The following is a 144,179-nucleotide window of genomic DNA, read 5'->3' as shown; positions in this document are numbered from 1 at the left end:
CTGAGGGACAGGACTGTGAGATAGGGCTGAGGGACAGAGTTGAGGGACCGAGCTGAGGGAGTGGGCTGCGGGACCAGGCTGAGGGACAGGGTTGAGGGACAGGGATGAGGGACTGGGCTGAGGGACAGGGCTGAGGGACTGAGCTGAGGGACAGGGCTGAGGGACTGGGCTGAGGGACTGGGCTGAGGGACAGGGCTGAGGGACTGGGCTGAGGGACAGGGCTGAGAGACAGGGTTGAGGGACAGGGCTGAGGGACTGGTCTGAGGGACAGGGCTGAGGGACTGAGCTGAGGGACAGGGCAGAGGGACAGGGCTGAGGGACCGGGATGAGATACAGGGATGAGGGAACAGACTGAGGGATAGGGTTGAGGGACCGGGCAGAGGGACAGAGCTGAGGGACCGGGCTGAGGGACAGGGATGAGGGACTGGGCTGAGGGACAGGGCTTGAGACAGGGCTGAGGGACTGGGCTGAGCGACAGGGCTGAGAGACAGGGATGAGGGACTGGGCTGAGGGACAGGGCTGTGAGACAGGGCTGAGGGACTGGGCAGAGGGACAGGGCTGAGAGACAGGGCTGAGGGACCGGGCTGAGGGACTGGACTGTGAGATAGGGCTGAGGGACAGAGTTGAGGGACCGAGCTGAGGGAGTGGGCTGCGGGACCAGGCTGAGGGACAGGGTTGAGGGACAGGGATGAGGGACTGGGCTGAGGGACAGGGCTGTGAGACAGGGCTGAGGGACTGGTTTGAGGGACAGGGCTGAGGGACAGAGTTGAGGGACCGGACTGAGGGACAGGACTGTGAGATAGGGCTGAGGGACAGAGTTGAGGGACCGAGCTGAGGGAGTGGGCTGCGGGACCAGGCTGAGGGACAGGGTTGAGGGACAGGGATGAGGGACTGGGCTGAGGGACAGCCTCAGGGACAGGGTTGAGGGACAGGGCTGAGGGACAGGGTTGAGGGGTAGGGTTGAGGGGCAGGGTTGATGGACAGCCTGAGGGACAGGGCTGAGGGACAACGTTGAGGGACAGGGCTGAGGAACAGGGCTGAGGGACAGGGTTGAGGGACAGGGTTGAGGGACAGTGCTGAGGGACCGGGCTGAGGGACCGTGTTGAGGGATCGGGTTGAGGGACTAGGCTGAGGGACAGGGTTGAGGGACAGGGCTGAGGGAGCAGGTTGTGGGACCGGGTTGAGGGACAGGGCTGAGGGATATGGCTGAGGGAGCGTTTTCAGGGATCAGGATGAGGCACAGGGCTGAGGGACAGGGCTGAGGGACAGGGCTGAGGGACAGGGTTGAGGGACTGGGTTGAGGGACAGTATTGAGGGACCGGGTTGAGGGACTGGGTTGATATACAGGGTTGAGGGACCGGGCTGAGGGACCGGGTTGAGGGATCGGGTTGAGGGACGGGGCTGAGGGACTGGGCTGAGGGACAGGGCTGAGGGACGGGGCTGAGGGACCGGGTTGAAGGACAGGGATGAGGGACAGGGTTGAGGGACAGCCTCAGGGACAGGGTTGAGGGACAGGGCTGAGTGACAGGGTTGAGGGGTAGGGTTGAGGGGCAGGGTTGATGGACAGCCTGAGGGACAGGGCTGAGGGACAACGTTGAGGGACAGGGCTGAGGAACAGGGCTGAGGGACAGGGTTGAGGGACAGGGTTGAGGGACAGTGCTGAGGGACCGGGCTGAGGGATCGTGTTGAGGGATCGGGTTGAGGGACTAGGCTGAGGGACAGGGTTGAGGGACAGGGCTGAGGGAGCAGGTTGTGCGACAGGGTTGAGGGACAGTATTGAGGGACCGGGTTGAGGGACTGGGTTGATATACAGGGTTGAGGGACTGGGCTGAGGGACCGGGTTGAGGGATCGGGTTGAGGGACCGGGCTGAGGGACAGGGTTGAGGGACACGGCTGAGGGAGCAGGTTGTGGGACCGGGTTGAGGGACAGGGCTGAGGGACATGGCTGAGGGAGCGTTTTGAGGGACCAGAATGAGGGACATGGCTGAGGGACAGGGTTGAGGGACAGTATTGAGGGACCGGGTTGAGGGACTGGGTTGATATACAGGGTTGAGGGACCGGGCTGAGGGACAGGGTTGATGGACAGCCTGAGGGACAGGGCTGAGGGACAACATTGAGGGTCCGGGTTGAGGGACCGGGTTGAGGGACAGGGCTGAGGGACCGGGTTGAGGGACAGGGTTGAGGGACAGGGCTGAGGAACAGGGCTGAGGGACAGGGTTGAGGGACAGGGTTGAGGGACAGGGTTGAGGGACAGGGCTGAGGGACCGGGCTGAGGGATCGGGTTGAGGGACGGGGCTGAGGGACAGGGTTGAGGGAGCGGTTTGAGGGACCAGGATGAGGGACAGGGCTGAGGGACAGGGCTGAGGGACAGGGTTGAGGGACAGGGTTGAGGGACAGTATTGAGGGACCGGGTTGAGGGACTGGGTTGATATACAGGGTTGAGGGACCGGGCTGAGGGACAATGTTGAGGGTCAGTGTTGAGGGGCAGGTTTGAGGGACAGGGCTGAGGGACAGGGTTGAGGGACCGGGTAGAGGGACCGAGCTGAGGGACCGGGCTGAGGGACAGGGATGAGTGACAGAGTTGAGGGACAGTGTTGTGGGGCAGGGTCGAGGGACAGGGCTGAGGGACAGGGTTGAGAGACAGGGTTGAGGGACCGAATGAGGGACAGGGCTGAGGGACAGGACTGAGGGACAGGGCTGAGTGAAGGGTTGAGGGACAGGGATAAGGGAACAGACTGAGGGACAGGGTTGAGGGACCGGGCAGAGGGACAGAGCTGAGGGACCAGGCTGAGGGACAGGGATGAGGGACTGGGCTGAGGGACTATGCTTGAGACAGGGCTGAGGGACTGGGCTAAGGGACAGGGCTGAGAGACAGGGATGAGGGACTGGGCTGAGGGACAGGGCTGAGAGACAGGGCTGAGGGACTGGGCAGAGGGACAGGGCTGAGAGACAGGGCTGAGGGACTGGGCAGAGGGACAGGGCTGAGAGACAGGGCTGAGGGACCGGGCTGAGGGACAGGACTGTGAGATAGGGCTGAGGGACAGGGTTGAGGGACTAAGCTGAGGGAGTGGGCTGCGGGACCAGGCTGAGGGACAGGGTTGAGGGACAGGGATGAGGGACTGGGCTGAGGGACAGGGCTGTGAGACAGGGCTGAGGGACTGGGCTGTGGGACAGGGCTGAGAGACAGGGTTGAGGAACAGGGTTGAGGGACAGGGCTGAGGGACAGGGATGTGCGACAGGGTTGAGGGTCCGGGTTGAGGGACCGGGTTGAGGGACAGGGCTGAGGGACCGGGCTGAGTGACAGGGTTGAGGGACCGGGCTGAGGGACCGGGCTGAGGGACCGAGATGAGGGCGTGGGCTGAGGGACCAGGCTGAGGGACAGGGCTGATGGACCAGGCTGAGGGACAGTGCTGAGGGACGAGACAGAGGGACAGGGTTGAGGGATTGGGTTGAGGGACTGGTTTGAGGGACAGGGCTGAGGGAGCGATCTGAGGGACCGAGCTGAGGGACAGAGTTGAGGGACAGGGTTGAGGAACAGGGTTGAGGGACCGGGCTGAGGGACAGGGCTGAGGGACGGGGCTGAGGGACAGGGGTGAGGGACAGGGCTGAGGGACAGGTTGAGGGACAGGGCTGAGGGACTGAGCTGAGGGACAGCGCTGAGGGACAGGGTTGAGGGACAGGGCTGAGGGACAGGGCTGAGGGACAGGTTGAGGGACCGGGCTGAGGGACTGGTCTGAGGGACAGGGCTGAGGGACAGGGCTGTGCGACAGGGTTGAGGGACAGAGTTGAGGGACCAGGTTGAGGGACAGGGTTGAGGGAGAGGGCTGAGGGTCAGGGCTGAGGGACAGGGTTGAGGGACAGGGTTCGAGGGACCGGGCTGAGGGACCGGGCTGAGGGACAGGGTTGAGTGACAGGGTTGAGGGACAGGGTTGAGGGACAAGGCTGAGATACCGGGCTGAGTGACCGGGTTTTGGGACAGGGTTGAGGGGCAGGGCTTTGGAACAGGGCTGAGGGACTGGTCTGAGGGACAGGGCTGAGGGACTGAGCTGAGGGACAGGGCTGAGGGACAGGGTTGAGGGACTGGTCTGAGGGACAGGGCTGAGGGACAGGTTGAGGGACAGGGCTGAGGGACGGGTCTGAGGGACAGGGCTGAGGGACAGGTTGAGGGACCGGGCTGAGGGACAGGGCTGAGGGACAGGTTGAGGGACAGGGCTGAGGGACGGGTCTGGGGGACAGGGCTGAGGGACAGGTTGAGGGACCGGGCTGAGGGACAGGGCTGAGGGACAGGTTGAGGGACAGGGTTGAGGGACTGAGCTGAGGAACAGGGCTGAGGGACAGGGTTGAGGGACAGGGCTGAGGGACAGGGCTGAGGGACAGGTTGAGGGACAGGGCTGAGGGACTGAGCTGAGGGACAGGGCTGAGGGACAGGGTTGAGGGACAGGGCTGAGGGACAGGGCTGAGGGACAGGGTTGAGGGACAGGGTTGAGGGACCAGGTTGAGGGACCGGGCTGAGGGACAGGGTTGAGGGACCGGGCTAATGGAGATGGCTGAGGGACAGTGCTGAGGGACAGGTCTGAGGGACAGGGCTGAGGGACTGGGCTGAGGGACCGGGCTGAGGGACAGGTCTGAGGGACAGGGCTGAGGGACAGGTTTGAGGGACAGGGCAGAGGGACAGGACTAAGGGACCAGGCTGCGGGACAGGAATGAGGGACAGGGCTGAGGGACAGGGATGAGGGACTGGGCTGAGGGACAGTGCTGTGAGACAGGGCTGAGGGACTGGTTTGAGGGACAGGGCTGACGGACAGGGCTGAGGGACAGGGTGAGGGACAGGGCTGAGGGTCAGGGCTGAGGGACAGGTCTGCGGGACAGGAATGAGGGACAGGGCTGAGGGACTGAGCTGAGGGACCGGGCAGAGGGATAGAGCTGAGGGACCGGGCTGAGGGACCGGGCTGAGGGACTGGGCTGTGGGACCGAGCTGAGGACGTGGGCAGAGGTACCAGGCTGCGGGACAGGAATGAGGGACAGGGTTGAGGGACAGGGCTGAGGGACAGGGCTGAGGGTCAGGGCTGAGGGACAGGTCTGCGGGACAGGAATGAGGGACAGTGCTGAGGGACCGGGCAGAGGGACAGAGCTGAGAGACCGGGCTGAGGGACAGGGATGAGGGACAGGGCTGAGGGACAGTGCTGAGGGACCGGGCAGAGGGACAGAGCTGAGAGACCGGGCTGAAGGACAGGGTTGAGGGACAGGGCTGAGGGACTGGGCTGAGGGACTGAGCTGAGGGACAGGGCAGTGGGACAGGGCTGAGGGACCGGGATGAGATACAGAGATGAGGCAACAGACTGAGGGATAGGGTTGAGGGACCGGGCAGAGGGACAGAGCTGAGGGACCGGGCTGAGGGACAGGGATGAGGGACTGGGCTGAGGGACAGGGCTTGAGACAGGGCTGAAGGACAGGGTTGAGGGACAGGGCTGAGGGACTGGTCTGAGGGACAGGGCTGAGGGACTGAGTTGAGGGACAGGGCTGAGGGACAGGGTTGAGGGACAGGGCTGAGGGACAGGGCTGAGGGACAGGGTGAGGGACAGGGTTGAGGGACAGGGCTGAGGGACAGGGCTGAGGGACAGTTTGAGGGACCGGGCTGAGGGACTGGTCTGAGGGACAGGGCTGAGGGACAGGGCTGTGCGACAGGGTTGAGGGACAGGGTTGAGGGACCAGGTTGAGGGACAGGGTTGAGGGAGAGGGCTGAGGGTCAGGGCTGAGGGACAGGGTTGAGGGACAGGGTTGGAGGGATCGGGCTGAGGGACCGGGCTGAGGGACAGGGTTGAGGGACAGGGTTGAGGGACAAGGCTGAGATACCGGGCTGAGTGACCGGGTTTTGGGACAGGGTTGAGGGGCAGGGCTTTGGAACAGGGCTGAGGGACTGGTCTGAGGGACAGGGCTGAGGGACTGAGCTGAGGGACAGGTCTGAGGGACAGGGTTGAGGGACAGGGCTGAGGGACAGGGCTGAGGGACAGGTTGAGGGACAGGGCTGAGGGACGAGTCTGAGGGAAAGGCCTGAGGGACAGGTTGAGGGACCGGGCTGAGAGACTGGTCTGAGGGACAGGGCTTAGGGACTGAGCTGAGGGACAGGGCTGAGGGACCGAGCTGAGGGATCAGGCTGAGGGAGCGGGTTGAGGGACAGGGCTGAGGGTCCGGACTGAGGGACCGGGCTGAGGGACAGGGTTGAGGGACAGGTTGAGGTACAGGGCTGAGGGACGGGTCTGAGGGACAGGGCTGAGGGACAGGTTGAGGGACCAGGCTGAGGGACTGGTCTGAGGGACAGGGTTGAGGGACAGGGCTGAGGGACAGGGCTGAGGGACAGGTTGAGGGACAGGGCTGAGGGACAGGTTGAGGGACCGGGCTGAGGGACTGGTCTGTGGGACAGGGCTGAGGGACTGAGCTAACGGACAGGGCTGAGGGACAGGGTTGAGGGACAGGGCTGAGGGACAGGGCTGAGGGACAGGTTGAGGGACAGGGTTGAGGGACAGGGCTGAGGGACAGTGCTGAGGGACAGGTTGAGAGACCGGGCTGAGGGACTGGTCTGAGGGACAGGGCTGAGGGACTGAGCTGAGGGACAGGGCTGAGGGACCGAGCTGAGGGATCGGGTTGAGGGAGCGGGTTGCGGGACAGGGCTGAGTGTCCGGGTTGAGGGACCGGGTTGAGGGACAGTGTAGAGGGACCGGGTTGAGGGACCGGGCTGAGGGACAGGGTTGAGGGACCGGGCTAATGGAGATGGCTGAGGGACAGTGCTGAGGGACAGGTCTGAGGGACAGGGCTGAGGGACAGGTTTGAGGGACAGGGCAGAGGGACAGGACTAAGGGACCAGGCTGAGGGACAGGGCTGAGGGACAGGGTTGAGGGACCGGGCTGAGGGACCGGGCTGAGGGTCAGGGCTTGAGACAGGGCTGAGGGACTGGGATGAGGGACAGGGCTGACAGACAGGGTTGAGGGACAGGTCTGAGGGACTGGTCTGAGGGACAGGGCTGAGGGACTGAGCTGAGGGACAGGGCAGAGGGACAGGGCTGAGGGACCGGGATGAGATACAGGGATGAGGGAACAGACTGAGGGATAGGGTTGAGGGACCGGGCAGACGGACAGAGCTGAGGGACCGGGCTGAGGGACAGGGATGAGGGACTGGGCTGAGGGACAGGGCTGAGAGACAGGGATGAGGGACTGGGCTGAGGGACAGGGCTGTGAGACAGGGCTGAGAGACAGGGCTGAGGGACCGGGCTGAGGGACTGGACTGTGAGATAGGGCTGAGGGACAGAGTTGAGGGGCCGAGCAGAGGGACAGAGCTGAGGGACCAGGCTGAGGGACAGGGCTGAGGGACTGGGCTTGAGACAGGGCTAAGGGACTGGGCAGAGGGACAGGGCTGAGAGACAGGGCTGAGGGACAGGGTTGAGGGACAGGGATGAGGGACTGGGCTGAGGGACAGGGCTGTGAGACAGGGCTGAGGGACTGGGCTGAGGGACTGGGCTGTGGGACAGGGCTGAGAGACAGGGTTGAGGAACAGGGTTGAGGGACTGGGCTGAGGGACAGGGATGTGCGACAGGGTTGAGGGGCAGGGTTGAGGGACCGGGTTGAGGAAGCGGGCTGAGGGACAGGCCTGAGGGACCGATCTGAGGGACCGGGTTGAGGGACAGGTTTGAGGGACAGTGTTGAGAGACAGGGCTGAGGGTCAGGGCTGAGGGACAGGGTTGAGGGACACGGCTGATTGACAGGGTTGAGGGACAGGGTTGAGGGACAGGGTTGAGGGAGCGGGCTGAGGGACAGGCCTGAGGGACCGATCTGAGGGACCGGGTTGAGGGACAGGATTGAGGGACAGTGTTGAGAGACAGGGCTGAGGGTCAGGGCTGAGGGACAGGGTTGAGGGACACGGCTGATTGACAGGGTTGAGGGACAGGGCTGAAGGACAGTGTTGAGGGACACGGTTGATGGACAGGACTGAGGGACCGGGCTGAGGGACCGGGTTTTGGGACAGGGTTGAGGGACAGGTCTGAGGGTCAGGGTTGAGGGACAGGACTGTGAGATAGGGCTGAGGGACAGAGTTGAGGGACCGAGCTGAGGGAGTGGGCTGCGGGACCAGGCTGAGGGACAGGGTTGAGCGACTGGGTTGAGGGACAGGTTTGAGGAAAGGGCTGAGGGACGGGGCTGAGGGACCGGGTTGAAGGACAGGGATGAGGGACCGGGCTGAGGGACAGGGCTGTGCGACAGGGTTGAGGGGCAGAGTTGAGGGACCGGGTTGAGGGAGCGGGCTGAGGGACCGATCTGAGGGACCGGGTTGAGGGACCGGGTTGAGGGACAGGATTGAGGGACAGGGCTGATTGACAGGGTTGAGGGACAGGGTTGAGGGACAGTGTTGAGGGACACGGTTGATGGACAGGGCTGAGGGACCGGGCTGAGGGACTGGGTTTTGGGACAGGGTTGAGGGACAGGTCTGAGGGTCAGGGTTGAGGGACAGGGCTGAGGGACAGGTTGAGGGACAGGGCTGAGGGACTGGTCTGAGGGACAGGGCTGAGGGACTCGTCTGAGGGACAGGGCTGAGGGACTGAGCTGAGGGACAGGGCTGAGGGACAGGGTTGAGGGACAGGGCTGAGGGACAGGGCTGATGACCGAGCTGAGGGACCGGGCTGAGGGACAGGGTTGAGGGACCGGGTTGAGGGACATGTTTGAGGGACAGTGTAGAGGGACCGGGTTGAGGGACCGGGCTGAGGGACAGGGTTGAGGGACCGGGCTGAGGGACAGGGCTGTGGGACAGGGTTGAGGGACAGGGCTGAGGGACAGGGCCGTGGGACACGGCTGAGGGACAGGCCTGAGGGACCGGGCTGAGGACCGGGCTAAAGGACAGGGTTGAGGGACAGGGTTGAGGGACCAGGCTGAGGGACAGGGTTGAGGGACTGGGCTGAGGGACAGTGTTGAGGGACAGGGCTGAGGGACCAGACAGAGGGACAGGGTTGAGATACCGGGCTGAGGGACAAGGCTGAGGGACCGGGCTGAGGGACAGGGATTAGGGACAGAGTTGAGGGACAGGGCTGAGGGACTGGGCTGAGGGACAGGACTGTGAGACAGGGCTGAGGGACAGGGCTGAGGGACAGGGCTGAGGGAGAGGGTTGAGGGACCGGGTTGAGGGACAGGGCTGAGGGACAGGGCTGAGGGACAGAGTTGAGGGACCGGGCTGAGGGACCGGGCTGAGGGACAGGGTTGAGGGACCGGGCTGAGGGACCGGGCTGAGGGACCGAGATGAGGGCGTGGGCTGAGGGACCAGGCTGAGGGACAGGGCTGATGGACCAGGCTGAGGGACAGGACAGAGGGACAGGGTTGAGGGATTGGGTTGAGGGACAGGTTTGAGGGACAGGGCTGAGAGAGCGATCTGAGGGACCGAGCTGAGGGACAGAGTTGAGGGACAGGGTTGAGGAACAGGGTTGAGGGACCGGGCTGAGGGACAGGGCTGAGGGACGGGGCTGAGGGACAGAGCTGAGGGACAGGGTTAAGGGCCGGGCTGAGGGACAGGGCTGAGGGACAGGGTTGAGGGACCGGGTTGAAGGACAGGGATGAGGGACAGGGCTGAGGGACAGGGTTGAGTGACCAGGTTGAAGGACAGGACTGAGGGACCGGGCTGAGGGACAGGGTTGAGGGACAGGGCTGAGGGACCGGGCTGAGGGACAGTAGTGAGGGACTGGAATGAGGGACCGTGCCGACGGACACGATTGAGGGACAGTGTTGAGAGACAGGGCTGAGGGTCAGGGCTGAGGGACAGGGTTGAGGGACCGGATGAGGGAGAGGGCTGAGGGACAGGCCTGAGGGACCGATCTGAGGGACCGGGTTGAGGGACAGGATTGAGGGACAGTGTTGAGAGACAGGGCTGAGGTTCAGGGTTGAGGGACAGGGCTGAGGGACAGGACAGAGGGACAGGGTTGAGGGACTGGGTTGAGGGACAGGTTTGAGGGACAGGGCTGAGGGAGCGATCTGAGGGACCGAGCTGAGGGACAGAGTTGAGGGACAGAGTTGAGGAACAGGGTTGAGGGACCGGGCTGAGGGACAGGGCTGAGGGACGGGGCTGAGGGACAGAGCTGAGGGACAGGGTTAAGGGCAGGGCTGAGGGACAGGGCTGAGGGACAGGGCTGAGGGACAGGGCTGAGGGACAGGGCTGAGGGACGGGGCTGAGGGACAGAGCTGAGGGACAGGGTTAAGGGCCGGGCTGAGGGACAGGGCTGAGGGACAGGGCTGAGGGACAGGGTTGAGGGACCGGGTTGAAGGACAGGACTGAGGGACCGGGCTGAAGGACAGGGTTGAGGGACAGGGTTGAGGGACAGGGCTGAGGGTGCGATCTGAGGGACTGGGCTGAGGGACAGGGCCGTGGGACACGGCTGAGGGCTGGGCTGAGGGACCGGGCTGAGGGACAGGGTTGAGGGACTGGGCTGTGGGACAGTAGTGAGGGACTGGAATGAGGGACCGTGCTGACGGACAGGATTGAGGGACAGTGTTGAGAGACAGGGCTGAGGGTCAGAGTTGAGGGACCAGGTTGAGGGAGAGGGCTGAGGGACAGGCCTGAGGGACCGATCTGAGGGACCGGGTTGAGGGACAGGATTGAGGGACAGTGTTGAGAGACAGGGCTGAGGGTCAGGGTTGAGGGACAGGGTTAAGGGACAGGGCTGAGGGTCAGGGCTGAGGGACAGGGTTGAGGGACAGGGTTGAGGGACCGGGCTGAGGGATCGGGCTGAGGGATAGGGTTGAGGGACAGTGTTGAGGGACACGGTTGGTGGACAGGGCTGAGGGACCGGGTTGAGGGACAGGGTTGAGGGAGAGGGCTGAGGGACAGGGCTGAGGGGGAGGGCTGAGGGAGAGGGCTGAGGGACAGGGCTGAGGGACAGTGTTGAAGGTCCGGGCTGAGGGACCGGCCTGAGGGACAGGGTTGAGGGACCGGTCTGAGGGACCGGGCTGAGGGCTTGGGCTGAGGGACCAGGCTGAGGGACCGGGCTGAGGGACAGGGCTGAGGGAGTGATCTGAGGGACCGAGCTGAGGGACAGAGTTGAGGGACAGGGTTGTGGGACAGGGCTGAGGGAGCGATCTGAGGGTCAGGGTTGAGGGACAGGGTTGAGGGACAGGGTTGAGGGTCAGGGCTGAGGGACCGGGCTGAGGGACAGTGTTGAGGGACAGGGCTGAGGGCTGTATCCCTGGTGGCTTCACCTTCTCCTCAGCCTTACCGTGGGGAACCTTCTCAATCGTGTCGCTGTGATCCTTGTGTATGACTCCCCCCCATCAATCCACTTGGTCACCTGTTTGAAGAATTGTGTTTGGTTTATAAAAGGTGACCTTCCCGCACACAGCCCATCATTTTCCAAATGGGAGTAGATCCCACCCTCCAGTGCCTTCTCCAGCAGCTTCCCTCCCACTGACGTCGGGCTCACCGGTCAGCTCACCGGCACCGGCATTATCCCCGCTACCCTTCTGAAAGCACGGGGCCAACGTTAGCAATTCTCCATCTTCCAGTTGATTGCATTCACAATGTGGTCTCCTCTACAGAGCCTGGGTGTGCTGCAGTTAATACTTGTGTTCTGTTCACCGAAACGTTTCCATTAACCTGCCTGCCCCGTCAAACCCCCCCCCCCCCCGCCCTGTTCGCTGGCTGAGATCTCTGTCCCAAGGCTTGCTGCCGTGCTCCAGTGAAGCTCAGTGCAAGCTCGAAGAACAGCACCTCACTTTCCGCTTGGGGACCCTGCAGCCCTCTGGACTCATTATTGAGTTCCGTAACTTTCGGGTTTGAGTTGGCCCATGTGCTCACACCAGTCCCCACGTGTGCCAGGCCTTGTTATCACATGGGGGAAAGTGAGGGCTGCAGATGCTGGAGATCAGAGCTGAAAAATGTGTTGCTGGAGAAGCGCAGCAGGTCAGGCAGCATCCAGGGAACAGGAGAATCGATGTTTCGGGCATAAGCCCTTCTTCAGGAATGAGGAAAGTGTGTCCAGCAGGCTAAGATAAAAGGTAGGGAGGAGGGACTTGGGGGAGGGGCGTTGGGAATGCGATAGGTGGAAGGAGGTCAAGGTGAGGGTGATAGGCCGGAGTGGGGTGGGGGCGGAGAGGTCAGGAAGAAGATTGCAGGTTAGGAAGGTGGTGCTGAGTTTGAGGGATTTGACTGAGACAGGCTGGGGGGAGGGGAAATGAGGAAACTGGAGAAATCCGAGTTCATCCCTTGTAGTTAGAGGGTTCCCAGGCAGAAGATGAGGCGCTCTTCCTCCAACCGTCGTGTTGCTATGGTCTGGTGATGGAGGCGTCCAAGGACCTGCATGTCCTTGGTGGAGTGGGAGGGGAGTTGAAGTGTTGAGCCACGGGGTGGTTGGGTTGGTTGGTCCGGGTGTCCCAGAGGTGTTCTCTGAAACGTTCCGCAAGTAGGCGGCCTGTCTCCCCAATATAGAGGAGGCCACATCGGGTGCAGCGGATGCAATAAATGATGTGTGTGGAGGTGCAGGTGAATCTGTGGCGGATATGGAAGTTTCCTTTGGGGCCTTGGAGGGAGGTGAGGGGGGAGGTGTGGGCGCAAGTCTTGTACTTCCTGCGGTTGCAGGGGAAGGTGCCGGGAGTGGAGGTTGGGTTGGTGGGGGGTGTGGATCTGACGAGGGAGTCACGGAGGGAGTGGTCTTTACGGAATGCTGATAGGGGAGGGGAGGGAAATATATCCCTGGTGGTGGGGTCCGTTTGGAGGTGGGGACATGACGGCGGATGATGCGCTGTACATGGAGATTAGTGGGGTGGTAGGTGAGGACCAGTGGGGTTCTGTCCTGGTGGCGGTTGGAGGGGCGGGGCTCAAGGGCGGAGGAGCGGGAAGTGGAAGAGATGCGGTGGAGGGCATCGTCGACCACGTCGGGGGGGAAATTGCGGTCCTTGAAGAAGGAGGCCATCTGGGTTGTACGTTTTTGGAACTGGTCCTCCTGGGAGCAGATGCAGCGGAGTCGAAGGAATTGGGAGAATGGGATGGCGTTTTTACAGGGGGCAGGATGGGAGGAGGTGTAGTCCAGGTGAATTTGAGGTCGGGGTGGAAGGTGTTGGTAAAGTGGATGAACTGTTCAACCTCCTCGTGGGAGCACGAGGCAGCGCTGATACAGTCATCGATGTAGCTGAGGAAAAGGTGGGGGGTGGGGCCAGTGTAGTTGCGGAAGATGGACTGTTCCACATACCCTACGAAGAGGCAGGCATAGCTGGGGCCCATGCGGGTGCCCATGGCTACTCCTTTGGTTTGGAGGAAGTGGGAGGATTGGAAAGAGAAGTTGTTCAGGGTGAGGACTAGTTCAGTCAGTCGAAGGAGGGTGTCAGTGGAAGGGTACTGGTTGGTACGGCGGGAAAGGAAGAAGCGGAGGGCTTTGAGGCCTTTGTGATGGGGGATGGAGGTGTACAGGGACTGGATGTCCATGGTGAAGATAAGGCGTTGGGGACCGGGGAAGCGAAAATCATGGAGGAGGTGGAGGGCGTGGGTGGTGTCCCGAACGTAGGTGGGGAGTTCTTGGACTAATGGGGACAGGACCGTGTCGAGGTATGCGGAGATGAGTTCGGTGGGGCAGGAGCAGGCTGAGACAATGGGTCGGCCGGGGCAGTCAGGTTTGTGGATTTTGGGCAGGAGGTAGAAACGGGCGGTGCGGGGTTGTGGGACTATGAGGTTGGAGGCGGTGGATGCTTGTTGGAGGCTTGTTATCACATACAAAAAATGTGGTGCTAGAAAAGCACAGCATCCGAGGAGCAGGAGAGTCAATGTTTCAGGCGTAAGTCCTTCATCATCCAGTGTCTGCAGTACTCACTTTCTCCTTGTTATCACACAGTCTGCCATTAGATATGACCTATTGTTAGCCACTAACAGTCTCCATTAACAGCTCTTCACCTTCCCAGCCAGATCGTTATTCACTCCTTTGTCTGTCCCACTGTTCCTTTCTATTTGAGCCCTATCCCCTCCTCTTATTCACTCCTTACCCCCTACCCCCCATTCTATCTTCTGCGCATAAACTGACATTTTCCTAGCTGCTATCAGTCCTGAGGAAGGGTCGCCTGACCTGAAAGGTTAACTCTGATTTCTCTGCACAGATGCTGCCAGACCTGCTGAGCTTTTCCAGCAATTTCTGTTTTTTATGTCTGAGCTTTGGTCTCTGTCTAAGCCTGTGCTGTCCCTGTCCTGGGAGTGTTGATTAGGTCAGTGTAGAGGGAGCTTTACTCTGTATCTAACCTCATACTGTACATGTTGTGGGAGTGTTTGATGAGTATACTCCTGAGGGAGTTTTACTGCGACCCCAGCCTGTGGTAGGTCATTTTGATGGTGTATAAAACTTGGAAATTTCCATTCCCTGGCCTCCACCCGTCCCCCCCTCCCCTTCCTCATCGGTTGACAGTGGCCAATCCTTGTAGTCAGAGTTTCACAGTTGTGGAAACGAATTGAACTTTTAAATGGGTTTTACACGGTCCCTGAATGACAAGTGGTTAGAGTTGAGGGATGACACTGGTTTCCCTCAGGATTGTGCTCTAGCCCATGCTGATTGCTGTGTGTTTGTAATTAGCTCCCTATCTATACCTGTCAGTCTGGCCCAATAACAGCATTCAGAGAATGTGACCACTATCTGGCCACGCTGGGAAAGGGACAAACTAATCATCGAGTGTGCTTGAGGTGTCTGCGATAGGTTCTGAACAGGGCTCTCCACATTCCATTGCGACTGCTCTTTACATGAGCAACTGACGAGCGTTTAACACAAAGCACGGAATTACATTCAAAGGAATTTCCACAGAGTTGTTTAAAAATTAAAGCCGTTCCTTCTCAAACTTCCTTCCTGAAATGAAACCATTTTATGTTATTTCCTCCTCTTTGTCTGCTTTGTCACAACCACCTGATGAAGGGGCAGCGCTCAGAAAGCTAGTGCTTCCAAAGAAACCTGTTGGACTCTAACCTGGTGTTGGGTGATTTTAACTTTGCCTGCTTTGTGTTGGGAATGTTTGAATCTGTTTGTGATCCAGTTCCACAGACAGCCCCGAATCAGGTAATGAAACGTCTGGATATCAAACCTACACCCTAAACCTCAACCTGAGCTACAAACCTTCACAAATCTTCCAGGACAGCTACAACACTGGCATCTACCCGACAATGCGGAACGTTAGGAGAAAGTGAGGACTGCAGATGGTGGAGAGTCAGAGTCGAGAGTGCGGTGCTGGAAAAGCGCAGCAGGTCAGGCAGCATCTGAGGAGCAGGCGAGTCGACATTTTGGACATAAGTCCTTCATCAGGGCTGAAGGGCCTGGGGGCCCTTCAATGTAATGGAAAATTGCCCAGGGATGCCCTGTACATGAAAATCAGGACAAATCCAACCCAGCCAGTTACCGCCCCATCAGTCTACTCTCCATCATCAGTGAAGTGATGGAAGGGCTCATCAACAGAGCTACCAAGCAGCACCTGCTCAGCAATAACCTGCTCAGTGACGCCCAGTTTGGGTTCCCCCAGGGTCACTCAGCTCCTGACCTCATTCCAGCCTTGGGTCAAACATGGACAAAAGATCTGAATTCCAGAGGGGAGGTGGGAATGACAGCCCTTGACATCAAACCCAGATTCAACCAATTGGAGCATCAAGGAGCCCCAGTAACACAGGAATCTATGGGCTTTGGAGGACAGCTCTCCGCTGGTCAGAGTCATACCTGACACATTGGAGGATGGTTGTGGTTGTTGGAGGTCAGTCATCTCAGCTCCAGGACATCTCTGCAGGAGTCCCTCAGGGTCTTAGGCTAAACCATCTTCAGCTGCTTCATCAACGACCTTCCCTCTGTCATAAGGTCAGAAGTGGGGATGTTTGCTGATGATTGCACAGTGTTCAGCACCATTCACAACTCCTCAGGAACTGAAACAGTCTGTGTCCAAATGCAACAAGATCTGGACCATATCCAGGCTTGGGCTGACAAGTGGCAAGTGACATTCACGCCACACAAATGCCAGACTATAATAATCTCCTACAAGAGAGACACTAATTATTGCCCCTCGACATTTATTGTTGGTATCAACACTGAATCTCCCACAAGCAACATCTTTGGTTTACCATGAATCAGCAACTGAGCTGAACCAACTATATAAATACAGTTACAAGAGCAGGTCAGAGGCTAGGAATACTCCCTCCCGACTCCCCAAAACCTGTCCACAAGGCGCAGATCTAGAATGTGATGAAATACTCCCCAATTGCCCTGGATGGGTGCAAGCCCAACAACACTCAAGATGTTTCGCACCATCCAGGACAAAACACTTTGCCCACTTTGATTGGCACCACATCCATATTCACTCCTTCCACCACTGACCCTCAGTAGTGTGTACCAACTAGAAAATACACTGTAGAAATTCATCAACTATCCATAGACAGCACCTTCCAGACCAGAAGGACAAGGACAGCAGATACATGAGAACACCATCATCTGCAAGTTCTCCTCCAAGCCCTCACCATCCTGACATGGCAACATATCACAGTTCCTTCAGAGTCACTGGGTCAAGATGCTGAAGACCACTGTGAACAGCACAAGGACTGCAGTAGTTCAAGAAGGGACTTCATTACTGTCTTCTCAAGGGCAATTAGGGATAGACAGTAAATGCTGGTCTAGGCAGTGATGCCCATATCCCATGAATGAAAAAATAAGTATTGACACACACTGACTCTCACTGGGGTACAGTCCCACACACACTGACTCTCACTGGGATACAGTCCCACACACACTGACTCTCACTGGGATACAGTCCCACACACACTGACTCTCACTGGGGTACAGTCCCACACACACTGACTCTCACTGGGATACAGTCCCACACACACTGACTCTCACTGGGGTACAGACCCACACACACTGACTCTTACTGGGGTACAGTCCCACACACACTGACTCTCACTGGGATACAGTCCCACACACACTGACTCTCACTGGGATACAGTCCCACACACACTGACTCTCACTGGGATACAGTCCCACACACACTGACTCTCACTGGGTACAGTCCCACACACACTGACTCTCACTGGGATACAGTCCCACAGACACTGACTCTCACTGGGGTACAGTCCCACACACACTGACTCTCACTGGGGTACAGACCCACACATACTGACTCTTACTGGGGTACAGTCCCACACACACTGACTCTCACTGGGATACAGTCCCACACACACTGACTCTCACTGGGGTACAGACCCACACACACTGACTCTTGCTTGGTTTTGGGGTTAGCCGATGGTAAATTTGGGAAGTTGTGGTTTTAATGATTTTGTCAGGCTGGCTAGCTGCTGGTCCCTGTTGAAGATCACTTATCCAGGGATTCGTGGTTAAAGAGTTTCAAAATGTAGAATGGGAGTGAAGGAAAATGTGTGAGGAAGTCTTCCAGGTGTTGGGTTTGGGTGTTATAGGCTTAAGCAATTCCGCTATTAAAAACTGTTGAGAAGCAAATCAGCTGGAATCTGTTGGAGTTCCTTCTGTCTGTCGAAACCAGCCATTGGCGAAATCTCTGTCCAAGATATTTTAATGATTGCAGCTCACCAACAAGGTTTGTATCCGAACACAACATCCATCTGATTAGACTGGGCACAGATCAGTCTGGGTGAACTGCCTTTAGTGTGTTGCTGACCCCTTACTGAGTTCACACTTTCAAATAACCGCTAGACAAAGCTCAGAAAGAGGGGTACAATTCCCACAAACTCCATCCATTTGGGAACATTAGGGAAATAGAAAATAAATATTCCTAAGATTTCCCTGTTTTTCTGCAGCAGGAATGACCAGACATTGTTCCTTTAGCTGTGGGATATGATATAGCAGAAGAGGATTTCATAAAATAGACACAAACGTCATGGAGAAATCGAAATGAAGCACTTGTGCAAATGGCATTCTGATAACAAACCCTCAAGTGGGAGCACGCAGCTGCATGACCAAATTTCGGAATAATCTCCTTAGCAATCAACAAACGAACATGCCCAACAGACCTGCTCTATACGCATCATTTCCCACTTGATTCCAAAGTGTTAACTGCAAAGACTGTCCCCCATCAAACACTCCCAGGACAAGGACAGCATGGTGTTAGACACAGAGTAAAGCTCCCTCTACACTGTCCCCATCAAACACTCCCCAGGACAGGGACAGCACAGGGTTAGATACAGAGTAAATCTCCCTCACCAATATCCCCATCAAACACTCCCCAGGACAGGGACAACACAGGGTTAGATACAGAGTAAATCCCTCACCAATATCCCCATCAAACACTCCCCAGGACAGGGACAGCACAGGGTTAGATACAGAGTAAATCTCCCTCACCAATATCCCCATCAAACACTCCCAGGACAGGGACAGTACAGGGTTAGATACAGAGTAAATCTCCCTCACCAATATCCCCATCAAACACTCCCCAGGACAGGGACAACACAGGGTTAGATACAGAGTAAATCCCTCACCAATATCCCCATCAAACACTCCTCAGGACAGGGACAGCACAGGGTTAGATACAGAGTAAATCTCCCTCACCAATATCCCCATCAAACACTCCCAGGACAGGGACAACACGGGGTAAGATACAAAGCAAAGCTCCTTCTACACTGTCCCCTTCAAACACTGCTGAAAATCGAGGATTCCTGAAGAAGGGCTTATGCCCGAAACGTCGATTCTCTTGTTCCCTGGATGCTGCCTGACCTGCTGCGCTTTTCCAGCAACACATTTTCAGCTCTGATCTCCAGCATCTGCAGCCCTCACTTTCTCCCCTTCAAACACTCCCAGGACAGGTGCAACGCAGGGTTAAATGTAAGGTAAAGCTCCCTATACTGTTTTAAACTGAAAGTCAAGCTCTGACTACACTGTCCCTTGAAACAGTGTCAAGGCTGTAGCTGGATATCACCTCCCACCTTGTACAATGTTTGCTGCCCTTGGGCATCTTGTACCTGTTGAAAAGACATTTTGAAATTTCTCGTAAGGAATCTATTGAATGGGACATTTAGACACATATGGAGCTGGGTTTTCAAGGGGGAATGAACTGTTAAACACCACAGGCTTGGAGCTCATGTACTGAGGAATCGAAAGATATCTGACAGTTCCCCTGCTCCTTGAGGTACACCTGGACCTTGGCTGATGGGTCAGGAATTCCATCCTTTCCTCTGAGTGTCGGGTCAATGCTCCAGGTGTGAAGGTCCAGCTCGAGGAAAGCAAGGGAGTGTTGTTCAAGGAACATGTAATTGTTTATCCCTCATGTGTTATCCCCTTGTTTCTGTTAAAACCCAGATATCCCGTGGGCGGCACGGTGGCACAGTGGTTAGTACTGCTGCCTCACAGCGCCAGAGACCCAGGTTCAATTCCGGCCTCAGGCGACTGACTGCGTGGAGTTTGCATGTTCTCCCCGTGTCTGCGTGGGTTTCCTCCGGGTGCTCCGGTTTCCTCCCACAGTCCAAAGATGTGCAGGTCAGGTGAATTGACCATGCTAAATTGCCCATAGTGTTGGGTAAATGTAGGGGAATGGGTCTGGGTGGGTTGCTCTTCGGAATGTCGATGTGGACTTGTTGGGCCGAAGGGCCTGTTTCCACACTGTAAGTAATCTAATCTAATCTATCACTCCCAGCCTCGAACATACTCAGCACCTCAGCAATCTGACAATTACAACAATTCACCGCCACCAACCGAAGAATTCCTCCTCATCTTAGTCCTAGGAAGGTAACTCCTTATCCTTGGTTTATGAATCCTAATTTCATACTCTCCAACTGAATGAAACAGTCTCACAGCATCTACCATGTCCTCTCAGCTTCTTAAACGTATAATCTCCAGCTCATCGAAACTGCAGATGACGTAGTCCCATTCTATTCAATCTCTACTGTTCTTGACCCAGATCCAGTGAACATGTAATGCATCCTCGCTAAGGCACACATATCCTTCCTTAGGTACAGACACCAAAACGGTACACAGCCCTCCAGAGGTAATTTCACCAAGGTAATGTGCATTAGGAACAGAACTTCCGGACTCTTCACTTGTAATAAAGGCAAGGAGCCATTGACCTTCCTAATTGTAACCAAACCACTCGCGGTGGACCCCGAGATTCTTCAAAGTACCAGCGTCTAACAGTCTCTCATTATTTAAACCATATTCTATATCATAACGATGGAGGGACCCCAAAGTACCCAGGAATGTAAGAACACAGGAACAGGACATTCAGTCCCTTGAGCCCAATGTGACCATGGGGCTGGTCTGTGACCTAACTACATATGCCTGCCTTTGGCCGCTATCCCTTAACACCTTCACAAAACTTTATGTAAAATTAACAACTGATCCAGCATGCGCTGCCACTTGTGGTAGAGAATTCCAAACCTCTCCCACCCTCTGTGTGTGAAGTGCTTCCCAACATCTCTCCTGAATAGGCTGGACCTAATTCTCAGAGCATGCCCCAGTCTTGGGAAATAGTTGACCTTGACCCATCCTGTCCTTCACAGATAACACCTTGATGACTTCATTCAGATCACCCCTTAAGAGAAAACAGCCCTCAGTTGTACAATCTCTCCTCCTTGTTTAATCACTGAAGTCCAGGTTTCATTCTTATTAACCAACATTGTACCCGCTCCAAGGCCAAGCAATCCTTCCTCAGGCGTGGGGCCCAGATCTGCTGCTTACAGACAGATTGAACCTTTAGTTACAACATGGGCTTTTCTAAAGAAAACAGGCCATAACGCCAAAAATAACACTGGGAATACAAATTCAGCAGCTATCTGGGGCCAGGGAGACCCTGGAATGTCACACTGAATAAGCCGTTGGGGAAGTTTTAAAACAGAAATATATTCTACAAACTGTATTGTAATCTCTGGGAGTAACCCAGGATTTGTTTTCTCTCTTTCTCTCTGTGACCAATATCTTTTCTCTCTATCCAATTCCTTCTCTTTCAGATTTCCTTTCTGTTTTTTTCTCTGTGATTCATTCTCTCTCTCTCTTAATGTTTCATTCCTTCTCTTTGATTAATTCTCCTTTTCTCAATGTTTCATTCTCTCTCTCTCTCTGATTCATTTCCCCTTCCTCCTCTCTGTTTCTCCCTCAATGCTTCATTCCCCCTCTTCATCTTGCTCTGATTCATTCCCTCACTCAATAATTCGCAGCTCTGCCTCTCACTCATACATTCCTTCTCTCACTCTGTAGCTGTAAATCATTCCCTCCCTCGCTCTGTGATTTATTTCCATCACCTCCATCTTTCTGATTTATTCCCTCACTCTGTTTTTTTCTCTGATTCATCTCCTTTTTCTGTTGCTGTCTCTCTGGGTGTATTGAGCTGGGGATAATTCTGTTGAGCAGAAATGGTGAATGGGAGAAGTTTCAAGATCAACAGATTGTGTGACAATTTTTAGGGTCGTCTTCAAAGTTATTGCTGTGGAAGAAGAGGATCAGTTACAAGATCAAAGGCTAACTTGTTGGCCAGACAGTTAAAATGAGTAACAAATATCACGTCCAAATCCAATGAGAAATTTGAAGGGTAACAGGTAATGATCAAGGCAGTGGGGAAAATTAAAGGGAGATAGGATAGTGAAGAAGGCGTTTGGTATGCTTTCCTTTATTGGTCAGAGTATTGAGTACAGGAGTTGGGAGGTCATGTTGCGGCTGTATAGGACATTGGTTAGGCCACTGTTGGAATATTGCGTGCAATTCTGGTCTCCTTCGTATCGGAAAGATGTTGTGAAACTTGAAAGGCTTCAGAAAAGATTTACAAGGATGTTGCCAGGGTTGGAGGATCTGAGCTACAGGGAGAGGCTGAACAGGCTGGGGCTGTTTTCCCTGGAGCGTCGGAGGCTGAGGGGTGACCTTATAGAGGTTTATAAAATTATGAGGGGCATGGATAGGATAAATAGACAAAGTCTTTGCCCTGGGGTGGGGGAGTCCAGAACTAGCGGGCATAGGTTTAGGGTGAGAGGGGAAAGATATAAAAGAGACCTAAGGGGCAACTTTTTCACACAACCCACCCCAGGGAAAAGACCATGTCTATTTACCCTATCCATAGGAGGATATCTATAGATAATTTAGACTATATAGAGACACTGACTTAAGGGGAGATGTAGTGTAAAGGGTTAACTCTTGAGCAGATACATAGAAAGGAATGTCAATGATGATGCAAAGATCACATGATGAGAAAGAAATTCTGAAGAGAGGAGGGACATTTCAGACTTTGACCTTAATCAGAAAGTACAGAGTATAATTTTCATAAAGAGTTGCTTTTTAGGGATATTGTGAATGTCAGAACTCTGTCCAGAGAGCGTGGACCCTAAACATTCTCTGAGATGCCACACGACAACAGCAGAGCACCTGCCTCACTCGCTCCTTGTCTCCCTTTCTTCCTGCTCTGTGTCATAACATCACACTCGAAATCATAAAACCCTGGTCTCCAAGGGGTGGAAACTGGAAAGCACAGTGAGGGAAAGTTTAAAAAGCTCAGGTGGACGTGATGTTTCACGTGGATTGAGTTTCAGTAATGAATGATGTCCAGAATCAAATTGAAAGTTTGTTTCCATTTCTGTGCTAAGATCTTTTTAACTTTGAAACATTTTTCAAATCTTTTTAAATATACAGCTTTGCTAATTTCTTCTCTGTGTAATAAACTGATATTCTGCTGTTAAGCAACACCTACAGCCTCATATTAATCATGCTGTGGTTCTGTTTGCCAAGCTGGAAGTTTTTGTTGCAAGTTTTTGTTGCAAACGTTTCGTCCCCTGTCTAGGTGACATCCTCAGTGCTTGGGAGCCTCCTGTGAAGCGCTTCTGTGGTGTTTCCTCCGGCATTTATCGTAGCCTGTCCCTGCCGCTTCCGGTTGTCAGTTTCAGCTGTCCGCTGTAGTGACCGGTATATTGGGTCCAGGTCGATGTGTTTGTTGATGGAGTTTGTGGATGAGTGCCATGCGTCTAGGAATTCCCTGGCTGTTCTTTGTTTGGCTTGCCCTATAATGGTAGGGTTGTCCCAGTCAAATTCATGTTGCTTGTTGTCTGCGTGTGTGGCTATTAGAGATAGCTGGTCGTGTCGTTTCGTGGCTAGTTGATGTTCGTGGATGCGGATCGTTAGCTGTCTTCCTGTTTGTCCTATGTAGTGTTTTGTGCAGTCCTTGCATGGGATTTTGCACACTACATTAGTTTTGCTCATGCTGGGTTTCGGGTCCTTCGTTCTGGTGAGTTGTTGTCTGAGAGTGGCTGTTGGTTTGTGTGCTGTTATAAGTCCTAGTGGTCGCAGTAGTCTGGCTGTCAGTTCTGAGATGTTTTCGGGAGCTCGACGAGCACCCGAGCTACAAATCTCCTCACAAACTTTGATCATATTAATCTTTCTTCTTCTTCATTTATGAAATGTGGGTGTCCCTGGCTGGGCCCAGTGTTTATTGCCCCGTCCCTAGTTGCCCCTTGAGAAGGTGGGGGTGAGCTGCCTTCTTGAACCGCAGCCATCCATGTGCTGTGCTTTGACCCACATTGCCCCTTAGGGAAAGAATCCCAGGATTTTGACCCAGCGACAGTGGAGGAACAGCGATACATTTCCAAGTCAGGATGGTGAGGGGCTTGGAGGGTAACTCGCAGAGGGTGGTGTTCCCATGTATCTGCTGCCCTTGTCTTTTTAGATGGAAGTGGTGGTGGGTTTGAAAGGTGGTGTCTGAGCATCTTTGGTGAATTTCTGCAGTGCACCTTGTAGATGGTACACCCTGCTGCTACTGAGCGTCGGTGATAGAGGGAGTGGGTGTTTGTGGATGTGGTGCCAATCAAGCGGCTGCTTTGTTCTTGGATGGTGTCGAGCTTTGTCAGTATTTTTGTCACTGACCTCCTCATCAAACCGCTGCAAAAATGAAGCAGATGATCGATCAGATTTTGTTCTCGGATCTCACGTGTCCAGGATTGCCATGAGCTGCGATCAGAACACTGCGAGCTGTGGAAGTGCTGAGGGTGTCACTAATGTCAGTGATGGTGAAATGAAGAGGTGCCCCTACATCCTGGTGACTGGGCCTAGTCTAGCCTGCAGGCTGGAGGGCCACTGAGACCCCAGCCTCACCTCCTTCTGTGGAGGACCAGCAGCAGCAGGTGAGTGAGAGCAGGAGGGGAGTGGAAAAGAGGGTTTGAGGATAGGGAAGGAGTGGAGGTGATGACCTTAAGCGCCCATCCCCCAACCTTCCTATTGCTGCATCCCTCAATTGTACCTTACCTCCCCCTCCCCGGGATCCAGGAACAAACTTAATAGTTTGCTTCCTGAGCACCGTCAGTGATGTGCGTCTGCCCCACCACGAGGTGAATATCGGGGAAAGTTACAGGAAGCCATTAATGAAATGCAATAACATGCTGTTCTTTTGTGATAAAGAAAGTGAAATGAGAGTCTTGCATTGTTGGTGCACCCTCCAGGGCCTCAGGGCATCTGCACATACACTGCAGTCAATGAGGAACTGCTGAAGATTTCACTGGTTAATGTGAGAAGACGCCCCCACCCCCACCCCCACCCCCATCCCAATCCCCACCCCCACCCCCACCCCCATCCCCATCCCCACCCCCACCCCCACCCCCATCCCCATCCCCACCCCCACCCCCATCCCCATCCCCATCCCCATCCCCACCCCCACCCCCACCCCCACCCCCACCCCCATCCCCATCCCCACCCCCACCCCCACCCCCACCCCCATCCCCACCCCCACCCCCACCCCCATCCCCACCCCCACCCCCACCCCCATCCCCATCCCCATCCCCACCCCCACCCCCACCCCCATCCCCATCCCCATCCCCACCCCCACCCCATCCCCCACCCCCACCCCCACCCCCATCCCCATCCCCACCCCCACCTCCACCCCCATCCCCATCCCCACCTCCACCCCCATCCCCATCCCCACCCCCAACCCACCCCCATCCCCATCCCCATCCCCACCCCCACCCCCACCCCCATCCCCATCCCCATCCCCACCCCCACCCCCATCCCCCACCCCCACCCCCACCCCCATCCCCATCCCCACCCCCACCCCCACCCCCATCCCCATCCCCACCCCCACCCCCACCCCCATCCCCATCCCCACCCCCACCCCCACCCCCATCCCCATCCCCATCCCCACCCCCACCCCCACCCCCCACCCCCACCCCCACCCCCACCCCCATCCCCATCCCCACCCCACCCCCACCCCCATCCCCACCCCCACCCCCACCCCCACCCCCATCCCCATCCCCACCCCAACCCCCATCCCCATCCCCACCCCCATCCCCACCCCCACCCCCACCCCCATCCCCATCCCCACCCCCACCCCCACCCCCATCCCCATCCCCATCCCCACCCCCACCCCCATCCCCCACCCCCATCCCCATCCCCATCCCCACCCCCACCCCCACCCCCATCCCCACCCCCATCCCCACCCCCACCCCCATCCCCATCCCCATCCCCATCCCCACCCCCACCCCCATCCCCATCCCCATCCCCATCCCCACCCCCACCCCCTTGGCTGATCGATTGCCAGTGCAAGCTGCCAGGCTGCACTCCCTGTTATGTCCATGGAGTGCAAGCATTGAGGTGGAGGTAGAATGAGGCTAACATGAGGGAACATAGCTTTAAATTGAGGGGTGATAGATTTAGGACAGATGTCAGGGGTAGTTTCTTCACTCAGAGAGTAGTCGGCGTGTGGAACTGCCTGCCTGCAGCGGTAGTAGACTCACCAACATTAAGGAGATTTAAATGGGCATTGGACACACACAATAATGGAACAGAGTAGGTTAGCTGGGTGTCAGATTAATTTCACAGGTCAGCGCTACGTCTGTACTGCACTGTAACATTTTATGTTCTATGAGGCTCTTGAAAGTCAAATAATTGTACGTCTGAGTGCCAAAAGTCTGACAACTACTGGACTGTTTTGGGGAGCAGAGACAATTAGATTTGTGAAAGGAAAATGGAATGAATATTTTGGAGCACTAGAAGCTACAGGGCAATGGGCGTACAGCATGGGCCTGGGGCTGAATGGCCTTCCCCTGTCATGTAGATTTCTAAGGTTCTCAGTGCAAGATAGTGCAGACTTGATGGGCTGTAGGGCCTTTTCTGTGCTGAATGACTCTTTGACTCAACGTTTGGACTCTCCCTGAGGTATGGTGGTCAGGTCTGGTCAGCGATAGCTGTGGGAAGCAGCCAATGAGGACTCACTAGATGATGCCGGGATTGAAAGCCCGGGATTCGAGCTCCCTCCCCTCCCCTGCTGTACAAACGATTAGCATGGAATCTAATCGAGGCTCTCAGAATTCCAAACTGCTTTGAGAGCTGAGGGTGTAAAAGATGGGATCCATTGGCTCATGCATCAGCAACTAGACGGTGCAGACTGGGCACCTGACTTACCTTCCCACCCACCTGCACCACACTTCCCACTGACCTTTCACCATCACCTCCTATCTTCGCCCACCTATCGCCATCCCACCTACCCTCCCCCCACCCCATTTATCTCTCAGCCCCCTTTCCCCTGCAACATTCCTGATGAAGGGCTTATGCCCGAAACGTCGATTCTCCTGCTCCTCGGATGCTGCCTGACCTGCTGCGCTCTTCCAGCAACACACTCTTGACTCTGACCTCCAGCATCTTCAGTCCTCACTTTCTCCCAGCCTCAGGTAACGAAAACTTTAGGAAATGCACCAAGTCTGTCTTTCAAAGCAGAGAATTAGGTAGGTTTTCAGTTTCCCACCTGGGTGATGAATTAAAGTGGAGAGCAGGATATCTATTATAGATAGCTCCCAATTTTCACCTCACTTTCAATGGATGGAAAATTGGACTGTTTTCTGTACTGATCACCAACTTTACCTCAGCATATAAAAGGGACTTAGATCAGCAGGGAGGATATGAAAAGGCACAGGGAATAAGAAAGGAAGTGGGCTGTGGATGGGCAGCTTGAATTGAAGAGCTTGGACCAGCACAGGCTTGACGGGCAGAAAGGCCTCCAGTGGTGAGGTCATTTTGACAATGGCTGCAAGAACTGGGTCTTGTGGCTGTTCCAGCTGCAGACACTGTAGTTCCTGGTCAAAGGAGGCAATTGGTTGCCAGTGCCCAACATAATTTAGATGGTTGAACAGGCGTTCAAAGATTTTGCAGAATTTCCTTTGGGAGCAAGAAAATACTTCAGACACCCTGATTGGTGGAGTCTGCGATTGAATAGGGAGGGTGATAGTGGGTTATACATCATCCAGCATCTGCCATCCTCACTTTCTCCTGTAGATTACCCAAGGTGAGCATGGGCTCAGTTCCTATTTCCAGATGTTACCTTCAAACATTAAAGCCACCATGCAGGAGCAGGGAGGAGGGTTGGAAGGGAGAATAAGGGCCTGGGTTCCACTATGTTGTCAGGGGCTGTAGGAATGGCCCAAACACTGTGACAAATGGACGGTCGAACAGTGCCGTCTGGGAGCTGACACTAGGTCGGAAGCCTTAGAAGCCAGGCTTCATCACCAGCTGCTACATGGAGGTAGGGCACCAACAGAGAAGAGGCGAAAGTGAGGCCTGCAAATGCTGGAGATCAGAGTCTAGCTTAGAGTGGTGCTGGAAAAGCACAGCAGCATCCGAGGAGCAGGAAAATCCCTTCATTGCTTTTGCCCGGAACATCGATTTTCCTGCTCCTCGGACGCTGCTGTGCTTTTCCAGCACCACTCTAATCTTGACCAATAGAGAAGTTTTTTTTATTCAGACAGGCTTCAGTTGCTCAAACGGATAAATGTTATTCTTTCGCTCCTTACCAATTCTTTGGCACAGATTTTATTCTCACAACAAGTTGTTACCGCTACAATCTGTTGAACTATTTTAGACAAAGCTCCTCCATCCCTGTGCTCAGGTGAGAAAGGACCAGAGCTGGCACCACAGTGATACACACAGAGCCGTTAGTCCTTTGCCTGTTAAAGGTTGGGAGCTAGTTAACACGCTTGGCCTGATGACTACCATCTGGGTAAGAATGACACCAACAGCATGGGCACAAGTTCCATAACACATGAGGTTGACTTGGCACCTGCCACCTTCTCCAGCCCCTGGCAGGCAGTAGCAAGCCTGGCCAAGAAACCAGGCCAGGATGCGATACAGGTAGGTGATGGACAGGATCCATGTGACTCATTCCCCATTAACTCCGCACGCACCGTTTCAAACCAGGCAGGACAAGAAGTATTGGATTTAACTATAGACAGGAGACGCCAGTGGAAGACTGACCCAATGTCATAACCTTTTGGCCATGGCTGCACACAGATGACGATTAATGTTTAAGGGTTGAACTAATTGAACTGTTTAAGGTTCTGAGATAATTTAAATGGAGAGAAATCTCACAACATAGACTCCAGAACAAGGTGGTTTAAGCTTAAAGTTCGAGTTAAATCATTTGGAGTGACATCAGGAAGGCTTTCTTCACACAAGGAGGAGTGAACATCAGATACTTTCTCCTGACAAGGAAATACATCGTTGTTTCTCCACTGCCATTGGGTCCAAGTGCTGGAAGTCCCTCCCTAATGGCTCAATCTCTGTGTACCCACAATGCAGTGGTGCAAGGAGACAGTTCACCACCACCTTGTCCAGGGCAATAAACATTGATCCAGCCAGTCACACTCACATCCCACAGAAAACTGAAGAAAACCATTAAATGTGAAGTTCAAGTATAAAATTCAAAAATAAGGTCACTAGGTTTGTGTTGAGTTATAGAGTCCGACAGCACAGAGACAGGCCCTTTGACCCAAACTGGTCTATGTTGGCCAAAATGTCCACCCACTCTAACCCCATTTCCCTGCACTTGGTCCATATCCTTCTAAGGAGGAGAAAGTGAGGGCTGCAGATGCTGGAGATCAGAGCTGAAAATGTGTTGCTGGAAAAGCGCAGCAGGTCAGGCAGCATCCAGGGAACAGGAGAATCGACGTTTCGGGCATAAGCCCTTCTTCAGGAATCAGCAACACATTTTCAGCCCATATCCTTCTAAACCTTTCCTATCCAGGATTAATATTGTCATCCTTTTACAAAGGCAGAAAACTGGAGTTAAATTCAGATCTGCCACAATCTCATTGAATGCTAGAACAGGCTTGAGGGCCTGAATCTTCTCTCCCTCCTGCTCCATCGTAAAATTGTGATGCTGATGACACGGCTGGGATCACTGATTTCACTGTTTAACTGCAGGACCATTTTGTGAATGAAACACACCTTAGTTGGATGGTTTCAAATGGGTTCAATTTGGAATTAGTGTGGAATTCCCGTGTAATATATAAAGCTCAGAATAAAGATGGAAATATTCAGCAGGTCAGGAGACATCTGTTGAGAGATAAATGGAGTTAATGTTTCACAGTGGTGACTCTGCATCGGAGCTGATTAGACAACATTAACTCAAGCTGCTAAGTCCATTTCCATTTCTACAGCTGGCTGAGTATTGGTATAGTTTCTGCTTTTCCAGTCTGTGCTGAATGTTTATTTGTGCTGATGTGGAACTGGGAGCTGGCTCTTGCTCTTCGATGTTACTGCCAGGAAGAGGAGACATTCCAATGAACTTTCATGCTCGTCAAAGGGCAGTACTGTGGAATGGTCTGCTATAAACTCATTTCACAAAGGCTCCCCGCCTCCCCCCCCCCCACCACCACCACCCTGGCCAACAGAAACATGCACTCCCCTTCCACTGAACTGAGCCAGCTTTGAATGTTGATCATTTCAAATCAACTTGTTCAGAAATGTTATTACACACCCCTGGAATGGGTGGGACTTGAACTCGTGCCTCCTGGGACACTACCACTGCACAAGAGTCCCTTAGTTGTGAGTTTAGATTAGATTACTTACAGTGTGGAAACAGGTCCTTGAGCCCAGCAAGTCCACGCCGACCCGCCAAAGCCCAACCCGCCCAGACCCATTCCCCTACAATTACCCCTGCACCTAACACTACGGGCAATTTAACACGGCCAATTCACCTGCACATCTTTGGACTGTGGGAGGAAACCGGAGCACCCGGAGGAAACCCACGCAGACACGGGGAGAACGTGCAAACTCCACACAGTCAGTCACCTGAGGCGGGAATTGAACCCGGGTCCCTGGCACTGTGAGTGTTTCATTGCAACTGGCAATGGAGAAATATTTTAAGATTTGGAACAGAATCCTAACTGCACCTTGTTGAGTAATTCTTTCTGTGTGAAGGCACTCTGTGAAGGGAAGACCTTACAGATTGTGTACAAAGTTAAACGTCACACAACACCAGGCCATAGTCCACCAAAAGCTAGCGCTTCCAAATAAATCTGTTGGACTATAACCTGGTGTTGGGTGATTTTTAACTTTGTCCACCTCAGTCCAACACCGGCATCTCCACATCATTACAAATTGTGGACTCCCCAAAGACAGCTGGATAATTTTATTTACTTGAAATGAAGCTGATCTTATCGAGTCATAGAGATGTACAGCACAGAAACAGACCCTTCAGTCCAACCCGTCCATGCTGATTAGATATCCTAAACTAATCTAGTCCCATTTGACCCCATCTACTTCTAAACCCTTCCAATTCATGTCCCCATCCAGAAACCTTTTAAATGCTGTAATTGTACTAGCCTTACTACCTCTTCTGGCAGCTCATTCCATACACCCTCTGTGTGAAAACGTTGCCCCTTTGGGTCCCTTTTTCTTCTCACCTGAAGCCTATGCCCTCTAGTTTCGGACTCAACCTTGTTAAGTCACATGTCATGATCACCTCACCAATGGTATTCTAACTGTGACATAGCATGTGCATTTAGGATATTAATGTATCAGATGTCAGTTTGCTGGGGAGTATGAGACATGGCACATTGACGGAAGTGAGCACTGCAGATCCTGGAGAGTCAGAGTCAAAGAGTGTGGTGCTGGAAAAGCACAGCAGGTCAGGCAGCATCCGAGGAGCAGGAGAGCCGACGTTTCAGGCATAAACCCTTGACCAAGACAGGAGAATCGATGGGTTTATGTCTGAAACATCAATTCTCCTGCTCCTCGGATGCTGCCTGAATGGCTGCGCTTTTCCAGCAACACACTCTTCGACATTGATGGAAGTGTGCTGCTGTTTGGAACAGGATAGCTTAACGTGGGCCTGACAGTTGTGTTTGTGAATGTGATAATTGTATGCAATACTCAGCTGTAATTTACATCGGTTGGATCGTTCAATACCACATTTCCCATGCCTTGTTTCTTATGTTATAGAATATAGAACATAGAACATTTCAGTGCAGTACAGGCCCTTCGGCCCTCGATGTTGCGCCGACCTGTCATACCAATCTGAAGCCCGTCCCACCTACACTATTCCATGTACGTCCATATGTTTGTCTAATGGCGACTTAAATGTACTTAAAGTTGGCGAATCTACTACCGTTGCAGGCAAAGCATTCCATACCCTTACTACTCCCTGAGTAAAGAAACTACCTCTGACATCTGTCTTATATCTATCACCCCTCAATTTAAAGCTGTGCCCCCTCGTGCTCGCCGTCACCATACTTGGAAAAAGGCTCTCCCTGTCCACTCTATCTAACCCTCTGATTATCTTATATGTCTCTATTAAGTCACCTTCTTCTCTCTAACGAAAACAGCCACAAGTCCCTCAGCCTTTCCTCGTAAGACCTTCCCTCTATACCAGACAACATCCTAGTAAATCCCCCATGAACCCTTTCCAAAGCTTCCACATCCTCCTATAATGCGGTGACCAGAACTGTACACAATACTCCAAGTGCGGCCGCACCAGAGTTTTGTTATGGTGGATATCATAATCTGCACTCATGGAATGTGACTTGCTGGAGGCAAGGTCTACATCAGTTTTTAATACATATTCAGCTAGTTGCGTTATTAATGATTAAAGTGATCTAGAGAAAGCAGTTTGTGATTTGACATACCAACATCACAAAGAATTCACCACCACTCCCTAATCTTACATTGCACTTTAACAAATACCTGGTCAGTTTTAAACATTGCAGCACTGAGCAATGAAACACACCGACAGACCAAAGTGGTAGAGGATTTATAAATCCGCAGATATGGTACTAGAAATGGTATGTGGTACAAATTGGGTATAACCTCAAACTAGCCAGGCCACAAAGAGGAACTACCTTTGTGAATTTGAGTTGTTAAATGGGCTGTGCAGGCAAGGTGGATTAGCCATGGGAAATGCAGGGTTACAAGGATAGGGTCAAGGTATGGGTCTGGATGGGATGGTTTTCAGAGGGTTGGCGTGGACTCAATGGGTTGCTTCCACACTGTAAGGATTCAATGATTCGATGAGCATTAGGCTGTTAAGAAAGGTTTTACCATTTAACTATTATACCACCAAGAGACATTTTTAATAAAGTGGGATAAACCTAGAAACAGGGCATAATTTAAACAGAAGTAGTGGGATTATGGAAGATTCTATTAAACGTTATCAAACATACCACAGTGCAAACATGTTTGCTGTAGGAAGGGAAAAACCAAATGTAAACGGAAAAGCAACTTGAAAGACTTGGGAGTAGGGAATTGAACAACAGTGGGTTTAAGGAGCTTCATGTTCGGCAGATTGGTCAAGGGAGACCTGATCAGGGAATGATCAGCACAGGTTTGAAGATGATTGGAGACAGAGAGGGATAAGAATTCATTGGATAAGAGTCCAGACAGAAAGACTTAGCAAGGCAATATGGAAGAGAAAGACCAGAGACCAATCGACAGAGACAGGACAAAAAGCTGTAACACTATCAGGGAGAAAGCCAGTTTTGAGAGAGATTGTCCAACATGGAACTCTGAGGGAGCCACTGAAAAACAACACCCTTAACAGATCCATCAGTAACCAACAGCATTTCCTCAGGAATAAATAAGTTGACGTTATTTATAGGTGAGAAATGTTATCTGTAATTGGAAATGTGATAGGGTGAGGCAGTTTCTCTGAGTACAAACCTGAGCACTGCAATTGAGGGAGATCAGGAATTAAACCAATGAATCCAAGAATCCATGAACCCAAAATAGTCACCCATAATCAATCCGACCCAGATACGCAGTTAGCTGATGAATTGAAAAACTCCAATGATTTAAAAGCCTTTTATTGTTACCTTTGCATTAGAAAAAGCAAAGAGCTTTTTAGACAGAGGCAGTGAGCACAAAAGACAGCCACAAAGAGGCTTCACACAGAAGGCAGTTAGCTTATTACTGGAGTCACGCAAGTTCGGAAAAAAAAACTCAGTGTTTAGTGAAAAAAGGTGCTGTCACATGCAGACATCAATTTGATCCGAGTAGGAGATTCAGTTGTCAGAATTAATTTGTGCTGCTGTCTGTTGTTCTTGCACATAAGCTTGGTCCCAAACTATCACCGGATAGTGAAGGGTGCTGGTTTGTTAATCCTACTATTTAACCAGTGAGAGGCTGGATGTGTGGAGTTTGCACGTTCTCCCCGTGTCTGCGTGGGTTTCCTCCGGGTGCTCCGGTTTCCTCCCACAGTCCAAAGATGTGCAGGTCAGGTGAATTGGCCATGCTAAATTGCCCGTAGTGTTAGGTAAGGGGTAAATGTAGGGGCATGGGTGGGTTGCGCTTCGGCGGGTCGGTGTGGACTTGTTGGGCCGAAGGGCCTGTTTCCACGCTGTAATGTAATCTAATCTAATCTAATCTAAAAATCAAAAGTTAAAACTTTAATTATATATCGAAAAAGGAGATGGTGAGTATTCCCTCACTCTGTGTACAGGACTTCACCTCAGTCACTGTGTGGTACTGGGACTGAGGGTCTTTTCTCATTTTTAAAAATCAAAATTCTAAAGTAATGCCAGTAGCAAACACAATATTCAGGTAAATCGAGCTGTTTACAATTGTTAAGGATGAGAAGAAACTTGAAACGCTGACTGTTACAATACTAGAGATTCCATCTAAACCACCCCAAGTTAAGTCAAGTCAACTTCCTCATAGTTGTAAATACAATACTTTTCAAGCTTAAGTTTGTTAAATGTGTATCTTAATGAAGTTTTGTCCACTTTTACTGTCGAAGTGCTACACTATCCCAGGATCCCACTTCCTACTTTCTGTTACCTACTCCAGAAACGGCTACAGCAGCCCACTCTACATTTACCACGAGGCTGCTCACTCCACTAGGCCAGACCTAATCCCCTCATGGCATCTCCTTGCGTTCTGCACTGGTCTCATTGATTACCTGCGGAGAGACAGAAAAAAAAGTAAATCAGGGGATGACATTTTCCTAAATATTAGATTTAAATGTCATCTCAAGTCTTTTTTCATCAAGAAAACTGTCTTTTAATCGGCAAAATCAAACCACAGGCTGCACCTATGATGGTGAACAGAACGGAAATGGGCTTTCTCAGCAATAAGAGAGTCTCCTAGTGTCAGCCCTGCCACACAACGAGGTCCACAGCTTTGGACAGTATAGGGTTTGTCTGTCTGCCTTGAACGAGTTTTTGTAGCTGGGGCCAAACAGGTGGAGTCCAGGGCAGTTGGACATGCTGGTGCTGAAGTAATATCCTCTGTACCCTCTCAGGTCGGTGTAAATGATCCCACAGCCACGATTAACAAAAAGAGCTGGATAGATTCCCCCCTATTTCCCATCCAATAAGTATCCCTCAACTAGAAATCATTAAAACTGCCTTGTTTGTTTCACCAAACCCTTAGTGGGATCTTTTTCTGTGCACATTGGTTGCAGTATTTCTTACAGTGAATAATGATTACAAAAATACTCCACTGACTGTGCAGGACTTTGGACCAGAGATCAGGAGAGGTGCTCTCGAAATTCAAGTCTTTCAACTTGCTTTCAGTTTGTGAAATATTGTGTTTGTGAAGATGTTACTTTTGGGTTTACAGGGATTTTGGAAGGTCAGGTTTTTAGGTTTAGCACAGACTAATACGTGAAAAAGCCTGTGTCAGTGTTGGACTTCATGCCTGGCAGTACAAGCCTCAGCACTCTAGATTAAGCTGTGGGACTGGCTGTGGGATTGGGTTCAGGATTGGCTTGGATTGGCGTGGATTGGTTGCTGGGCCAGCACTGGACAGAGGTGTGGCCTACCAAGTAGACAATGCCAGTTGTATGTCTACAGAGTGTTTCCTCAGCGTTACTAACCTGTCCATCCCTTGTTTCCACTGTTTTTATCAGAATATTCCTTCTGGCCTGAATGTCCGTGGAGCCTTTAGATTCCAGGCTTGTCTCTGTGGGAACAGTACACACAGGTCATTGACATCTTCCAAACTGAGACAAGGAACATACTCCATGAAGCTTCTCAGAAGCAGGAGCAAGGGAAGAGTTTGAGCGTTTGGTGGGGGCTGGTTTGGGAGGGGAGGTGGTTAGAGGAGGGGTTCACAGAGTAACTTGTTACTCAGCTCTCTCACTGATTGGTAATAACACTGAGATTTCAGCCTTAATAAAGAACTGACTGAAGCATGATGTTACAATTCCCCTTCAGGGCCACATCTTCACCACTTACTCTTTACAAACTTACCCTGGTGTGATGTAGCTCTTACCTCTAAATCTTCCTACTCCTCTGGTACAATCATAGAATCCCTACAGTGTGGAAACAGGCCCTTCGGCCCAACAAGTCCACACTGACCCTCTGAAGAGTATCCCACCCAAACCCATTCCCCTATTACTCTACATTTACCCCTGACTAATGCATCTAACACTATGGGCAATTTAGCACGGCCAATCCACCTAACCTGGTAAAAACAAGGACTGCAGATGCTGGAAACCAGAGTCGAGATTAGAGTGGTGCTGGAAAAGCACAGCAGGTCAGACAACATCCGAAGAGCAGGGAAATCGATGTTTTGGGCAAAAGCCCTTCTTCATCAGGAATTCACCTAACCTGCCCATCTTTGGACTGTGGGAGGAAACCGGAGCACCCGAAGGAAACCCACGCAGACACGGGGGGAATGTCTGTGGGGAGTTGCACAGTCTCCAAAGGCTGGAGTCAAACCCGGGTCCCTGGTGCTGTGAGGCAGCAGTGCTAACCACTGAGCCATTGTGCCTGCCCTCCCCTTTTTTTGTCTGCAAAGTAAAAAACAAAATAAAAAAAGCAAAACTAAAAGATTGTCTTTTCCCCTTGAGCACCTCGACTTGTTTTCAGGCCCATACGTCTGTCCTGTCTGCCCAAGTGTCTGCCCAGATTCCTCACCAAGATATTTCTTTGCTTCCTACTCCCAGCCTTTACGCTGAGTGTATTTCCCACGCCTGCTCTTACTCATCTCTCTGAACCTCATTCACATTCCCAGTCTGGAGTTCAGCTTCCTGCTAACACTTACGTTTCACTGAGAAGGCAAAGTTGTTCCTTGGATTCTCCCCACATTCACCTCTCCCACCTGAGCCAAGTTCATTCCACTGCAACCCTGGAATAAGGACACTTCCCTCAGCACTCTCAAATTGCCAACTCTGGTAGCTTCTGACCAGTAATTCAAAGTGATACATTGTCTGCCGTATATCAATAATAATATCGTACCCTGCTCCCTGCTGTTTGCACATGTTTGGGCATTTATTTCTTCACACTCTTGACATTTCTCTGCCTCCAAATTGTTGTATAAGATCACAAATCCCACTGAAGCACATTCCTGCACCGAAATACTGGGAAGACAGGAACCATTGACCTCAATCTGTGTCATAACCTCAGACTCATCGGGTCGTACAGCACTGAAACAAACCAACTCGTCCACATTGACCAGGCTTCCCAAACTAACCAGTCTCCCACTTGCCTGTGTTTTGCTCATATCCCTCCAAACCTCTCCTACTCATGAACCTGTCCAAATGTCTTTTAAATGTAACTGTCCCTGTACCTACCACTTCCTCTGGTAGTTTATTCCACACACGGACCACCCTCTGTGTGAAAACGTTGCCCCCTCAAGTCCTTTATAAAAATGTTTTTCCTCCCACTTTAAAAAATGCCTCCTAGTTTTGGACTCCCCTACCTTATGGAAAAGACATTGGCTATTCACCCTATCTATGTCCCTCGTGATTTTATAAACTGCTATAAGGTCAGCCCCCAACTTCCGACACTCCGGTGAAAAAGTGCCAGCCTATGCAGTCTCTCCTCAGGCCTCAAGCCCTCCAGTTCCGGCAACAACCTGGTAAATCTTTTCTGCACCCTCTCCAATTTAATGATATCCTTCCTGTGGCAGGGCAACTAGAATTGTACACAGTCCTCCAACTGAGTCCATCAACGGAAACTACTGGAGTCTGAATAAAACTGTTTGGAAGGGTGGGCTGGAGTGATTTGTGGAGATGGCTGGGAGTTTAAAGTAATTTGTCAGGGGATGGGATACAGAGCGGAAGTATAGTTGGGGCTGATGCACAGACAAGTGTCAAAGAACCAAGTCAGTCTAATAAGGCAGTACAAACACATTGAAGGTAAGGCACAAGGGAACATGGCAAGGCTGGATGGCATTTATTTAAGGAGAAAGTGAGGACTGCAGATGCTGGAGATCAGAGCTGAAAATGTGTTGCTGGAAAAGCGCAGCAGGTCAGGCAGCATCCAAGGAGCAGGAGAATCGACGTTTCGGGCATAAGCCCTTCTTCAGGAATGAGGAAGGTGTGTCCAGCAGGCTAAGATAAAAGGTAGGGAGGAGGGACTTGGGGGAGGGGCGTCGGAAATGCGATAGGTGGAGGGAGGTCAAGGTGAGGGTGATAGGCCGGAGTGGGGGTGGGGGCGGAGGGGTCAGGAAGAAGATTGCAGGTTAGGAAGGCGGTGCTGAGTTTGAGGGATTTGACTGAAACAAGGTGGAGGGAGGGGAAATGAGGAAACTGGAGAAATCTCCGTGAGCGTTCCGAAAAGACCACTCCCTCTGTGACTCCCTCGTCAGGTCCACACCACCCACCAACCCAACCTCCACTCCCGGCACCTTCCCCTGCAACCGCAAGAAATGCAAAACTTGCGCCCACACCTCCCCCCTTACTTCCCTCCAAGGCCCCAAGGGACACTTCCATATCCGCCACAAATTCACCTGCACCTCCACACACATCATTTACTGCATCCGCTGCACCCGCTGTGGCCTCCTCTATATTGGGGAGATAGGCCGCCTACTTGAGGAACGTTTCAGAGAACACCTCTGGGACACCCGCACCAACCAACCCAACCACCCCGTGGCTCAACACTTTAACTCCCCCTCCCACTCCACCAAGGACATGCAGGTCCTTGGACTCCTCCGTCGCCAGACCATGGCAACACGACGGTTGGAGGAAGAGCACCTCATCTTCCGCCTAGGAACCCTCCAACCACAAGGCATGAACTCAGTTTCCTCATTTCCCCTCCCCCCACCTTGTCTCAGTCAAATCCCACGAACTCAGCACTGCCTTCCTAACCTGCAATCTTCTACCCGACCTCTCCGCCCCCACCCCACTTCGGCCTATCACCCTCACCTTGACCTCCTTCCACCTATCGCATTTCCAACGCCCCTCCCCCAAGTCCCTCCACCCTACCTTTTATCTTAGCCTGCTGGACACACTTTCCTCATTCCTGAAGAAGGGCTTATGCCCGAAACGTCGATTCTCCTGTTCCCTGGATGCTGCCTGACCTGCTGCGCTTTTCCAGCAACACATTTTCAGCTCTGGCATTTATTTAACACAAGGTATCTTGCAAGTAAAGTGGACAATGAATTGAGGGTGACTAACTCATGGGTATGTGGCATTATTACTATCACGGAGACCTGGTTGACGGAGTGACAAAATCTTCAGGCTAGATGTGTGTATGGTGGTCTCTGCATTTGTGTGTGTGTGTATGTGTGTGTGTGTGTGTATGTGTCTGTGTATATTTGTGTGTGTGTATATATGTGTATGGTGTCTCTGCGTTTGTGTGTGTGTATGTGCCTGTGTATATGTGTGTGTATATATGTGTGTATGGTGTCTCTGCATTTGTGTGTGTGTGTGTATGTGTCTGTGTATATGTGTGTGTGTATATATATATATGTGTATTGTGTCTCTGCGTTTGTGTGTGTGTGTCTGTGTGTGTGTCTGTGTGTGCATGTGTCTGTGTGTATGTGTGTGTGTATGTGCGTGTATGTGTGTTTGTGTGTGGCTGTTTGTGTGTCTGTGTGTGTCTGTGTGTGTGTCTGTCTGTGTGTACGTGTGTGTGTGTCTGTGTGTGTCTGTGTGTGTGTCTGTGTGTGTGTCTGTGTGTGTATGTGTGTCTGTGTGTTTGTGTCTGTGTGTGTATGTGTGTGTGTGTCTGTGTGTATGTGTGTGTGTCTGTGTGTATGTGTCTGTGTGTGTGGGGGAGGGCGGAGTGTGTGTGTGTGTGTGATTGTGTGTGTGTGTCTGTGTGTGTGTGTATGTGTGTGTGTGTGTGGGGGGGAGGGCAGAGTGTGTGTGTGTGTCTGTGTGTGTGTGATTGTGTGTGTGTGTCTGGTGTGTATATGTGTGTGTGTGTCTGTGTGTGTGTATGTGTGTGTGTGTCTGTGTGTGTGTCTGTGTGTGTGTGAGTGTGTGTCTGTGTGTGTGCGCGTCTGTGTGTGTGCATGTCTGAGTGTATGTGTGTGTCTGTGAGTGTGTGTCTGTCTGTGTGTGTGTCTGTGTGTGTATGTGTGTGTGTGTCTGCATGTATGTGTGTGTGTGTCTGTGTGTGTATGTGTGTGTGTCTGTGTGTGTGTGTGTGTGTGTCTGTGTGAGTGCATGGTGAATAAATTCCTATAAAGTCCAGAAAACTTTGAATGTCAAGGGATGTATGATAAGGGAAAATGAAAGAAGATTACGGCAGTTACCGAGGGTTCAGAACAGTGGATGGCCTGATGGAGCATTGAATGGGAGGGAGACTTACAAAGAACAGGAGAGCATCAAGAGTCCATGAAAAACATTGGTAGTTAACACTAAGGACAATCTAAAGGTGCTTTATAAGTCAGTTAGAGGCAAGAGAATAACTGGGGAAGGAATAGGGCCCATTATGGACTTAAGTGGTAATCTGTACAGAGCAAGAGGAATCGATGAGAATTTACATCAGTATGAAGATGTATTAGTGGGGTTTAAAGTGGATAACTTCACAGGTCCAAATGAGATATACGCCAGGCTGCTGCGGGAAGCAAGGGAGGAGATTATAGGGCCTTGATATTAACTTTCAAATCCTTTCTGAGCTCAGGCAGGGTCCCAGGGGACTGGAATGCAGCTAATGTGGTCCCATGATGCAAAAAGGATCCTAAAGATAGGAAACGGCCTGGATGTTCTGACGGCCAGAGAATCATTGGGGTAGAGCAGTGAATCAGGACCATGTGAGAGTTGATTTGTGGGTGCAATTGCCCAGAGAATTGAATTCTGGGTGTAGGTTTGCTCGCTGAGCTGGAAGGTTCTTTTCCAGATGTTTCATCCCCCTGCTAGGTAACATCTTCAGTGGACCTCCAATTGGAATTGGATTTTCCCATGGGCAGCTCCCCTGCATCTGCAGCTGTCTGAAATAATCCATTGAAGTCAAGGTATTTGGTGGCAGGTAGAGGGGGAATGCAGTGGGGTTCCATTTCACAGAAGCTGAAAAGTGATCCGGAAAATGTTGAGGATTAAGAACCTAGTAACTCTTGGATAGCTATTAAAGTAGCCCCCTCCTGATCCCTTACACAACTGAGATCACTGGTACCCAGCACACTTGTCCCAACAATCCCCCCACTCCAGACCCCTTTGGAACTGACTCCCCCAGATACAAGACTGTCTGTCAACACTCCGCTCCCCTCACAGTTGGCCTGACACCCTGACATCCCTCCAGACCAGTACCCCCCACACTACATGTCCTCTGGACCCAACACCCACTGGGCTGATCCCCTGGGCACCTACACATCTCCTTGTCCCACCAGCCCCTGATGCCCCTGGGTTACTTCCGCACCTCCCTCCTAATGGCCTGACAATCCCCAAAACTCATGTCCATTCTTCCAACTCACCCTTTGGAATGAACCTTGGGGGAGTAGTTGGGAGGGGTGGAAGGGGAAGGGCTAAAGAACACTTTTGAGGGGCAATCATTGATGAGATGAGGTGTTGAATGCTGTCAGGGTGAGGGTGTATGGGCGGAATGCGGGATGGGCAGGACAGATGATGACTTCCCTGTGGGAAATTAGATTAGATTAGATTACATTACAGTGTGGAAACAGGCCCTTCGGCCCAACAAGTCCACACCGACCCGCCGAAGCGCAACCCACCCACACCCCTACATTTACCCCTTACCTAACACTACGGGCAATTTAGCATGGCCAATTCACCTGACCCTGCACATCTTTGGACTGTGGGAGGAAACCGGAGCACCCGGAGGAAACCCACACAGACATGGGGAGAACGTGCAAACTCCACACAGTCAGTCGCCTGAGGCGGGAATTGAACCCGGGTCTCTGGCGCTGTGAGGCAGCAGTTCTGTCCTGGCGGGAAATGGTAGAGAGCAGAGCAGCAATCACTGTGCACGCTATCAAATGTCCGGATCCTGAACAAACCTCAGGATTACCCATTTTCTGATGAATCTAAAATTTTACCCTCGCAGTAGTGACAAGCCACTGAAAATTCTTGGCACTTTTTAAGCACAGGTTCCATTCAAAGACACTAGAACAAATGTTACATTCAGGGATTGTAACTGGAGAGTGTGCCACATAGCAACAGAACTGTTCAGTATTGTAGTCACGTAAGTGATTTCTACACAAACAAACAAACACTCACAAATTAGACACTGATCGCTTCATTAATATTAGCATAGTGAGAAATGTTACATGCAAATCCCAGGTGCTTTATTCATTCACTTGAGGGATGTGGATATCGCTGGCTTGGACAGCATTTATTACCCATCCCTAGTTGCCCAGCAAAAGATAGTGCTGAGCTGCCTTCCAGAACTGCTGTAGATAAACCCGCAATGCTCTTGGGAAGGGAATTCCAAGATTTAGACCCAACAACCTCTGATAGTTGAGACTTTCAGTGATCCCAGTCATGCACCGACCACAACGAATACATTCCAAATCAGGAACTTGACAGAGAAGAGTCTTTAGTGTTTACTTGGTCTGGACATTTTTGAGAAAGTTGGGGAGAGCCCCATCCCTGGAGTTCACCCATGCACGTCATCAAGAAACTGAGGAGCGTGAAACAGATTGGAATCCAGAAACACCAACAGTTCAGAGATATTCACAAACAGAGTGAATGACATTGAACACGGACATCTGGAGAGGTTATCTTGCAGAGGAATCGAGACATGTTACAGCTTTCTCCACTCACACTTAACTTCTTTGTTTCTCCCCCTTACAAAAGACTTTGGGACCAGTTCAGCATCTGAGATATTTCAGTTCATGACTCAATCTGCACTTCAAGGACTAATAGCAGGCAGGACACCACTCTCATCTGTGGTCACCCTGCAAGTTAACTCAAGGCACATCTACACACGTACCGACCCTGGCTTAGAGAATATAATCACATCTTGAACACAGACAGTTCTTTGTTCAATTAAAATAGAATTTAATCCTTTGACTATGTGTTCAGTGATGAAGGGATACCACTTGATCTGTGGATAATTGAAGATATTTCAAACTCTGCAGATCTTCAGCATTTAGGCAGTCGGAATCACATCGTGTATTTACATCAATCCTGACGTTGCTAAACTACTTACAACAAGAAGCTGCTGCCAAGTGGGAGTTGACTGTATTAAATGAACAGGCTGTAAAATAGCAGACGCTCTGTAGGAGTACAGAATGTACGCAAGGAACTTAAAAGGAAGATCAGGAGGCCTAAAAGGGGATATGAAAGGATACTGGCATGTAAAATAAAAGGAAAATCCCGAGTTGTTTTATAGTTACATTAAGGGCAAAAGGATAACAAGGGAAAGAGTGGGGCCCTTTAAGGAGCTCAGTGGTAATTTGCGCTTGGAGCAAAGGATGTGGATGGTTTCTAAAGGAATAATTTGTGTTGGTGTTCACTTGTGAGAGGGATGATATTGGTATAGACATCAGGGAGAAGGTCTGTGATTTAATTAAGAAAGTTAGCATAGACAGCAAGGACGTTCTGAGTGGCCTGACAGGTTTAAAAGTAGGTAAAGCTGGATGAAATGTATCCCAGGTTAGGGTATCCCAGGTTAGGGTATCTCAGGTTAGAGTATCCCAGGTTAGAGTATCCCAGGTTAGGGTATCCCAGGTTAGAGTATCCCAGGTTAGAGTATCCCAGGTTAGGGTATCCCAGGTTAGGGTATCCCAGGTTAGAGTATCCCAGGTTAGGGTATCCCAGGTTAGGGTATCCCAGGTTAGAGTATCCCAGGTTAGGGTATCCCAGGTTAGGGTATCCCAGGTTAGAGTATCCCAGGTTAGAGTATCCCAAAGTGAGGGTATCCCAGGTTGGAGTATCCCAGGTTAGAGTATCCCAGGTTAGGGTATCCCAGGTTAGAGTATCCCAGGTTAGGGTATCCCAAGTTAGGGTATCCCAGGTTGGAGTATCCCAGGTTAGAGAATCCCAGGTTAGGGTATCCCAGGTTAGAGTATCTCAGGTTAGGGTATCCCAGGTTAGGGTATCCCAGGTTAGGGTATCCCAAAGTGAGGGTATCCCAGGTTAGGGTATCCCAGAGTGAGGCAAAGGAAGAAGATAGCAGGGGCACCCGCAAAAATGTTCCAATCATCCCCTGACACAGGAGAAGTGTTGGAGGACTGAAGGACAGACAATGTGGAACCGTTATTCAAGAAAGGAGCATGAGATAAACAAAAACTACAGGCCGGTCAGTCTAACCTCGGTGGTGGGGAAACTATTGGAGGCAATTCTGAGGGACAGAATGAATCTGCATTTGGAGAAGCAGGGATTAAGCAAGAACAGTCAGCATGGTTTGGTTAAGGCGAGGTTATATCTGACCCGTTCATTGGAATCTTTCAGAGCGGTGACCAGGTGTATAGATGAAGGTGATCTCTTTGATATAATATACTTGGACTTCAACAAGACTTTTCAAGAGGTCCCATGTGGGAGATTGACAGCAAAGGTAAGAGTCCATGGGATCCCGGGAAATTTGGCAAATTGGATCCACAATTGGCTGAGTGGCAGGAAGCAGAGGGTGGTGGTTGAGTGGTGTTTTTCCAACTAGAAGCCTATGTCAAGGGGGTCCCACAGGAGTCAGAGTCAGGGACCTTTCTGTTTGTGGTTTATATCAATGGTTCAGAGTTGAACATAGGAGGGTTGATCAGTAAGTTTAGAGGCGATACAAAAGTTGTCAGGATGATATAAAGCTATCCTCCTCACTAAAGGACAGACAAGGCAAGGGAATACACGATGAGCAGTAGACCCTGGGAAGGACCAAGAATCAGAAGGTCCTTGGTGTGTATGTACGGCAGTTCCTTAAGTCATCAGGACAAATGGGTAAAGTGATTAAGAAGGTACGTGGTATATTTGCCTTTTTTAGTTGACGATTGGAGTTTAAGAGCCGGAAATTGATGCTGGAACTGTATAAAATATTAGTTAGGCCGCACTGTTTGCAGTTCTGGAATCCACACAATGGGAGGGATGTGATTGGACTGCGGGGAGGGGGGGGGGGCGGGGGTGGGGGGTGGATTTACCAGGATGTTGCCCGGGCTGGAGAGTTTCAGTTATGAAGAGAGTTTGGACAGACTGGGACTGTTTACCTTGAATAGACGAGATTGAGGAGAATGGATAAAATAATGAGGGGCAGAGACAGAGTAAACAGGAGAAAACCTGCCCTCCTGATGGAGGGATCAATGATGTGGGGCATAGTTTAAGGTCAGGGGCAGGACATTTAGAAGGGATGTGATAGGAATCTGGAACTCACTGTCTGTAAGGATGGAACAGGCAGAAACCCTCGCAACACTTAACAAGTAATTAGATGTTAGGTCAACAAAAGCAGCCATCTCATGTTCGCTTGTTTTGAGTCACTCAAATAGTGATAAGTGACAATACTTCCCATTGACCACCTCAGAATTCAATAGATTTATGAACAACCTGAGTTTGACTGATTGACAAATCAAATTGGGGTAGCACAGTGGTTAGCACTGCTGCCTCACAGCGCCAGAGACCTGGGTTCAATTCCCGCCTCAGGCGTCTGACTGTGTGGAGTTTGCACATTCTCCCCGTATCTGCGTGGGTTTGCTCCGGTTTCCTCCCACAGTCCAAAAATGTGCAGGTTCGGTGAATTGGCCATGCTAAATTGCCCGTAGTGTTAGGTGTAGGGGAATGGGTCTGCACGGGTTGCTCTTTGGAGAGTCGGTGTGGACTTGTTGGGCTGAAGGGCCTGTTTCCACACTGTAAGTAATCTAACCTTAATCTTATTTTAGAAAATTCTGGAGCTAAAAGGCAAGTGGAGAGATTGAGAGATTGGAGGGTACCATGATAACAGTGATATGGCCAGAAAGAACTGACAAAGGCACCTTGGAAGAAGGAGCTCTATCACAGTTAGAGTGACTCCTCACTCTGTCACTGGCAAGTTTCCAGCTACGTTCATCTTCACACTTTCCAGGTGCACACATTTCCCTGAGCTCCTCATGCGTGCAACTGAAGGATCAAATGAGAGTGAAGGCAAGAGTTAAACACGAAGTTCAGGTCTCCAGTGCTCAAGCCAAAAGATAAAATATTTCTGAAAAGTGACGATCATGTTGGAAAGCAGCCAGCCCCTTTATAAGATCCGGAGTTTTGTTGTGACCAACACAGAAAGGATCAACGATTACTGCAACTCAGGGTTTACAAATGATCTCGGGAATGAAAAAGCAGAGCAAATCTCTCGTCGTAATCCTTCAGGGTCCTGCCTGAAATGTCTCCTGCTCCTTGGATGCTGCCTGACCTGCTGTGCACTCTATCTACTCTGACTCTCCAGCATCTGCAGTCCTCACTATCTCCAAATTCCCACAGGAACCGTGCAGGCTGGGAACACTGAAGCAGATTCCAACACCGATAGCTCAGATGAAGGTTATGTAAATAAGAGGTTTTCCCTGATATAGGATGACAGCCTACACAATGAAGAAACCAGCCACCATATTGAAAGACTTACCTTAGTGAGCAAGCATTTCCAGGAGAGGTCCTTGCTAACTTAATACAGAAGTTTGCATATGTAATGGAGTTACTGCTGAAGTTAAAAGTTTATGGTTTATGCTTTTAGAGAGAAACCATTGAACCAGCTGTGCCTCTCACTCACTCGACAGGGAAGGAACGTAATGCATTAAAAATGACATTGTGCTTTTTATCCACTTAAGCCTAACACACAGACACATTCAAACAGGGAAATGTGCACGTGCACATTTCTGTTTTGCATGAAATCTTGCTGAACTTTACACATCCTGCTAAATACCGACACAAAAAATTTGATATTTGTCATAATTTCCATTAAGTTCTGCTCCCCCACTTCCCTGGTGCTCATTGGTTTATGTCCATTCCTGATTCAGCAAGGCCTTTTAGTTTTAGTATTCTTCTTGAATTTCAAATCCGTCTGGCACTGCTCTCTCTCTAACCTTCTCTAACACCCCAAATCTTGCAGATAGTTGCACTCCTCCAATTCAAATCTCTTCAGGATTGATGATTGTAAGGATTCCACCATTGGTGACTAAGCCTTTAGTTACCAGGGAGCAAGTGTGGAACTTCCCTTCATACCCTCGCCTCTCCTCACCCTTCAGTCACCAGTGTAGACTGCTCCTTATGTGGCTGGGTGCCAGATTTTCATTTGATAATGCTCCTGTCAAACCTGTTGAGAAAGTTTTACTCTGTGGAAGGTGCTATAAAAATGGAAGTAATATTGTGGTGTCCACACTTACCTCTGATTTGCAGAGATGAGAAGCTCTGAACAGGCATTGAAATCCTGTAAACAAACAGACAGCTATTATCAGACCCAAGGAGAATCTCTGTCATTGCTCTCAGAGCTCATTCTACACAGACAGCCATCTTTCCTGTGGTTACTGACAGCATGGGATTGAGTTGGAGCACAGCAATGATGCTCATGATTAAGGGTCAGGGATGCAGGAGCTTTTATCAGATACAGCAAAGGGTAGATACAGAGTAAAGCTCCTTCAATACTGTCTCCATCAAACACTCCCAAGGACAGGCACAGCACAGGGTTAGATACAGAGTAAAGTTCCCTCTACACTATCTCCATCAAACACTCCCAGGACAGTTACAGCATGGGGTTAGATACAGAGTAAAGCTCCCTCTACACTATCTCCATCAAACACTCCCAAGGACAGGGACAGCACGGGGTTAGATACAGAGTAAAGCTCCCTCTACACTGTCTCCATCAAACTCTCCCAGGACAGTTACAGCACAGGGTTAGATACAGAGTAAAGCTCCCTCTACACTATCTCCATCAAACACTCCCAAGGACAGGGACAGCATGAGGTTAGATACAGAGTAAAGCTCCCTCTACACTGTCCCCATCAAACACTCCCCAGGACAGGGACAGCACAGGGTTAGATACAGAGTAAAGCTCCCTCTACACTGTCTCCATCAAACACTCCCCAGGACAGTTACAGCACGAGGTTAGATTCAGAGTAAAACTCCTTCTACAACTTTAAGCTGAGAGTAAAGTTCCCTTTACTCTTTTAAACTGAAAGTGATACTTTCTCTACTCTTTAAACCAGAGCTTAAAATTCTCCTGACCTGGTCCCCATTAATACTGCCAGGATAGTGACAGCATGGGATTAGATTTGAGAATAGTGCTCCCTATAATTGTTTAAACTAACTACAGTGCCAGGGACGCAGGTTCGATTCCAGCCACGGGCGACTGTCTGTGTGGAGTTTGCACATTCTCTGGGTACTCCGGTTTTCTCCCACACAAGGAGAAAGTGAGGTCTGCAGATGCTGGAGATCAGAGCTGAAAATGTGTTGCTGGAAAAGCGCAGCAGGTCAGGCAGCATCCAAGGAACAGGAGAATCGACGTTTCGGGCATAAGCCCTTCTTCAGGATTTCCCTTTCCTCCCATAGTCCAAAGATGTGCAGGTCAGGTGAATTGGCCACGCTAAATTGTCCATAGTGATAGGCGCATTAGTAGGGAGTACAGGAATGGGTCTGGGTGGGTTACTCTTCGGAAGATTGGTGTGGACTGGTCAGGGCAAAGGGCCTGTTTCTGTACTGCAGGGAATTTAATCTAATCTAGTCACTGTCCCCAAACTCTCTCAAGATAGATATAGCAAGATATATATATAGACTAAATGTCCCTCTGCACTCTCCCATCAAAACAAACACTCCTAGGACAAATACAGAGTGAGATGGCTGTGGTTGAGGCATTTGAAGGATTAATGAGTTCCCATAATGATGTCACGTTCATGGATCAGCGTGTTTAGATTAGATTAGATTAGATTAGATTAGATTACTTACAGTGTGGAAACAGGCCCTTCGGCCCAACAAGTCCACACCGACCCGCCACCCACCCATACCATTACATTTACCCCTTTAACCTAACACTATGGGCAATTTAGCATGGCCAATTCACCTGACCCGCACATCTTTGGACTGTGGGAGGAAACCGGAGCACCCGGAGGAAACCCACGCAGACACGGGGAGAATGTGCAAACTCCACACAGTCAGTCGCCTGAGTCGGGAATTGAACCCGGGTCTCTGGCGCTGTGAGGCAGCAGTGCTAACCACCGTGCCGCCCACGGTGACCCTGATACCGAGGGGTTGGGGAGAGTAAGGTTAGCACCAGCACTAACTAGCTGAGAGAGGGTGAGGCAGGGATGGACAGTCTGATTTTGGCTCAGTTGGCCATTGATGAGGTCTGTGGTTTGGTAAAACCTGGTGCCAGGCAGCTCTTACCTGTTCTCCTCTCCTTCCAGCAGCTTCCTGTAGGTGGCAATCTCAATGTCCAGGGCCAGCTTGACGTTGAGCAAGTCTTGGTAAGCCTGCAGGTGCCGGGCCATCTCCTCCTTCAGATTCTGGATACCGCTCTCCAACTGGCTAACTGTGTCCTGGTAATTACTTGTTTCAAAATTGAAACGTTCCTCCATCTCACGCAATTGACGTTCCAGAGACTCATTCTGTCAGAGAACAGAGATAGGAGCTTCACCAGGGTCAGGTATCACACCTGGGGCTGTGTCAACAAACTCAGCAAATCCTAATGTTAATGTCTGCTCAATCTCATTCTGAAGATTTGTCAATGTCTATACTAAGATGAGGTGAGACAGGGCTTGGCTATTTTATGAGCACATATTAATAAGCAGCAGCTTTGACACTGGGACTGGGATGAGAAGGGTGTGACTGAGGATGTCAATAAACTCTAACAACAAATAAAAGACTAATGTTGATTTCTATCTCACCAAATGGAATCAATTAACACTCAGGTCCCAACTTTTGAGCTGACGTTTTGACAATATTTTAATGAATTAACTCCCACCACCCTCCCACTCGTTTCAGAAAGTCACAGTTCTTCAGAAACCTAAGCAAAAGCTTGACACACGTGAGAGTTGATGAGATATTTAACTGAGAATATGGAATCACATGCAAATTTAACTGAACTCCCTGCTGTGCCCAAGGATGTGTATTTGCCATGAATGGGAACCCTGGTAACCCTCCATCCCTAATCTAGAAGTTCAAATGCTGTTTATGCTGCTGGTTCAGAACAACATGGACTGGTAAGCAAACACTGGGCCTTGTGATCTGCACAGTGCTGTCAGCTACATTCCAAGGGGCAAGCCTGGAACCGTCAATTCTGAGATTGACATTACCAGATGCACAGATACTGTGGTTTTTAGAGCGGTGTTTAGTCCTGTTTATTTTAAAAAGAGAGGTTTTATGAGAGAGATACTGAGCTGTCTATTTAAAATCCAATAAAGCAAGCAACTTGTGAGGCCCTCGTGCCTTTTTAAATTAAAGTTGGAACAATAGAAGCAGCCTGACTGGTCGGGGTCAGGATTTTTAGTTTCTCAGCTGCAGTTCTTGCTTGGGTCTTAAAGCTGGGTTTGGAAGCTGCAGTACATCTCTCCCTGCTACTGTCTCGTTCTCACTCTCTCTCTCTCTCTCTCTCACACACAGAGAGTTATCTTGATGGTCTTCCTCCTGGACTGAAGGATTGCCTGTGAGACAAACTAGTTTACTGAATTGGCTTTTTGCCAAGGATGTGTGTCTGGATATTACTATATTGGAACAGTTACTGTTCAGTAGTTAAATAATTTGTTAAGCTTTCCAGAGGGTGGTACACGTATGGAATGAGCTGTGAAGGAAGTGGATGGGTATATAAATAGGAAGGGTTTGAAGGGATATGGGCCGGGTGCTGGCAGGTGGGACTAGGTTTGGTTGGGATATCTGGTCGGCATGGACGGGTTGGACCGAAGGGTCTGTTCCTGTGCTGTACATCTCTATGACTCTATGACTCTATAATAGAGGGAAGTTAATCCAATTTCTTTTTTCCTTCTGTTGTATTTAAACTATAGAGTATGAACAAAGCCTGTTTTGCTTTAAGACTGTTTGTTTGACCAATCGAATTGTATCCAGAATGCAACACCTGACACTTGCCTTTAAATTACGAAAAAGTGAGGGTCTAGGCTAACTTCTTATTGTATTTTAACGGAATGTGGTTTGGTCCATAACACAGCCTATGGACCACTACCTCAATGACAGGAATAGGATGTCCTTTCAGTCGTAGGTTCTATATAATCTCAGCATAAAGGTTTGGGGCACTTGTCTTGGAAATGATGTGGGCCACAGATAAAGCTATGCAGTGACACCCAAGCAGTGTTGCAGGTGCCTGCATAGGTTTATCTGTGGCCCACATCATTTCCAAGTCAAGTGCCCCAAACCTATATGCTGAGATTATATAGAACCTACGACTGAAGGACATCCTATTCCATGATCCTTAGATTGAAAGATTTCCGATACATAACTGTGTGGATGTTTCAGAATAATTGTACGGCAATTATATTCAAACTTTAAATTGAATGAAACCATGTTCAATGTCATGATTGCAGGTACAACCCTGTAAAGCTCCCTCTATAATATTCCCATCAAACAAGCCCAGTTTGTCCAACATCTCCTCATAAGTCAACCCATCCATTCGAGGTATCAATCTAGTGACCCACCTCTGAATTGCCTCCAATACATTTACATCCGCCATAAAACAAGGAAACTATAAATGTCCACAGTGTTGAGATGTTGACTCACCAATGGCCTGTGCAATTTAAGAATAACATCCTTGCTTTATGTTTAATCCTCTTGTATTCATGGACAGCACCCTATTAGCTCTCCGGGTTACTTGCTGTACCTGCACACCATTGTTTTCTAAGTAATTCACTAGGACACCAAACCCTACTGCATCGGAGAATTCTGCAGTCCTTTTGTTTCACTAATACTCTGCTTTATCATTCTTCCTGTCAAAGTAAACAACTTTACAAATTTCTGTGGTATGTTCCATCTGCAAGATTTTTGCTTACTCATATAATGTACATATATCCATCAACAAGATCCTCAAGTCTTTCTCACATCATATTTCCCCTTTCTATCTTTGTAAGGCCTGTGAATTTAGCTACCGTGCCTCATTCTGCATTCTCCAGGCCTTTGAAGGATAAGAGGGGATCTGATTGAAATGTATAATGTTTCACCATGGCTGGATGTGCTGAGGATGTTTTCCCTGACTGGGGAGATAAAACTGGGGACAGAGTCTAAGGATGTGGGGTTGGGGGTCTGGAATCTACATGAAGAAAGCATTCACCATGCTGCAGAGATCGAACCTATGGAACACCACGTTGTGGAGACCAAGTCACTAATGCAAGAGAGTGATGAGCTTTTAGATTTCAGACAGTATGAGGAGAAAGCAGAAATATGATATTGAGATAGAGGATCAGCCATTAGCCACTGAATGGTGGTGCTTGAATGGCCAAATGGCTAACTTCTGCTCCTGGTTTATATCTTTCTATCTGAGACATTGGGGTAGATTATAAAATATTGATGCTGCAGCACAGACCCCTGTGGGATTTTACACATTACCTCTTGTCAATCAAAGAAAGTCTTTTATACTCTGTTTTCTGTTTCCAGCCAAACTTTGCTCATGATAATACTTTATCCTTTACATCACAAATTGTTATTTTCCCAACAGTCTTCAAAGTAGCTCCTTACCTAATGCCTTCTTGAAATCCAAGTCTAGTATATCAACGGGTTTCCCTTTATCCACAGCACATTTTACTCCTTCAAAAAAGCCTAATAAATTGGTTGAACATGAATTCTCTTAACAAAACCATGTTGAATCTACCCATTAATTTAAATGTCTCTAAATGTCCAGCTGTTACTTATTTAAATGGTCAAATTGAAGACCTTCCCCATGCCCAAGACTGAACTAAGTGGCCTGTAGTTTCTGGTTTTCTGACTTGAATGGAGGGGCTATATTTACTACTTTCCAGTCTGCTTTCCTGAATTGAGGGATCTTTGGAAAATTAACCCCAATGCATCTAGTATCGCATTACCAACCTCTCTCAAGTCTCAAGAGTAAAGTTAACTTGGAGCCAGAATCTCATTCAGCTCACAGCTCCATCAGTTTGTTCAGGTCCATCTCCCTAGTGACTGTAATATCATAAAATTCTTCTCTCCCTTCCCACTAGCCTAAGTTTCTCTAAAATGGCCAAAATAACCTCCTTAAAATAACCTCCTTAAATGGCCAAAGGTACGAGGCTCTCCAACAAAGACAAATAATCCACTCAGCTAAAAGAGCGCTGCGCCTATTTTGCTTCGACTTTCTCTGCCTTCTCCCGTTTACCCTGGAGAGATGTTCCTGTTCGAGGGTTTGTAGTGAGAACTCACCGTTCCTTTCAGGCCCTCCAGGTCACATGTGAGGGATTGGATCTGCCTTCGGTAATCATTCATCTCCTGCTTGGCCTGGCGCAGGGTTTCTGCCTGCCGAGATGCTGCATCGGTCAGATCTGAGAACTAAACACAGTCGGGCAGTGTTAGGGGCATGACAGTGAGTGAGAGACGGGGAGAGTGGTCAACCAGGCCAAATCTCTGAGCAATCTGAGGGCCTTGTGTCCTCGAATACACTCCAATACCCCTGAACACATCATCATCCAGCCCACCCTCACGTTCAATTTCTGTTTGATTCGGGACACACTGATAAATTATCATCTATCTCCCTCTGCTGGTTGAGGTAGAGTGGATTTTAAAGACCTTCAGCACTAGCAGAGCAACGGATTGATAGTATTATACTTAGTGGCAGTAGGTTAAAGGTCAAGGTACCAATCTCAGCTGAAACTCCTTGGGGGGAGGGTCAAGGGAGCATCAAACCACTATCTGCCCCACAGCCAGTCATGGTGCCACGGTTCTATGCCTCTGTTTCCTTTAAGCGGGAGAGTCAGGAATTCCAATCCCTCTCCGTGGACTGGCACGCATTAGTGAGGCAGTGACTTGAGGGCAGTACCGAGGGAGTGCTGCATTGTTTGATGTGCCACTTTCAGGTGATTCACAAATCTGATGCTAAATAAAAGGTAAACCTGCTATCTCAGGGGGATACAAAAATTCCCGTGTTACTGATTTGGGAAGAGGAACAGGAGAGTTGTGCCTGGTGTCCTGGCTGATATCTAATCCAAACAGACACAATGTAGTTATTTACCTCATTGGTGTTTCTGGAATCTTGCTGTGCACATGTGAGCGTCTCTGGCTAGGCTAATATTTATTGCCCCTCCCTAATTACCCAGAAGGCATTTAAGAGTCAACCACATTGCTGTGGGTCTGGACTCACACTTGGGCCAGACCAGGTAACGATGGCAGATTTCATTCCCAAAATGGAATGATTGAACCAGGAGCGTTCTTAAAACAATCAGAAGTGTCTGCGTGGTCTTCTTTAGGCTAGTATTTTTTTGTATAATTCTATATTTTCTATTGAATTCAAATGTTACTGTCTGTCAAGTGGGATTTGAACCAATGTCCTGGAACATGAACCTGGGATTCTAAATTGCTAGCCGAGTGAAATGACCAGTGTGCCACACTTGCCCCGTTATAACAGGGGCTACTTTTCAAGATTGTAGAGCCTTTTGGATTGTGCCAAGGTTATGCAGAGTTTTTTGTTATAAACACAATGCAGCCTTCCTTTGAAAGCCAGGGCCAATCTTTGTGGTTACTATCACCTTAGACTTGTACCACTCCTCAGCCTCCTGCAGGTTCTTGCTAGCAACAGACTCGTACTGAATGCGGATATCCTTCAGGGCAGCAGTGAGATCCGGCTTGGACACATCCACATCGACATGGACCTGCTGCATCTGTAACTGATCCTGCAGCTCCCGCATTTCCTGTGTGATGGAAACAGCAGTCAGTTCCGTGCTCTGTGCTCAGGGACACAGTGCCCTCTCCCACCTCCGATGCTGAGGGGCTCTGGTCCCTCCTCATACCCAGAAATACCAAGCCCCACCCCATCCCCAGCCCTTCGAACAGCAGGTAAAATGGGACCAAGGTGAGCTGGAAAGGGCAGGCTGTAGGATTACAGACAGCCCATTGCAAGTGAAGCCCTGGCTAGCATTAGATAGATAAGAATGGGAGCATGTCTCACTTGGCCAAAGAACGCTTGAGGATTCGGAGATAAACAGATTCCTCAGATACACCTTTTGCTCCTTTGCATGTTCAGTTACTGTCACTGTTTGTTCCATTGTCCCTATCATCAGGAAATCTCTTCCATCTGCCTCCCAGACTCAGAGCTTCTCTTTTATTCTGTCCTCTCCTTTTCATGCCAGACTTGTAATCCCTATGTCTCCAAATCTTCCCTGTTCCTGTAATCCCTGTCTCTCCCAGCCTTCCCTGTTCCTGTAATCCCTGTCTCCCCTAGCCTTCCCTGTTCCTGTAATCCCTGTCTCTCCCAGCCTTCCCTGTTCCTGTAATCCCTGTCTCCCCTAGCCTTCCCTGTTCCTGTAATCCCTGTCTCTCCCAGCCTTCCCTGTTCCTGTAATCCCTGTCTCCCCTAGCCTTCCCTGTTCCTGTAATCCCTGTCTCCCCTAGCCTTTCCTGTTCCTGTAATCCCTGTCTCCCCTAGCCTTCCCTGTTCCTGTAATCCCTGTCTCTCCCAGCCTTCCCTGTTCCTGTAATCCCTGTCTCTCCCAGCCTTCCCTGTTCTGACAGTGTCAGTGAAACCTGCCAGCTTTCTTGCGGTCCTCCCTCTACAGATACTCACGGAGGATTTCCAGCACCTGCACTACTTTCTGCCCAAGTGTCTCTGAGACCTTGGCTTCCCTATAGTCATGTAGCTAATCCTGGGGTTTCATGATTGAGAGTTTTCACCACTGTAAAGAGGTCCCCTACCCCCCGACCCCCGACCCTCCGACCCAGTAAATGGCCTGATGGGGCAAGTGAGCAGGAGCCCTATCGCTGTGGCCAGAATCCAGTCACTTGATGCCATTCCCAACCACAGTTGAGAAGCCCTTACCTCATCATGGACCTTCTTTAGGAAGTCAATCTCATCCTGCAGGGATTCAATTTTCCGCTCCAGGTCAATCCGTATCAAAGCAGCTTCATCGACGTCCTTGAGGAAGGAAGGGGAGAGGAGAGGACAGCAGAGTTAGAAACATCACTGAGTGATCTTTCAGTGTGTGCTCAAAGCTCCACACAGGATGTGCACCTCAGTGGGCTTCCCAGACCTTACTGTCTTCACTGATGATATAGTAAGTGAAGGATGCTGGAGAGGAGTTTCAGCACAGGAGGGTCTCAGAGAAGATTGCACAGGTGAAGAGAGGTTTCTGAAGAGAGATGAAGATGGACCTCAGAGGGGTTTGGAAATGAAAACCCAGGAATTGCTGCTACTGAATGTTAATATCAAAAGTGTGAACTTGTTCAGTCACCCTCCACACCCTTCATCATCCTGAAACTTTACAATGTGCCTAGGACCGGAAGGTAATCTTCTAACATTGAGCCCTGCAATTTCAGAGCATTTTACTGTTCCCACCCTCTGCCTGCTGGAGAGTCAGTGTGGTGCTGGAAAAGCACAGCAGGTCAGGCAGCATCCGAGCAGCAGGAGAATCGACATTTCAGGCCGGAGCCTTTCGGTATCCACTCTACCATTAACTTTCATGGTTTGCGTTTCAGGAAATGATGTAAAAGATCGCTGAACATTAGCATCGCCAAACCTCTACAGCCAGTGACATGGAGACAATCTGTCTGCAACGCCTCACCCAGGAATACTCACCTGAAAGAATGCGAATGAAGACCACTGGAAAAACATTTTACCATCAACTGGACTCTCAGCTGAGTGTGGGCAAACCATTAGACATGACAACGGGACTCTGGCTGCAAAAGGAAAGTGCCTTTACAGAGTCTAGCCATTTAGACGAGGCAACTAGACTCCACTAAAGACAGTCTCGCTGCCCCAGTTTTCCAATGGACCTGTTTCTTCCTTGGCTGTGAATAGCCAAAGATCAAATGCCTCCTGGCTTCACCCTGCACTAAAGCTCCTCCCAGTCACTGGGAAGGAGTATTTCACAGAATGTCTCTCCGATGACGATTTAACCTCAGTTGATGGCAAGAGGAGTTGAGCTCCTCTTTGGATATGACTTGGCTAGAGCGTGGGTTGGAAGATCTGTTGGTTAGGATCATTCACCTCTTCTAGAAACTACTCAAATTCTCTTCCATTGATGAGTCTTAAAGCAGTTCTAAATGGAGGAGTTTTCACTTAAGTGCCCTTGGTCCTGCCCATCTAGTCACAATAAAGTGACCCTGGACACTTACTCTGTCTTTGCCCTTGACCTTAAGTGAACTATTCCTAAACACCAGTTCATTCCTCTGCTATTTTAATTCATCCTATTCTGAACATCCCTTTACTGGTGCACTCTTTCACCCCCATTACAGATGTGGAGACCCAGATAATCAGTCACTGTTACACACGGATCTTTACCTGTCTGAACGCATTTAAGTTGTTCTCAGCCTCTGTCCGCAGATTGATCTCATCCTGGAATCTGAAAGACACAATTTTAGTGTGAGGATGAAGTGATTTTGTGATACAGGTTGAAGAGCTGGTGGCGTAGTGGCTCAGTGGTTAGCACCACTGCCTCACAGGTACCCGGGTTCGTTACCCGCCTCGGGTGACTGTCTGTGTGGAGTTTGCACATTCTCCCCGTGTCTGCGTGGGTTTCCTCCAAGTGCTCCAGTTTCCTCCCACAATCCAAAAGTGTGCAGTTTAGGTGAATTGGCCATGCTAAATTGTAGCAATCAGGGATGTGTAGGTTAGGTGCATTAGTCAGGGGTAAATGTGGAGTAATAGGGTAGGGGAATGCGTCTGGGTGGGTTACTTTTTGTAGGGTCAGTGTGGACTTGTTGGACTGAAGGGCCTGTTTCCACACTGTAGGGATTCCATGAAGAGTCAGCTATAACTGATGGTACAACTTTCTGAAATAGTGCCCAATGCCCCTGGCAATACCCGGTTTCCTAATGAAGAGACCAGTAACCTCACACCACATTTAGATGTTTTCTGTATGTGGTTCAAGATTTCCAATCCCTTGTCTACAATTCATTATCAAAAGTGCTTTTAAAATTCACATACTTGCTGTCCAGTGAACTCCTCCATTAACAGCAACTAAAAGACTGAACTCCTTTCGGATAATTAGGTGGGGACAGTATGAGGAGCTGACCCAATTGGATTACACCTTTGCACGTGCTCACTCACCCTCTTCCTAGTAACAGGTATGAGCATAACAAAAGTGAAATATTGAGGATGCTGGAAATCCAAAATAAAAACTATGCTGGAGAAACTCAACAAGTCTAGCCTGTGGACAGCGAAACACATTTAATGTTTCAAATCCAGCATAACTCTTTTGGAATTGATAGATACTAGCATTTTTCCTTGTGTCAGTGTGGGTTTCCTCCCACAGTCCAAAAATGTGCAGGTTTCGGTGAATTAGCCATGCTAAATTGCCCATACTGTTCAGGGATGTGTTCAGGGATCATTAATGTCTCAATATTTTCTCTCTTCCCCATTCCTCTTTGAATGAACAAAGAACAAAACAGAAGTACAGCACAGGAACAGGCCCTTCGGCCCTCCCAGCCTGTGCCGATCATCATGCCCTAACTAAAAAAAACCTTCTGCCCTTATTCGGTCTGTATCCCTCTTTTCTCTCCTGATTCATGTAACCATCCAGATGCCTCTTAAATGTCACCAGTGTACCTGCTTCCACCACCTCTTCCGGCACTGTGTTCCAGGCTCCTACCACTCTCTGGGTGAAAAACTTCCCTCATACATCTCCCTTAAACTATCCCCCTCTAACCTGTGACCCCTTGTAATTGAAACTTCCACCCTGGAAAAAAGCCTCTGTCTTCAACCCTGTCTATGCCTCTCATAACTGTGTAGGCCTCTATCAGGCTTCCTCTCAGCCACTGTCTCAGCAAGCAAGTCAGATTTGTAATCATCTTATGTTTTGCTGGTATGTCTGAGGCCACGGAGACATCTAGATCAGCCAGCTTCTCAGAACCATAGAAATGATACAGCACGGAAAGGGCCATTCAGCCCATCTTGTCCATGCTGACCCAGAGACACCCAGATGCCTTTTCCAATCCCATCTTTCTGCACACGGCCCATCGCCCTGCAGCTTCCAGCACTGAAGGTGCAGATCCAGGTGCTTTTTAAAAGAGTTCAGGGTGTCTGCCTCCACCATAAACTCAGGCAGTGAATTCCAGACACCCATATAAGGAACGTTTCAGGACTCTGGGTTTTACACGCGATAGAGTTTAGAAGGATGAGGGGGGATCGAATTGAAACTGACAGAGTATTGAATGGCCTGGACAGAGTGGATGTTGGGAAGATGCTGCCATTGGTCAGAGAGACGAGGACCCGAGGGTGCAGGCTGAGAGTAAAGGGAAGACCCTTTTAGATCAGAGATAAGGAGAAATGTCCTCAGCCAGAGAGTGATGAAACTGTGGAATTCACTGCCACAGAAGGCTGTGGAGGCCAGGTCACTGAGTCTATTTAACACGGAGATAGCTAGGTTCTTCATTGTCAAGGGATCAAGGGAGAAAGTGGGAGAATGGGGTTGAGAAACGTATCAGCCCTGATTGAATGGTGGAGCAGGCTCGATGGGCTGAATGGCCTAATTTCGGCACCGATGTCTTATGGTCACCATCTTCTGTGGAAAAACCTTTTCCTCATGTTCTCTCTAACCTTTCTGCCACTTGGCTTGGATCTATGATCCCTGGTTTATGAACTCTCTACCAGGGGAAACAGGGTCCCCCTGTCTACTCCAGCTCTGTCCCTCACTATTCTGTACACCTCACCCCTCAGCTTTCTCTGTTCCAATGGAAACAAGCCCACCCTCTCCAATCTCCCCTCGTAGCTACAATTCTCCAGCCCTGGCAACATTCTGGTCAATCTTCCCCACACTCTCCCCACAGCAATTCCATCCTTCCTGTAAGATGGTGACCAGAAGTGCACACAATCCTCCAGTTGTGGCCTCACCAGTGTCTTACACAGTTTCATCATTATATCTTTCCTTTTGTATTCTATCGCACTGCCAATGGAGGAGAACATTCTCCAAGCTTCCTTTAAACCTTATCCACCTGGACTGCTACCTTTAGGAACGTGTACTCCAAGACCTCTCAGTTCAGCTCCCCCTCTCAGTGTATTGTGTATCCCTTTCTACTGCCTCACCTCCCTAAATGCATTACCTCGCACTTATCAGAGTTGAACTCCATGTGCCACTTTCCTGCCCACTCCACCAACCCATCTGCGTCATTGTGGAGTTTACAGCTATCCCCTACACTATACACTGCACAGCCGGTCCCTGTGTCAGCTGCACAATGTGACCGCGCATTCAAATCCAATTTACTAATGTAGAGAAAATGCCAGCAGGGCTCCCAACACAGTGCTGCCGAACACCACTTCAAACTGCTTTCCATTGACAAGCAGGAGGCTGGGGAACACAGCAAGGCAGGCAGCATCAGGAGGGAGAGGGACACAGCAAGGCAGGCAGCATCAGGTGGGAGAGGGACACAGCAAGGCAGGCAGCATCAGGAGGGAGAGGGACACAGCAAGGCAGGCAGCATCAGGAGGGAGAGGGACACAGCAAGGCAGGCAGTATCAGGAGGGAGAGGGACACAGCAAGGCAGGCAGCATCAGGAGGGAGAGGAACACAGCAAGGCAGGCAGTATCAGGAGGGAGAGGGATACAGCAAGGCAGGCAGCATCAGGAGGGAGAGGAACACAGCAAGGCAGGCAGCATCAGGAGGGAGAGGGACACAGCAAGGCAGGCAGTATCAGGAGGGAGAGGGACACAGCAAGGCAGGCAGCATCAGGAGGGAGAGGAACACAGCAAGGCAGGCAGTATCAGGAGGGAGAGGGATACAGCAAGGCAGGCAGCATCAGGAGGGAGAGGAACACAGCAAGGCAGGCAGCATCAGGAGGGAGAGGGACACAGCAAGGCAGGCAGTATCAGGAGGGAGAGGGACACAGCAAGGCAGGCAGTATCAGGAGGGAGAGGGACACAGCAAGGCAGGCAGCATCTGGAGGGAGAGGGACACAGCAAGGCAGGCAGTATCAGGAGGGAGAGGGACACAGCAAGGCAGGCAGCATCTGGAGGGAGAGAAATCAATGTTTTGGGGATAACCCTTCCTCAGGACCTTGCACATACATTACCTTACGTTTTTGATCATTGTGTCCCTGTTTTCCCTTATTTATTTCTCTGTCTTTCAGACCTTATTTCATTTCTACTTTGAGAGCCAGAGCAGAATATTTGTCACACAATACCCAGCTTTCCCTTCGTCTGCAGAATAATTAGAAACTGGAGCCTGTCCGGAAAGTTCTCCCCTTCCCCTCCTGTGTTCTTTTCCTTTTTATCAGATTTTCTTCTCACTCCCTTTCTTGATTTGTCTGTGGGATATCAGTGTCACTGATGAGGCCACCATTGCTTGCCCATGAGTAACTACCCGGGAGAAGTTCTGATTCATTAATGCTGATTCGGAGATGCCGGTGTTGGACTGGGGTGTACATTAATCATTAATCCTGTGTTGCCCTTTTGTTGATTGTGTGAAGGCGATCAGTTCTTGAGGCAACCCTTTCCATTCTCCTCTTGCTTACGGTTCTCTTCAGAGTTGAAACTTTATTGCTGGAACAGCACAGCAGGTCAGGCAGCATCCAGGGAACAGGAGATTCGACGTTTCGGGCACAGGCCCTTCTTCAGGAATCTACGGTTCTCTTCAACCAACCTCAGTCATCACTTTATTGCCCCAGGAGCTCCATAACACCATAACTCAAGGCAGCAAAATTGGGCCATTCGCTCCATTGAGTCTGCTTCACCAGTCACTCAGGGCTGATATATTTCTCAACCCCCCTTCTCTTGCCTTCTACATGGACTAGTTTGACCCCCTTATCAATCAAGAATCTATCTCTGCCTTAAATACACTCAATGACTTGGCCCCCATGCCCTCTGCAGCAATGATTCCACAGCTTCCCCATCTTCTGGCTGATGCAATTCCTGCTCGTCTTAGGTCTAAAGGGTCGTGCCTTCACCCCGAGGCTGTGCCCTTGGGCGCTAGTCTCTCCAACGTATGGAAACATCTTCTCCACGCCCACTCTATCCATGCCTCTGCAAGGCTCAATCACTCATTCTTCTAAACCCATTGAGTACAGACTCAGGGTCCTCAACCATTCCTCATATGGAAAAAAAACCTTCTATCCCTGGGATCATTCCTCTAACCCTTCTCTGGACCTCCTTGAATGCCAACACATCATTCTTTAGATGTGGGACCCAAAACTACTCACGACATTCCAAATACAGCCCATTCTTTCAGCTGTATGGACTGGGTTGGTAAACTGCTGCTTACCTACTCAGATAAATATATCTTCAAATGACAAATCGGTTATCCTCCCATCATTATTCTCATCAACATCTTTCTTAAAATTTGTTGGAAACCAAAATCTTACCTGAGGACAGATAGACGTCAGTTATAAGTTACCACTTTGTTGCTGATTTGCCAGTTGTGGCATCCTGCTGTGAGTAAGTTGGCAGCATACTTTGTCCATGTCATTGCAATTGGGATTTGAACTCCTGGGTGGCAAATATGAAAATGGGTTGGTGTAGAGCCATGCAGCTGGCACTCAGCACAGGGCTAGAGACTTGGGGGGTTTACAGAGATGGGAAAGGCAATGTTTACCTGGGGCAGCAGTTCACCAAATGCTCATTGTAGAAATGCTGTACTTTACTCTCAGGGTCTTACCAGTCCTGGGTAGAATCTCTTCACTGGTGAAATTATCCTTCCAGGTAATATGCAAGGCCTTACATCGGAGACATGAGTGGAGGAACACAAATAAATACGCCACATTTGCAGTTCTCTTCTTGTTTTGTTGCATGGATTTTGTTTGGTACTAAATGGACAAGTCAAGTCACGGTTTCATGGCAGTATTGGTAATATTGATGCTACTGGATGCTTTGACCATGTGGAGTCACTGGAAGAGCAATATCATATCCCCAATTCTTGTTGGACGTTGATCTCTACATCACCCTCCTGGAGATGTTGCTTCCTGGATAGGTGAGGTGATTGTTGCTCAGTGGTAACCTCTCCCTAGCCTTTCTTGAACTTCTCATAGATGATGCCTAGACCAACCTTTGCCACTGCTACCCGAGACTGGAACTCATGTCTTGGACTGTGCCTGCATGATTCCTCAGCCACCAATGCAATGTCATCTGCAGAATCCTGGTCTGTCAACTGTTAGTAGTTGCCATGGGATACCAACATCGACACCCACCATCACCTTCTGCCTGATGAAGTGGCAACCAGAGGAAAAGGAATGGGGAATGGGTGGAGCCTTGCCATTCAATTTTTAGTTACTTGGTTACATGGTGTACTAGAACACCTGCGGTTGGAAGCTCTCTTCAAATCAATGAAGTTGACAGTAAGAGGTGTAAAGAAATACATTAGCAAACATTCTTGTCACCAAATTTTTAACCTCATCTCCAGTAGCTCCGAAATTGGAATACTTCCGGAATGGATATAAAAATGGTCTGGTTTGGAGGTTTCCTGTCACTAAATTTACTCAACAACTGCCTCAATTATTTGACAGCCTTCCACTGCTATTTATAAATCCATCGCCTCAAAATTCCCCTTCCTTCATGCTACCTATCCAGAGTCTTCAGTTCTCCCTACATAAAATTTTCATCAACCATTAAATTAAATCGGTCCTCATTCCAATGCATGTTCAATATCCTGGGGCAGCATGTTCTATAAAAATGGGTTCTCTCTTTCTCTCTCTCTCTCCAGTTTTCACATTAAGTACCTGCATGTGCTGAAGCTTGTGCAGTTGGGTTAATGATGCCCATGAGTTTTAGAGATGGTGTGCTATTAATATAAATATCCTTCCATCCTACAGTAATGTTATTCAGAGTAAAACAAATCCCTTGTCCTCAACATCACTGCAATGAAAATGTCTTTGCCTTTCTCTTCCCCTCAACATGTGCTGGGCAGGCAATTAAACCGAAATCTTTTTGTATCAACTCATGGGATGTGGGCGTTGCTGGCTGGCTAGCATTTACTGCTCATCCCCAGTTGCCCTACTTGAACTGCTCAAGTCCATCTGCTGTGGGTTGACCCACAACGCCCTTGGAGAGGGAATTCCAGGATTTGGACCCTGTGTCGCTGAAGGAATGGCGATATATTTTGAAGTCAAGATGGTGAGTGGCTTAGAGGGGAACTTGCAGGTGGTGGTGCTCCCAGGTGCTGCCCGTGTTCTTCCCCAGATGCAAGTGCTCATGGTTTAGAAGGTGCTGTCTAATGATCTTGTGTAGTGCAGTGTGTGCACATAGCATACACTGGTGCTACTGAGCATTGTTGTTGGAGAGTGTGGATGCTTGTGGGTGTATTGCCAATCGAGCGGGTTGCTTTGTCCTGGATGGTGTCAAGCTTCTTGAGTGTTGTTGGAGCTGCCCCCATCCAGGGCAAGTGGGGAGTATTCCATCACACCCCTGACGTGTGCCTTATAGATGGTGGACAGGCTTTGGGGAGTCAGGTGGTGTGTTACTTGCCATCAGATTTCCAGCCTCTGACCTGCTCTTGTAGCCACTGTGTTTATGTGGAGAGTCCAGTTGAGTTTCTGGTCAATATGGTAGCCCCCCCAGGATGGTGATCGTGGGGGAATTCAGTGATTATAATACCACTGAACGACAAGGGGTGTGATTAAGTTAGCTCTTATTAGAGTTGACATTGCCTGGCATTTGTGTGGTGTGAATGTTACTTGCCACTTGTCAGCCCAAGCCTGGATATTGTCCAGATCTTGTTGCATTTGAACATGGACTGCTTCATTATCTGAGGAATCGAGAATGGAGCTGAACATTGTGCAATGGTTATTTATGAAGCACCTGAGGATAGTTGGGCCTAAGACATTATCCCAAGGAACTCCTGCAGAGATGTCCTGGAGCTGAGATGACTGACCTCCAACAACCACAATCATCCTCCAATGTGTCAGGTATGACTCTGACCAGCGGAGAGCTGTCCTCCAAAGCCCATAGATTCCAGTGTTACTGGGGCTCCTTGATGCTCCAATTGGTTGAATCTGGGTTTGATGTCAAGGGCTGTCATTCCCACCTCCCCTCTGGAATTCAGATCTTTTGTCCATGTTTGACCCAAGGCTGGAATGAGGTCAGGAGCTGAGTGACCCTGGGGGAACCCAAACTGGGCGTCACTGAGCAGGTTATTGCTGAGCAGGTGCTGCTTGATAGCGCTGTTGATGAGCCCTTCCATCACTTCACTGATGATGGAGAGTAGACTGATGGGGCGGCAATTGGTCGGGTTGGATTTGTCCTAATTCTGTACAGGACATACTGGGGCACTTTCCACAAAGCTGGGTAAATGCCAGTGTTGTACCAGTACTGGAACACCTCGACTTGGGGAGTGGCAATTTCTGGGCACAAATCTTGAATACAATTGCTGGGATCGCCTCCAGCTGTTTCCGGATTTTTGTGGAGTGAATCAAATTGGCTGGAGCCTGGTATCTGTGACGCTGGCGACCACTGGAGGAGGCTGAGATGGATCATTCATTCGGCACTTCTGGCTGAAGATTGCTGGGAAAGCCTCAGCCTTATCTTTTGCACTGATGCACTGGGCTCTTCCATCATTGACGATGGGGATATTTGTAGAGCCAAGATTAGAGTGGTCCTGGAAAAACACAGCAGGTCGGGCAGGGCTGCATCCGAGGACCAGGGGTTTTGCCCGAAACGTTGATTTTCCTGCTCCTCTGATGCTGCCTGCCCTGCTGTGCTTTTCCAGCAACACTCTAATCTTGACTCTAATCTCAGCACCTGCAATACCCACTTCCACATATTTGTCAAGCCTCCTCCTCCAGTGAGTTGCTAAATTGTTCACTACCATTCATGGATAGAAGTGGCAGGACTGCAGAGCTTAATCTGATCCATTGGCTGTGGGTTTGTTTATCTCTGTCTATCACTTGCTGCTTGTGCTGTTTTGTATATAAGTAGTCCGGTGTTATGGCTTCCCCAGGCTGACTCTTCATCTTCAGTCATGCCTGATGCTGCTCCTGCCATGCCCTCCTTCACTGAACCAGGGTTAATCCCCTGGTTAGATGGAAATGGTTGAGCGGGGGATATGCCGGGCCATGAGGTTACAGGTTGTCCTGGAGTACAGCTCTGCTTCTGTTGATGGCCCACGGTGCCTCATGGATGCCTAGTCTTGAGCTGCCAGATTGGTTTGAAGTCTATCCCATTTAGCACGGTAATAATGCCACACAACACAATGGAGAGTATTCTCAATGTGAAGGCGGGACATTGTCTGCACAAGGACTGCACATAAAAGCTGCACTTTATCGGGAAAGCTTCTGATATGCTGAAAGGTTACACGAGCCATATTAATGTTTCCTCAGGGTCCCTGGAGATTCAAAGTGATTGTCGGTTTGGTGCCCTGCTTCCTGATGAGTCAGTTGAAGTTGGGAGAAGGATGAATATCGGAAGCAGAACTGATGATGCTGTCTCACTTCGACCAGGAGCACGGAGCAATGACAAAACAGTCACAGATGGACTGGGAAAGATGTCAGGGAAGGTGGCTTATCTGATTGGAACAAGGAATGATCCACAGACTGCACAAAAAGACAGTCTCTCTGGGTCCCCAAACCAACACCCTTTAATTGAAGGAGGGTAAAGGTGTTTGATCATGGTTTAATTTTTGCACTTGGTCAGTCACTCCCAGAACAGTGATAGGGGTGGCACGGTGGTTAGCACTGTTGCCGCACAGCGGCAGAGACCCGGGTTCAATTCCCGCCTCAGGTGACTGTCTGTGTGGAGTTTGCACGTTCTCCCCGTGTCTGCGTGGGTTTCCTCCGGGTGCTCCGGTTTCCTCTCACAGTCCAAAAATGTGTAGGTCAGGTGAATTGGCCATGCTAAATTGCTCGTAGTGTTAGGTGAAGGGGTAAAATGTAGGGGTTGCGGGTCGGTGTGGACTTGTTGGGCCGAAGGGCCTGTTTCCCCACTGTAAGTAATCTAAACTTAAGAAGTAATCTAATCTAAACAGGTACAGCAAGGGGTTAGAAATAGAGGAAAGTTTACTCAACCCCTGGGGAGCTCCACTACAAACCTTCCTGCAGCCCGAAAAATATCCACTGACCATTACTCTGTTTCCTATCACTCAGCCAAACATCAGTTCTGAAGCCCTTTGTTCATTTAACACAATTCTGTTAGATCAATGCACAACCTTCTAAGATCAAGAAATTAGTAGGTACATTTAAAAAAATTATGATATATAATGAATAATTCAGCAATTTGCCACTTGCAAGGTGAACAATTTGCTGAAATTGAATTTGCTGTCCCTTTATTAACAGAAAGATCCTGCTGCGGCAGGGACTGCAAAGGTGGCTGAGTGGTTAGCACTGCTGCCTCACAGCACCAGGGACCCAGGTTCGATTCCAGCCTCGAGCTACTGTGTGGCATTTACACATTCTCCGCATTGGACAGTATATTGACTGTAAGTGCAGTGTCTGACCCACAGTGGACAGTATATGAACTGTAGGTGCGGTGTCTGACCCACAGTAGACAGTATATTGACTGTGAGTGCACTGTCTGACCCACAGTGGACAGTATATGAACTGTAGGTGCGGTGTCTGACCCACAGTGGACAGTATATGAACTGTAGGTGCGGTGTCTGACCCACAGTGGACAGTATATTGACTGTAAGTGCGCTATCTGACCCACAGTGGACAGTATATTGACTGTAAGTGAGCTGTCTGATCCACAGTGGACAGCATATTGACTGTGAGTGAGCTGTCTGACCCACAGTGGACAGTATATTGACTGTGAGTGCGCTGTCTGACCCACAGTGGACAGTATATTGACTGTGAGTGAGCTGTCTGACCCACAGTGGACAGTATATTGACTGTGAGTGCGCTGTCTGACCCACGGTGGACAGTATATTGACTGTAATTGAGCTGTCTGATCCACAGTGGACAGTATATTGACTGTGAGTGCGCTGTCTGACCCACAGTGGACAGTATATTGACTGTGAGTGAGCTGTCTGACCCACAGTGGACAGTATATTGACTGTGAGTGAGCTGTCTGACCCACAGTGGACAGTATATTGACTGTGAGTGCGCTGTCTGACCCACAGTGGACAGTATATTGACTGTGAGTGAGCTGTCTGACCCACAGTGGACAGTATATTGACTGTAATTGAGCTGTCTGACCCACAGTGGACAATATATTGACTGTAAGTGAGCTGTCTGACCCACAGTGGACAGTATATTGACTGTGAGTGCGCTGTCTGACCCACAGTGGACAGTATATTGACTGTAATTGAGCTGTCTGATCCACAGTGGACAGTATATTGACTGTAATTGAGCTGTCTGACCCACAGTGGACAGTATATGAACTGTAGGTGCGGTGTCTGACCCACAGTGGACAGTATATTGACTGTAAGTGCGCTATCTGACCCACAGTGGACAGTATATTGACTGTAAGTGAGCTGTCTGATCCACAGTGGACAGCATATTGACTGTGAGTGAGCTGTCTGACCCACAGTGGACAGTATATTGACTGTGAGTGAGCTGTCTGACCCACAGTGGACAGTATATGAACTGTAGGTGCGGTGTCTGACCCACAGTGGACAGTATATTGACTGTAAGTGAGCTGTCTGACCCACGGTGGACAGTATATTGACTGTAATTGAGCTGTCTGATCCACAGTGGACAGTATATTGACTGTGAGTGCGCTGTCTGACCCACAGTGGACAGTATATTGACTGTGAGTGAGCTGTCTGACCCACAGTGGACAGTATATTGACTGTGAGTGAGCTGTCTAACCCACAGTGGACAGTATATTGACTGTAATTGAGCTGTCTGACCCGCAGTGGACAGTATATTGACTGTGAGTGCGCTGTCTGACCCACAGTGGACAGTATATTGACTGTGAGTGAGCTGTCTGACCCACAGTGGACAGTATATTGACTGTAATTGAGCTGTCTGACCCACAGTGGACAGTATATTGACTGTAAGTGAGCTGTCTGACCCACAGTGGACAGTATATTGACTGTGAGTGAGCTGTTTGACCCACAGTGGACAGTATATTGACTGCAAGTGAGCTGTCTGACCCACAGTGGACAGTATATTGACTGTAAGTGAGCTTTCTGACCCACAGTGGACAGTATATTGACTGTGAGTGTGCTGTCTGACCCACAGAGGACAGTATATTGACTGTAGGTGCGGTGTCTGACCCACAGAGGACAGTATATTGACTGTGAGTGAGCTGTCTGACCCACAGAGGACAGTATATTGACTGTGAGTGAGCTGTCTGACCCACAGTGGACAGTATATTGACTGTAGGTGTGGTGTCTGACCCACAGTGGACTGTGTATTGACTGTGAGTGAGCTGTCTGACCCACAATGGACAGTATATTGACTGTGAGTGCGCTGTCTGACCTGCAGTGGACAGTATATTGACTGTGAGTGAGCTGTCTGACCCACAGTGGACAGTATATTGACTGTAATTGAGCTGTCTGACCCGCAGTGGACAGTATATTGACTGTGAGTGCGCTGTCTGACCCACAGTGGTCAGTATATTGATTCTAAGTGAGCTGTCTGACCCACAGTGGACAGTATATTGACTGTGAGTGAGCTGTTTGACCCACAGTGGACAGTATATTGACTGCAAGTGAGCTGTCTGACCCACAGTGGACAGTATATTGACTGTGAGTGCGCTGTCTGACCCACAGTGGACAGTATATTGACTGTGAGTGAGCTGTCTGACCCACAGTGGACAGTATATTGACTGTGAGTGAGCTGTCTAACCCACAGTGGACAGTATATTGACTGTAATTGAGCTGTCTGACCCGCAGTGGACAGTATATTGACTGTAATTGAGCTGTCTGACCCACAGTGGACAGTATATTGACTGTAAGTGAGCTGTCTGACCCACAGTGGACAGTATATTGACTGTGAGTGAGCTGTTTGACCCACAGTGGACAGTATATTGACTGCAAGTGAGCTGTCTGACCCACAGTGGACAGTATATTGACTGTAAGTGAGCTTTCTGACCCACAGTGGACAGTATATTGACTGTGAGTGTGCTGTCTGACCCACAGAGGACAGTATATTGACTGTAGGTGCGGTGTCTGACCCACAGAGGACAGTATATTGACTGTGAGTGAGCTGTCTGACCCACAGAGGACAGTATATTGACTGTGAGTGAGCTGTCTGACCCACAGTGGACAGTATATTGACTGTAGGTGTGGTGTCTGACCCACAGTGGACTGTGTATTGACTGTGAGTGAGCTGTCTGACCCACAATGGACAGTATATTGACTGTGAGTGCGCTGTCTGACCTGCAGTGGACAGTATATTGACTGTGAGTGAGCTGTCTGACCCACAGTGGACAGTATATTGACTGTAATTGAGCTGTCTGACCCGCAGTGGACAGTATATTGACTGTGAGTGCGCTGTCTGACCCACAGTGGTCAGTATATTGATTCTAAGTGAGCTGTCTGACCCACAGTGGACAGTATATTGACTGTGAGTGAGCTGTCTGACCCACAGTGGACAGTATATTGACTGTAAGTGAGCTGTCTGACCCACAGTGGACAGTATATTGACTGTAATTGAGCTGTCTGACCCACAGTGGACAGTATATTGACTGTAAGTGCAGTGTCTGACCCACAGTGGACAGTATATTGACTGTGAGTGAGCTGTCTGACCCACAGTGGATAGTATATTGACTGTAAGTGAGCTGTCTGACCACAGTGGACAGTATATTGACTGTAATTGAGCTGTCTGACCCACAGTGGACAGTATATTGACTGTAAGTGCAGTGTCTGACCCACAGTGGACAGTATATTGACTGTAATTGAGCTGTCTGACCCACAGTGGACAGTATATTGACTGTGAGTGAGCTGTCTGACCCACAGTGGACAGTATATTGACTGTAAGTGAGCTGTCTGACCCACAGTGGACAGTATATTGACTGTAAGTGCGCTGTCTGACCCACAGTGGACAATATATTGACTGTGAGTGAGCTGTCTGACCCACAGTGGACAGTATATTGACTGTGAGTGCGCTGTCTGACCCACAGTGGACAGTATATTGACTGTGTGTGAGCTGTCTGACCCACAGTGGACATTATATTGACTGTGAGTGAGCTGTCTGACCCACAGTGGACAGTATATTGACTGTAATTGAGCTGTCTGACCCACAGTGGACAGTATATTGACTGTAAGTGCAGTGTCTGACCCACAGTGGACAGTATATTGACTGAGTGTGAGCTGTCTGACCCACAGTGGACAGTATATTGACTGTGAGTGAGCTGTCTGACCCACAGTGGACAGTATATTGACTGTGAGTGAGCTGTCTGACCCACAGTGGACAGTATATTGACTGTAATTGAGCTGTCTGACCCACAGTGGACAGTATATTGACTGTAATTGAGCTGTCTGACCCACAGTGGACAGTATATTGACTGTAAGTGAGCTGTCTGACCCACAGTGGACAGTATATTGACTGTGAGTGAGCTGTCTGACCCACAGTGGACAGTATATTGACTGTAAGTGAGCTTTCTGACCCACAGTGGACAGTATATTGACTGTGAGTGTGCTGTCTGACCCACAGAGGACAGTATATTCACTGTAGGTGCGGTGTCTGACCCACAGAGGACAGTATATTGACTGTGAGTGAGCTGTCTGAACCACAGAGGACAGTATATTGACTGTGAGTGAGCTGTCTGACCCACAGTGGACAGTATATTGACTGTAGGTGTGGTGTCTGACCCACAGTGGACTGTGTATTGACTGTGAGTGAGCTGTCTGACCCACAATGGACAGTATATTGACTGTGAGTGCGCTTTCTGACCTGCAGTGGACAGTATATTGACTGTGAGTGAGCTGTCTGACCCACAGTGGACAGTATATTGACTGTAATTGAGCTGTCTGACCCGCAGTGGACAGTATATTGACTGTGAGTGCGCTGTCTGACCCACAGTGGTCAGTATATTGATTCTAAGTGAGCTGTCTGACCCACAGAGGACAGTATATTGACTGTGAGTGAGCTGTCTGACCCACAGTGGACAGTATATTGACTGTAAGTGAGCTGTCTGACCCACAGTGGACAGTATATTGACTGTAATTGAGCTGTCTGACCCACAGTGGACAGTATATTGACTGTAAGTGCAGTGTCTGACCCACAGTGGACAGTATATTGACTGTGAGTGAGCTGTCTGACCCACAGTGGATAGTATATTGACTGTAAGTGAGCTGTCTGACCCACAGTGCACAGTATATTGACTGTAATTGAGCTGTCTGACCCACAGTGGACAGTATATTGACTGTAAGTGCAGTGTCTGACCCACAGTGGACAGTATATTGACTGTAATTGAGCTGTCTGACCCACAGTGGACAGTATATTGACTGTGAGTGAGCTGTCTGACCCACAGTGGACAGTATATTGACTGTAAGTGAGCTGTCTGACCCACAGTGGACAGTATATTGACTGTAAGTGCGCTGTCTGACCCACAGTGGACAATATATTGACTGTGAGTGAGCTGTCTTACCCACAGTGGACAGTATATTGACTGTGAGTGCGCTGTCTGACCCACAGTGGACAGTATATTGACTGTGAGTGCGCTGTCTGACCCACAGTGGACAGTATATTGACTGTAAGTGCAGTGTCTGACCCACAGTGGACAGTATATTGACTGTAAGTGAGCTGTCTGACCCACAGTGGACATTATATTGACTGTGAGTGAGCTGTCTGACCCACAGTGGACAGTATATTGACTGTAAGTGAGCTGTCTGACCCACAGTGGACAGTATATTGACTGTAAGTGCAGTGTCTGACCCACAGTGGACAGTATATTGACTGTAAGTGAGCTGTCTGACCCACAGTGGACAGTATATTGACTGTAAGTGCAGTGTCTGACCCACAGTGGACAGTATATTGACTGTGAGTGCGCTGTCTGACCGAGAGCTGACAGTATATTGACTGTTGGTGAGCTGTCTGACCCACAGTGGACAGTATATTGACTGTGAGTGCGCTGTCTGACCCACAGTGGACAGTATATTGACTGTAAGTGCAGTGTCTGACCCACAGTGGACAGTATATTGACTGTAAGTGAGCTGTCTGACCCACAGTGGACATTATATTGACTGTGAGTGAGCTGTCTGACCCACAGTGGACAGTATATTGACTGTAAGTGAGCTGTCTGACCCACAGTGGACAGTATATTGACTGTAAGTGCAGTGTCTGACCCACAGTGGACAGTATATTGACTGTAAGTGAGCTGTCTGACCCACAGTGGACAGTATATTGACTGTAAGTGCAGTGTCTGACCCACAGTGGACAGTATATTGACTGTGAGTGCGCTGTCTGACCGAGAGCTGACAGTATATTGACTGTTGGTGAGCTGTCTGACCCACAGTGGACAGTATATTGACTGTGAGTGAGCTGTCTGACCCACAGTGGACAGTATATTGACTGTGAGTGAGCTGTCTGACCCACAGTGGACAGTATATTGACTGTGAGTGAGCTGTCTGATCCACAGTGGACAGTATATTGACTGTAAGTGCAGTGTCTGACCTGCAAGGACAGTATATTGATTCTAAGTGAGCTGTCTGACCCACAGTGGACAGTATATTGACTGTAAGTGAGCTGTCTGAACCAAGTGGACAGTATATTGACTGTGAGTGAGCTGTCTGACCCACAGTGGACAGTATATTGACTGAAGGGCAGTGTCTGACCCACAGTGGACAGTATATTGACTCTAAGTGCAGTGTCTGACCCACAGTGGACAGTATATTGACTGTAAGTGAGCTGTCTGACCCAAGTGGACAGTATATTGACTGTGAATGAGCTGTCTGACCCACAGTGGACAGTATATTGACTGTAAGTGAGCTGTCTGACCCAAGTGGACAGTATATTGACTGTGAGTGAGCTGTCTGACCCACAGTGGACAGTATATTGACTAAGTGAGCTGTCTAACCCACAGTGGACAGTATATTGACTGTGAGTGAGATGTATGACCCACAGTGGACAGTATATTGACTGTTAGTGTGCTGTCTGACCCACAGTGGACTGTATATTGACTGTAACTGAGCTGTCTGACCCACAGTGGACAGTATATTGACTGTAAGTGAGCTGTCTGACCCACAGTGGACAGCATATTGACTGTAACTGAGCTGTCTGACCCACAGTGGACAGTATATTGACTGTAAGTGAGCTGTTTGACCTGCAGTGGTCAGTATATTGACTGTAAGTGAGCTGTCTGACCCACAGTGGACAGTATATTGACTGTGAGTGAGCTGTTTGACCTGCAGTGGACAGTATATTGACTGTAAGTGAGCTGTCTGACCCACAGTGGACAGTATATTGACTGTGAGTGAGCTGTCTGACCCACAGTGGACAGTATATTGACTGTGAGTGAGCTGTTCGACCCACAGTGGACAGCATATTGACTGTAAGTGAGCTGTCTGACCCACAGTGGACAGTATATTGACTGTAAGTGAGCTGTTTGACCTGCAGTGGACAGTATATTGACTGTAAGTGCACTGTCTGACCCACAGTGGACAGTATACTGACTGTAAGTGAGCTGTTTGACCTGCAGTGGACAGTATATTGACTGTAAGTGAGCTGTCTGACCCACAGTGGACAGTATATTGACTGTAAGTGCACTGTCTGACCCACAGTGGACAGTATATTGACTGTGAGTGAGCTGTCTGACCCACAGTGGACAGTATATTGACTGTGAGTGAGCTGTTTGACACACAGTGGACAGTATATTGACTGTGAGTGAGCTGTCTGACCCACAGTGGACAGTATATGGACTGTAAGTGCGCTGTCTGACCCACAGTGGACAGTATATTGACTGTGAGTGAGCTGTTTGACCTGCAGTGGACAGTATATTGACTGTAAGTGCGGTGTCTGACCCACAGTGGACAGTATATTGACTGTAAGTGAGCTGTCTGACCCACAGTGGACAGTATATTGACTGTAAGTGCAGTGTCTGACCCACAGTGGACAGTATATTGACTGTAAGTGCGCTGTCTGACCCACAGTGGACAGTATATTGACTGTAAGTGAGCTGTCTGACCCACAGTGGACAGTATATTGACTGTAAGTGATCTGTTTGACCCACAGTGGACAGTATATTGACTGTAAGTGCGCTGTCTGACCCACAGTGGACAGTATATTGACTGTAAGTGCGGTGTCTGACCCACAGTGGACCGTATATTGACTGTAAGTGAGCTGTCTGACCCACAGTGGACAGTATATTGACATGTGAGTGCGCTGTCTGACCCACAGTGGACAGTATATTGACTGTGAGTGAGCTGTCTGACCCACAGTGGACAGTATATTGACTGTGAGTGAGCTGTCTGACCCACAGTGGACAGTATATTGACTGTAAGTGCGGTGTCTGACCCACAGTGGACAGTATATTGACTGTAAGTGAGCTGTCTGACCCACAGTGGACAGTATATTGACTGTAATTGAGCTGTCTGACCCACAGTGGACAGTATATTGACTGTAATTGAGCTGTCTGACCCACAGTGGACAGTATATTGACTGTAAGTGAGCTGTCTGACCCACAGTGGACAGTATATTGACTGTAATTGAGCTGTCTGACCAACAGTGGACAGTATATTGACTGTGAGTGCGCTGTCTGGCCCACAGTGGACAGTATATTGACTGTGAGTGAGCTGTCTGACCCACAGTGGACAGTATATTGACTGTAAGTGCGGTGTCTGACCCACAGTGGACAGTATATTGACTGTGAGTGCGCTGTCTGACCCACAGTGGACAGTATATTGACTGTGAGTGCGCTGTCTTGCCTGCAGTGGACAGTATGCTGACCACTTTGTTCAAACTTAAGCTTCCAGTCAAAGTTGTTATCAGAATTACCCGCTGCAGGGTACTGGGCCTCAATGTGCAGCAAATGTGCTGCTCAGGCAGGCTGTTTTTCCCCATATTTGTGTTCACCTGGTATGTGAGCTGTCCATCCCAACCACTGATGTGGAAGCTAGACCCTTCCTTCCTTGGTCAGGGTTAGGGTGAATGGCAGCAAGGTTTGTTGCTTCCAGGCTGCGTCCAAAGGGCAGAGCTTGGGGTGGACAACACGGACTTGGCTGAGAGAATCATGGCTAAAAAAAAATTAAAAACCTCCCAGTACAAAACTTGGAATGGAAGAATATGCAGTGGGTCGCCCAACTTCAGGTCTGCAGCAAGCTCGGAGATACTGTGTTATTTTTCTGTTTCAGGCAGCAGAACACCTTACAGCCTAACGCCAACCTGCCATTTTGGTTTGGCCACCCTGAAAGAGCTGCTCTGAGGTCTGGCCACAAGTCTCATTGCCAGAAGGCTGCAGCTCTCTTCTCCCAGCCTGAGTGGGATGTAGGGCATGTTGGCTGAGTGGTTAGCACTGCTGCCTCACAGCACCAGGGACCCGGGTTCGATCCCAGCCTCGGCTGACTGTGTAGTGTTTGCACATTTTCCCCGTGTCTGCGTGGTTTTCCTCTGGGTGCTCTGGTTTCCTCCCACAGTCCAATGATGTGCAGGTCAAGTGAATTGGCCATGCTAAATTGCCCGTAGTGTTCAGGGATGTGTAGGTTTGGTGCATTCATCAGGGGAAATGGGTCTGGGTGGGATATTCTCCAGAGGGTTGGAGTGGACTTGTTGGGCCGAATAGCCTGTTTTCACACTGTAGGGAATCGATGATTGCCAGCTGGTGACGATTGAAAGAAGCATTCAGACAAGTTTGTACCTGGATCAGGAATGCGAAAGAGCAATCACAGTCAACTCTTCCCCCCCCAACCCCCCCACCGCCATTCCACCATGAGCCCCAAGTCTGAGAACCTAGCAATCCTAGATCAACACAGCCAGAATTAGTGGACAGCTCTTTCTATAATGGTCTCAGTGACACATTACAGGCATAACTGTATCAGCTGCTATTACCCTGGTGTAACACTCTGCAGCCTTAGACTTCTCATGCAGGGGACGAGTGAGTGACAACTGTGCAGAGTGAAGGAACTACAAAGACACGACAGCGGTCCCCTGTAGCTATTCCTTTGATACTATTGGAGGGAATCACGAACAATCTGTCCTAGTCCACCCACATCGATGCAGTGGTCAAGAAAGCACAGCAAAACCTCTACTTCCTCAGGGGACGAAAGGAATTTGACAAATCCGCAAGGACTCTTACCAATTTTTATAGTTGCACCATAGAAAGCATCCAGTCTGGCTGCATCACGGTGTGTTATGGCAACTGCTTTTCAGAGAGTCGTGATCACAGCTTAGTCCATCACACAAACCAGCCTTCCACCCATTCACTCCATCTACACATCCTCCTGCCTTGAGAAAGCGACCAAGATAATCAAAGACCCCTCCCATCCCGTTATACTCGCTTCCATCAGGCAGAAGATATAAAAGTTTGAATACCTGTATGAATAGATTCAAGAACAGCTTCTTCCCCACTATTATCAGACTGTGAATGGATCTCTCACATATTAATTTTGATCTCACTCTCTGAACCTTCTCTGTGGCTGTAACACTGCATTCTGCACTCTGTTCCATTATCCTTGTGTACTTTGTATGGTATGATCTGCCAGTATAGCACTCAAAACAACACTTTTCACTGTATCTCGGTACAAGTGACAACAGTCAATCAATTAATCTTGGAGGAAAATAGCAGCAGCCACATGATTGGCTCTGCCTCACGGGAGAGGAAAGGTAAGTGTGGGAAGGTTATGTTAATAATGAAATGTAAGGGAAATAAATCTTTCTGTGGGTGAAATAAGACTCTAGGATGGCATATTGCCTTGTTGGTCAGGGATGCCTCACAGTGGTGAAAGAACATTCTGGAAAGAGAGGGAGAATAGTCGGTACCCAATGAAACAGTATGAAGGAAGTGGCGAGGTCCTCAAAACAGAATATAGGGAGTTAGGAACCAAGTTGAAAAGTAGGACCTCAAAGGTAATGTTCGCTACACGTGCTAGTGATAGCAGGAACAGCAGGGTATATCAGATGAATATTTGGCTGGGGAGATGGCCTGGGAGAGAGGGCTGTAGTTTTCTGGGATATTGGGGTCAGTTCTGGGGGAAGGAAGGATCAGTGCAAACTGGACAGGATGTACCTGAGCAAGACCGGGACTGATGTCCCAGGGGGATCATTGGCTGGTGCCATTGGAGAGGGCTTACACTCAAAACTGGAGGGGGATGTGAACCTAAACAGGGAGAAACAAGGGCAAAAACAAGAAGACCATAGGAATTATGAAAAGATCACCACACTACAACAGTAATGTTGAGGAAAGCATTAAAAGGTAACTAGAGATACAAACAATCAAGGTACGAGGGCTCATTTTGATCCGCATATAGATTTGGCAAATCAAGTTACTAATAATGTCATTGAGGAGGAATTCCTGGAGTTTGTCCGAGATGGTTTTTGGATCAATGCGTTGAGGACTCAATGAGAGAACTGAATATTCTACCTCGGGTATCGTGTAACGAGGACGGGATAATTGTCAATCCAGCTGTGTTAGGCCCCTTGGGAACAGTGATCATAATATGATAAAAATCCTTCATTAAGATGGAGAGTGATATAGTCGACTTTGAGATTAGGGCCCTGAATCTAAAACAGAAACTGTTATGGCATGAGACTCAAGCTGATTGTGATAAATTGGGGACGTTACTCGAAGGGATGATGGTGGATAGGCAATGACAAACAGCTAAAAGAGAACGTGGAGAACTTCAACAACCACTCATTCCTGTCTGACACAGAAATAAAATGGGAAGGGTGATCTGACCACGGCTAACAAGGGAAATTCAGGATAGCATTAGATCCAAGGAAAGGACATGAACAGAAATAGAGCAGCTGATCAGAGGATTGACACCAGCATAGAATTCAACAAAGGAAGGTAAAGGGATTGATTAAAAGGGGGAATATACAGTAGAAGAAAGTGTATGGAGATCGGATTGTAAAGGTTCCTGTAGGTATTCAAAAAGAAAAAGATTCAGGAAGAGAAATATAGTCACAAGTAGAGGAACTTACAATGGGGAACAGACCAATGAAATACAGACTTTGTGTTTCCCAACATTTTGGAATGTTATTCTTGGTAAAGACAGAACCAAAGTCTACTGAGAGGGATGCACTGAAGTAAACCAGTATTAGTAGGGAAATGGCATTTGGGAAATTGATGAGATTAAAGACTTATAAATCCCCAGGCCCCAGTAGTCTACATCCAAGAGTGCTTTTGGAAGTGGCTGTAGAAATAGTGGATCATTGGCCACCATCTTTCCAAGATTTTATAGACTCCGAAATATTTCCTGGGGATTGGTAGCTAATGTAACCCCACTATTTAAAAAAAGGAGATAGAGAGAAAAGGACATTAGCCTGGCATCAGTAGTTGGGAAAATGCCAGAGACCATTAAAAAAGACTTAATAGCAGAGGACTTGGAAAATAGTCATGATTTGGAGATGCCAGTGTTGGACTGGGGTGGACAAAGTTAAAAATCAGAGCTGAAAATGTGTTGCTGGAAAAGCGCAGCAGGTCAGGCAGCATCCAGGGAACAGGAGAATCGATGTTTCAGGCATGAGCCCTTCTTCAGGTGGTTTCCTGAAGAAGGGCTTATGCCCGAAGCGTCGATTCTCCTGTTCCCTGGATGCTGCCTGACCTGCTGCACTTTTCCAGCAACACTTTTTCAGCTCTGATCTCCAGCATCTGCAGACCTCACTTTCTCCTCAAAGTTAAAAATCACACAACACCAGGTTATAGGGAAAATAGTGACAGGATTGAATAGAATCAGCATGGATTTACAAAAGGGTAATCATGGTGATATATCCAGTGAAACTTTCAGATGATGTAACCTGTAAAGTTGGTAAGGTGGTAGCCAATCAGTGTGGCTTACTTGGACTTTCAGAACCCTTTCGATAAAATTCCACATAAAATTAAAGCCCAGTTCGATCGGGTGTAATGTGCTGGTAAACAGTACACAGAACTGGAACTGGAGGCAAAAAGAGGTGGTGCTGGAAAAGCACAGCAGGTCAGGCAGCACCCGAGGAGCAGGAGAATCAACGTTTCGGGCAAAAACCCTTGAAGCAGGAATGTGGAGGGGGGGGAGGGGGCTGAGAGATAAATATGGGAGTGGGAGTGAGGCTGGGGGGAAGGTAGGTGGGCGGTGATAGGTGGATGTAGGTGGGGCGGGGTGGAGCAGATAGGTGGGAAGGAAGATGGACAGGTCAAGATGGTTGAACCTGGGATGAGGAGGGGGGGACGGGGTATTTGGAAACTGGTGCAGTCGATGTTGATGCCGTGTGGTTGATGGGTCCAAGGTGGAAGATGAGACGTTCTTCCTCCAGACATCGGGTGGCTTGGATTTGGTGGTGGTGGAGGCCCAAGACTTGCATTCCTTGGGGCAATGGGAGGGGGCGTTGAAGTGGTTGGCGTGTGTGTCCCAGAGAACTGATTGACAGACAGGAAACAAAGCGTACGTGAATCATTTTCTCAATGACAGTCAGATCCAGTTGACCATACAAGGATCAGTGTTTGGACCTCACTGTTCATGATCTATATTCATGATTTAGATGAGGGAGCTAAATGTAAAATCGGCATGTTTTCAGTTTACTTGGTGCTGGGTAGAAGGGTGAGCTGTGAGGAGGATGCAGAGATATTTCAGTGTGACTTGGACCAGCTGAGTGAGTGGCAAATGCAGACACAGTATCATGTGGATAAATGTGAGGGCAGATTATTCTCTGAATGGCGACAGATTGGGAAAGGGGGAAATGTGACGAGATCTGGCTATCCTGCTACACCAGTCACAGTAAGCAAACATGCAGGTGCAGCAGGTGGTGGAAGAAGGGAAATGGTGGGTTAGCCTTCATAGTGAGAGGGTTCGAGGACAGGAGCAGGCATATCTAGCTGCAATTACATCGCGTCTTGGTGAGACCACACCTGAACACTGCATGTAGTTTTGGTCTCCCCTGTTTAAGAAGAGAGGGAGGCAGAAGACAGGAAACTATAGGCTGGTTCGCCTGACCTCGGTCATTGGTAAGATTTTAGAATCCCTTATGAGGGATGAGATTGCGGAGTGCTTGGAAATGCACAGTAAAATAGGACAGAGTCAGCCTGGCTTTGACATGAGGAGGTCATCCCTGACAAACCTGTTCAAATACTGTGATAAGGTATTGAGCAAGTTAGACTAAAGAGAGCCAGTGGGTGTGATCTATTTGGATTTCTGAGGTCCTTTGACAAGGTGCCACACAGGAGGCTGCTAAATAAGATAAGAGTCCATGGTGTTAGGGACTAGGTACTGGCATTGATAGGGGATTGGCTGACTGGCAGAAGGCAGGGAGTAGGGATAAAGGGGTCTTTCAGGATGACAGCTGGTGAGTAGTGGAGCTCCGCAAGGGTCAGTGTTAAGATCGCAACGATTCACATTATACATTAACGACTTGACGAAGGAACTAAGGGCACTGCTACTAAGTTTGCAGATGTAACAAAGTTGTTGGAGGGACAGGTTTATCAGACTGATCCTGGGATTGCACGACTGATATATGAAGAGAGGCTGGATCAGGTACAACTATATTCACTAGAGCTGAGAAGAATGATGTGTTTCTAACAGCAACCTATAAAATCCGAGCAGAAGTGAATAGGACAAGGACTGGAAGGATATTCCTGATCAGTGGGAACCCCAGATTAACGACACAGGGACTGAGGGGTAATTTCTTCACCCATGGAGAGTGGGAATCCTGTTGAATTTGTTACTAGAGGCAGGAGTTCAGATCAAAATGGAATGTTTGTAAGAAGGAGTTAGATGGAGTTACGAGGACTAAGTGATAAAGGGTATGAGGAGAAACAGGAACAGGATACTGACTTGGGTGATCACCCATGATCATATTCAATGAGAACGTCAGGTCAAGGGGCTGAAATGGCCTTTTCCTGTTTCTATTTTCTATGCTTCTATCTAACATTAGTCAAAATGAGATGGGCCATTGTTGTTGAATAGGGATAATTTTAATCTGTTGTGGCAGATCCACTAGGAACTGGATCAACAGCAACAAATGCATTTCCTACAGACTCCGTAGAGCTGTAAGGATGTAAGTTCCAGAGATGTAAGTTCATTCTCTAACACCCTATGTCCCCAACCGAGCTGTTTAAACTGGTGCAAACACCCTTTACATACTGTTTCAGCTTTGAACCACACCTTGTTCAGCCAAAGGGGAGAACAGGAACACTGCAGGTGTTGAGAGATGTCCAAAGCACCAAAACAGAAGGGGTCTGGTGATTCCTCATTGCTGCCCATCTCCAGGGGACTGAATGGGATTAACAGCTAACTTCAGATGGAACACTAAACTTCAGTGATTCGGTGCCAGTACATGTGTGGCACAGGAGAGGCAAATGAGCTGGTGTGCACCCACTTCCCCCACAGCAATGCCCAACCTTGAAAAGGATAACAAGAGAAAATGACCCTTGTACATGCCGGGGGAATGGAGGGGGCAACTTTAGAAAAGCATTCAAAACAAATGCAAAGTCATTAGGGATCAGCTGCTTCCTGTGGTGGGAGGGTTTGGCAAACAAAGGACTCAAATTTAAAATAATTTGCAAAAGAGCCAGAGGAAAGATGAGGAATAGTTGATGATGCAGTTGTGACCTGGAGTCATTAGCTGAGAGGGAATTGGAAGCAGATTCAACAGTGACTGTCGAGAGGGGAACTGGATAAAAATTTAAAAGTGGTGGAATTATCAGAGTATGGCGATAAGGCAGCTGAGTGAAACTAATTTAAAGAGATGATAAGTGAAATGGCCTATTCTATTCCTGGATGGTTTGACCAACACAGCTAGGCTTTCATCGTCATCTTCTGCTGATTCACCAGTGAGCGCAACCAGTAGGTCAAATATGGACCCTGCCCTATTCTCAGACAGCTGGGCGACCTGCCCACCTGAGGTACTGACCTCAGGGAGGGAGACCAGGGGGAAGTGCAGAGGGTGGAATTGGAGCACATATCTGGAAGCAACATACCTCTGTTTCAGGTTGTTGTGGTCCTCTAGGAGATTGTCTCTCTCAATCTCCAGGCGGGCTCTGGCACTGTTCAGCTGGTCCATCTGCTGGCGCAAGTCCCTGATCTCATCCAGGTACATATCCCCCAGCCGGCTGGGCTCCTTCCCCTTGATCTGGCTGAGCTCAGTGGCGAGGACCTTGTTTTGGTTCTCCAGGAAGCGAACCTTCTCAATATAGCTGGCAAAGCGGTCGTTTAGTTCCATCATCTCAAACTTCTCATTGGTCCGCGTTTCCTTGAACTCAGCGTTGAGGGCATCAGACAGGGAGAAATCGAGCTTCTCCTGGAACGAGGTGGAAGTTTTCGTCGGGTAGTTGATGTGCTTCAGTCGAATCATTGAGCTTCTGGATGCACTTGGCAGAACAGACCTGTCCAGAGAGAGTACAGAGAGAAAACTAGAGGTTTAAATTGAGCTGGACCGAAGGGGCAACTTCTTCACACAGAGGATGGTGCATGGATGGGATGAGCTGCCAAAGAAAACAGTGGATGCTGGGACAGTTAAAATATTTAAAAGATATCTGGATGGCTACATGAATAGGAAGGGTTTAAAGGGATGTGGGTCAAAAGTTGGCAAAGATTAGGATATCTGGATGTAGGTTTGCTCGCTGAGCTGGAAGGTTCAGCGAGCAAACCTACATCCAGAACCTCAACCTGAGCTACAAGTCTTCTCAAAAACTCATCAGGATATCTGGTCAGTATGGACAAGTTGAGTTTGTTTCCATGCTTAGCATCAAGATGTGAATGGTGCTGGAAAAGCACAGCCGGTCAGGCAGAATCCAAGGAGCAGGAAAATCAAAGTTTTGGGCAGGAGCCCCTTCATCAGGAATGAGGGCTGGAAGCCCCAGGGGTCATTCCTGATGAAGGGCTCCAGCCCGAAACATCGATTCTCTTGCTCCTCGGATGCTGCCTGACCTGCTGTGCTTTTCCAGCACCATTCTCATCTTGACTCTAATCTCCAGCATCTGCAGCCTCATTTTTGCTCCTGTTTCTATGCTGTACATCTCTATGACTAATAAATCAGCAGGAGCAAATATTGCATTCATTTTTCCCAAGTCTACCCCAAAGTAAGTCATTTTAATTATTCCAAACCAGTTTTCTGGAGGAACTCTGTAAGGCCAATACGTTTGCTCAAGTGCAAGCTTTTCTGGTCCATAAGACCATAAGACATAGGAGCAGAAGTAAGGCCATTCGGCCCATCGAGTCCACTCTGCGAGCTTAGCAGGACATTGGCAACAGAGGACCTCAGCCACAAAATCAAACATGCTTTCAGCTAAAATCCACCATTTCTCAAGGAGACCCAGTGTGACAGGCAGCAGGCAGGCTTTTGCCTAACTGTCACTGTCCAGCTAAAACAAACAACCACAAGACACACGAGGGGACAAGTGGGATACTCACTGCACTCAGTGCACTATGTATCCCACTGGGGTATAGCCTCACTGTATCCCACTATATTTACTGCTGGTATCCCAATGGATTATAGACTCATTGTTAATCCAGAGACCCAGGTAATGTTCTGGGGACCTGGGTTCAAATCCCATCCTGGCAGAATTTGAATTCAGTAAAAATCTGGAATTAAGAGTCTAATGATGACCATGAATCCACTGTCAATTGTTAGAAAAACCCGTCTGATTCATGAATGTCCTTTAGGTAAGGAACTGCCATCCTTACCTGGTATGGACTACACATGATACTAGAGTCACAGCAATGTGGTTGACTCTTAACTGACAAGAAATGCTGGCTTTTCCAGTGATGCTGTCATCAGGTGAATGACTGAACAAAGTTATCCGAATGGAGTGTAGAATCATGGTGCTTTCAGTCTAGAGCAATGTTACAGAGTGGAGATTGAATTAATATAACCAATGGTGCTGACAATTCATAGCTAGCTTAGGAAGTCAGCTATGATGGTCATAATGGGGCTCCAAAGGGATACAAATGGTTGAAGTGAATGGGCAAGGTGACAGATAGAGTATGAAAATATCCAATTTGGCAGGAAGAATGGAAAAGCAGATTATTTAAGAGATGAGAGATTTGTTAAAATTCGTATTTGAAGAATTGGACATCTGCGGCATGACACAACAAATTTGCAGTCACGGCAGGTAGCCAAGTTGGTAAATGGTGTATTTCCCATCATTCTAAGGGGGTTGTTGGAGAAGAGAAAGTATAGGACTTCGATGAGACAAGAACTGGACTACTTTGTGGTGTTTTGATTTCTTCATTCCTTAAAGAACGATTAACTTGTCTCAGAGCAGGGCTGAACAGAGGCTTCTACGATTTACTCCTGGAAAGAGGGCGTGCCTACAAGAGATTGTGTATAAAGAGCCTACAATCTCTGGAGATTAGAAGAATCAGAAGTGATCTCCATTTCAGTTGGGAAAATAGAAAAGCAGATTGTTTAAGAGACAAGAGATTTGTTAAACTTTGCACATTAACGATCCGAATTCAAAATGTAAAACATTCCCAGAGGTCATGACAGATAGATGCCAAGAGAATGTTTCCCAGCTGGACTGTCTCAGTGTAAAGGATTGGCCATTTAGTGAGATCAGGAGAAACCTCTTGACTCAGAGTTGTCAATCTTTGATATCCTCTATCCGAGAAGTTTCAGATGTTGAATTGTTGAGTGTGTTTAAGACTGAGGTTGACAGAGTTGGAGCACCAATGAAAATGGGAATAGGTAGAGAGATGAGGTGAATCATAGAATCCCTATAGTGTGAAAGCCCACAGTGACCCTCGGAAGAATGTTCCACCTTACCTCTGCATTTCCCTTGGCCAAGCCAACTTGCCTGCACACTGTGGATAACTTAGTATCTAGCGTGGCCACACTGCCTAACCAGCAAATCTTTGGACTGTGAGAGGAAACTGGAGCACCTGGAGGAAACCCACGCAGATCCAGGGATTTCCACACGGACAGTTACCCAAGGCTGGAATCGAACCTGTGCCCCTGGTGCTATGAGGCAGCAGTGCTGACCTCTGGGCCACGAAAGAATAGAAGTTCAGCTGTGATCATCTCGAATGACAAAAGCAACATTTTTTACCAGGATGTTGCCTGGAATGGAGAATAGGTCGTACAAGGATAGGTTGAGAGTGCTAGGCCTTTTCTCATTGGAACAGTGAAGGATGAGGGGTGACTTGATAGAGATTTATAAGATGATCAGGGGAATAGATAGAGTAGACAGTCAGAAAACTTTTTCCCCGGGTACAAAAGAGTGTTACAAGGGGACATAAATTTAAGGTGAAGGGTGGAAGGTATAGGGGAGATGTCAGGGGTGGGTTCTTTACCCAGAGAGTGGTGGGGGCATGAAAAGCGCTTCCTGTGGGAGTGGTAGAGTCAGAATCTTTGGTGACCTTTAAGCGGCAATTGGATAGGTACATGGATGGGTGCTTAAGCTAGGACAAATGTTCGGCACAACATCGTGGGCCGAAGGGCCTCTTCTGTGCTGTATTGTTCTATGTTCTATGGTGAAATGTCTATAAATTTTAATGTGCCCTATAACTGACCTGGAGAGTGGGAAAGGTTCAAAACAGTTCTTGAAACAACCAGAGACATGAGAAGACAATACTCATGGTGGGTACAAGCTTGCTTCAATAGTAGACTGAAAGTAAAGCCTGTGGTAATTTTCATATGTAAAACCATGGCAGAAAACATGGTACAGTTAGTTGGATGGAGTGAAGTTACAGATGGACAATATGTGGGATTGATATTCTGATGTTAGCGAGTTTTGAGAAGATTTGTAGCTCAGGCCGAGGTTCTGGATGTAGGTTTGCTCACTGAGCTGGAAGGTTCGTTTTCAGATGTTTCGTCACCATACTAGTTAACATCATCAGTGAGCCTCTGAATGAAGCACTGGTGGTATAACCCACTTTCTATTTATATGTTTGGGTTTCCTTGGGTTGATGATATCATTTCCTGTGGTGACACCATTTCCTATGGTGATGTTGTTTCCTGTTCTTTTTCTCAAGGGGTGGTAGATGGGATCCAAGTCAATGTGTTTGTTGATAGAGTTCCAGTTGGAATGCCATGCTTCTCGGAATTCTCATGTGTGTCTCTGTTTGGCTTGTCCAAGGATGGATGTGTTGTCCCAATCGAAGTGGTGTCCTGCCTTATCTGTATGTAAGGATACATATGAGAGAGGGTCATGTCTTTTTGTGGCTAGTTGATGTTCATTTATCCTGGTGGTTAGTTTTCTGCCTGTTTGTCCATTGTAGTGTTTGTTACAGACCTTGCACGGTATTTTGTAAATGACATTAGTTTTGCTTGTTGTCTGTATAGGGTCTTTCAAGTTCATTAGCTGCTGATTTAGTGTGTTGGTGGGTTTGTGGGCTTCCATGATGCCAAGGGGTCTGAGTAGTCTGGCAGTCATTTCCGAGATGTCATTGATGTAGGAGAGAGTGGCGAGGGTTTCTGGACGTGTTCTGTCTGCTTGTTTGGGTTTGTTGCTGAGAAATCGGTGGACTGTGTTCATTGGGTACCCATTCTTCTTGAATCCCCTATATAGGTGATTTTCCTCTGTGCTGCAGTGTGTGATGGATCATTAAAATAACGTTCTGATGCAGCTTCATTTGTGGGTGTTGGGATGATTGTTTCTGTAGTTCAATATTTGGTCCGTATGTGTTGTTTTCCTGTAGACGCTGGTTTGAAGTTCCCCATTGGCTGTTCGCTCGACTGTGACATCTAGGAATGGCAGTTTGTTGTTGTTTTCCTCCTCTTTAGTGAATTTTATGCCAGTAAGGATATTATTGATGGTCTTGAAGGTTTCCTCTAATTTGTTTCATTGAGTTTCATCCCAACATCCATAAACAAAGCTGCATTATTTCAACGAGCCACTACACACTGCAGCACAGAGGAGCTAAGCAGGGCTACAAGGAGGACGTAAGAGAATAGCACTCAGTGAGATATCATTCAGAGAGCTAGCACAGATGATGGACTGAATGGTTTCATTGTGTGCTGTAACAGCTCTCTGATTGTTGTGGTTCTGTTCGCTGAGCTGGAAGTTTTTGTTGCAAACGTTTCGTCCCCTGTCTAGGTGACATCCTCAGTGCTTGGGAGCCTCCTGTGAAGCGCTTCTGTGGTGTTTCCTCCGGCATTTATAGTGGCCTGTCCCTGCCGCTTCCAGTTATCAGTTTCAGCTGTCCGCTGTAGTGGCCGGTATATTGGGTCCAGGTCGATGTGTTTGTTGATGGAGTTTGTGGATGAGTGCCATGCTTCTAGGAATTCCCTGGCTGTTCTTTGTTTGACTTGCCCTATAATGGTAGTGTTGTCCCATTAATCTTCACCCAAACTTTGAATCTCTCTGATTCTTTGATCCTCTGGGTGCTCAGGTCAAAGTTCCTGTGTCAGGTACCACTTGGCCTAAATTTACTACCAACATCTCTCTAGAATGAGAGAACAGCCCTGGGGTCCACTGGAACAATGGTGACTTCACCTTTTCCATTCAAAATTAAAACAGAGCCTTCACATTTGAAGCTCAGACTGAAGCCCAATCTGCTTGCTAACATTAATAACTGTCCTCAGTTGGTTCCTGTCCTTCCCCCCAGTTGATAACTCATGGGATTCTCCAGCACCTCTCAACATAAAAGTATAATTTATTCCATTCTTCCTAATTTAATTTGTAACCGAAAGTCAGGTCAATCAGCAGAACTCTGAGCAGCTGTTTAATCCAATAAGCTCCACACGGTTCATGTAATTCTGGTCAATTAGCTCTGATCAAATGTTCTCAAATCTCATGTACATAATTCTGAAAAGAATATGGAAATGCCTAGGCAGAGGATGAGAAAGAAAGAAAGAACTCATTCACAGTACAGTTCCCAATGATGTGCCGTCTTTTTATAGATTCTTGGGTGGAACACCACTGCCCCAGTGAGAAATAGTTGGGATTCAGCCCTATACATTAGCTCACATGGCACCGCAGATTAGGATTGCTGAGGGAGAAAGGGACTGGGTGACCGAAAGGCAGAGGAAGAGCAGGAAGGCAGTGCAGGTGTCCCCTGCAGTCATCTCCCTCCAAAACAGGGATACCGTTTTGGATACTGTTGGGGGAAGATGGCTCACCAGGGGAAGGCAGCTGTAGCCAAGTTCATGGCTGTACAGAAGGGCGGGAAAAAGAGTGGAAGGGCTATAGTCATAAGGGGTTCAATTGTAAGGGAAGTAGGTAGGCTGTTCTGTGGTCGAGAACAAGACTCCTGAATGGTATGTTGTCTCCCAGGTGCACGAGTCAGGGATGTCTCAGATTGGCTGCAGGACATTCTGAAGGGGGAGAGTGAACAGTCAGCTGTCGTGGTGCATACAGGCACCAATGATGTGGGTAACAAACAGGATGAGGTCCTACAAGCAGAATTTAGGGAGTTAGGAGCCAAGTTAAAAAGTAGCACCTCAGAGGTAGTGATCTCAGGGTTGCTACCAGTGCCACGCGCTAGTCAGAGTAGAAATGAAAGAATAGGCAGGATCAATGTGTGGCTTGAGAACTGGTGCAGGAGGGAGGGGTTCAGATATTTGGGACATTGGGACCGGTTCTGGTGGAGGTGGGATTATTACAAATTGGATGGTCTACACCTGGGTCAGACTGGAACCAATGTCCTTGGGGGTGCTCTTGCTAACGCTGTTGGGGTGGGTTTAAACTAATGTGGCAGGGGGATAGGAAGCAAATGAGGAGGTTCGTGAACAGTAAAGCCTGGAAGGAACTAGATAATGAAGTCAGTGTAACTAAAGGGAAGAGCAGGCAGGGAGCAGATGATGAACACAAAGGGACAGGTGGTCTGAGGTGCATTTGTTTTAATGTGAGAAGTGTGGTAGGTAACGCAGATGAACTTAGGATTGGATTAGTACCTGGGAGTATGATGTTATTGCTATTACTGAGACTTGGTTGAGGGAAGGGCATGAGTGGTAACTAAATATCCCAGAATATCGATGCTTCAGGCGGGTTAGAGAGGGAGGTAAAAGGGGTGGAGGAGTTACATCACTGGTCAGAGAGGATATCACAGCTGTGCTGAAGGAGGGCACTACGGAGGACGCAAGCAGTGAGGCAATATAGGCAGAGCTCAGAAATAGGAAGGGTGTGGTATCAATGTTGGGCTGTTACTACAGGCCTCCCAACAGTGAGCATGAGGTAGAGATACAAATACATTACCAGATTATTGAAAGATGTAGGGGCAACAGGGTGGTGGTGATGGGAGATTTTAATTTTTCAACACTGACTGGGATTCTCTTTGTGTTAGAGATCCACATGGAGCAGAATTTGTAAGGAGCATCCAGAAGGGTTTTACAGAGCAGTATATAAATATTCCAACTCGGGAAGGGGTCATACTGGACCTGGTGTTGGGGAATGAGCCCGGCCAGGTGGGTGAAGTTTCAGTAGGGGATTACTTTGGGAATAGTGATCACAATTCCATAAGTTTTAGAATACTCACGGACAAAGATGAAAATGGTCCTAAAGGAAGAGTGCTAAACTGGGGGAAGGCCAACTATAGCAACATTGGCCAGGAGCTGGGGAATGTGGATTGGGAGTAGCTGTTTGAAGGGAAATTCACATTTGATATGTGGGAGGCTTTTAAAGAGAGGTTGATTAGAATGCAGGACAGACATGTCCCTGTGGAAATGAGGGATTGAAATGGCAAGATTAGGGAACCATAGATGACAGGTGAAATTGTGAGACTAGCTAAGAGGAAAAAAGAAGCATACTTAAGGTCTAGGTAACTGAAGACAAGACAAAGCTTTGGAAGAATATCGGGAAGGTAGGACCAATTCGAAATGAGGAATTAAGAGGGATAAAAGAGGTCAGGAGATATCCTTAGCAAACAGGGTCAAGGAAAATCCCAACGTCTTTTATTCATATATAAGGAGCAAGTGGGTAACTGGAGAAAGGGTTGACCCACTCAAGGACAAAGGAGGAAAGTTATGGGTGGAGTCAGAGAAAATGGGTGAGATTCTTATTGAGTATTTTGCATCAGTATTCACCGAGGAGAGGGCCATGACGGATACTGAGGGTAGAGATGGATCTTTGATTATTCTGGGTCAAGTCGGCATAAGGAGGGAGGAAGTGTTGGGTATTCTAAAAGGCATTAAGGTGGACAAGTTCCCAGGTCCGGATGGGATCTATCCCAGGTTACTGAGGGGAGCAAGAGAGGAAATAGCTGGCACTTTAACTGATATCTTTGCAGCATCCTTGAACACAGGAGAGGTTCCAGAGGACTGGAGGATTGCTAATGTTGTCTCCTTGTTTAAGAAGGGTAGCAGGGATAATCCAGGTAATTATAGAGTGGTGAGCCTGACGTCAATAGTAGGGAAGCTGTTGGAGAAGATACTGAGGGATAGGATCTATTTACATTTGGAATAAAATGGGCTTATCAATGATAGGCAACATGACTTTGTTCAGGGAAAGTCATGTCTTACCAACTTAATAAAATTCTTTGAGGAAATTCTTTGGGCGGCACGGTGGCACAGTGGTTAGCACTGCTGCCTCACAGCACCAGAGACCTGGGTTCAATTCCCGACTCAGGCGACTGACTGTGTGGAGTTTGCACATTCTCCCCGTGTCTGCGTGGGTTTCCTCCGGGTGCTCCGGTTTCCTCCCACAGTCCAAAGATGTGCAGGTCAGGTGAATTGGCCATACTAAATTGCCCGTAGTGTTAGGTAAGGGGTAAATGTAGGGGTATGCGTGGGTTGCGCTTCGGCGGGGCGGTGTGGACTTGTTGGGCCGAAGGGCCTGTTTCCACACTGTAAGTAATCTAATCTAATCTAAATGACAAAGTTGATTGATGAGGGAAGGGCTGTAGATGTTATATATGTGGACTTTAGTAAGGCATTTGATAAGGTTCTCCATGGTAAGCTGATGGAGAAAGTGAAGTCTCTTGGGATCCAGGGTGTACTAACCAGCTGGATAGAGAACTGGCTGGGGAACAGGTGACAGCAGTGGTGGAAGGGAGCTTCTCAAAATGGAGATCGGAGACCAGTGGTGTCCCACAGGGATCCATGCTGGGACCACAGTTGTTTGTAATATACATAAATGATTTGCAGAAAGGTATAGGTGGTCTGATTAGCAAGTTTGCAGATGACACTAAGATTGGTGGAGTAGCGGATAGTGAATAGGACTGTCAGAGAATACAGCAGAATATAGATAGATTGGAGAGTTGGGCAGAGAATCAGCAGATGGAGTTCAATCCAGACAAATGTGAGGTGATGCATTTTGGAAGATCCAATTCAAGAGCAAACTACACAGTAAATGAAAAGGCCCTGTGGAAAATTGATGCACAGAGAGATCTGGGTGTTCGGGTCTATTGTTCCAGTGCTGAAGCGTTCTTTGTTCTTTGTTCTATACCATAGAAGAGACCAACATCTTGAAGTTTATGAAGAACACTTTACAATGCTATGATATCACAGACATGGACATAGCCTGGCATTACTGCTTACTGATGCTACTCTCCATAACATACACAGTGATTCACAACACTGACTTCATTATACTGAGAGAGTGACTGTAGGTGAGGTGTGATATGCATACCCTTATACTGGAATGTCACATGTTGTGATGCCATAATCAATAACAGGTTTAGGAGACATGTGACACAACCCCAGATTAGGCCTAAGCAAACTATCGCAACTGTTCAATTTTACTATGATGTGTGGTCTGTCATCACAGATCGATGTGTACCATTTATCTTTGCTGCGTGGTTGTTGTCCACCACGATATCTTCAGTATCCCAGTCAGCATTCTGTGTTGATGTGGGGTCGAAGGTATGGGCCTCACATAGGTACTTATTTCTTTGCAGGATTTAATCATTGCTCATTCGAACACTATATGCTCCAGGCTGGACAGAGCAATGTCGTATCTGGACATGGATCCATGCACTGATCAAAGTCATGAACTGATTCCTCATTCAGGTTGGGATAGCTGTGTATGTACTCGTTGGCCAAGCTCTTGTACCATTCTCTTTCTTTCCAACAAGGTATTATCATTAGATGAGGAGGGTGTGGGAGAGAAGAACTGCGTAGCTCTGGCTGCTGCTGAGGGGAAGCAGTTTTCTTGGGAAATAGCAAGTTTTAACATCGCTATTTGAATATCTTGGCGCATCATTTTACATTTAGCTATCATGAATATTAACGCATGACCTGTGAGACTATGAGATTGTTAGGAACTGAGGAGAAGTAGCAATATGCAGAATGTTCCTGCACATCTTGGAGGGGTGTACCAAGGACTGTTGGCAGACAATCTTTTGAGGACTCGGAACATAAAGAACATGGTGGTCAATGTGTTGAGAACTGATTCACTGGTGGGCTTTTAGATTTGTCTCATAACATGGAACTTGGTGATGTAGTCAGTCCCCAGATTACAATGTGTTCTTGAACATAGAAAATCGAGTGTGACCTCTCACCATAGCTCAGGAATATGGAACACGGATCCCCATCTGGTTGGTGGAGTTGACCGTGTTCACATGAGTCCATTAGTTCATCAATGTCGTTATTTGGGTGGAATTCATGCACTAATCTCTTGTACTTTTCTGTGCCATGTACCGCATGCCCGTCTTGACATGACCTTGTGCAATTACCACTTGCTTGCCTCTGAAGGTTTCTTTCCTAGATGCAGTCCCCATTCACGTTGGAATGACCAGGCAGAAACTGGGAGTTCTGGGACCTGTTGAATATTTTCGGGCTCTCTGTCGATGCTGGCGACCTTTGAGCTGGATCTGCAGTTGTAGCTTGCTGAATCGGCTCTGCTCGGCTGTGACCAAAGATGACTATGAAGACTATCTTCCAATTCCGGTTCAACAATAGCCATTTACCAGTCTAAAGGAACATTTTTTATTCTTACTAGACGTGGGAATTGGCTAAGAGGATCAGCAGTAGTCTTTTCAGAAAGTGGTTTGGATTGAAGTTCTGAATCATATCCTTAGATCTTTATAAATATCTGTTGGAGTCATGAAAGTACGCTCAAGAGACAGTCAGCAGAACCCTTTTCATGGTTTCTGGTAATATGAAATGTTTGTTGAATAGATATATATTAAACTTATATCCAAAAACTACAGCAACACTCCCTTTCTCTTTCAATGTCGAGAAGTTTATCTGAGCTGTTGTCCAGTTCGTTGAACTAATGTGGTGAGTTTGGAGGGACCATAGTATTGAAGACCACTTTCTGGATGATGAAGGATTTAAGAGATTGCAAAGTATCCTGGAGATCTTTCTGCCCCGTTTTGTGGAAAAGAACTCAAGGAAGAGAGACCTTTGTCACAAAACTTCAGAATGTGCAGCGATGTAAAGTTAAAGAATTTGAGATTCCTTTGTAGATCACCTTGCTTTCCTGGTGTAGGCACCTTGTATTTTAATAAGATCAGGCCTCATACTGTTTGACGAGTAGACCAACTAGAAGAAATTGATTTCTTCGCTGAGGGCTCATGACTGATGCTGAGTTGACATTCTTTTCAAACTGTTGAGAATCAAGAGGGTGATTCCTTGCTGCTGCCATGAGCTGATGGAGGTTTGGATGTGTTCAAGGTATCAGAGGACAACTTGATAGATTGTTGATGAATTGATCCATATAATATTGGGATAGGTCATGGCTAATGGATAATTTAAGCGGGAACCTGTGGAAACAGGATCTACGGAAAGAGGGGCTAAAAATGTTAGTTACTATGACTCTGGGGAACACATCTGGCTGTGCTGACAGACCAAAGATAGAAGGGCCTGCTATAGCAAAGATGCAAGAAGTTTCAGGAGACAATTCTGAGGATCTGTAGTGACTGTGAAGATGGATAATGTAATTGAAGGATGTAATGGACAGGTCGTTCTGCTGTAACCTGCATTTCGTTAACGCGAATTCACTGCAGCGCGCTTGATGAATTGGGGACACTGTTTCTAGAGCGCAAACCTTTAAAGCGTGTCTTGGTTAGAATACGATTGCGTCACCATTAGTTCTGGTGATGCTGCTATTGTGCGATTTTCTTACAACACGGGGTTGTGTGAGAATGGGGCCACTGTGTTCCAGCAGAACTGACTGGAATCAAGTCTAAGCATTGCTTTTATTTTTGCAACCACTTGGTTTGGTCCCTGTGTACTCTTCCCAACGTTATTCTGCTCATTTTGAGCCTGGCGATTGCCTTCAGAACACAAAGAATTCATCTCAGAGCTGGAAGGTGAGCTGAATCACCGAGGGCCACTGTGGAGTAACCCACTGGGAAAACGCCTGGTGCCCACTCCTTCTGTTTCCCAGTATCCCTGCCCTCTCTGCACATCCAGTATTTCCCCTCTTCCTCCATTTCCCATCTTCTCTTCCTGTCACCTTATACTTGTTTCCTTTCTGGCTTGCTCCCTCTATTTTTGGCTGTACACTTCCACTCCTTTATCTCTCCACTTCTGTCTGTCTGGCTGTTGTTCCACGTCCTTCCTTTCTCTCTTGCAATCACACTTCTCGGTTCATCTCTCTCTCTCTCATTCTGCCACCCCCCCTCTCTCTCTGTCCCCTGATCACTACTCTGACCTTTTACTCTCTGCCCCTTTTCATTCATCTATCTTTCTCCATCTCAATCTCCACTTTCCCCTTTTTCTGTCTGTCTGCTTCCCACTGAGTGAGAGAGTGTTTGGTGTTAGTTCTTCCACCACGGTATTTACAGGGGGACTTTGGTGCTCAGTAAGATAAAACAAGCACCTGTGGATGCTGGAAATCTGAAACAAAATCACATATTGTTGGAGAAACTCAGCAGGCCTGGCAATATCTGTTTGGACAAAGCAGAGGTAATGTTTCAGATTCTGTGACCCTTCTTCTGAAATGTGTCCGCCCTGCGGATACTGCCAGACCCGGCAAGGTTTGCCAGCAGCTTCTGTCTGTGTTTCTCGGGTGATTAGATAGTTATATATTTAGAATAGTGTACGTTGGGACTGCCCCAGGTCAATCCTCATGTCTGCAGAGGAATACTCTCATAATTCACGAGGAGGTGCCGCTTACCCAAAGTTCACTCCCACCACCGGGGGGGGGGCGGGGGGGCGGGGGGAGGGGGGGGGGTGGGGGGGCGGAGGCTGACGGTGACTGTTCGATTCCAACGATCAGCGAGAGGTGAGAATGATAAGGACGAGTGTGTCCCTCAGTCTGTGAGAGACAGTCAGCCCCTCGCTCCTGTCCTCCACCCCAACACCAGACCGTGTCTCACTCTCTTTACTCAGATAGAGAGCCCACTCAGCCCTTCCACCTCCCGACTCTGTTCCCTCACTGTCTCCCTCACCGACACCCTCACTCACTCCCCTCAACACTGACACCCTCACTCCTTCACTCACTCCCCTCCACACTGACACCCTCACTCCTTCACTCACTCCCCTCCACACTGACACCCTCACTCCTTCACTCACTCCCCTCCGCACTGACACCCTCACTCTCTCCCTCACTCCCCTCCACACTGACACCATTCCTCCCTCACTCCCCTCCACACTGTCACCCTCCCTCCCTCACTACCCTCCACACTGACACCCTCCATCACTCACTCCCCTCCACACTGACACCCTCCCTCACTCACTCCCTTGCTCCCCCTCCACACTGACACCCTCCCTCCCTCACTCACTCCCCTCCACACTGCCACCCTCCCTCCCTCACTCACTCCCCTCCACACTGCCACCCTCCCTCCCTCACTCACTCCCCTCCACACTGACACCCTCCCTCCCTCACTTCCCCTCCACACTGACACCCTCACTCACTCCCCTCCACACTGACACCCTCCCTCCCTCACTCCCCCTCCACACTAACACCCTCCCTCCCTCCCTCACTCCCCCTCCACACTGACACCCTCCCACCCTCACTCACTCCCCCTCCACACTGACACCCTCCCTCCCTCACTCACTCCCCCTCCACACTGACACCCTCCCTCACTCATTCCCCCTCTACAATGACACCCTCACTCCCTCACTCATTCCCCCTCTACAATGACACCCTCACTCCCTCACTCCCCTCCACATTGACACCTTCACTCACTCCCCCTCCACACTGACACCTTCCCTCACTCACTCCCCCTCCACACAGACACCCTCCCTCCCTCACTCCCCCTCCACACAGACACCCTCCCTCCCTCACTCCCCCTCCACACTAACACCCTCCCTCACTCACTCCCCTCCACATTGACACCTTCACTCATTCCCCCTCCACACTGACACCCTCCCACCCTCACTCCCCCTCCACACTGACACCCTCCCTCCCTCCCTCACTCCCCTCCACATTGACACCTTCACTCACTCCCCCTCCACACTGACACCCTCCCTCCCTCACTCCCCCTCCACACTGACACCCTCACTCCCTCACTCACTCACCCTCCACACTGACACCCTCCCTCCCTCACTCACTCCCCCTCCACACTGACACCCTCCCTCCCTCACTCACTCCCCCTCCACACTGACACCCTCCCTCCCTCACTCACTCCCCCTCCACAATGCCACCCTCCCTCCCTCCCTCACTCCCCCTCCACACTGACACCCTCCCTCTCTCACTCCCCCACCGCACTGACACCCTCCCTCCCTCACTCACTCCCCCTCCACACTGACACCCTCCCTCACTCACTCCATCTCCACACTGACACCCTCCCTCCCTCACTCACTCCCCTCCACACTGACACCCCACTCCCTCACTCACTCCCCTCCACACTGACACCCTCCTTCCCTCGCTGCCCCTCCACATTGACACCCTCCCTCCCTCCTTCACTCCCCCTCCACACTGACACCCTCCCTCCCTCATCCCCTCCACACTGACACCCTCCCTCAATCCCTCATCCCCTCCACACTGACACCCTCCCTCCCTCGCTCCCCCTCCACACTGATACCCTCCCACCCTCATCCCCTCCACACTGACACCCTCCCTCCTTCCCTCACTCACTCCCCTCCACACTGGCAGCCTCCCTCCCTCCCTCACTCCCCCTCCACACTGACACCCTCACTCCCTCACTCCTCTACACTGACACCCTACCTCCTTCATTTCCTCTCCTCATTGACACCCTCACTCACTCCCTCACTCCCTCTCGTCACTGACATCCTCCCTCCCTCACTCACTCCCTCTCCTCACTGACACTCTCCCTCCCTCAATCCCCCTACACACTGACACCCTCCCTCCCTTCCCTCCCTCAATCCTCCTCCGCACTGACACCCTCCCTCCCTCAATCCCCCTCCACACTGACACCCTCCCTCCCTCAATCCTCCTCCACACTGACACCCTCCCTCCCTCACTCCCCCTCCACACTGACTCCCTCCCTCCCTCCCTCACTCCCCCTCCACACTGACACCCTCCCTCCCTCGTTCCCCCTCCACACTGACACCCTCCCTCCCTCACTACCTTCCACACTGACACCCTCACTCCCTCGCTTCCCCTCCACACTGACACCCTCCCTCCCTCGTTCCCCCTCCACACTGACACCCTCCCTCCCTCACTCACTCCATCTCCACACTGACACCCTCCCTCCCTCACTCACTCCCCTCCACACTGACACCCTCCCTCCCTCGTTCCCCCTCCACACTGACACCATCCCTCCCTCACTCCCCTCCACACTGACACCCTCCCTCACTACCCTCCACACTGACACCCTCCATCACTCACTCCCCTCCACACTGACACCCTCCCTCACTCACTCCCTTGCTCCCCCTCCACACTGACACCCTCCCTCCCTCACTCACTCCCCTCCACACTGACTCCCTCCCTCCCTCACTCACTCCCCTCCACACTGACACCCTCCCTCCCTCACTTCCCCTCCACACTGACACCCTCACTCACTCCCCTCCACACTGACACCCTCCCTCCCTCACTCCCCCTCCACACTGACACCCTCCCTCCCTCCCTCACTCCACCTCCACACTGACACCCTCCCACCCTCACTCACTCCCCCTCCACACTGACACCCTCCCTCCCTCACTCACTCTCCCTCCACACTGACACCCTCCCTCCCTCACTCATTCCCCCTCTACAATGACACCCTCACTCCCTCACTCATTCCCCCTCTACAATGACACCCTCACTCCCTCACTCCCCTCCACATTGACACCTTCACTCACTCCCCCTCCACACTGACACCTTCCCTCACTCACTTCCCCTCCACACAGACACCCTCCCTCCCTCACTCCCCCTCCACACAGACACCCTCCCTCCCTCACTCCCCCTCCACACTAACACCCTCCCTCACTCACTCCCCTCCACATTGACACCTTCACTCATTCCCCCTCCACACTGACACCCTCCCTCCCTCACTCCCCCTCCACACTGACACCCTCCCTCCCTCCCTCACTCCCCTCCACATTGACACCTTCACTCACTCCCCCTCCACACTGACACCCTCCCTCCCTCACTCCCCCTCCACACTGACACCCTCCCTCCCTCACTCACTCTCCCTCCACACTGACACCCTCCCTCTCTCACTCACTCCCCCTCCACACTGACACCCTCCCTCCCTCACTCACTCCCCCTCCACACTGACACCCTCCCTCCCTCACTCACTCCCCCTCCACAATGCCACCCTCCCTCCCTCCCTCACTCCCCCTCCACACTGACACCCTCCCTCTCTCACTCCCCCACCGCACTGACACCCTCCCTCCCTCACTCACTCCCCCTCCACACTGACACCCTCCCTCACTCACTCCATCTCCACACTGACACCCTCCCTCCCTCACTCACTCCCCTCCACACTGACACCCCACTCCCTCACTCACTCCCCTCCACACTGACACCCTCCTTCCCTCGCTGCCCCTCCACATTGACACCCTCCCTCCCTCATTCACTCCCCCTCCACACTGACACCCTCCCTCCCTCATCCCCTCCACACTGACACCCTCCCTCAATCCCTCATCCCCTCCACACTGACACCCTCCCTCCCTCGCTCCCCCTCCACACTGATACTCTCCCTCCCTCATCCCCTCCACACTGACACCCTCCCTCCTTCCCTCACTCACTCCCCTCCACACTGGCAGCCTCCCTCCCTCCCTCACTCCCCCTCCACACTGACACCCTCACTCCCTCACTCCTCTACACTGACACCCTACCTCCTTCATTTCCTCTCCTCATTGACACCCTCACTCACTCCCTCACTCCCTCTCGTCACTGACATCCTCCCTCCCTCACTCACTCCCTCTCCTCACTGACACTCTCCCTCCCTCAATCCCCCTACACACTGACACCCTCCCTCCCTTCCCTCCCTCAATCCTCCTCCGCACTGACACCCTCCCTCCCTCAATCCCCCTCCACACTGACACCCTCCCTCCCTCCCTCAATCCTCCTCCACACTGACACCCTCCCTCCCTCACTCCCCCTCCACACTGACTCCCTCCCTCCCTCCCTCACTCCCCCTCCACACTGACACCCTCCCTCCCTCGTTCCCCCTCCACACTGACACCCTCCCTCCCTCACTACCTTCCACACTGACACCCTCACTCCCTCGCTTCCCCTCCACACTGACACCCTCCCTCCCTCGTTCCCCCTCCACACTGACACCCTCCCTCCCTCACTCACTCCATCTCCACACTGACACCCTCCCTCCCTCACTCACTCCCCTCCACACTGACACCCTCCCTCCCTCACTCCCCTCCGCACTGACACCCTCCCTCCCTCACTCACTCCCCCTCCACACTGACACCCTCCCTCCCTCACTCACTCCCCTCCACACTGACACCCTCACTCACTCCCCTCCACACTGACACCCTCATTCCCTCACTCACTCCCTCTCCACACTGACACCCTCCTTCCCTCGCTCCCCCTCCACATTGACACCCTCGCTCCCTCCCTCGCTCCCCCTCCACACTGATATCCTCCCTCCCTCAACCCCTCCACACTGACACCCTCCCTCCTTCCCTCACTCACTCCCCTCCACACTGACACCCCCCCTCCCTCACTTACTCCCCTCCACACTGACACCCTCCCTCCCTCACTCACTCACCTCCACACTGACACCCTCCCTCCCTCACTCCCCCTCCACACTGACACCCTCCCTCCCTCACTCACTACCCTCCACACTGGCACCCTCCCTCCCTCCCTCAATCCCCCTCCACACTGACTCCCTCCCTCCCTCACTCCCCCTCCACACTGACTCCCTCCCTCCCTCACTCACTCCCCTCCACACTGACACCCTCCCTCCCTCACTCCCTTCCTCACTGACACCCTCCCTCCCTCACTCACTCCCCACCACACTGACACCCTCCCTCCCTCACTCACTCCCCTCCACACTGACACCCTCACTCACTCCCTCGCTCACCCTCCACACTGACACCCTCCCACCCTCATTCACTCCCCTCCACACTGACACCCTCACTCACTCCCTCGCTTCCCCTCCACACTGACACCCTCCCTCCCTCACTCACTCCCCTCCACACTGACACCCTCCCTCCCTCACTCACTCCCCTCCACATTGACACCCTCACTCACTCCCTCGCTCCCCCTCCACACTGACACCCTCCCTCCCTCACTCACTCTACCTCCACACTGACACCCTCCCTCATTCACTCTCCCTCCACACTGACACCCTCCCTCCCTCACACACTCCCCCTCCACACTGACACCCTCCCTCCCTCACTACCCTCCACACTGACACCCTCCCTCCCTCACTCCCCTCCACACTGACACCCTCCAACCCTCACTCACTCCCCCTCCACACTGACACCCTCCCTCCCTCACTCACTTTCCCTCCACACTGACACCCTCCCTCCCTCACTCCCCTCTACACTGACACCCTCCCTCCCTCCCGCACTCCCCTCCACATTGACACCCTCCCTCCCTCACTCCCCCTCCACACTGACACCCTCCCTCCCTCAATCCCCCTCCACACTGACACCCTCCCTCCCTCAATCCTCCTCCACACTGACATCCTCCCTCCCTCGCTTACCCTCCACACTGACTCCCTCCCTCCCTCGTTCCCCCTCCACACTGACACCCTCTCTCACTCACACCCATTCCACAATGACAATCTCCCTCACTCACTCCCCTCCACACTGACACCCTCCCTCCCTCAATCCCCCTCCTCACTGACACCCTCCCTCACTCACTCCCCTCCACACTGACACCCCCCTCCCTCACTCCCCTCCACACTGACACCCTCCCTCACTCACTCCCCTCCACATAGACACCCTCCCTCCCTCACTCACTCCCCTCCACACTGACACCCACCCTCCCTCACTCCCCTCCACACTGACACCCTCCCTCACTCACTCCCCTCCACATTGACACCCTCCCTCACTCACTCCCCTCCACACTGACACCCTCCCTCACTCACTCCCCTCCACACTGACACCCTCCCTCCCTCACTCACTCCCCTCCACACAGACACCCTCCCTCCCCTTCCACACTGACACCCTCCCTCCCTTACTCCCCTCCAGACTGACACCCTCCCTCCCTCGTTCCCCCTCCACACTGACACCCTCCCTCCCTCACTCCCCTCCACACTGACACCCTCCCTCCCTCACTCCCCTCCACACTGACACCCTCCCTCACTCCCCTCCACACTGACACCCTCCCTCCCTCACTCCCCTCCACACTGACACCCTCCCTCCCTCACTCCCCCTCCACACTGACACCCTCCATCCGACACTCCCCTTCCACACTGACATCCTCCCTCCCTCACTCCCCTCCGCACTGACACCCTCCCTCCCTCACTCCCCTCCGCACTGACACCCTCCCTCCCTCACTCACTCTCCCTCCACACTGACACCCTCCCTCACTCACTCACTCCCCCTCCACACAAACACCCTCCCTCCCTCACTCCCCTCCTCACTGACTCCCTCCCTCCCTCACTCCCCTCCACACTGACACCCTCCCTCCCTCACTCACTCCCCTCCACACTGACACCTTCCCTCCCTCACTCACTCCCCCTCCACACTGACACCCTCCCTCCCTCACTCACTCCCCTCCATACTGACACCCTCCCTCCCTCACTACCCTCCGTACTGACACCCTCCCTCGCTCACTCACTCCCCCTCCACACTGACACCCTCCCTCCCTCCCGCAATCCCCTCCACATTGACACCCTCCCTCCCTTCCTCACACCCCCTCCACACTGACACCCTCCCTCCCTCCCGCACTCCCCTCCACATTGACACCCTCCCTCACTCACACCCCTCCACACTGACACCCTCCCTCCCTCAATCCCCCTCCACACTGACACCCTCCCTCCCTCAATCCTCCTCCACACTGACACACTCCCTCCCTCGCTTCCCCTCCACACTGACTCCCTCCCTCCCGCGTTCCCCCTCCACACTGACACCCTCCCTCCCTCGTTCCCCCTCCACACTGACACCCTCCCTCCCTCACTACCTTCCACACTGACACCCTCACTCCCTCGCTTCCCCTCCACACTGACACCCTCCCTCCCTCGTTCCCCCTCCACACTGACACCCTCCCTCCCTCACTACCTTCCACACTGACACCCTCCCTCCCTCACTCTCTCCCCTCCACACTGACACCCTCCCTCACGTACACTCCCCCACACTGAGACCCTACCTCCCTCACTCTCGATTCATAATGATACCCTCCCTCCCTCACTCACTCCCCTCCACACTCACCCTCCCACCCTCGCTCACCCTCCACACTGACACCCTCCCTCCCTCACTCCCCTTCCACAATGATACTCTCCCTCCCTCCTCGTTTCCCCTCTACGATGACACCCTCACTCACTCCCTCAATCCCCCTCCACATGGACACCCTCCCTCTCTCACTCCCCCTCCACACTGACACCCTCCCTCCCTCACTCCCCTCCACATTGACACCCTACGTCCCTCACTCACTCCCCCTCCACACTGACACCCTCCCTCCCTCCTACACACTGACACCCTCCCTCCCTCACTCCCCTCCAAACTGACACCCTCCCTCCCTCACTCCCCTCCACAATGACACCCTCCCTCCCTCACTCCCCTCCACACTGACACCCGCCCTCCCTCACTCCCCTCCACACTGACACCTTCCCTCTCTCACTCCCCTCCGCACTGACACCCTCTCTCCCTCACTCCCCTCCACACTGACACCCTCCCTCACTCACTCCCCCTCCACACTGACACCCTCCCGCACTCACTCCATCTCCACACTGACACCCTCCCTCACTCACTCCCCCTCCACACTGACACCCTCCCTCTCTCACTCACTCCCCCTCCGCACTGACACCCTCCCTCCCTCACTCACTCTCCCTCCACACTGACACCCTCCCTCCCTCACTCACTCCCCCTCCACACTGACACCCTCCCTCCCTCACTCACTCCCCCTCCACAATGCCACCCTCCCTCCCACCCTCGCTCACCCTCCACACTGACACCCTCCCTCCCTCGTTCCCCCTCCACGCTGACACCCTCCCTCCCTCACTACCTTCCACACTGACACCTTCCCTCTCTCACTCCCCTCCGCACTGACACCCTCCCTCCCTCACTCCCCTCCACACTGACACCCTCCCTCACTCACTCCCCCTCCACAATGACACCCTCCCGCACTCACTCCCCCTCCACACTGACACCCTCCCTCTCTCACACAATCCCCCTCCGCACTGACACCCTCCCTCACTCACTCCCCCTCCACAATGACACCCTCCCGCACTCACTCCCCCTCCACACTGACACCCTCCCTCTCTCACACAATCCCCCTCCACACTGACACCCTCCCTCACTCACTCCCCCTCCACACTGACACCCTCCCTCTCTCACACAATCCCCCTCCGCACTGACACCCTCCCTCCCTCACTCACTCTCCCTCCACACTGACACCCTCCCTCCCTCACTCACTCCCCCTCCACACTGACACCCTCCCTCCCTCACTCACTCCCCCTCCACAATGCCACCCTCCCTCCCTCCCTCACTCCCCCTCCACACTGACACCCTCCCTCTCTCAGTCCCCCACCGCACTGACACCCTCCCTCCCTCACTCACTCCCCCTCCACACTGACCCCCTCCCTCACTCACTCCATCTCCACACTGACACCCTCCCTCACTCACTCCCCTCCACACTGACACCCTCCTTCCCTCGCTGCCCCTCCACATTGACACCCTCCCTCCCTCATTCACTCCCCCTCCACACTGACACCCTCCCTCCCTCATCCCCTCCACACTGACACCCTCCCTCCCTCACTCCCCTCCATACTGACACCCTCCCTCAATCCCTCATCCCCTCCACACTGACACCCTCCCTACCTCACTCCCCTCCACACTGACTCCCTCCCTCCCTCCCTCACTCCCCCTCCACACTGACACCCTCCCTCCCTCCCGCACTCCCCTCCACATTGACACCCTCCCTCTCTCACTCCCCTCCACACTGACACCCTCCCTCCCTCAATCCCCCTCCACACTGACACCCTCCCTCCCTCAATCCTCCTCCACACTGACATCCTCCCTCCCTCGCTTACCCTCCACACTGACTCCCTCCCTCCCTCGTTCCCCCTCCACACTGACACCCTCTCTCCCTCACCCCCATTCCACAATGACAATCTCCCTCACTCACTCCTCTCCACACTGACACCCTCCCTCCCTCAATCCCCCTCCTCACTGACACCCTCCCTCCCTCACTCACTCCCCTCCACACTGACACCCCCCTCCCTCACTCCCCTCCACACTGACACCCTCCCTCACTCACTCTCCTCCACATAGACACCCTCCCTCCCTCACTCACTCCCCTCCACACTGACACCCACCCTCCCTCACTCCCCTCCACACTGACACCCTCCCTCACTCACTCCCCTCCACATTGACACCCTCCCTCACTCACTCCCCTCCACACTGACACCCTCCCTCACTCACTCCCCTCCACACTGACACCCTCCCTCCCTCACTCACTCCCCTCCACACAGACACCCTCCCTCCCCTTCCACACTGACACCCTCCCTCCCTTACTCCCCTCCAGACTGACACCCTCCCTCCCTCGTTCCCCCTCCACACTGACACCCTCCCTCCCTCACTCCCCTCCACACTGACACCCTCCCTCCCTCACTCCCCTCCACACTGACACCCTCCCTCACTCCCCTCCACACTGACACCCTCCCTCCCTCACTCCCCTCCACACTGACACCCTCCCTCCCTCACTCCCCCTCCACACTGACACCCTCCATCCGACACTCCCCTTCCACACTGACACCCTCCCTCACTCACTCCCCTCCGCACTGACACCCTCCCTCCCTCACTCACTCTCCCTCCACACTGACACCCTCCCTCACTCACTCACTCCCCCTCCACACAAACACCCTCCCTCCCTCACTCCCCTCCTCACTGACACCCTCCCTCCCTCACTCCCCTCCACACTGACACCTTCCCTCCCTCACTCCCCCTCCACACTGACACCCTCCATCCGACACTCCCCTTCCACACTGACACCCTCCCTCACTCACTCCCCTGCGCACTGACACCCTCCCTCCCTCACTCCCCTCCGCACTGACACCCTCCCTCCCTCACTCACTCTCCCTCCACACTGACACCCTCCCTCACTCACTCACTCCCCCTCCACACAAACACCCTCCCTCCCTCACTCCCCTCCTCACTGACACCCTCCCTCCCTCACTCCCCTCCACACTGACACCCTCCCTCCCTCACTCACTCCCCTCCACACTGACACCTTCCCTCCCTCACTCACTCCCCCTCCACACTGACACCCTCCCTCCCTCACTCACTCCCCTCCATACTGACACCCTCCCTCCCCACTACCCACCGCACTGACACCCTCCCTCGCTCACTCACTCCCCCTCCACACTGACACCCTCCCTCCCTCCCGCACTCCCCTCCACATTGACACCCTCCCTCCCTTCCTCACTCCCCCTCCACACTGACACCCTCCCTCCCTCCCGCACTCCCCTCCACATTGACACCCTCCCTCACTCACTCCCCTCCACACTGACACCCTCCCTCCCTCAATCCCCCTCCACACTGACACCCTCCCTCCCTCAATCCTCCTCCACACTGACACACTCCCTCCCTCGCTTCCCCTCCACACTGACTCCCTCCCTCCCTCGTTCCCCCTCCACACTGACACCCTCCCTCCCTCGTTCCCCCTCCACACTGACACCCTCCCTCCCTCACTACCTTCCACACTGACACCCTCACTCCCTCGCTTCCCCTCCACACTGACACCCTCCCTCCCTCGTTCCCCCTCCACACTGACACCCTCCCTCCCTCACTACCTTCCACACTGACACCCTCCCTCCCTCACTCTCTCCCCTCCACACTGACACCCTCCCTCACGTACACTCCCCCACACTGAGACCCTACCTCCCTCACTCTCGATTCATAATGATACCCTCCCTCCCTCACTCACTCCCCTCCACACTCACACCCTCCCACCCTCGCTCACCCTCCACACTGACACCCTCCCTCCCTCACTCCCCTTCCACAATGATACTCTCCCTCCCTCCTCGTTTCCCCTCTACGATGACACCCTCACTCACTCCCTCAATCCCCCTCCACATGGACACCCTCCCTCTCTCACTCCCCCTCCACACTGACACCCTCCCTCCCTCACTCCCCTCCACATTGACACCCTACGTCCCTCACTCACTCCCCCTCCACACTGACACCCTCCCTCCCTCCTACACACTGACACCCTACCTCCCTCACTCCCCTCCACAATGACACCCTCCCTCCCTCACTCCCCTCCACACTGACACCCGCCCTCCCTCACTCCCCTCCACACTGACACCTTCCCTCTCTCACTCCCCTCCGCACTGACACCCTCCCTCCCTCACTCCCCTCCACACTGACACCCTCCCTCACTCACTCCCCCTCCACACTGACACCCTCCCGCACTCACTCCATCTCCACACTGACACCCTCCCTCACTCACTCCCCCTCCACACTGACACCCTCCCGCACTCACTCCATCTCCACACTGACACCCTCCCTCACTCACTCCCCCTCCGCACTGACACCCTCCCTCCCTCACTCACTCTCCCTCCACACTGACACCCTCCCTCACTCACTCTCCCTCCACACTGACACCCTCCCTCCCTCACTCACTCCCCCTCCACACTGACACCCTCCCTCCCTCACTCACTCCCCCTCCACACTGACACCCTCCCGCCCTCACTCACTCCCCCTCCACAATGCCACCATCCCACCCTCCCTCACTCCCCCTCCACACTGACACCCTCCCTCTCTCAGTCCCCCACCGCACTGACACCCTCCCTCCCTCACTCACTCCCCCTCCACACTGACCCCCTCCCTCACTCACTCCATCTCCACACTGACACCCTCCCTCCCTCACTCCCCTCCACACTGACACCCCACTCCCTCACTCACTCCCCTCCACACTGACACCCTCCTTCCCTCGCTGCCCCTCCACATTGACACCCTCCCTCCCTCATTCACTCCCCCTCCACACTGACACTCTCCCTCCCTCATCCCCTCCACACTGACACCCTCCCTCCCTCACTCCCCTCCATACTGACACCCTCCCTCAATCCCTCATCCCCTCCACACTGACACCCTCCCTCCCTCGCTCCCCCTCCACACTGATACCCTCCCTCCCTCATCCCCTCCACACTGACACCCTCCCTCCTTCCCTCACTCACTCCCCTCCACACTGGCACCCTCCCTCCCTCCCTCACTCCCCCTCCACACTGACACCCTCACTCCCTCACTCCTCTACACTGACACCCTACCTCCTTCATTTCCTCTCCTCATTGACACCCTCACTCACTCCCTCACTCCCTCTCCTCACTGACATCCTCCCTCCCTCACTCACTCCCTCTCCTCACTGACACCCTCCCTCACTCACTCCTCTCCACACTGACACTCTCCCTCCCTCAATCCCCCTACACACTGACACCCTCCCTCCCTTCCCTCCCTCAATCCTCCTCTGCACTGACACCCTCCCTCCCTCAATCCCCCTCCACACTGACACCCTCCCTCCCTCAATCCTCCTCCACACTGACACCCTCCCTCCCTCACTCCCCCTCCACACTGACTCCCTCCCTCCCTCCCGCACTCCCCTCCACATTGACACCCTCCCTCACTCACTCCCCTCCACACTGACACCCTCCCTCCCTCAATCCCCCTCCACACTGACACCCTCCCTCCCTCAATCCTCCTCCACACTGACACACTCCCTCCCTCGCTTCCCCTCCACACTGACTCCCTCCCTCCCTCGTTCCCCCTCCACACTGACACCCTCCCTCCCTCGTTCCCCCTCCACACTGACACCCTTCCTCCCTCACTACCTTCCACACTGACACCCTCACTCCCTCGCTTCCCCTCCACACTGACACCCTCCCTCCCTCACTACCTTCCACAGTGACACCCTCACTCCCTCGCTTCCCCTCCACACTGACACCCTCCCTCCCTCACTACCTTCCACACTGACACCCTCCCTCCCTCCCTCTCTCCCCTCCACACTGACACCCTCCCTCACGTACACTCCCCCACACTGAGACCCTACCTCCCTCACTCGCGATTCATAATGATACCCTCGCTCCCTCACTCACTCCCCTCCACACTCACACCCTCCCACCCTCGCTCACCCTCCACACTGACACCCTCCCTCCCTCACTCACTCCCCTCCACACTCACACCCTCCCACCCTCGCTCACCCTCCACACTGACACCCTCCCTCCCTCCCTCACTCCCCCTCAACACTGACACCCTCCCTCCCTCGTTCCCCCTCCACGCTGACACCCTCCCTCCCTCACTACCTTCCACACTGACACCTTCCCCCTCTCACTCCCCCTCCACACTGACACCCTCCCTCCCTCCCTCACTCCCCCTCAACACTGACACCCTCCCTCCCTCGTTCCCCCTCCACACTGACATCCTCCCTCCCTCACTACCCTCCACACTGACACCCTCCCTCCCTCACTCACTCCCACTCCACACTGACACCCTCCCTCATTCACTCTCCCTCCACACTGACACCCTCCCTCCCTCACACACTCCCCCTCCACACTGACACCCTCCCTCCCTCACTACCTTCCACACTGACACCCTCACTCCCTCGCTTCCCCTCCACACTGACACCCTCCCTCCCTCGTTCCCCCTCCACACTGACACCCTCCCTCCCTCACTACCTTCCACAGTGACACCCTCACTCCCTCGCTTCCCCTCCACACTGACACCCTCCCTCCCTCACTCACTCCCCTCCACACTGACACCCTCCCTCCCTCACTCACTCCCCTCCACACTGACACCCTCCCTCCCTCACTCACTCTCCTCCACACTGACACCCTCCCTCCCTCACTCACTTTCCCTCCACACTGACACCCTCCCTCCCTCACTCACTCACCTCCACACTGACACCCTCCCTCCCTCACTCCCCTCCACACTGACACCCTCCCTCCCTCCCGCACTCCCCTCCACATTGACACCCTCCCTCCCTCCTACACTCCCCCTCCACACTGACACCCTCCCTCCCTCCCGCACTCCCCTCCACATTGACACCCTCCCTCACTCACTCCCCTCCACACTGACACCCTCCCTCCCTCAATCCCCCTCCACACTGACATCCTCCCTCCCTCAATCCTCCTCCACACTGACACACTCCCTCCCTCGCTTCCCCTCCACACTGACTCCCTCCCTCCCTCGTTCCCCCTCCGCACTGACACCCTCCCTCCCTCGTTCCCCCTCCACACTGACACCCTCCCTCCCTCACTACCTTCCACACTGACACCCTCCCTTCCTCACTCCTCTCAACACTGACACCCTCCCTCCCTCACTCACACCCCTCCACACAGACACCCTCCCTTACGTACACTCCCCCACACTGAGACCCTACCTCCCTCACTCTCCCTCCATAATGATACCCTACCTCCCTCACTCACTCCCCTACACACTCACACCCTCCCACCCTCGCTCACCCTCCACACTGACACCCTCCCTTCCTCACTCCCCTTCCACAATGATACTCTCCCTCCCTCCTAATTCCCCCTCTACAATGACACCCTCACTCACTCCCTCACTCCCCCTCCACACTGACACCCTCCCTCACTCACTCCCCTCCACACTGACACCCTCCCTCCCTCACTCCCCTCCACTTTGACACCCTACCTCCCTCACTCACTCATCCTCCACACTGACACCCTCCCTCCCTCCTCCACACTGACACCCTCCCTCCCTCACTCCCCTCCACACTGACACCCTCCCTCCCTCACTCCCCTCCACACAGACACCCTCCCTCCCTCACTCCCCTCCACACTGACACCCTCCCTCCCTCACTCCCCTCCACACTGCCACCCTCACTCCCTCACTCCCCTTTCACACTGACACCCTCCCTCCCTCACTCCCCTCCGCACTGACACCCTCCCTCCCTCACTCCCCTCCGCACTGACTCCCTCCCTCCCTCCCTCCCCTCCACACTGACACCCTCCCTCACTCACTCCCCTCCACACGGACACCCCCACTCCCTCACTCACTCCCCTCCACACTGACACCTTCCCTCCCTCACTCCCCTCCACACTGACACCCTCCCTCCCTCCCACACTCCCCCTCCACACTGCCACCCTCACTCCCTCACTCCCCTCCGCACTGACACCCTCCCTCCATCACTCACTCCCCCTCCACACTGACACCCTCCCGCACTCACTCCATCTCCACACTGACACCCTCCCTCCCTCACTCACTCCCCTCCACACTGACACCCTCCCTCCCTCACTCCCCTCCGCACTGACACCCTCCCTCACTCACTCCCCTCCGCACTGACACCCTCCCTCCCTCACTCACTCCCCCTCCACACTGACACCCTCCCTCACTCACTCCATCTCCACACTGACACCCTTCCTCCCTCCCTCACTCCCCTCCACACTGACACCCCCACTCCCTCACTCACTCCCCTCCACACTGACACCCTCCCTCCCTCACTCCCCTCCGCACTGACACCCTCCCTCACTCACTCCCCTCCGCACTGACACCCTCCCTCCATCACTCACTCCCCCTCCACACTGACACCCTCCCTTCCTCACTCCCCTCCACACTGACACCCTCCCTCCCTCACTCACTCCCCTCCACACAGACACCCTCCCTCACGTACACTCCCCCACACTGAGACCCTACCTCCCTCACTCTCCCTCCATAATGATACCCTCCCTCCCTCACTCACTCCCCTCCACACTCACACCCTCCCACCCTCGCTCACCCTCCACACTGACACCCTCCCTTCCTCACTCCCCTTCCACAATGATACTCTCCCTCCCTCCTCATTCCCACTCTACAATGACACCCTCACTCACTCCCTCAATCCCCCTCCACACTGACACCCTCCCTCACTCACTCCCCTCCACACTGACACCCGCCCTCCCTCCTCCACACTGACACCCTCCCTCCCTCAATACCTTCCACACTGACACCCTCCCTCCCTCACTCCCCTCCACACTGACACCCTCCCTCCCTCACTCACTCCCCTCCACACTGACACCCCCACTCCCTCACTCACTCCCCTCCACACTGACACCCTCCCTCCCTCACTCACTCCCCTCCACACTGACACCCCCACTCCCTCACTCACTCCCCTCCACACTGACACCCCCACTCCCTCACTCACTCCCCTCCACACTGACACCCTCCCTCCCTCACTCCCCTCCGCACTGACACCCTCCCTCACTCAATCCCCTCCGCACTGACACCCTCCCTCCCTCACTCACTCCCCCTCCACACTGACACCCTCCCTCACTCACTCCATCTCCACACTGACACCCTTCCTCCCTCCCTCACTCCCCTCCACACTGACACCCCCACTCCCTCACTCACTCCCCTCCACACTGACACCCTCCCATCCTCACTCCCCTCCACACTGACACCCTCCCTCCCTCACTCACTCCCCTCCACACAGACACCCTCCCTTACGTACACTCCCCCACACTGAGACCCTACCTCCCTCACTCTCCCTCCATAATGATACCCTCCCTCTCTCACTCACTCCCCTCCACACTCACACCCTCCCACCCTCGCTCACCCTCCACACTGACACCCTCCCTTCCTCACTCCCCTTCCACAATGATACTTTCCCTCCCTCCTAATTCCCCCTCTACAATGACACCCTCACTCACTCCCTCAATCCCCCTCCACACTGACACCCTCCCTCACTCACTCCCCTCCACACTGACACCCTCCCTCCCTCACTCCCCTCCACTTTGACATCCTAACTCCCTCACTCACTCCTCCTCCACACTGACACCCTCCCTCCCTCCTCCACACTGACACCCTCCCTCCCTCACCCCCCTCCACACTGACACCCTCCCTCCCTCACTCCCCTCCACACTGACACCCTCCCTCCCTCACTCCCCTCCACACTGACACCCTCCCTCCCTCCCACACTCCCCCTCCACACTGCCACCCTCACTCCCTCACTCCCCTTTCACATTGACACCCTCGCTCCCTCACTCCCCTCCGCACTGACACCCTCCCTCCCTCACTCCCCTCCGCACTGACTCCCTCCCTCCCTCACTCCCCTCCACACTGACACCCTCCCTCACTCACTCCCCTCCACACGGACACCCCCACTCCCTCACTCACTCCCCTCCACACTGACACCCTCCCTCACTCACTCCCCCTCCATACTGACACCCTCGTTCCCTCCCTCACTCCCCTCCACACTGACACCCTCCCTCACTGACTCCCCTCCGCACTGACACCCTCCCTCCATCACTCACTCCCCCTCCACACTGACATCCTCCCGCACTCACTCCATCTCCACACTGACACCCTCCCTCCCTCAATCCTCCTCCACACTGACACACTCCCTCCCTCGCTTCCCCTCCACACTGACTCCCACCCTCCCTCGTTCCCCCTCCACAATGACACCCTCCCTCCCTCATTCCCCCTCCACACTGACACCCTCCCTCCCTCACTACCTTCCACACTGACACCCTCACTCCCTCGCTTCCCCTCCACACTGACACCCTCCCTCCCTCGTTCCCCCTCCACACTGACACCCTCCCTCCCTCACTACCTTCCACACTGACACCCTCCCTTCCTCACTCCCCTCCACACAGACACCCTCCCTCCCTCACTCACTGCCCTCCACACAGACACCCTCCCTTACGTACACTCCCCCACACTGAGACCCTACCTCCCTCACTCTCCCTCCATAATGATACCCTCCCTCCCTCACTCACTCCCCTACACACTCACACCCTCCCACCCTCGCTCACCCTCCACACTGACACCCTCCCTTCCTCACTCCCCTTCCACAATGATACTCTCCCTCCCTCCTAATTCCCCCTCTACAATGACACCCTCACTCACTCCCTCACTCCCCCTCCACACTGACACCCTCCCTCACTCACTCCCCTCCACACTGACACCCTCCCTCCCTCACTCCCCTCCACTTTGACACCCTACCTCCCTCACTCACTCCCCCTCCACACTGACACTCTCCCTCCCTCCTCCACACTGACACCCTCCCTCCCTCACTCCCCTCCACACTGACACCCTCCCTCCCTCACTCCCCCCCACACTGACACCCTCCCTCCCTCACTCCCCTCCACACTGACACCCTCCCTCCATCACTCCCCTCCGCACTGACACCCTCCCTCCCTCACTCCCCTCCGCACTGACTCCCTCCCTCCCTCACTCCCCTCCACACTGACACCCTCCCTCACTCACTCCCCCTCCATACTGACACCCTCGTTCCCTCCCTCACTCCCCTCCACACTGACACCCTCCCTCACTGACTCCCCTCCGCACTGACACCCTCCCTCCATCACTCACTCCCCCTCCACACTGACACCCTCCCGCACTCACTCCATCTCCACACTGACACCCTCCCTCCCTCCCTCACTCCCCTCCACACTGACGCCCCCACTCCCTCACTCACTCCCCTCCACACTGACACCCTCCCTCCCTCACTCCCCTCCGCACTGACACCCTCCCTCACTCACTCCCCTCCGCACTGACACCCTCCCTCCCTCACTCACTCCCCCTCCACACTGACACCCTCCCTCACTCACTCCATCTCCACACTGACACCCTTCCTCCCTCCCTCACTCCCCTCCACACTGACACCCCCACTCCCTCACTCACTCCCCTCCACACTGACACCCTCCCTTCCTCACTCCCCTCCACACTGACACCCTCCCTCCCTCACTCACTCCCCTCCACACAGACACCCTCCCTCACGTACACTCCCCCACACTGAGACCCTACCTCCCTCACTCTCCCTCCATAATGATACCCTCCCTCCCTCACTCACTCCCCTCCACACTCACACCCTCCCACCTTCGCTCACCCTCCACACTGACACCCTCCCTTCCTCACTCCCCTTCCACAATGATACTTTCCCTCCCTCCTAATTCCCCCTCTACAATGACACCCTCACTCACTCCCTCAATCCCCCTCCACACTGACACCCTCCCTCACTCACTCCCCTCCACACTGACACCCTCCCTCCCTCACTCCCCTCCACTTTGACACCCTAACTCCCTCACTCACTCCTCCTCCACACTGACACCCTCCCTCCCTCCTCCACACTGACACCCTCCCTCCCTCACTCCCCTCCACACTGACACCCTCCCTCCCTCACTCCCCTCCACACTGACACCCTCCCCCCCTCACTCCCCTCCACACTGACACCCTCCCTCCCTCCCACACTCCCCCTCCACACTGCCACCCTCACTCCCTCACTGCCCTTTCACATTGACACCCTCGCTCCCTCACTCCCCTCCGCACTGACACCCTCCCTCCCTCACTCCCCTCCGCACTGACTCCCTCCCTCCCTCACTCCCCTCCACACTGACACCCTCCCTCACTCACTCCCCTCCACACGGACACCCCCACTCCCTCACTCACTCCCCTCCACACTGACACCCTCCCTCACTCACTCCCCCTCCATACTGACACCCTCGTTCCCTCCCTCACTCCCCTCCACACTGACACCCTTCCTCACTGACTCCCCTCCGCACTGACACCCACCCTCCATCACTCACTCCCCCTCCACACTGACACCCTCCCGCACTCACTCCATCTCCACACTGACACCCTCCCTCCCTCCCTCACTCCCCTCCACACTGACACCCCCACTCCCTCACTCACTCCCCTCCACACTGACACCCTCGTTCCCTCCCTCACTCCCCTCCGCACTGACACCCTCCCTCACTCACTCCCCTCCGCACTGACACCCTCCCTCCCTCACTCACTCCCCCTCCGCACTAACACTCTCCCTCACTCACTCACTCCCCCTCCACACTGACACCCTCCCTCACTCACTCCCCCTCCACACTGACACCCTCCCGCACTCACTCCATCTCCACACTGACACCCTCCCTCCCTCCCTCACTCCCCTCCGCACTGACACCCTCCCTCCCTCACTCACTCCCCTCCACACTGACACCCTCCCTCCCTCACTCCCCTCCGCACTGACACCCTCCCTCACTCATTCCCTCCACACTGACACCCTCCCTTCCTCACTCCCCTCCACACTGACACCCTCCCTCCCTCACTCACTCCCCTCCACACAGACACCCTCCCTCACGTACACTCCCCCACACTGAGACCCTACCTCCCTCACTCTCCCTCCATAATGATACCCTCCCTCCCTCACTCACTCCCCTCCACACTCACACCCTCCCACCCTCGCTCACCCTCCACACTGACACCCTCCCTTCCTCACTCCCCTTCCACAATGATACTCTCCCTCCCTCCTCATTCCCCCTCTACAATGACACCCTCACTCACTCCCTCAATCCCCCTCCACACTGACACCCTCCCTCACTCACTCCCCTCCACATTGACACCCTATCTCCCTCACTCACTCCTCCTCCACACTGACACCCTCCCTCCCTCCTCCACACTGACACCCTCCCTCCCTCACTCCCCTCCGCACTAACACCCTCCCTCCCTCACTCCCCTCCGCACTGACTCCCTCCCTCACTCCCCTCCACACTGACACCCTCCCTCACTCACTCCCCTCCACACGGACACCCCCACTCCCTCACTCACTCCCCCTCCATACTGACACCCTCGTTCCCTCCCTCACTCCCCTCCACACTGACACCCTCCCTCCCTCACTCCCCTCCGCACTGACACCCTCCCTCACTGACTCCCCTCCGCACTGACACCCTCCCTCCATCACTCACTCCCCCTCCACACTGACACCCTCCCTCACTCACTCCATCTCCACACTGACACCCTCCCTCCCTCCCTCACTCCTCTCCACACTGACACCCCCACTCCCTCACTCACTCCCCTCCACACTGACACCCTCCCTCCCTCACTCCCCTCCGCACTGACACCCTCCCTCACTCACTCCCCTCCGCACTGACACCCTCCCTCCCTCACTCACTCCCCCTCCACACTGACACCCTCCCTCACTCACTCCATCTCCACACTGACACCCTTCCTCCCTCCCTCACTCTCCTCCACACTGACACCCCCACTCCCTCACTCACTCCCCTCCACACTGACACCCTCCCTCCCTCACTCCCCTCCACACTGACACCCTCCCTCAATCCCTCATCCCCTCCACACTGACACCCTCCCTCCCTCGCTCCCCCTCCACACTGATACCCTCCCTCCCTCATCCCCACCACACTGACACCCTCCCTCCCTCCCTCCCTCACTCCCCCTCCACACTGACACCCTCACTCCCTCACTCCTCTACACTGACACCCTACCTCCTTCATTCCCTCTCCTCATTGACACCCTCACTCACTCCCTCACTCCCTCTCCTCACTGACACCCTCCCTCCCTCACTCACTCCCTCTCCTCACTGACACCCTCCCGCCCTCACTCACGCCCCTCCACACTGACACTCTCCGTCCCTCAATCCCCCTACACACTGACACCCTCCCTCCCTTCCCTCCCTCAATCCTCCTCCGCACTGACACCCTCCCTCCCTCAATCCCCCTCCACACTGACTCCCTCCCTCCCTCCCTCACTCCCCCTCCACACTGACACCCTCCCGCCTCGTTCCCCCTCCACACTGACACCCTCCCTCCCTCGCTTCCCCTCCACACTGACACCCTCCCTCCCTGACTACCTTCCACACTGACACCCTCACTCCCTCGCTTCCCCTCCACACTGACACCCTCCCTCCCTGACTACCTTCCACACTGACACCCTCCCTCCCTCCCTCACTCCCCTCCACATTGACACCCTCACTCCCTCACTACCTTCCACAGTGCCACCCTCCCTCCCTCACTCCACTCCGCACTGACACCCTCCCTCCCTCACTCACTCCCCTCCACACTGACACCCTCCCTCCCTCACTCCCCTCTGCACTGACACCCTCACTCCCTCCCTCACTCCCCCTCCACATTGACACCCTCCCTCACTCACTCCCCTCCACACTGACACCCCCCTCCCTCCCTCCCTCAATCCTCCTCCACACTGACACCCTCCCTCGCTTCCCCTCCACACTGACTCCCTCCCTCGTTCCCCCTCCACACTGACACCCTCCCTCCCTCGTTCCCCCTCCACACTGACACCCTCCCTCCCTCATTCCCCCTCCACACTGACACCCTCCCTCACTACCTTCCACACTGACACCCTCACTCCCTCACTTCCCCTCCACACTGACACCCTCCCTCCCTCGTTCCCCCTCCGCACTGACACCCTCCCTCCCTCACTCACTCCCCCTCCACACTGACACCCTCCCTCCCTCCCTCACTCCCCTCCACACTGACACCCTCCCTCCCTCCGTCGCTCCCCCTCCACACTGACACCCTCCCTCCCTCACTCACTCCCCCTCCACACTGACACCCTCCCTCCCTCCCTCACTCCCCTCCACACTAACACCCTCCCTCCCTCGCTCCCCCTCCACATTGACACCCTCCCTCCCTCCCTCGCTCCCCCTCCACACTGACACCCTCCCTCCCTCAACCCGTCCACACTGACACCCTCCCTCCTTCCCTCACTCACTCCCCTCCACACTGACACCCTCCCTCCCTCACTCACTCCCCTCCACACTGACACCCTCCCTCCCTCACTCACTACCCTCCACACTGGCACCCTCCCTTCATCCCTCACTCCCCCTCCACACTGACTCCCTCCCTCCCTCCCTCACTCCCCCTCCACACTGACTCCCTCCCTCCCTCACTCCCTTCCTCACTGACGCCCTCCCTCCCTCACTCACTCCCTTCCACACTGACACCCTCCCTCCCTCACTCACTCCCCTCCACACTGACACCCTCCCTCCCTCACTCACTCCCCTCCACACTGACACCCTCCCTCCCTCGTTCCCCCTCCACATTGACACCCTCCCTCCCTCCCTCGCTCCCCCTCCACACTGACACCCTCCCTCCCTCAACCCGTCCACACTGACACCCTCCCTCCTTCCCTCACTCACTCCCCTCCACACTGACACCCTCCCTCCCTCAACCCGTCCACACTGACACCCTCCCTCCTTCCCTCACTCACTCCCCTCCACACTGACTCCCTCCCTCCCTCACTCCCTTCCTCACTGACGCCCTCCCTCCCTCACTCACTCCCTTCCACACTGACACCCTCCCTCCCTCACTCACTCCCCTCCACACTGACACCCTCCCTCCCTCACTCCCTTCCTCACTGACGCCCTCCCTCCCTCACTCACTCCCCTCCACACTGAAACCCTCACTCACTCCCTCGCTCCCCCTCCACACTGACACACTCCCTCCCTCACACACTCCCCCTCCACACTGACACCCTCCCTCCCTCACTCACTCCCCCTCCACACTGACACCCTCTCTTCCTCACTACCCTCCACACTGACACCCTCCCTCCCTCCCGCACTCCCCTCCACATTGACACCCTCCCTCACTCACTCCCCTCCACACTGACACCCTCCCTCCCTCCCTCCCTCAATCCTCCTCCACACTGACACCCCCCTCCCTCCCTCCCTCAATCCTCCTCCACACTGACACCCTCCCTCCCTCGCTTCCCCTCCACACTGACTCCCTCCCTCCCTCGTTCCCCCTCCACACTGACACCCTCCCTCCCTCATTCCCCCTCCACACTGACACCCTCCCTCCCTCATTCCCCCTCCACACTGACACCCTCCCTCCCTCACTACCTTCCACACTGACACCCTCACTCCCTCGCTTCCCCTCCACACTGACACCCTCCCTCCCTCGTTCCCCCTCCACACTGACACCCTCCCTCCCTCACTACCTTCCACAGTGACACCCTCCCTCCCTCACTCCCCTCCACACTGACACCCTCCCTCCCTCACTCACTCCCCTCCACACTGACACCCTCCCTCCCTCGTTCCCCCTCCACACTGACACCCTCCCTCCCTCACTACCTTCCACAGTGACACCCTCCCTCCCTCACTCCCCTCCACACTGACACCCTCCCTCCCTCACTCTCTCCCCTCCACACTGACACCCTCCCTCACGTACACTCTCCCACACTGAGACCCTAACTCCCTCACTCTCCCTCCATAATGATACCCTCCCTCCCTCACTCACTCCCCTCCACACTCACACCCTCCAACCCTCGCTCACCCTCCATACTGACACCCTCACTCACTCCCTCACTCCCCGTCCACACTGACACCCTCCCTCCATCACTCCTTCCACACTGACACCCTCCCTCCCTCACTCACACCCCTCCACACTGACACCCTCACTCACTCCCCTCCACACTGGCACCCTCCCTCCCTCACTCCCCCTCCAAACTGACACCCTCCCTCCCTCACTCTCCCCTCCACACTGACACCCTCCCTCCCTCACTCACTACCCTCCACACTGGCACCCTGCCTCCCTCCCTCACTCCCCCTCCACACTTACTCCCTCCCTCCCTCCCTCACACCCCTCCACACTGACACCCGCACTCCCTCCGTCACTCCCCTCGACACTGACACCCTCACTCACTCCCTCGCTCCCTTCCTCACTGACACCCTCCCTCCCTCCCTCACTCCCCCTCCACACTGACTCCCTCACTCCCTCCCTCACTCCCTTCCACACTGACACCCTCCCTCCCACACTCACTCTCCTCCACACTGACACCCTCCCTCCCTCACTCACAACCCTCCACACTGGCACCCTCCCTCCCTCTCCACACTGACACCCTCCCTCCCTCACTCCCCTCCACACTGACACCTTCACTCCCTCCCTCACTCCCCTCCACACTGACACCCTCACTCACTCCCTCGCTCCCTTCCTCACTGACACCCTCCCTCCCTCACTCCCCCTCCACACTGACTCTCTCCCTCCCTCCCTCACTCCCCTCCACACTGACACCCTCCCTCCCTCCCACACTCACTCCCCTCCACACTGACACCCTCCCTCCCTCACTCACTCCCCTCCACACTGACACCCTCCCTCCCTCACTCACTACCCTCCACACTGGCACCCTCCCTCCCTCACTCCCCTCCACACTGACACCCTCACTCACTCCCTCGCTCCATTCCTCACTGACACCCTCCCACCCTCCCTCACTCTACCTCCACACTGACACCCTCCCTCCCTCACTCACTCCCTTCCACACTGACACCCTCCCTCCCTCACTCACTCCCCTCCACACTGACACCCTCCCTCCCTCACTCACTCCCCTCCACACTGACACCCTCACTCCCTCCCTCACTCCCCTCCACACTGACACCCTCACTCACTCCCTCGCTCCCTTCCTCACTGACACCCTCCCTCCCTCACTCCCCTCCACACTGACACCCTCACTCCCTCACTCACTCCCCTCCACACTGACACCCTCACTCACTCCCTCGCTCCCTTCCTCACTGACACCCTCCCTCCCTCCCTCACTCACTCCCTTCCACACTGACACCCTCCCTCCCTCCCTCACTCCCCTCCACACTGACACCCTCCCTCCCTCATTCACTCCTCCTCCACACTGACACCCTCCCTCCCTCACTCCCCCTCCACACTGACACCCTCCCTCCCTCCCTCCCTCACTCCCTTCCTCACTGACACCCTCCCTCCCTCACTCCCCTCCACACTGACACCCTCACTCCCTCACTCACTCCCCTCCACACTGACACCCTCCCTCCCTCACTCACTCCCTTCCACACTGACACCCTCCCTCCCTCACTCACTCCCTTCCACACTGACACCCTCCCTCCCTCACTCCCCTCCACACTGACTCCCTCCCTCCCTCCCTCACTCCCTTCCTCACTGACACCCTCCCTCCCTCACTCAATCCCTTCCACACTGACACCCTCCCTCCCTCACTCACTCCCCTCCACACTGACACCCTCCCCCCTCACTCACTCCCCACCACACTGACACCCTCACTCACTCCCTCGCTCGCCTCCACACTGACACCCTCCCTCCCTCACACACTCCCCCTCCACACTGACACCCTCCCTCCCTCAATCCCCTCCACACTGACACCCTCCCTCCCTCACTCACTCCCCCTCCACACTGACACCCTCCCTCCCTCCCTCCCTCATCCCCTCCACACTGACACCCTCCGTCCCTCACTCACTCCCCCTCCACACTGACACCCTCCCTCCCTCACTCACTCCCCTCCACACTGACACCCTCCCTCACTCCCCCTCCACACTGTCACTCTCCCTCCCTCCCTCACTCCCTTCCTCACTGACACCCTCCCTCCCTCACTCACTCCCTTCCACACTGACACCCTCCCTCCCTCACTCCCCCCCACACTGAATCTCTCCCTCCCTCCCTCACTCCCCTCCACACTGACACCCTCCCTCCCTCCCACACTCACTCCCCTCCACACTGACACCCTCCCTCCCTCACTCACTCCCCTCCACACTGACACCCTCCCTCCCTCACTCACTACCCTCCACACTGGCACCCTCCCTCCCTCACTCCCCTCCACACTGACACCCTCACTCACTCCCTCGCTCCATTCCTCACTGACACCCTCCCACCCTCCCTCACTCTCCCTCCACACTGACACCCTCCCTCCCTCCCAAACTCCCCTCCACACTGACACCCTCCCTCACTCACTCCCTCTCCTCACTGACACCCTTTTCCCTCCCTCACTCCCCTCCACACTGACACCCTCCCTCACTCACTCCCTCTCCTCACTGACACCCTCCCTCCCTCGTTCCCCCTCCAAACTGACACCCTCCGTCCCTCGTTCCCCCTCCACACTGACACCCTCCCTCCCTCACTACCCTCCACACTGACACCCTCTCTCCCTCCCGCACTCCCCTCCACATTGACACCCTCACTCCCTCCCTCACTCCCCTCCACACTGACACCCTCCCTCCCTCACTCACTCCCCTCCACACTGACAACCTCCCTCCCTCCCTCACTGCCCTCCACACTGACACCCTCCCTCCCTCAATCCCCCTCCACACTGACACCCTCCCTCACTCACTCCCCTCCACACTGACACCCTCACTCACTCCCTCCCTCAATCCTCCTCCGCACTAACACCCTCCCTCCCTCACTCACTCCCCTCCACACTGACACCCTCCCTCCCTCACTCCCCTCCACACTGACACCCTCTCTCCCTCACTCACTCCCCCTCCACACTGACACCCTCCCGCCCGCACTCATTCCTCCTCCACACTGACACCCTCCCTCCCTCACTCACTCCCTCTCCTCACTGACACCCTCCCTCCCTCACTCCCCTCCACACTGACACCCTCCCTCCCTCTTTCCCCCTCCACACTGACACCCTCCCTCCCTTGTTCCCCCTCCACACTGACACCCTCCCTCCCTCCCTCGTTCCCCCTCCACACTGACACCCTCCCTCCCTCACTCACTCCTCACTGACACCCTCCCTCCCTCACACCCCTCCACACTGACACCCTCCCTCCCTCGTTCCCCCACCAAACTGACACCCTCTCTCCCTCCCGCACTCCCCTCCACATTGACACCCTCACTCCCTCCCTCACTCCCCTCCACACTGACACCCTCCCTCCCTCACTCACTCCCCTCCACACTGACACCCTCCCTCCCTCACTCACTCCCCTCCACACTGACTCCCTCCCTCCCTCACACACTCCCCTCCACACTGACACCCTCCCTCCCTCACTCACTCCCCTCCACACTGACACCCTCCCTCCCTCACTCACTCCCTTCCTCACTGACACCCTCCCTCCCTCACTCAATCCCTTCCACACTGACACCCTCCCTCCCTCACACACTCCCCTCCACACTGACACCCTCCCTCCCTCACTCACTCCCCTCCACACTGACACCCTCACTCACTCCCTCGCTCGCCTCCACACTGACACCCTCCCTCCCTCACACACTGCCCCTCCACACTGACACCCTCCCTCCCTCAATCCCCTCCACACTGACACCCTCCCTCCCTCACTCACTCCCCCTCCACACTGACACCCTCCCTCCATCCCTCCCTCATCCCCTCCACACTGACACCCTCCCTCCCTCACTCACTCCCCCTCCACACTGACACCCTCCCTCCCTCCCTCACTCCCCTCCACACTGACACCCTCCCTCCCTCACTCACTCCCCTCCACACTGACACCCTCCCTCCCTCACTCACTCCCCTCCACACTGACACCCTCCCTCCCTCCCTCACTCCCCTCCACACTGACACCCTCCCTCAGTCACTCCCTCTCCTCACTGACACCCTCCCTCCCTCACTCCCCTCCACACTGACACCCTCCCTCCCTCGTTCCCCCTCCACACTGACACCCTCCCTCACTCACTCCCTCTCCTCACTGACACCCTTTTCCCTCCCTCACTCCCCTCCACACTGACACCCTCCCTCACTCACTCCCTCTCCTCACTGACACCCTCCCTCCCTCGTTCCCCCTCCAAACTGACACCCTCCCTCCCTCGTTCCCCCTCCACACTGACACCCTCCCTCCCTCACTACCCTCCACCTGACACCTCTCTCCCTCCCGCACTCCCCTCCACATTGACACCCTCACTCCCTCCCTCACTCCCCTCCACACTAACACCCTCCCTCCCTCACTCACTCCCCTCCACACTGACAACCTCCCTCCCTCCCTCACTGCCCTCCACACTGACACCCTCCCTCCCTCAATCCCCCTCCACACTGACACCCTCCCTCACTCACTCCCCTCCACACTGACACCCTCACTCACTCCCTCCCTCAATTCTCCTCCGCACTAACACCCTCCCTCCCTCACTCACTCCCCTCCACACTGACACCCTCCCTCCCTCACTCCCCTCCACACTGACACCCTCCCTCCCTCACTCACTCCCCCTCCACACTGACACCCTCCCGCCCGCACTCATTCCTTCTCCACACTGACACCCTCCCTCCCTCCCTTACTCCCTTCCTCACTGACACCCTCCCTCCCTCACTCACTCCCTTCCACACTGACACCCTCCCTCCCTCACTCACTCCCCTCCACACTGACACCCTCCCTCCCTCACTCACTCCCCTCCACACTGACACCCTCCCTCCCTCACTCACTCCCCACAACACTGACTTCCTCCCTCCCTCCCTCACTCCCTTCCTCACTGACACCCTCCCTCCCTCACTCAATCCCTTCCACACTGACACCCTCCCTCCCTCACACACTCCCCTCCACACTGACACCCTCCCTCCCTCACTCACTCCCCTCCACACTGACACCCTCACTCACTCCCTCACTCGCCTCCACACTGACACCCTCCCTCCCTCAATCCCCTCCACACGGACACCCTCCCTCCCTCAATCCCCTCCACACTGACACCCTCCCTCCCTCACTCACTCCCCCTCCACACTGACACCCTCCCTCCATCCCTCCCTCATCCCCTCCACACTGACACCCAACCTCCCTCACTCACTCCCCCTCCACACTGACACCCTCCCTCCCTCCCTCACTCCCCTCCACACTGACACCCTCCCTCCCTCACTCACTCCCCTCCACACTGACACCCTCCCTCCCTCACTCACTCCCCTCCACACTGACACCCTCCCTCCCTCCCTCACTCCCCTCCACACTGACACCCTCCCTCAGTCACTCCCTCTCCTCACTGACACCCTCCCTCCCTCACTCCCCTCCACACTGACACCCTCCCTCCCTCGTTCCCCCTCCACACTGACACCCTCCCTCCCTCACTCACTCCCCTCCACACTGACACCCTCCCTCCCTCCCTCACTCCCCTCCACACTGACACCCTCCCTCCCTCACTCACTCCCCTCCACACTGACACCCTCCCTCCCTCCCTCACTCCCCTCCACACTGACACCCTCCCTCAGTCACTCCCTCTCCTCACTGACACCCTCCCTCCCTCACTCCCCTCCACACTGACACCCTCCCTCCCTCGTTCCCCCTCCACACTGACACCCTCCCTCACTCACTCCCTCTCCTCACTGACACCCTCCCTCCCTCGTTCCCCCTCCAAACTGACACCCTCCCTCCCTCGTTCCCCCTCCACACTGACACCCTCCCTCCCTCACTACCCTCCACACTGACACCCTCCCTCCCTCACTCACTCCCCTCCACACTGACAACCTCCCTCCCTCCCTCACTGCCCTCCACACTGACACCCTCCCTCCCTCAATCCCCCTCCACACTGACACCCTCCCTCACTCACTCCCCTCCACACTGACACCCTCACTCACTCCCTCCCTCAATCCTCCTCCGCACTAACACCCTCCCTCCCTCACTCACTCCCCTCCACACTGACACCCTCCCGCCCGCACTCATTCCTCCTCCACACTGACACCCTCCCTCCCTCACTCACTCCCTCTCCTCACTGACACCCTCCCTCCCTCCCTCACTCCCCTCCACACTGACACCCTCCCTCCCTCGTTCCCCCTCCACACTGACATCCTCCCTCCCTTGTTCCCCCTCCACACTGACACCCTCCCTCCCTCCCTCGTTCCCCCTCCACACTGACACCCTCCCTCCCTCACTCACTCCCTCTCCTCACTGGCACCCTCCCTCCCTCACACCCCTCCACACTGACACCCTCCCTCCCTCGTTCCCCCTCCAAACTGACACCCTCTCTCCCTCCCGCACTCCCCTCCACATTGACACCCTCACTCCCTCCCTCACTCCCCTCCACACTGACACCCTCCCTCCCTCACTCACTCCACTCCACACTGACACCCGCTCTCCCTCCCTCACTGCCCTCCACACTGACACCCTCCCTCCCTCAATCCCTCTCCACACTGACACCCTCCCTCACTCACTCCCCTCCACACTGACACCCTCACTCACTCCCTCCCTCAATCCTCCTCCGAACTAACACCCTCCCCCCCTCACTCACACCCCTCCACACTGACACCCTCCCTCCCTCACTGCCCTCCACACTGACACCCTCCCTCCCTCAATCCCTCTCCACACTGACACCCTCCCTCACTCACTCCCCTCCACACTGACACCCTCACTCACTCCCTCCCTCAATCCTCCTCCGAACTAACACCCTCCCTCCCTCACTCACTCCGCTCCACACTGACACCCTCCCTCCCTCACTCCCCTCCACACTGACACCCTCCCTCCCTCACTCACTCCCCCTCCACACTGACACCCTCCCTCCCGCACTCACTCCCCCTCCACACTGACACCCTCCCTCCCTCACTCACTCCCCTCCACACTGACACCCTCACTCACTCACTCCCCTCCACACTGACACCCTCACTCACTCCCTCCCTCAATCCTCCTCCGCACTGACACCCTCCCTCCCTCACTCACTCCCCCTCCACACTGACACCCTCCCTCCCTCACTCACTCCCCCTCCACACTGACACTCTCCCTCCCTCAATCCCCCTACACACTGACACCCTCCCTCCCTTCCCTCCCTCAATCCTCCTCCGCACTGACACTCTCCCTCCCTCACTCCCCTCAACATTGACACCCTCCCTCACTCACTCCCCCTCCACACTGACACCCTCCCTCACTCACTCCCCTCCACACTGACACCCTCCCTCTCTCACGCACTCCTCCACACTGACACCCTCCCTCCCTCACTCACTCTGTCTCCTCACTGACACCCTCCCTACCTCACTCACTCACCCTCCACACTGACTCCCACCCTCCCTCCCTCACTCCCCCTCCACAATGACACCCTCCCTCCCTCACTCCCCCTCCACACTGACACCCTCCCTCACTTGTTCCTCCTCCACACTGACACCCTCACTCACTCACTCCCCCTCCACACTGACACCCTCCCTCACTCACTCCATCTCCACAATGACACCCTCCCTCCCTCACTCTCCCTCCACAATGACACCCTCCCTCACTCACTCCCCCTCCACAATGACACCCTCCCTCACTCACTCCCCCTCCACAATGACACCCTCCCTCCCTCACTCCCCCTCCACACTGACACACTCCCTCCCTCACTCCCCCTCCACAATGACACCCTCCCTCCCTCACTCCCCCTCCACACTGACACCCTCCATCCCTCACACTCCCTCACTCCTCTCCACACTGACACCCTCCCTCCCTCAATCCCCTCCATACTGACACCCTCCCTCCCTCCCTCATGCCCCCTCCATACTGACACCCAACTCCCTCACTCCCCCTCCACACTGACACCCTCCCTCCCTCACACTCCCTCAATCCCCTCCACACTGACACCCCCACTCCCTCACTCACTCCCCTCCACACTGACACCCTCCCTCACTCACCCCCTCCACACTGACACCCTCACTCAATCCCTCCCCCTCCACACTGACACCCTCCCTCCCTCACACACTCCCCCTCCACACTGACACCCTCCCTCTCTCACTCCTCCTCACTGACACCCTCCCTCCCTCGCTCCCCCTCCACACTGACACCCTCCCTCCCTCACACACTCCCCCTCCACACTGACACCCTCTCTCCCTCACTCCCTTCCACACTGACACCCTCTCTCATTCCCCTCCACACTGACACCCTCCCTCCCTCACTCACTCCCCTCCACACTGACACCCTCCCTCCCTCACTACCCTCCACATTGACACCCTCACTCCCTCCCTCACTCCCCTCCACACTGACACACTCCCTCCCTCACTCACTCCACTCCACACTGACACCCTCCCTCCCTCACTGCCCTCCACACTGACACCCTCCCTCCCTCAATCCCTCTCCACACTGACACCCTCCCTCACTCACTCCCCTCCACACTGACACCCTCACTCACTCCCTCCCTCAATCCTCCTCCGAACTAACACCCTCCCCCCCTCACTCACTCCCCTCCACACTGACACCCTCCCTCCCTCACTGCCCTCCACACTGACACCCTCCCTCCCTCAATCCCTCTCCACACTGACACCCTCCCTCACTCACTCCCCTCCACACTGACACCCTCAATCACTCCCTCCCTCAATCCTCCTCCGAACGAACACCCTCCCTCCCTCACTCACTCCGCTCCACACTGACACCCTCCCTCCCTCACTCCCCTCCACACTGACACCCTCCCTCCCTCACTCACTCCCCCTCCACACTGACACCCTCCCTCCCGCACTCACTCCCCCTCCACACTGACACCCTCCCTCCCTCACTCACTCCCCTCCACACTGACACCCTCACTCACTCACTCCCCTCCACACTGACACCCTCACTCACTCCCTCCCTCAATCCTCCTCCGCACTGACACCCTCCCTCCCTCACTCACTCCCCCTCCACACTGACACCCTCCCACCCTCACTCACTCCCCCTCCACACTGACACTCTCCCTCCCTCAATCCCCCTACACACTGACACCCTCCCTCCCTTCCCTCCCTCAATCCTCCTCCGCACTGACACCCTCCCTCCCTCACTCCCCTCCACACTGACACCCTCCCTCCCTCACTACCCTCCACCCTGACACCCTCCCTCACTCCCCTCCACACTGACACCCTCCCTCCCTCACTACCCTCCACACTGACACCCTCCCTCACTACCCTCCACACTGACACCCTCCCTCCGTCACTACCCTCCACACTAACACCCTCCCTCACTCCCCTCCACACTGACACCCTCCCTCCCTCCCTCACTACCCTCCACATTGACACCCTCCCTCCCTCATTCACTCTCCCTCCACACTGACACCCTCCCTCCCTCCCTCGGTCCCCCTCCACACAGATACCCTCCCTCCCTCCTTCCCTCACTCACTCCCCTCCTCATTGACACCCTCACTCACTCCCTCACTCCACTCCACACTGACACCCTCCCTCCCTCACTCACTCCCTCTCCTCACTGACACACTCCCTCACTCACTCCCCTCCACACTGACACCCTCCCTCCCTCACTCACTCCCCTCCACACTGACACCCTCCCTCCCTCACTCACTCCCCTCCACACTGACACCATCCCTCCCTCACTCACTCCCCTCCACACTGACACCCTCCCTCACTCACTCACCCCCCTCCACACTGACACCCTCCCTCCCTCACTCACTACCCTCCACACTGACACCCTCCCTCCATCCCTCGTTCCCCCGCCACACTGACACCCTCACTCCCTCACTCCCCTCCACACTGACACCCTCCCTCCCTCATTCCCCTCCAAACTGACACCCTCACTCCCTCACTCACTCCCCTCCACACTGACACCCTCCCTCCATCACTCACTCCCCTCCACACTGACACCCTCCCTCCCTCACTCACTCCCCTCCACACTGACACCCTCCCTCCCTCACTCACTCTCCTCCACACTGACACCCTCCCTCCCTCATTCCCCTCCACACTGACACCCTCCCTCCCTCACTCACTCCCCTCCACACTGACACCCTCCCTCCCTCACTCACTCCCCTCCACACTGACACCCTCCCGCCCTCACTCACTCCCCTCCACACTGACACCCTCCCTCCCTCATTCCCCTCCACACTGACACCCTCCCTCCCTCACTCCCCTCCACACTGACACCCTCTCTCCCTCCCTCACTCCCCCTCCACACTGACACCCTCCCTCCCTCACTCACTCCCCCTCCACACTGACACCCTCACTTCCTCTCTCACTCCCCTCCACACTGACACCCTCCCTCCATCCCTCGTTCCCCCGCCACACTGACACCCTCCCTCCCTCACTCCCCTCCACACTGACACCCTCCCTCCCTCATTCCCCTCCACACTGACACCCTCCCTCCCTCACTCACTCCCCTCCACACTGACACCCTCCCTCTCTCACTCACTCCCCTCCACACTGACACCCTCCCTCCCTCACTCACTCCCCTCCACACTGACACCCTCCCTCCCTCACTCACTCCCCTCCACACTGACACCCTCCCTCCCTCATTCCCCTCCACACTGACACACTCCCTCCCTCACTCACTCCCCTCCACACTGACACCCTCCCTCCCTCACTCACTCCCCTCCACACTGACACCCACCCTCACTCACTCCCCTCCACACTGACACCCTCCCTCCGTCACTCCCCTCCACACTGACACCCTCACTCCCTCCGTCACTCCCCTCCACACTGACACCCTCCCTCCCTCACTCACTCCCCTCCACACTGACACCCTCCCTCCCTCACTCACTCCCCTCCACACTGACACCCTCCCTCCCTCACTCCCCTCCACACTGACACCCTCCCTCCCTCCCTCACTCCCCCTCCACACTGACACCCTCCCTCCCTCACTCACTCCCCTCCACACTGACACCCTCCCTTCCCATCCCTCACCCCCCCTCCACACTGACACCCTCCCTCCCCCACTCACTCCCTTTCACACTGACACCCTCCCTCCCTCACTCACTCCCCCTCCACACTGACACCCACCCTCACTCACTCCCCTCCACACTGACACTCTCCCTCCGTCACTCCCCTCCACACTGACACCCTCACTCCCTCCGTCACTCCCCTCCACACTGACACCCTCCCTCTCTCCCTCACTCCCCCTCCACACTGACACCCTTACCCTCTCATTGCCCCCAATAGACTACCTGCCATCTTCACCCACATCACTGACACCCTCCCCCTCGTTTCTCCCCCCACCGACACCCTCCCCCATGTCACCCCTGCTAAGATATTATCCCCCTCATTACCCCCCCCAAACACCCTGCCCCTCATTCACCCCCACAGACACCCTCCATTTCATCCTCTCCCACAAACACCATCTCCCTCATCCCCCCCACAGATACCCTCTCCCTCATCCCCCCCATGGATACCCTCTCCCTCATCCCCCCCACGGACACCCTCTCCCTCATCCCCCCCACGGACACCCTCTCCCTCATCCCCCCCACGGACACCCTCTCCCTTGTCCCCCCCATGGACACCCTCTCCCTTGCCCCCCCACGGACACCCTCTCCCTTGTCCCCCCCCACGGACACCCTCTCCCTTGTCCCCCCCCACGGACACCCTCTCTCTTGTCCCCCCCATAGACACCTTCGCTTTCCCTCCCCCCACAGACACCCTCTCCCTTGTCCCCCCCCAGAAACACCTTCCCCTCACCCTCCATGCCCCTCAGCACGATACCCTCCTCTCCTCCATAGTGAGACTCGTTTCCCTACTCCCTGAGAGCCCCCCTATCTTTGATGAAGTTGAGATTAACGCCTGCCTCTCGGCAGTCATGACAAAGTCTTAAAGTGTCGTGCTCCATCAGCAACAGTCCAACAGCAGGTTCACCGAGAGCACTGACCAGCACAACTCGTGGTTAACCAAAAAAAAAAATCCACTGGTTACAACCAGCTCCACAGGTTGTTCCAGAGTTGGACAGATTCTTAACCAACCCAATCACTGTGCACAGAAACAAGGACAAGCTTGATCCAGACAAACTGCATAAAAATGTTTATGAATGAGCCCAGGCACTGCACAGTAAGAGACTGGACCAGTTCTAAACCAGTCTGACATCTATGAATGGACATAGGAATAACTTGTAGGAAGTTATTTGAAAACTCCTGCAGACTTGGTATCCGTTTCTGAAAGTGTAGCTTTCAGCTTCAGTTCCAGAGCCTGCTGCCTGACTGCCTCATTGTCCGCTCTGTGGCTCAGGTTACACAGAAAGTTGTACAAGGGTTGATTGTCGTGTTACTTGGGTACCTCTTTGTAAAGCTGTATCTGCTCGGAGGGATGGTACTGAGGCCCCCGAAACGCTTCCTGTAGGACGAGGTCTGGATTGTCTCGAAGCTCATACTCATCCTTGCCCAGTTTGTATCTGCGGACTGCAATTTAGAGATCCTGCATTGAGCAAGCTGCCCACTTTCAACCTGCTTATATACACAGCCCGTCCCCTGGATAGAGGCTGGGTGCCAGGAAATGCCACAGGGTCCTAGTGCACCCCCTTCTCTAATAGGTTTGGCAATCAGTGTCCTCCAACAGGTCACCCTTACCAACTGATCTTTTTAAAACATTCATTCACGGTAATAAATTAGAATTAAAGCGGCTCCTTGCCTTGACACATTACAATAAGCCAGAATTTCAGCCTGACAGGAAATGGGAAACTGACGGGTCACTCACCTCAGAGACAACTTGACAGAGAAGTTGCTGGTGAGCTGTCTTCACAAATACAGCCAGCAGCCATTCCAAAGGGCTCGGAGCCAACCACATTGCTGGTGGTCTGGAGTCACGTGTAGGACAGACCATGTAAAGATGGCGTTTCCTTCCCTCAAGAACATTTGGTGGTTTTCTTCTGACCATCGGGTGGTCTCGTGGTCATTCCTGGCTGTGGCTTTTCACTCCAGATTTCTTCAGTAAATTTAAGTTAAATTTGTCAGCTCCTTTTCTAGAAACAGAATATTGGAGCAGGATGAAGCCATTTGGTCTTTTTAATCATCTCCATCATTCAATACAATGATGGCTGATCATCCAACTCAGTCGCTTGTTCTAATTTTCTCCAGGTACTCTTTTGATTTCTTTAGCCCTCTGGACTATATTAGCTGGACAGAGTGGATATTGGGAAGATGTTTCCATTGGTGGGAGAGAGTAGGACCCGAGGGCACAGCCTTAGAGTAAAGGAAAGGCCTTTTAGAACGGAGATGAGGAGAAACTTCTTCAGCCAGAGAGTGGGGAGTCTATGGAACCCATTGCCACTGAAGGCTGTGGAGGCCTGGTCATTGAGTATATTTAAGACGGAGGGAGATAGTTTCTTATTGTAAAGGGGATCATGGGTTATGGGGAAAACGTGGGAGGATGGTGTTGAGAAACGTATCAGCCATGATTGAATGGCGGAGCAGACTCGATGGGCTGAATGGCCTAATTCCTGTTCCTATGTCTTATGGTCCTTTTTCAAAGCATTCAATGATTTGGCCTCAATCGATTTCTGTGGCAGAGAATTCCACAGGCACTGGGTGAAGACATTCCTCCTCATTTCAGTTCTAATTGGCCTACCCCAAAAACCTTAAACTGTGACCCCTGGTTTGGATATTCAGCTTGTCGGGAACATCCTTCTTGTGTCTACCTGTCCAGTCCTGTTAGATTTTTATAGATCTCTGCAAGATCTCCCTCATTCCTCTAAATTCAAATGAATATATTCCTCGCTGATCCAGTTTCTCTTCATACCCCAGCTCTACCATGACAGGAATCAGTTTGGTAAGCCTACACTCTCTCTATAGCCAGAAGATTCTTCCTCGGATTAGGATTCCCCAACTGCACACTCCAGGTGTGGTGTCATTGAGCTCATGTACAATGGTCAACATACCATTTGCCTTCTTCACTATCTGCTGCACATGCACGCTTACTTTCAGAGACTGATGTCCAAGGACGTCACATTGCACCTCCCCCTTTCCCAATCTATCGCCATTCAGAGAATAATCTGCTATATTCTTTTTGCTGCTAAAGTGGATAACTTCACACATAATTTATCCACATTATACTTCATCTGCTGTGCATTTACCCACTCGCTCAACATGTCCAAACCATGGGATTTCAACCTGAAATTGTTAGAATAAGTCTCTGCATTGCTTGTTTAGTAAAATAATCACTATTTTACAGTACATGCCTAGAGTCCTGAAGAAGGGTTACACCTGAAATGTTGACTTCTCCACCTCCTGATGCTGCCTGCCTTGCTGTGTTCCCCCAGCTCCCTGCCTGTCCCTCCTGATGCTGCCTGCCTTGCTGTGTTCCCCCAGCCTCCTGCCTGTCCCTCCTGATGCTGCCTGCCTTGCTGTGTTCCCCCAGCCTCCTGCCTGTCCCTCCTGATGCTGCCTGCCTTGCTGTGTTCCCCCAGCCTCCTGCCTGTCCCTCCTGATGCTGCCTGCCTTGCTGTGTTCCCCCAGCCTCCTGCCTGTCCCTCCTGATGCTGCCTGCCTTGCTGTGTTCCCCAGCCTCCTGCCTGTCCCTCCTGATGCTGCCTGCCTTGCTGTGTTCCCCCAGCTCCCTGCCTGTCCCTCCTGATGCTGCCTGCCTTGCTGTGTTCCCCCAGCCTCCTGCCTGTCCCTCCTGATGCTGCCTGCCTTGCTGTGTTCCCCCAGCTCCCTGCCTGTCCCTCCTGATGCTGCCTGCCTTGCTGTGTTCCCCCAGCTCCCTGCCTGTCCCTCCTGATGCTGCCTGCCTTGCTGTGTTCCCCCAGCTCCCTGCCTGTCCCTCCTGATGCTGCCTGCCTTGCTGTGTTCCCCCAGCCTCCTGCCTGTCCCTCCTGATGCTGCCTGCCTTGCTGTGTTCCCCAGCCTCCTGCCTGTCCCTCCTGATGCTGCCTGCCTTGCTGTGTTCCCCCAGCTCCCTGCCTGTCCTCCTGATGCTGCCTGCCTTGCTGTATTCCCCCAGCCTCCTGCCTGTCCCTCCTGATGCTGCCTGCCTTGCTGTGTTCCCCCCGCCTCCTGCCTGTCCCTCCTGATGCTGCCTGCCTTGCTGTGTTCCCCCAGCCTCCTGCCTGTCCCTCCTGATGCTGCCTGCCTTGCTGTGTTCCCCCCGCCTCCTGCCTGTCCCTCCTGATGCTGCCTGCCTTGCTGTGTTCCCCAGCCTCCTGCCTGTCCCTCCTGATGCTGCTTGGCTTGCTGTGTTCTCCCAGCCCCCTGCCTGTCCCTCCTGATGCTGCCTGCCTTGCTGTGTTCCCCCAGCCTCCTGCCTGTCCCTCCTGATGCTGCCTGCCTTGCTGTGTTCCCCCAGCCCCCTGCCTGTCCCTCCTGATGCTGCCTGCCTTGCTGTGTTCCCCCAGCTCCCTGCCTGTCCCTCCTGATGCTGCCTGCCTTGCTGTGTTCCCCCAGCCTCCTGCCTGTCCCTCCTGATGCTGCCTGCCTTGCTGTGTTCCCCCAGCCTCCTGCCTGTCCCTCCTGATGCTGCCTGCCTTGCTGTGTTCCCCCAGCCTCCTGCCTGTCCCTCCTGATGCTGCCTGCCTTGCTGTGTTCCCCCAGCCTCCTGCCTGTCCCTCCTGATGCTGCCTGCCTTGCTGTGTTCCCCAGCCTCCTGCCTGTCCCTCCTGATGCTGCCTGCCTTGCTGTGTTCCCCCAGCTCCCTGCCTGTCCCTCCTGATGCTGCCTGCCTTGCTGTGTTCCCCCAGCCTCCTGCCTGTCCCTCCTGATGCTGCCTGCCTTGCTGTGTTCCCCCAGCTCCCTGCCTGTCCCTCCTGATGCTGCCTGCCTTGCTGTGTTCCCCCAGCTCCCTGCCTGTCCCTCCTGATGCTGCCTGCCTTGCTGTGTTCCCCCAGCTCCCTGCCTGTCCCTCCTGATGCTGCCTGCCTTGCTGTGTTCCCCCAGCCTCCTGCCTGTCCCTCCTGATGCTGCCTGCCTTGCTGTGTTCCCCAGCCTCCTGCCTGTCCCTCCTGATGCTGCCTGCCTTGCTGTGTTCCCCCAGCTCCCTGCCTGTCCTCCTGATGCTGCCTGCCTTGCTGTATTCCCCCAGCCTCCTGCCTGTCCCTCCTGATGCTGCCTGCCTTGCTGTGTTCCCCCCGCCTCCTGCCTGTCCCTCCTGATGCTGCCTGCCTTGCTGTGTTCCCCCAGCCTCCTGCCTGTCCCTCCTGATGCTGCCTGCCTTGCTGTGTTCCCCCCGCCTCCTGCCTGTCCCTCCTGATGCTGCCTGCCTTGCTGTGTTCCCCAGCCTCCTGCCTGTCCCTCCTGATGCTGCTTGGCTTGCTGTGTTCTCCCAGCCCCCTGCCTGTCCCTCCTGATGCTGCCTGCCTTGCTGTGTTCCCCCAGCCTCCTGCCTGTCCCTCCTGATGCTGCCTGCCTTGCTGTGTTCCCCCAGCCTCCTGCCTGTCCCTCCTGATGCTGCCTGCCTTGCTGTGTTCCCCCAGCCTCCTGTCTGTCCCTCCTAATGCTGCCTGCCTTGCTGTGTTCCCCCAGCCTCCTGCCTGTCCCTCCTGATGCTGCCTGCCTTGCTGTGTTCCCCCAGCCTCCTGTCTGTCCCTCCTAATGCTGCCTGCCTTGCTGTGTTCCCCCAGCCTCCTGCCTGTCCCTCCTGATGCTGCCTGCCTTGCTGTGTTCCCCCAACCTCCTGCCTGTCTACTTTTATAAAATCCATCCATTACAAACTTATACAGAGAGGAATTGTCCTGTTATAGAAACCAACAGATCTCAAAAGTGCTTGTCAGCTTCAGATACAATATTGAAACGACTTTATACAAAAACCAATTGGGAAACTTATGAATTGGGGCTTTTTCACATGTCCTGAGAAGTTGTAAACAGGGCATTGTCTCCAAATGAGGTTGTTATGATCACGTTAATGAGATAACAATGAACTGTGTGTTAGAGAGTTTAAATATCAAAGTATTTTTAACCAGTCCTTTGAAATCAAGAAGGACTATCTTCTTCTTTGCTCTGATAAGTTCTGAGATAGTTAGTTTACACCTGGCACTGCAGGTGGTGCTCCCCCTCAGACACTTTGCCTTCACCCCCTGCATGTTTCCTGTTTGGGCTCGTAATGCCTTTGTGAATGAACGTCTTCATTTTGCTTCACAAACCAGAACCTCCCCTGGACCGACAGGTGTAACACACCAGTGAGTGTTGATGCAAATCTAAGCTGACCTTAAACATAATGAGAACAGGGGTCAGGCTGGGGCTCGAGCTGAGCTCTGATTCTCGTTAGGAAAGACATGTGAAGCCATGAGCAAAGGGCACCCCTTCGATTTGGAAGAACGAGCTTCCGATGTGAAGGCAGACTTGAAAACGTTGTGTCTCTTTAAATCTGGACCTGAAGAGGTTTAGGACAGCCCTGAGACTCCTTTGAAGTTGTGAAGAATATTGGTGTGATGGACAATTTCCACAGGCCATTGTAACATTACAAAGAGAATAGAAATGTAGATAATAAGAGAAGGAGGGATTGGGACCAGTTGGTTCTTGGGAAAACGACCATTGGCACTGCCCTGATAGACTGTTATAATTCAGGTGGACTCTCCAAGTATCCAACATTCGTCCCATAACCAACATCAACAAAGATTAGTTGACTATATATCTCCAGGACATTTGAGGTAATGGCAATCTGTTCCAGCTGTATAACAGTGAGTGTTTCTACGGCAGTTAGATTCTTTGGGATTCTTAGCTGCATGTTTATTCTCCATGTGAAAACAGTGATTAAGTAACAGCATTGTTGTATTTAGTGTCTAATCACATCCCTGTAACATCATTCAAACAGGGATTGTAACATAGGAATAGGAACACAAAACTAGGAAGAGGCCATTCAAACCCCTTGAGATTGTTCTATCCAGTTTGATCACGACCATCTCTATTTATTCACCTTATCTACATATTCCTCCAAACTCACAGACACCCAAAATCTTTCCATCTTCATTTTGAAATTTCCAATTGCAGGAACGCCCCACTCAACTAAACTCCCAGCCTCAGCAGCTGTATGGTGGGGGGAGTGGGCGGTGGGGGAGTTCCACATTTTAGGAGAAAGTGAGGTCTGCAGATGCTGGAGTTATCAGAGCTGAAAATGTGTTGCTGGAAAAGCGCAGCAGGTCAGGCAGCATCCAGGGAACAGGAGAATCGACGTTTCAGGCATAAGTCCTGAAGAAGGGCTTATGCCCGAAACGTCGATTCTCCTGTTCCCTGGATGCTGCCTGACCTGCTGCGCTTTTCCAGCAACACATTTCCAGCGGGTTCCACATTTTAACCATGCCTCTTATAGCAAAATGCTTTGTCATATCAGCCTTATTCTAATTGTAAGGTTACAAGTCAACATTCTGGACTCCCCAACCAGAGCAAATCCTTTCTGTCTGTCGACTCTCTCGACTCCCTTAATCACTTTAAACAACCCAACTACACCTTCCCTTAGTATTCCATAGGTTGAGGCTATGCGACCTGTTCTGGTCATTTAGCCCCAATATCATTCAAGTGAATGGTTGCTGTTGTTGCTCTGAGGTGTAGTAACCAGGACTGAATCACTGCAGATAGGATGTAATCAGAGCTCCTGCTGCTATAACTCATAGTCTCTTGGAGATAAAGCTCAAAGTTTAATTAGTCTATTTGTTGTACCTGCTAACCAGACTGGATTCATTATCAGGCACAAGGAAGAAAAAGCAGGGATTGGAGATTAAATGAAAAGCTCCAGACCTGACACAAGATTGATGGGCTGAATGACCCCTGTTTGCCCTGTAAATTGTGTCATGCAGAAGTTGAACTTGGATGAGCTGGTCATAAAAAATATTGTCACTGGGATCTGGGAGAACTTCCTCGCAGCCAGACACTCACTTCATTTACTGAATTTACAAAGCCCCTGAGAACACATCGGAACTTTGTCCCTGAGCCAAATCCTATCAATCTCAGCACCATTAAACCAGGAGAGAATCACAATTAGCAGTCAGCTTGCTCCACAACTTTCTAACCTTGATGGCAGGGGCAAGGGAGTGCCGACTAACACCAATTATTCATACTGTGGGAGAGCCTTAATTCTGTCACCTCAGGCAAGTTGTAAATAGTTGAGATTAGATTAGATTACTTACTTACAGTGTGGAAACAGGCCCTTCGGCCCAACAAGTCCACACTGACCCGCCGAAGCGTAACCCACCCATACCCCTACATTTACCCCTTTACCTAACACTACGGGCAATTTAGCATGGCCAATTCACCTGACTTGCACGTCTTTGGACTGTGGGAGGAAACCGGAGCCCCCGGAGGAAACCCACGCAGACACGGGGAGAACGTGCAAACTCCACACAGTCAGTCGCCTGAGTCGGGAATTGAACCCGGGTCTCTGGCGCTGCGAGGCAGCAGTGCTAACCACTGTGCCACCGTGCCGCCCACTGGAGATGTGGAATGTTTCTGAGATCTCAGGGCAATTTATTGTCTGTTTAATTGGACTGGTTCAAGTTCTCCAAAAGAAATGTATACACGTTAAGATTCTGCTGCTTTTGGCTGCCAGTGTGTCTCCCATAGGTGAAACCTACGGACCATTACCACGATAGGGGCCTGCATTTCTCCGGAATGAGAATCGCTCCAGAGCCATCTCCACATGGTGGGCAGGACCTGACTGGAGGATGACCAGCCCCATTCTCTCAAAACCCATTTTTAGCTGGTGCAAGGTAAAGGTGTAGGTCATGAGTCCTCATCCTACACCTTCTTGGTCTGTCTGGTACCATTTTGGGTCAGACACGTCTGAGTCGTCTGTCTTTTTTACAGCCTCAGGTCAGTTTCTGGATGCCACCTGGACAGGTACATGGAAACGAAAGGTATGATTTACTTTGATTTTGTATAGTCACATGTACTAAGTACTGTTTTGTGTGTTATCCATAGAAATCATACTTTATATAAGTACATCAGGATAATGGAACAGAATGTGAAATGTGGTGTTACAGCGACAGAGAAGGTGTGGAGAAGGATCAGTTCTAATTTATGAGAGGTATGTTCGTAAGTCTGATAACAGCAGGGAAGAAACTGTTCTTGAATCTGACCGTATGCGTTTTTAAACTTTTGTATCTTCTGCCCAATGGGAGAAGGTGGAAGAGAGTGCACCAGGGGGTGGGAGGGGTGTATAATGATATTGGCTGCTTTCCCGAGGTAGGAGGAAGTGTAAATGGAGTCGATGAAAGGAAAGCTGGTTGTCGTCATGGACTGGTCTGGGTTCACAAATGTCTGTAGTTTCCTTTGGTCTTGGACAGAGCAGATATCACCTAGCTGTGATGTATCTGAATAGGATGCTATGTGCATCTATAAAATTTGGTAAGAGATATTGTGGACATGTGGAATTTCCTTTAGTATTCTGAGTACATAGTCATTGGTGTGCCTTCTTGACTGTAGTATCGACGTGGATGAACCAGGGACGATTGGTGATGTTTACTCCGAGGGACTTGAAACTTTGACTGTCTCCACTTTAGCACCATTGATACAGACAGCGTGTCCTCCATTCCCCTTCCCAAAGTTGATGACCAGTCCTTCATTTTGCTGACATTATGAGAGAGATTATTGTCTTTACACCATGCCACTAAGTTCTGTATCTCTTTCCAGTACTGTCTTGTCATTGTTTAAGATCTGACCCATTGTGGTGGTCTCATCAGCAAACTTGTAAATGGATCTGGGGATGAATTTGAGAGATAGAGGGATATGGGCCAAACACGGGTACATGGGATTCTCCCAAATGGAGAAGTTGGGCTGAAGAGTATATTTCTGTCCTGCATGACTTTAGTATGACATGTTTCACTGCACCTTTCCTCCCCCTCTCCGCGAGGTGTGGTCAGCCATCATCCGGATACAGGAAACCTCTGGAAGGTACGTTAAAAGGGCTTGCCCATGGTCCCCATGCCCATTGCAAGCCTCCATGTCCCATCCATTTCAACTCAGTGGCAACTCATGCCCTCCCCCACTCACCCAATCTCCATGCCACCTCAGGTTTCTCCATGCCCAATCACTCAACATACACGTTATACAGAAACAATGAGTCATTTTGCAATAACAGAATGTGTGGAATTGTTTCGGAGAAAAGCACATACATTCTCAAACTTTTTGGAAAAAATAACTCGATGCACCTATAACTCTGTAAAAGTGTAAATCAGACAAGCCATTAAAGTATCAATAATAAAGGCTTCAAAGCCAAACTCTCTAAAAGCTCAGAATTTCATCAGAGGTAGAATGAGTGCAAAGCACTGCAGGTGCTAGAAATCTGAAATAAAAATAGAGAGTGCTAGAGAAACTCAGCAGGTCTGTCATCAGCCATGGAGAGAGAGGGAGAGCCAATGTGACTGTCCTTCAGAACTGAAGGGCCCTGCGAAAGCAATCAGCCTCGTTCTGTAATTCATATATTTCAGGAGGTCCCATGCTGTCTGACCTGGCACAAAGGAAGGTGGTTGTTGGAGGTCAATCATTTCCACTTCAGGACATCCTTGCAGGAGCTCCTCAGCGTAGTATCTTAGGTTTGCCCATCTTCTTCGTTAATAACCTTGCCTTCATCGTACGGTCAGAGATAGACAATAGACAATAGACAATAGGTGCAGGAGTAGGCCATTCAGCCCTTCGAGCCTGCACCGCCATTCAATATGATCATGGCTGATCATTCCTAATCAGTATCCCGTTCCTGCCTTATCTCCATAACCCTTGATTCCACTATCTTTGAGAGCTCTATCCAACTCCTTCTTAAATGAATCCAGAGAGTGGGCCTCCACTGCCCTCTGGGGCAGCCACCACTCTCTGGGTGAAGAAGTTTCTCCTGAGCTCTGTCCTAAATGGTCTACCCCATATTTTTAAGCTGTGTCCTCTGGTTCGGCACTCACCCATCAGCGGAAACATGTTTCCTACTGCCAGAGTGTCCAATCCTTTCATAATCTTATACGTCTCAATCAGATCCCCTCTCAGTCTTCGAAACTCAAGGGTATACAAGCCCAGTCGCTTCAGTCTTTCAGTGTAAGGTAATCCTGCCATTCCAGGAATTGACCTCGTGAACCTACGCTGCGCTCCCTCAATAGCCAGAATGTCTTTTCTCAAATTTGGAGACCAGAACTGCACACAGTACTCCAGGTGTGGTCTCATCAGGGCCCTGTACAGCTGCAGAAGCACCTCTTTGCTTCTATACTCAATTCCTCTTGTTATGAAGGCCAGCGTGCTATTAGCCTTCTTCACTACCTGCTGTACCTGCATGCTTGCCTTCATTGACTGGTGTACAAGAACACCCAGATCTCTCTGTACTGCCCCTTTTCATAAATTGATTCCATTGAGGTAGTATCTGCCTTCCTGTTCTTGCTACCAAAGTGGATAACCATACATTTATCCACATTAAACTGCATCTGCCATGCATCTGCCCACTCACCTAACTTGTCCAGGTCACCCTGTAATCTCCTAACATCCTCATCATTTTTCACCCTGCCACCCAGCTTTGTATCATCAGCAAATTTGCTAACGTTATTGCTGATACCATCTTCTATATCATTAACATATATTGTAAAAAGCTGTGGTCCCAGCACGGATCCCTGCGGTATCCCACTGGTCACTGCCTGCCATTCCGAAATGGAGCCGTTTATCACTGCCCTTTGTTTCCTATTAGCCAACCAATTTTCAATCCAATCTAGTACTTTGCCCCCAATACCATGCACCCTAATTTTACTCACTAACCTCCTGTGTGGGACTTTATCAAAAGCTTTCTGAAAGTCCAGGTACACTACATCTACTGGATCTCCCTCATCCAACTTCATAGTTACATCCTCAAAAAATTCAAGAAGATTAGTCAAGCATGATTTCCCCTTCATAAATCCATGCTGACTCTGTCCTATCCTGTTACTACTATCCAGATGTGCAGTAATTTCATCCTTTATAATAGACTCCAGCATCTTTCCCACCACTGAGGTCAGACTAACTGGTCTATAATTACCTGCTTTCTCTCGCCCACCTTTCTTAAAAAGTGGTATAACATTAGCCACCCTCCAATCCTCAGGAACCGACCCTGAATCTATTAAACTCTGGAAAATAATCACCAACGCATCCACGATTTCCCGAGCCATCTCCTTCAGTACCCTGGGATGCAGACCATCAGGCCCCGAGGACTTATCAACATTCAGACCTAACAGTCTCTCCAACACCAAATCCTGGCAAATATAAATTCCCTTAAGTTCAGGTCCTTCAGCCACTGTTACCTCAGGGAGATTGCTTGTGTCTTCCCAAGTGAACACAGATCTGAAGTACCCATTTAATTCCTCTGCCATTTCTTTGTTCCTAGTAATATATTCCTCTGTTTCTGTCTTCAAGGGCCCAATTTTTGTCCTAACCATTTTTTTGCCTTGCACATACCTAAAAAAGCTTTTACTATCCTCCTTAATATTCTTGGCCAGTTTACCTTCATACCTTATTTTCCCTCTGCGTATTTCCTTCTTAGTAATCCTCTGTTTCTCTTCAAAAGCTTCCCAGTCCTCAGTTTTCCCACTTATCTTAGCTAGGTTATACTTTTTCTCTTTTAACTTTATATGTTTCTTTACTTCCCTCGTCAGCCACGGCCACCCATGCCTCCTCCTGGGATCTTTCTTCCTTTTAGGAATGAACTGATCCTGCAACTTCTGCATTATACACAGAAATATCCACCATTGTTCCTCCACGGTCATCCCTGCTAAGGTATTGCACCATTGAACTTTGGCCAGCCCCTCCCTCATAGCTCCATAATTCCCTTTATTCAATAGAAGTACTGTAATTTCCGACTGTACCCTCTCCCTCTCAAATTACAGATTGAAGCTTATTGTATTATGGTCACTACTTCCCAATGGCTCCTTCACTTCGAGGTCTCTGACCAATTCTGGTTCGTTACACAATACCAGATCCAGAATTGCCTTCTCCCTGGTTGGCTCCAGCACCAGCTGCTCTAAGAATCCATCTCTGAGGCACTCCACAAAGTCTCTTTCTTGTGGTCCAATACCATCCTGATTTTCCCAGTCTACCTGCATGTTAAAATCCCCCATAACAACTGTAGTGACATCTTTACGACAGGCCAATTTCAGCTCCTGATTTAACTTACATCCGACATCCAGACTACTGTTTGGGGGCCTGTAGATGACTCCCAAGAGGGTCTTTTTACCTTTGGTATTTCGAAGCTCTATCCACACTGACTCTACATCTCCTGACTCTAGGTCCCCCCGCGCAAGGGACTGAATATCCTCCCTTACTAACAAGGCCACCCCACCCCCTCTGCCCGTCAGTCTGTCCTTACGATAGCACGTGTATCCTTGAATATTCATTTCCCAGGCCCTGTCCACTTGAAGCCATGTCTCAGTTATCCCCACAATATCGTATCTGCCAATTTCCAAAACAGCTTCAAGCTCATCCATCTTATGTCTAATGCTTTGTGCATTCATGTATAGTATTTTTAATTTGTTACTGCTCTCACCCTTCCCATCAACCCTTATTTCACTCAACCTTACAGCATGATGCCTTTCCGAGTTTCCTGCCTCATTAATACAGTTGTCTTTCTTGACTTCTCTTGTTCTAACTTTCCCTTCAATTTCCTTTTTAAACATCCAGTTTGTCCCCTCCCCCCCGCTACTTAGTTTAAATGTAGCGGTGCTGCAGTAGAAAACCTACCTGCCAGAATGCTGGTCCCTAACCTATTTAGGTGCAAGCCGTC

At 52.4% G+C, this 144,179-nt stretch overlaps 1 protein-coding gene across 1 annotated transcript; it reads right to left on the bottom strand.

Moving 5' to 3' along the window:
• Positions 1-33,572: 33,572 nt before the first annotated feature.
• Positions 33,573-131,962, bottom strand: gfap (glial fibrillary acidic protein). The gene is made up of 10 exons (XM_087977665.1): positions 131,820-131,962; positions 82,195-82,599; positions 56,632-56,692; positions 55,171-55,266; positions 53,885-54,046; positions 52,566-52,691; positions 48,597-48,817; positions 46,604-46,647; positions 35,022-35,107; positions 33,573-34,103 (listed from the first exon to the last, which is right to left on the bottom strand). Exons 1-10 carry the CDS (start codon positions 131,915-131,917, stop codon positions 34,062-34,064), a joined length of 1,341 nt encoding a protein of 446 aa, XP_087833791.1. The 5' UTR covers positions 131,918-131,962; the 3' UTR covers positions 33,573-34,061.
• Positions 131,963-144,179: the final 12,217 nt, after the last annotated feature.

This window comes from Chiloscyllium plagiosum, unplaced genomic scaffold (assembly GCF_037043375.1).
Source record: "Chiloscyllium plagiosum isolate Xiang-an unplaced genomic scaffold, Cpla_swu_hap1 HiC_scaffold_32, whole genome shotgun sequence".
Classification (NCBI taxonomy): domain Eukaryota; kingdom Metazoa; phylum Chordata; class Chondrichthyes; order Orectolobiformes; family Hemiscylliidae; genus Chiloscyllium; species Chiloscyllium plagiosum.
This window is presented reverse-complemented; position numbering and strand designations above follow the sequence as displayed.

Excerpts from the sequence above, each read along its gene's own strand:
- gfap (XM_087977665.1), bottom strand. The coding sequence starts at position 131,917 with ATGAGTATGAGCTTCGAGACAATCCAGACCTCGTCCTACAGGAAGCGT. Across the intron at positions 55,267-56,631 it reads ACTTAAATGCGTTCAGACAG|GACGTCGATGAAGCTGCTTT; the intron begins GTAAAGATCCGT and ends TCCTTCCTCAAG. Across the intron at positions 46,648-48,596 it reads CTGGAAGGAGAGGAGAACAG|GATTTCAATGCCTGTTCAGA; the intron begins GTAAGAGCTGCC and ends GTTTGTTTACAG.